The sequence below is a fragment of the Mytilus californianus genome, unplaced genomic scaffold, assembly GCF_021869535.1.
Source record: "Mytilus californianus isolate M0D057914Y unplaced genomic scaffold, xbMytCali1.0.p SCAF_3, whole genome shotgun sequence".
NCBI lineage: Eukaryota > Metazoa > Mollusca > Bivalvia > Mytilida > Mytilidae > Mytilus > Mytilus californianus.
In genome coordinates this window covers 9,473,695-9,597,395 of record NW_026262679.1, presented here as the reverse complement: position 1 = coordinate 9,597,395, position 123,701 = coordinate 9,473,695, and the positions used below count along the sequence as shown (strand labels likewise).

The 123,701-nt window shown below is 33.2% G+C and overlaps 1 protein-coding gene across 1 annotated transcript; it reads right to left on the bottom strand.

The window, feature by feature from the left end:
- Positions 1-23,303: 23,303 nt before the first annotated feature.
- Positions 23,304-86,093, bottom strand: LOC127733929 (uncharacterized). The gene is made up of 25 exons (XM_052243404.1): positions 85,935-86,093; positions 75,454-75,524; positions 73,626-73,724; positions 72,097-72,171; positions 70,482-70,589; positions 69,321-69,417; positions 68,540-68,681; positions 65,456-65,531; positions 63,573-63,752; positions 62,739-62,844; positions 60,378-60,491; positions 59,727-59,833; positions 58,675-58,799; positions 58,174-58,319; positions 57,608-57,718; positions 56,813-56,904; positions 56,159-56,288; positions 55,640-55,800; positions 55,113-55,194; positions 51,004-51,249; positions 42,051-42,242; positions 33,781-34,020; positions 31,068-31,196; positions 30,327-30,548; positions 23,304-24,062 (listed from the first exon to the last, which is right to left on the bottom strand). The coding sequence occupies exons 1-25, from the start codon at positions 86,032-86,034 to the stop codon at positions 23,818-23,820; spliced, it is 3,396 nt and encodes a 1,131-aa protein (XP_052099364.1). The 5' UTR covers positions 86,035-86,093; the 3' UTR covers positions 23,304-23,817.
- Between the last annotated feature and the right edge of the window lie 37,608 nt (positions 86,094-123,701).

Sequence of the window (123,701 nt, the reverse complement as noted above, 5' to 3'; positions counted from 1 at the left end):
CGATACAAATAAATTTGACTGATACATTTTGTCATTTCGGGGTCTTTTATAGCTTTCTATATGTTATTTTATAGGTTTTGCTCATTGTTGAAGGGCGTCTGATGAGATATAGTTGCTTACACCCACTTCCATTTGTTCTCTGGTGCGTATAGTTGTCTCATTGCCAATCATACCACATCTTTTTTTCTTCTATTTAAAGCCTAACTGCAAAGGGATCTCAGACCCGGATTAATTCCAATAACATCCTAATAGGAACCTGTTGTTCAGTGGTTGTCAGTTGTTGATGTGGTTCATAAGTGTTTCTCGTTTCTCGTTTTTTTATATAGATTAGACCGTTGGTTTTCCTGTTTGAATTATTTTACACTAGTCATTTTGGGGCCCTTTATAGCTTGCTGTTCGGTGTGAGCCAAGGCTCCGTGTTGAAGGCCGTACTTTGACTTTAATTGTTTACTATTTACACATTGTGACTTGGATGGATAGTTGTCTCATTGGCACTCATACCACATCTTCTTATTTCTATTAACAGGTAAAACGATTATTTATCAATCTTAAGAAATCAAACAATGATCTAAAAATCTAAAATATTGGGGTTTTTTTTCTTATGGAGCTGATGTAATTCTGAAATGCATTTTGGTATGTTGTAAATCAAATTTAAAGTTATAGTCGATTTGGTAGACAAGACTTTGGTAGTTATAAATGCTGCTTTAAAGTGATATTTCAATATATGATTTGAAGAATGTTTTTTTTTTCTGATATAACCACACAGACTTGTATAATGATGTATACTGAATTTCTATCCGGAAACATTAATCAACATCAGCTTCAATAAGAAACCGTCACATGCCGACATGTTTTCACAAATTAAATTGAGAGTGTCTTAAAAGATACATACGAAACAATTCATCTGGACGTTGTCACTTATCTGACTTAAATCATATTTTCAATGTTATTTCTTCATTAGAAAAGAAAACACTGATGATATTCAAATACTGTTTAATAATCATACTATCTGGTGCTGATCTGAAAAGTTAAGAAATAAACGCTGACTACTTTATTTTGTATACCTTACGTGTATGTCACTTGTTAATATTTTAAAAAGGTTGTATGGGAGTGTGCCGTTATCTTGGGTGGTAAAATAACAGAACACAAAGGTCTTTCAGTATGCAGGAATGCAAATACAAATTTCATTTGAATGAACAAATTATGTGATTTCATATTATAATTACAAATAATTTTATAAAGGTTGAATTTAAAAAAAATCAACTTATCGTATTAACTCAGAAAATGTATGATTTATAAAGGAATCTGAAATGATTTTATGTCATAGCAGGAAAAACGGAAGTTGATCCTTTTTTTCTTTTAATAGGCTAATAACATTTCATAAAAGCTATCTATCTTCTAATATTTTATTTCAAAATGTATTTCTCCTTCTATTCACATTAAACTTCAAAAAAAATTAAAAACAGAGATTATAAATAAGTACCTCTTTTCATTCCATCAGTTACAAAGACCATTATCCAAAGCCAAAAGGGATCTAAAGATATATATTTTGAGCTTAAAAAACAACACTGTTCCTACAGGAGTAAATAGATGGGAGAACACATTAGCTTTAGAAAATCAGATCTGGAAAAAGGTTTTTCAATTACCATTTGCCATTACAAAAAACACTAAGCTGCAAAGGCTTCAGTATTAAGTTAATCATAGAATTCTAGCAACAAATAAGTTTTAAACAAAATAGGGTTAGTTCAAAATCGATATTGTACTTTTGTGAGACTGAATTGGAATAAATTGAATATATACTTTTGGAATGTTATTATATACAACAATTCATTGAGCAAACTGAAATGTGGTTTCTCCGTAATGGTATTAGTATACCTTTTACACAAGATATTTTTGTTTTAAAATTTATCACATATGTACAATTGTGACCCTCAACACAATATATTTCTATGGATTAAACATTATATGTATACATATAAATACAAGATATTTTAAAGGAGAATTAAGTTTAACAGCATTGATTGAAAAATAAAGCATTATTTTTATTTGGAGAAGAAAATAGCGTTTAAAAATGAATATTTTGACAAGTTTAACCAAGCTTGGTACATTTTCCAGGAGGCTTAACCATGATGATTTGATGGATTTTACACTTTTAGACTGCATTATAAAAAATGAACAGACCAAAAACCAATTGTTTTTTTTTCCAGACAAACCCAACTTTTTCCTTGCTTTTTGTTTAATGTTCTTTATTTTTTTCTATTTTTCATATTCATCTTTTTTTTTTTTTATTGTTTGATTTTCTCTATTTTTTACATCGCGATGACCGTGAGGGCATTCCGATGTATTGCTATCGCCTAGATTTCCATTACGTAACTTTCGTTTTGGGTTTGTAACCGATCTATAAACATGATAAATACGCGGATATTAACGAGTGCAAAATAACATTCCTTATCGTTTGTTATAGATACATCTTTTCAATTAATATTGATAACAATATTTTTGTTTAGAACATAAATTAATGATATGAAAATGTTTTGGCGTTAGATATATATATATATTATATGTTATTCATATGTTCATTCATTAACTTCATTAAACTTTATTACAATGAATACTCCTCTTGCATCGCTTGATAAAAGTTAGACTGAAACATTTACACTTTAAGACTGCATTTTTAAAAAGAAGATGAAAGGTAAATAAATATTAGAAGTAAGCAACTATAATTCACCATTACAGTTCTGCAACTTGGATTTTAAATCATCTCGTTTTATGTGCTACTCTTCATTATTTCATAAATATCTTTTCTTTTATCAGACATTTTTAGGCTTTTAAAAGGTAGATGAAACGATTTTATGCAAGATAAATAACTTCAAATAAATATTAGAATTAGGCAAGTAGAATTTACCATTACAGTTCAGTAAGTTGAATTTCTAATCATCTCATTTTTTTCTACTCTCCATATTTTTACATACATTTTTTTATTTTATAGCTCAATTTACTTTTTGAAGTAATGATTTATTCATATCATGAGACAGTAAAAAACAATTTATTGCTTGTAATAGCAAAAGGATTTATGCAAAGATAGTTCGAATTGTCAGTAAAATAAATAATAATATCAAAACTAGCCGTCGTGTGAAACCAATAATGATGTATTTCCCATTTGGTAATAGTGGTAAAAATTGAAATTAAAGTTTAAAAGCGCAATATCATAAGCATTTGACTGAGACATTAACAGTTATATAGGAATCGCATTTACGTACATGAAGAGTAACTTTTTGTTCAAATTGTTTTTAATAGACAAGAAACTTAGATAAATAAAGCATCCCTTTTTCTGAAGATAGAACATTTCACTAAAACAATGTTGTTTTAGTAAGTTATCCCTATAGTTCTATAGGAGATAGATCATGGATTTTTTAACTGGATAATATCCCTAATTCTGGACTGCTGGATTTGCTAAGAACTGCTCATAGATTGAGTTTTAACCATGCAAACAATTTAAGCATAGTACTACTAAGATATTTTTGGTAACAATTATTTTACAGCAAAAAAAACGGAGTTGCAATACTATAAAAATATAACTAGATGAATAGGCCAATGGGAATGTGGAGGTAGAACAGGGTACTTCTGACAAAAACTTCGAGGGGGCAGAAATCTTGTATTATAGTTGACTAGGGAGATAGACATTGCATTTGGATATCAAAAATATAGATATCTCCATTTTTATCAAAAGTGGACATATAACACTATAAGATTCACACGACGTAGTGTATATATATAGATTTGCTAGGCGTTTACGCATAAAGGAATATTTCGCGTCGGCGGGAAAATAACAACAAAAGCTCGGATAGTGACTCAGAAAATTCAGATAACGAGAACAACTATAAATTTATTTAAATAAATTACTTTGATCCAAAAACCGAGCAAAAATGCCACCTTAGAATGATTTATTGACAATTTTAAGTCCGACATCGTTTGAATATCAGGGAGAATAAACAATATTACGACAAACTCACCCCTGAAGAACGATATACGCTGATAACTTACGATCCAACAACAATATCGTCATTAATCCTGCAGACAAAGGCAGTGCAATGGTTAACATGGATAACTCTGCCTATATTCAAGAAGCTGAACGCCAACTTGACGATGCAAGGTTCTATCGAAAACTGGGCTCTGATCCTACAACATCTCTTAGCAGAGAAATAACTGCTAGTTTCGTTAAAAATTGCTTCAACGATGACACAACTCTTGAATATTTGAAACCAGAAAATCCAAAACCGGGCCGATTTTATCTTTTACCAAAAATTCATAAGGCCAATAACTCAGGAAGACCCATCGTTTCAGCGAACGCTCATCCGACTGAAAAAATTTCGGAATTCGTTGACTTTCATCTTCGTCAACATGTTGAAGACTTACCATCTCATATCAAAGACACAACTGATTATCTTAGAAAAATGCAGTCCTTAAATCCTCTTCCTGCCGACACCACACTTGTCTATATGGATGTCACCTTTCTCTTCACGAATATTCCACATGCAGATGGCATTGATGCATGTAGAGATTTGGGATTCCCGACCAATAAAATCTCCACCTACTAAATGCCTGGTCAAATGCTCACGCTGGTACCGAAGAACAACATTTTCGCCTTTGATGGAGGTCATTATCTACAAGTAATGGAACTGCTATGGGTACAATAAATGGCTCCACCATATGCTATCAAATTTTAGGCAAATTAGAAAAACAAATTCTTGAATCTTCGATCGAAAAACCGCTTTCTTGGCTTAGATTTACAGATGATGTGGATATGAAATGGAATAAAAGTGACGAAGATTTAGATACATTCATAACTCATGCTAACAACATACATCAAAGTATCAAATTTAGTCATGAGAGATCTAAATCCAAAATAACCTTATCGACTCTTTCAGCTCCATAATAGTTGGCGTGATATCCCCAGACCTATATTCTAAGCCTACTGATACTCACCAATACCTGTTCCCCAAAACGTTGCCACCCTGCTCACTGTACTAAGAGCATCCCTTACAGTCAGGCACTCAAGAGTCAAGTGACTATGTTCCAACACAGAGACAACTAAAAAACGACTGAGTCAACTCGAAACACGCTTTCAGAGAAGGGTCTATAAACATAAGAATATTCAAACACGTTTCCAGAAAGCGGAAAATATCCCAAGGAGCAAACTGATAGAATACAAAGATAAAAAGAAAAATAAAAGGACTCCATGTGTTCTTTCTTACCACCCATCTCTAAAAAACAGCTTCGGTGTAGTTAGTAAGCATTGGAAAACAATTGAGAAGAATTCCAAACTATCAAAGATTTTCCCGAGCCCCCAATGATAGCTTTTAGGCAACCCAATAGTCTGCAAAACCTGGTGGTGCGGGATGAAGTGTCTGATCCGAAAAGTACTTCTGCAGAATTTCGTTCGTGTGATGAACATTGCTGCAAATGCTGCCTACAGATGCATCACTCATCAATTTTTCACAGTTAGGCGACCGAAAATAACTATTGAATATTTCGCATTGTGACTTGCAAACGTATGAATGTTATTTACATTCTTGAATGTTCGGATTGTGGCCTCCAATATGTTGGTGAGTCAAAGCAGCCTTTTCAAAAACGCCTCAATACCCATAGATATGATATCTCTAATAAGCCACTATTCCCATTTAGCCAGCATTTCAAACAGTCGGATCATAAACTTGATGACTTTAACCGCATGGAAATCCTAGTGATTGAACAGAACATTCACTGGAGTGATGCCAAGCAATATGTTCAGGAAAGCTTCTGGATAAAGGAACTAAATGTACTTCATCCAAACGGCATCAACAAGAAGACTACTAGTTTTATAGAGGGCTCTTCTTTTATTTTACATATATTTATACATACTACTGGATTTTGACAATGTGTGATGTATGTATATATACAGCCACGATTATAAAGTATTGAGTTTTCTACATTTGATGAGATTCTATATTTGGTATTAAATTAATAGTCCAAAATATACCTGTATTAATGAGCTATTTTACACAAACAACTAGTATTGTTAAGATTACTGACACTGACGAAGGCTATTTGATCAGCCGAAATATTTATCAACACGATTTTATTGATTGATTGTTGATTACTTAACGTCCAGTGGCAAATATTTCATGCATGTTCAGGACGAGAACAAATTAACTATGAATAAATATAATAGGCAGGTCCTGTAATTGAGGCCATTCGGAATGAAGGCCGGGAAAATTTGGACTGCCACTGTAAGATGAGAGTATTTTAGATAGGTGCAATTTTGGCTAGCAACAGGCCACCTTCGGACCCTTCAAAGACGAGTTTCAAGGGTTCTTAACGTGCAGAGAGCGTGGCATTTTTTTTACACGAGGTATCGGATTTAACGTCCCCATTCTGACCGGACGTGGCTGCGTACTTGTACATCCCGCACAGCTAAACGGACGCCCCATTTCGGCAAGGTTTACTGCCGTTTGGAAGAAGACCTGTTGCGACCATATTTCTAATCCCCAGTCACACTTCTGGGCAACACGATTTTATAACATCAACTGTTGAGCAAAAGTCTAAAGATTTGCGCAACGGTACTAATATAAGATGGTAATATACGAAGATGATGTAATTCAACACGTTTTTATAACATCATTTTCATATATTACCATCTCATATTAGTACCGTTTAGACTTTTATACATATTATACCAGTTTAAATCGCAGGGTGCTATTCATTTGGGATGTATAAATACATAGCCACGGTTAATTACTTAACCTTTGTCAAACTTTAAAAAAAAAATTAAATTATCAAACTGCGATTTATTTGGGATGTGTAAATACGCAGCCTCTGTTGTAATTACTTTACCTTCGTCAAATTTGAAATTTGAGTATTGTACCAGCTCAAATAGGTCAGTGCTATTCATTGGGAATGTATTTCTACGAAGTCTTTGTTGTAATAACTCAACTTTCGTCACCTATGAAATTTTAGAAATGTATCGGTTCATATCGCACATTACTAATTTTGTTAGAAGCATATATATGCAGTCTCTGTTGTAAATTCCTAACCTACGTCATTTTTTGACATTTTAGAATTGTACAAGCGTTGTTCGGTTTTAGTTGTATAAATTTAAAGATTGTTATAGTTAAATCAGAATAGATTGATATGATTCATTTTTCATCATAATCATATTGATGAAGGATATCTGTTATCCAAAGTATTTATGCATACTTACATTTAAGGTTTCCCTTTTTAATAGTGGTGTTGTTTTGTACACTTTTTAGGCGTTTATATATATATATATACATATATCGTCTAAATAACAGCCCAACAATGTTAGATCTGTTCCGCAAATTTTTTGTTCTTCCCTGGCCGGGATTCGAACTCATGCTACTGAGATATCGTGGCACCAAATCGCCTTGCACTATGCCCGACGCGCTAGACCACACGGCCACCTAGGCTCGACAAAAATCAAGCTTTCGGTGGCCGGGTGTTACCTTTCCTCGTCAGTTTTTATCTAGCGTCGTAACACAGAACATGATATATATAAGGCATGAAGATGGAATATTACAGATCAGCTGAATTATCTATCGTAGAGGATCTTACAAATTAATGTAGGATGCAGTCACAGAAATAATTATATTATAAATACGTCTGAACCAGTGACAACTCTACGACAGATTTTATCCATCGAATCACCAGTGATGGTGATACAAGGCTGAAAACACATTCTGTATACATAATTCGTCTAAATAACAGCCCAACAATGTTAGATCCATAAATTTGTGGAAGCAAATTTTTTGTTCTTCCCTGGCCAGGATTCGAACTCATGCTACTGAGATATCGTAGCACCAAATCGTCTTGCACTATGCCCGACGCGCTAGACCACTCGACCACCTAGGCTCGACAAAAATCAAGCTTCCGGTGGCCGGTTGTTACCTTTCCTCGTCAGTTTTTATCTAGCGTCGTAAAACAGTACATGATATATAAGGCATGAAGATGGAATATGGGACCTTTCAATTTTTAATCTGTGCCGATCACAACTTCAAAATAGACGAAAAAGGGCAAAAACCCTGCAAACGTATATAATACGTATATAACATTCCAGATTTTTGCCAATACCTTTTCTGAGGAAATTTTGCAAATTGTGTACTATATAAGGGTTTCAAACCCTTCACATCGTATGCTAACTTCTGAAAGTAAAGGCTTATTTTGTTACATGTTATGTATGGTTACCGATTTTTTGTGTTTTTCTTTTGTTTTTGCTGTTTGCATTGTTTTGGTATTTTATTTTTTTTAAGAAAAGGGGGTGCCGTGAAACAGAGATTTTTAAAGGATAAACTCCAGCCATAAAATGCCAAATATTTTAAATGTTTAGTAAATAAGTAACAACTTTTTGCCACATAAAACGTAAATATGAATAAAAGGAGATGCAAGGTATACACCAATAAAACAACAACACAAAACTGAACGGTACGAAATTCGCTGTTTTTACTTTATTGGATTCTCAGTTCAAATATACACCACTTTTCACGTGCAAGGAGTGGAGTTTTTAATTATGACGGCATTACAGTAAAGTATATAAGCAAAAACACTTTGAATTGCAAAGAGAAAGTTAAACTAGCCAATCGTCTAATGAGAAAATAAAAACTGGGAGAGGATCTGCGAAATCGATCTATACTGCAGTGAAGAATCGAATGTTAACACTGCATAAGAAGCAGTTAAAGTGATTAAACCCAGACAGAATATTACAGAACAAAGACAATTGCGTAGTGAAAACGGCTCTTTTCAGAGTCGCAAAATCAATTCAAAAAGAGTCTGACTATTGTTGATATAAAAACATATAATCACGAAAGAAGGAGATTTTTTTGGGGGGGGGGGGGGGGGTCATTTTGTTCTTCGTCTAGTTTTTGCTTATTTCTTTTCGTCTGCAGAAAATAAGTAAGACTTACGTAGAGTTGCGCTAATTTCCCCAAATTGTGTCTGGTAAATGCCTTTATTTTTCGTTTGACACACAGAAGGTATATAATTCGGACCCGGTCACAAGGAACATACAAGAAAGTAGTACATATGTTAAACAAAATAATTCCTACGCACAGCTGTAAATTTGTCCAAAAGTAAAAAGAAAATGGATAATTAATTGGTATCAAATGAAAGACTCCACGTCTTGGGATCACTGTAGAATCCTTGATGAAAGTTTCTCATGAATAATAAAATAAATATATGAAATTATGATAGGGGGCATATTTGCCCTGTTGCTCAGATCAGAAGTACCTGTTTTATACTACCCAACTTTCGGGAACCAGTGCGCTCTATTATGCCATTAAAGATATGTTGAGTTTTTCAGCACAGTCAAGTCAGGATAAGGTATAGTTTTGCTATGAAATGATTACCACTTTATTTGAAATTAAGACAAAATAGCTATAAATGCTTAACATTGCATAGTGGTTTTATTCCAGAAAACACATTTGAAGCAAGTGCGTGTCTGCGTTCCTGTAGAATTCTTTCTTTTCCCACTCACAAAAATACCAAAAAAATGCAAATGTTTAATTAGACTAGACAAATATGCAATATCTTTACGATTTGATTTCCTAACACAATGGCTCTAATACGTATGGAATATTTGCCACTGGACGTTCGGCAGAAAAAAATCAATTCAATCCACTTTTTTTTCAGCCATCAGTGCACACGAAAAGTTAAGTGCCGCATGAATGAAAGGAGATGTGAAGTATACGTCAGCGAGACAGCAACCCAACTACAGAAATAACCAAAGACATTTAGAGGGAGACGTGTAATCTTCAACAATAGACAGGTGTCCTAAGACTCCTAATAATATATCAGATTCATATTTTTTTTCCAGCCAGTAGTATACATTTTTAAATGTAAAATAGAAGGAGAATCATATATGGGTTATACGTCAATGGAACAGCAGCCCAACGACAGAAATAACAAAAAAAAACATATTGATGCAGACATATAGTCTTCGACAAATAGACAGGTTGCCACACATTGTCAATATGTCTGCTCTTATATGTCTCGATTCCACGAAAAATATAAATAAATTCAACAGAGACATTGAAAGATCTGCTATTAACACTCAATTCTATAAATATAGGGGGGAATTACCATTTCGATATGACATACGACCGTTAACGACAACGAACGTCCCCGACGTGGGACACACGCACACATTTAAGAAAATGTAACGGGGTTAATATACTAACGTTTATCTGATATCTTTACCATCCCCCTTTTATCTTACAGTATTACTAGGAGAGATATAGGACTAGTAGCATCTAAGATTTAATCCCGTCGACTCAACGTACGTACGGGTTGCACTCTGTCCCGTCGAGGGCTGAGTTCCCAACAGATCTAGACTGTAATCACTAGACTGCGGGTGGGTTATAAAAATTGCAAAGCAAACTTATATGTAAAAATTGTTTCATGAAAAAGGTATAATAATATGGAAGTATTTCAGAGGTTTTGCAAAATTTGTGTTTGTTATCAGGAAAAAGCCATAATAAAGACTTATTGTATGATTGAGTCGTTGTTTACAATTTTTTTACTTCAAAATAGACGAAAAAGGGCAAAAACCCTGCAAACGTATATAATACGTATATAACATTCCAGATTTTTGCCAATACCTTCTCTGAGGAAATTTTGCAAATTGTGTACTATATAAGGGTTTCAAACCCTTTACATCGTCAGGCGCGTAGCTACGTTTACGTCAGAACGCCCGGGCGTACACATGAATTTTTGAGAAAAAGTATTTTAATCTAAATAAATTAAAAGATCTGGCTAAAAGCACATGAGCCTTGTAGTTCATTCTCCACTGACTTGTAATTGAAGATAACAGTCGGAAGAAATTTACTTTTTAATCAAATGGTATCATATTATTTATTTGTTCGTTTTCTGTCAAAATCTGAATCTACTGTGAATTATTCTCCCTTTCCTATAGTTTAAAGCAATTCATTATCTGCTGAGATACGATATGCAGTTTTGTCGAGCCTGCGAGACATTCCGTAATCGGCGTTGGCGTCGTCAATATTTATGTTCAGCCTGTGGTTAAATTTTTTTTAAAACATCAATAAATTTGTAAAACCTTTATGAAATTTTACAGAATATAGGCAGAAACTTTTTTATAATCAAAAGAGTATCCATAGCATAATTATGAGAATTTTACAGAAAAGAACATTGTTTTTATTAGTTAACAAGTAGATACTGTTTGTTACGCATCAATTACTTTGTCAAAACTTCATCGAATTTTATGTAAAAATGTTAACACCAACTGTACGAATTTTTTTGGCACCAGATGCGCATTTCGACAATTTTATGTCTCATCAGTGATGCTCGAGGCCGAAATATTTGAAAATCCAAAACATAATAAAAACATTGGAAGAGCTGATCAAAATAAAACGTACCTAAAGCATAGCCAATTCCGGACAAAGAATCAAAGCTTTGCATGGGGGAGATATATTCTTTTATTTCTAAATGATTTCAAAACTTTTATAACAGTCAGCAAGTTTCAGTCTAAAAATTATATTTGTGACCAACATGTATTAACACAATAAACATATATACATACATATTAAACAAACACAATAAAAACAGCATCAAAATTTATAAAAACAAAAAATCTGTTAAGAGTCCCCTGCCCTCAGTTCTAATGACTTTTTCAAGAAGGATCCTAACTTATTTGTTTGTAAAGGCGTTGATGGATTTAGTAAATAATGATTTTTTTCTTCTTCATTTAAATTATTAAAGTTATTATTTTCAGTACATATGTGTTCAAAAAAGGCATTTCTTAGTGTTTTATTATAATCACAATAGAGTAAAAAATTGTTTCTCATCCTCTAGTATTTTACATTTTTGACAAAGTCGTTCCTCTCTTGGGATTTTAAAATATCTCCGCTTTTCAATTACGAGGGAAATATTTTAGTATTTTACCATTTTTAGGGGCAATTAACAGACGGTTTTGATTTAATATTTTTCACCTGCTACATTTGTAAACTTTCATAGATTGTTATGAAACTTGGACAGAAGCTTATCTTCCAAGATCAAGAAAAACATTTAAAGAAAAAGTTTGATTTCTTTTAAATCCTGTATTTGACTGATAAATGGAATCACTTTTTATATAATAACCGACAGCAGCAATCCCAGGCGAGACACAGGATTCCACGGAACCCTTTGAGTATGTTTATATCACACCTGACCATCTATGAAAATTTATTATTGCATGTACTTGTCCATTAACGAAATTTGCGCAAAACAAGACAAGAGTGCACACGCTGAAATGTCTCGCCTTCTTTACTAATCATTGATATTATGTTGATAGTCCTAAATATAAAGCTTTATTACAACTGTCACATAAACTTAACATTAACCAAGTAAACTAAACATTGACCAATGAACCATGAAAATGAGGTCAAGGTCAGATGGACCATGCTAGGCAGGCATGTACAGCTAACAATTCTTCCATACAACAAATATAGTTGACCTATTGCTTATAGTTTAAGAAAAACAGACAAAAACACGAAAACTTAACACTGATCAATGAACCTTGAAAATGAGGTCAAGGTCAAATAAAACCTGCGTGACTGACATATAGATCATAAAAAATTTCCATACACCAAATATAGTTGAACTATTGCATATAGTATTAGAAAATAAGACCAAAACTCAAAAACTTAACTTTGACCACTGAACCATAAAATGAGGTCAAGGTCAGATGACACCTACCAGCTAGACATGTACACCTTACAATCATTCCATACACCAAATATAGTAGACCTATTGCATACAGAATAAGAAAAACAGACCAAAACACAAAAACTTAACTATAACCACTGAACCATGAAAATGAGGTCATGACAAGGTCAGATGACACCTGCCAGTTGGACATGTACACCTTACAGTCCTTCCATACACCGAATATACTAGACCTATTGCTTATAGTATCTGAGATATGGACTTGACCACCAAAACTTAACCTTGTTCACTGATCCATGAAATGAGGTCGAGGTCAATTTAAAACTGTCTGACTGGCATGATGACCTTGCAACGTACGCACATACCAAATATAGTTATCCTATTACTTATAAGAGAGAATTTAACATTACAAAAAATCTTAACTTTTTTTTCAAGTAGTCACTGAACCATGAAAATGAGGTCAAGGACATTGGGCATGTGACTGAAGGAAACTTCGTAACATGAGGCATCCATATACAAAGTATGAAGCATTCAGATCTTCCACCTTCTAAAGTATAAAGCTTTTAAGAAGTTAGCTAACGCCGCCGCCGCCGGATCACTATCCCTATGTCGAGCTTTCAGCGACAAAAGTCGCAGGCTCGACAAAAACTAGATTAAGTCATAATAATAAAAAGAACGACACCATTGAAAATGTAGACTTGCTTTTTTTTATATTTCGAAAGGTTTGGATCTTAAGTCGATTGATTGTTTTACCTGACATCTCCTTTTAAACATATTCCATAGTAACAACTATTGGCCATTAGATTCCAAAATCAACCGTGACACTGAATAAATTATACATGAAAAAATTATACATGAAAAAGTCAAGAAATTAGATTTTAAAGTATGTTGCTATTGATGAATTTTAATGACAGAAATAATATCTCTCTCTCAATAAATCGTTAGCTTCCGTCGGATCCCTGCTTGGAGGTCCCTTGCCCTTTACCCGCTGGGGACCCTCAAACCCCTCGTCGAGGTTCGGGCGCGTACACTTAAAAATGGTTTAGCTACGCCACTGTTCATCTTATCTGTATTAGCGTCCTGCAATTAAGAGCACCTTCATACGGTGTATCTAAGATATTTAAAACATGGCAATAAAGAATTTTCACAGATCGCTAATTCACTTATCTGATATATGATAATAAACAATCTATAGATCCTTTTCAAACATGTATATTTATTGTAAAGCTACATTTTATGCATTGCAAGGGTTTACTGATTTGGGCAAAGTTGACAGTTGTACCCTTTGATAAACAAGTGAAAGTTAAATGGTCAAGATTTAATTATAACGACCTATGGTATCAAACATCTGTGTCTAGATATTCAACACACCAAGTAATAGTCTTTTCAACACATCCAGTAGTATTATTATTAATACACCCAGTAATAGTCTTGTCAACACACCCAGTAATAGTTCTGTCAACACACCCAGTAATAGTCCTGTCAAAACACCCAGTAATAGTCTTGTCAACACCCAGTAATAGTCCTGTCAACACACAAGTAATAGTCCTGTCAACACACCCAGTAATAGTCCTGTCAACACACCCAGTAATAGTCCTGTCAACACACCCAGTAATAGTCCTGTCAACACACCCTGTAATAATACTGTCAACACACCTAGTAATAGTCTTGTCAACACACCTAGTTATAGTCCTGTCAACACACCCTGTAATAGTCGACAACACACCCTGTAGTAATCCTGTCAACACACCCAGTAATAGTTCTGTCAACACACCCAGTAATAGTCTTGTCAACACACTTAGTAGTAATCCTGTCAACACACCCAGTAATAGTCCTGTCAACACACCCAGTAAAAGTCCTGTCAACACACCCAGTAATAGTCTTGTCAAGCCCCCCCCAGGTATAGTCCTATCAACAGACCAGTAATAGTCCTGTTAACACACCCAGTAAAAGTGTTGTCAACACAGCAAGTAATAGTCCTGTCAACACACCCAGTTATAGTCCTGTCAACATACCTAGTTATAGTCTTGTCAACACACCCAGTAATAGTCCTGTCAACACACCCTGTAATATTCCTGTCAACACACCAGTAATAGTCCTGTCAACACACCCAGTAATAGTATTGTCAACACATCAAGTAGTAATCCTGTCAACAAACCCAGTAATAGTCCTGTCAACACACATGTAATAGTCCTGTCAACACACCCAGTAATAGTCTTGCCAACACATCAAGTAGTAATCCTGTCAACACACCCAGTAATAGTCTTATAAAAAAACCCAGTAATAGTCCTGTCAACACACCAGTAATAGTCCTGCCAACACACAAAGTAATAGTCTTTTCAACACATCCAGTACTAATATTATCAATACACCCAGTAATAGTCTTGTCAACACACCCAGTAATAGTTCTGTCAACACACCCAGTAATAGTCCTGTCAAAACACCCAGTAATAGTCTTGTCAACACCCAGTAATAGTCCTGTCAACACACCAGTAATAGTCCTGTCAACACACCCAGTAATAGTGTTGTCAACAAACCCAGTAATAGTCCTGTCAACACACCCAGTTATAGTCCTGTCAACACATCCAGTAGTAATCCTGTCAACACACCCAGTAATAGTCCTGTCAACACATCCAGTAATAGTCCTGTCAACACACCCAGTAATAGCCCGTCAACACAACTTGTAATAATCCTGTCAACACAACCAGTAATAGTCTTGTCAACACACCCAGTTATAGTCCTGTCAACACACCCTGTAATAGTCGACAACACACCCTGTAGTAATCCTGTCAACACACCCAGAAACAGTTCTGTCAACACACCCAGTAATAGTCTTGTCAACACACCCAGTTATAGTCCTTTTGAAGTAAATACTATACCCTCACCTTTTTTTCATCATGCTAAATGTTGTCATTGAGCAAATTTTGCCTTCGTCGGATTTTCTCTTATGATGATACATGCACTATATCTATATTTTGGTTTTCATGATATAAGACAATTAATGCATTATACCTTAGCATGTGTTCTATTTCAAGCCATTGCTTTCATATGTTGGTCCATTGGCAGGAACAAAAAAAAACTTTCTTCTAGATACCCTTATGATTATTATTCAATTGTGTTTAAGTTAGGTTGAAATTGGTCCAGTTGAGATTTTTGCAAAGGTTTACAACAACAACTACAAGATGACCACAACTGACGCCAAATGATGGCAATAGATTGTGCTAAATTTGTGCTGATAATAAACATGTACTATGCCTTTCTGATTCGTTAATTGCGAATGTAGTCTTCAGTTCCAGAACATTAAATACAAATATGACAAATAGAAATTTACACTTTATTGTTTCACAAATTAGTGGTTTCTGAAAAGATGTGAGAAAAAATAATTGTCCATACATCTGGTATACCCATTCAAATCAAATAAAGACAGCAAATCTATTACTAACTATTCTGAACTGCATTGTATAGCACTGTTAACATGAACCTGATGAGCATCAATCTGTTTGTTCAAAAGCACAACCGCTTGTTTCATTTGTGATCACAAATGTGCAGAATGGTATTATTTTGGAATTTTCAACTTCACTTTATAACTCCTAACCATTACTTTAAATAGTAAAGCTAATATCGCCTTCATCGCTGATAATCATCATGACATGTAGAACTGAACTTTATAACTTCTCCTGGAAACAAGATTGGTCAAATATGTCTTGGACTAGGTTCCACTGCCACCGAAAATTTTCAGAATGATCTTTGCTTTTGTGCAGACATCATATACAGTGTTACCAAACAATTGGCATTTCCTAGGATATCTATTTATTTGGTGGTCATTCATTCCCAAATGTATATTTCACAATACACAAGAAACACATAACTAATCCTATCACATAGGGAACTGTGATGAAAATCCATACAATTATTCAACATGTACAATAATGTAGTTATTTCTCAGTTTTAATCACTGTAAAACCTAATTGGATTTTCATACTTTTTTTTATGGCATTCATATTCTTTCATAACGTTAGACTTTTAGGATCGGTATTTGTAATTCAAACTTGTATAACATAACTAAACCAGTACAAAATGTATTTAAAAGTTCATTAATGAAAATGCTGTTGATTAAGATGCTAAAACTGATCCTGTGCCTTGTCATTCCTTTATGTCCGGCATGTGTGTAATTTACTCACAGTGTCATTTCCCTAATTGTTTCTTTCCGTGAAGCTATATAGACAAGGGAAGAATGCCCACAGGTTCAGCTTCTGAAATGTCAATTTGAATATTTAAACAATGTCCAAAACACGGCTGATTCCAATATAAAGTCTGTGCAGTGTTCAAACTAAAAGTAAACCGATACATTAGAACAAGGCATGTTTAAGATTATTTAACTTCTATTTTAGAAGGATCTTGTCATTTAATTCTTTTTTTATAATTAAAACTATATACTATTCTACGAAACAGGAGAGGTTTGATCAAACTCGAGATCTTTTAAAATATCTTAAAAACAAAACCTTTAACACTACCGTTAAAGGTGTATTTTTAATTGTTTGTCAGACATTTAACAAGAGCAAGTTTACTGGTGTAATAAAGTTATTTCCACAGACCTTCATATAACAGTAATCCATGAGTAATATCAGTCATAGTGAACTAGACAATTAAGTACTGAATAGAAAACTGAGTAAAATCAGGACAAGTTTGAAGCTCCTATGTCATTATCATATGTTACGGTGACAAACCCTGGCAAAATTATGTTGCTGTGTTTAACCATTGTATAACCATTGTATAACCATTGTATAAGCAACAAAATAGTTTGATAAGAAATGCAAACATATTAAAACAAACAAAAAGAAAATCCTCGACTTACAACGATATGCATAGTATGACACTAAACATACGATGTCATTCATATTCACTACCTCTCTACACAGAGGATGATTTAGAGCTTGAATCATTGCAGAGACACTTATTTTGAGGACTACACATTGACATATATATGTCTGTTTATGTTTGTATCATGTGTTTGCTGTTACATAAACGTATACCGCATATCTCTTTTTATTCATCTGTCATGATAGAGAAAAACCTGAAGAGATCTAAGTATACCCTTCAGCAAAATAAAAAGTATCCAAAATACTTTCTAAGTGACTCAATACTTTACAACGGAACTCACTTAAAAAAATACGGAATAAATTGACATGATTCATTTTACATCATAATCATACTGATGAACGATATCCGAAATATTTCCTTTTTTTTTTAATGTTGGTGTTGTTTTGTACACTTTTTATGCGTTTATAACGATCCAGCGCCTTCGTAAGAAAGATCGTTGACTAATATATAGGCGTTTTATATACATATATTTTTGAATTCGTCTCAAATTTAGCCCAACAATGCTAGATCTGAAAATGTGCGTTAGCAAATTTTTTTATTTTTTTTTTGTTCTTCCATCAGCGGGATTCGAACCCTTGCGTCAGTGATATCGTGGCAACACCGCCTGCACCGTGTCCAGCGCCCTAGCCCACTCGACCACCTAGGCTACATAAAATATAGCTTTCGGTGGTCGATGTGATGCCTTTCCTTGTCGGCTTTATCTAGGGTTGTAACACAGTACATGATGTATAGTGACAAGTAGATGGTGTACCTTTCAGATCAGCTATTTTTGTCAGTCGTAAAGGATGATAATATGAATTACCATGCCGCCACATCAAATTTTAATTTTATTATACACGTTTAAACGTGACAATTTTATGACAAACTTTCTCCATATATTTACCTCATGTTTGCGGTATACCATCTTTTCCGCAAGTGTATTGTTTTCTGTTTGGTATTAAATTAATAATAAAGATCAATTTTGTTACATCTTGTGATCCGTTCATTTGGAAATCGCCAGTGGCAGTCAGCAGGGTTTAAGAACATCCGTTGTTCGACCTGTTAGTCAAATGCATTTTTTGTGTTTAATTATACTTTTTCACTTTTTTGGTCTTTTGGAAAATGTTGTGTGTGCTGTATTTAGACCTCTCTACCAATAAATTTGTTTTGCATGCACACGTATAAAAATTTCTGTTTTTATCCTCTGAGGGTCGACAACGAATTTGTTCTTCTTTGTATTGGAAATATTATCTTGTCAACTTTTTCTGGGACGAGTCGATTTCTCAACTTTGTTACGTAACTAACAGTCCTGCCGATGAAAATATTTGCTCTTACGGTACAGAGGTGGTGGAATAACGAAGACACGATTAGCTAAAAAGGTAAGCATTGGAAAGGTGCTCTTGTTCATAGTCTACCTCTGTTCGAGGGAATTTTGAATGACAAATAAACGCAAACATTCGAAACGTATTTCAATTTTGATTAATTTTGATTAATATTTAATTTCCCGGGAGGCGCTCTTAGTGAAAATATCTTTTCTTTAAGATGGCAACAACATTCTAACAGGAAACCGATTAGTCGAGTATCATTTTGGTATTCGATACTCGGTACGACCGAGCGATACTCGAATACTCGAGTACTCGTTGACATTGCTACTATATTCACAAATATAAACTCCGAAATAAAAACACAATTTAAAAGTTTAATAAAAATTGATATGCCTACACGACGTTCAATAGAAATAAACGGAAAAACACGTACTTCTAATGCTGTGACAATACTGCCTTGAATACGAAAAAAATGATAACAGAACAAAAAATTAATCCACATAATTTGATATTTTGTTAAACAATCATTGAAAAACAAATATTGCAGACAGCACCGCACAACATTTATTAGACTACAGGCTCCTGGCTTGGGACAGGTAAATTTACTTTTTGAATGGGTAAAACATTTTATGTGCGGCAAATCACTATCTACTGTTTGCATTTCCTGTAAATCATAATTAATGAAATTCATTCATGGTAATATACTGTTAGGAAATTTTGAATCAAATTACAATGGTCGCGATTTTATAGGCAGGACATGTACACTGTTTACAACTCAAGCTATTTTATATTACATATATGATAAACAATTTTATTGTGTAACACGTTATCGATAACATAGAATAAATCAGTTCGTTTCATTTAAATAGGAAAGGAAGGACAAATAACCCTACAAATTTACACTTTGAGCTTCTTGTATGCGACTTATCGCACACCAAAATGACGTCAAAGGGGTATGTAAACAAAATGCCAATGATTATGATAGGAGCCCATCGCGTAACGAAGAAACAAGGGTTGGAAATTTATCTAGGGCCGTGGATATCTCTTATAAACGATAAACTGATTCTGAAACAGGCTAATGATATATGCACGTGCATCTTTCTTACCATTTAATTTAGTGAATATAATAAAACGTTTTATAGAGGGCAGTAAAAAATAATTTAAAAAATCAAGGACCGACAAACTAAAACATTGAGTTTATGTTCATACAATTGTAGGACCTGGTTTCCATGCTAAATTGTTGAACAGCTTACATTTTTTTTTCAGTAAAAAAAGAAGATAAAGAAGCCATACAAAATCGATCATAAAGTTGTACCGTGATAAGTTCAATTCGACTTTTCTAGTTTAAGAAGAATGAAAAACATTTGGCTCCCAAAATTATTTACAAAGTTTGCCATTTTACCAGATAAACGTTCACGAATACGACATATTGTATGATGTAACAGTAGGCTAGACGAATACGACATATTGTATAATGTAACAGTAGGCTAGACGAATACGACATATTGTATAATGTAACAGTAGACTAGACGAATACGACATATTGTATAACGTAACAGTAGACTAGACGAATACGACATATTGTATAATGTAACAGTAGGCTAGACGAATACGCCATTTTGTATAATGTAACAGTAGGTTAGACGAATACGACATATTGTATAACGTAACAGTAGGCTAGACGAATACGACATATTGTTTAACGTAACAGTAGGCTAGACGAATACGACATATTGTATAACGTAACAGTAGGCTAGACGAATACGAAGTATTGTATAATGTAACAGTAGGCTAGACGAATACGACATATTGTATAATGTAACAGTAGGCTAGACGAATACGACATATTGTATAATGTAACAGTAGGCTAGACGAATACGACGTATTGTATAATGTAACAGTAGGCTAGACGAATACAGTAGGCTAGACGAATACGACATATTGTATAAAGTAACAGTAGGCTAGACGAATACGACATATTGTATAAAGTAACAGTAGGGTAGACGAATACGACATATTGTATAAAGTAACAGTAGGGTAGACGAATACGACATATTGTATAAAGTAACAGTAGGCTAGACGAATACGACGTATTGTATAATGTAACAGTAGGCTAGACGAATACGACATATTGTATAAAGTAACAGTAGGGTAGACGAATACGACATATTGTATAAAGTAACAGTAGGGTAGACGAATACGACATATTGTATAAAGTAACAGTAGGGTAGACGAATACGACATATTGTATAAAGTAACAGTAGGCTAGACGAATACGACGTATTGTATAATGTAACAGTAGGCTAGACGAATACGACGTATTGTATAATGTAACAGTAGGCTAGACGAATACGACATATTGTATAATGTAACAGTAGGCTAGGCGAATACGACATATTGTATAATGTAACAGTAGGCTAGACCTTTTTTTCTGTGCACCTTTAGGAAAATTTTAGATCAGATTTCTCAAAGCCAAATAAAAAAAAATGAACAGATTTCTTTCTGAATGATTTATTTATGTTCAACAATGGGAATGGACATGCGTGAAAGCAAAGATTTTTATCTTACTATACAAATCCTTGGTGAAAGATATAACGAAAATGAAAAAAGGGAGGATCCGTAATAACTTAAACATGTCTTCATAAAATTGAGAATGGAAACGGGGAATGTGTCAAAGAGACAGCAACCCGACCAACGAGCAGAAAACAGCCCAAGGCCACCAGTGGGTCTTCAACACAGCGAGAAACCCCGCACCATATATACCTATCGTTATTTTATTGATAGTTATCTAAAATCTATTTCCATGTTCATAAAGTGCTGTAATACCCGAAGTTAAGAATAATAATCGAAAGATCAAAATTATGAAGAATTCCACACTCTGAGTTTAATATTTGGATTGACAACTGTCCTCATCTTGTTCTAATAAGTGGACATTTCTACGTCGTTTGCACCAAAATTTAGCGTGGTCGTGACCTGTGTCGATATAGAACACTAGAGACTCCAAGCATGTGTTACTCATCTGGCATTTTTGCATAATACTGATACAATGCAATAAGAACATTTCCATAGTTTCTAGCAAAAAAGAAAGAATGGGATACATTAACTCTTAAAAAGATTCTTTTGATATTTCGGTCATGTTGACTTATTTGTGGATCGTTATTGGTTGCTTATTTTGGTTACTTAAAGTATTTATCTATCATCTATAGTTTTCGAGAGAAGAAAACACGCTAATACGGTAAAGATTTTACAGTAGTTATTCGACTATGTTGATTTATTAGTAGATCTTGTTCTGTTGATCTTTTTGCTAGTTTCTGAAAGTTTCGTTCTAACTACTTTAGTTTCCACAAAGCATGTCATTCATGGGCAATGACTTGTACAAGGAGTCAGCGGACTATTTCAGCCATGTAGACGTTTTTCAAGATCTTGCCCTTCTGATCATTTTTGGTAATTACTGCAACAGTTTTTTTTTTATCTATTTACTATAGTTTCCACAAAAAGAAATATGTAAAATCCATTCAAGGACATAAACTCCCATAAGGTATAGACTGCCGATTTCATCCATGTTGACTTATAAGTAGACAAAGTCATGCAGCTGATTTTGATTTTTTCCCCATTATCTATCCACTAAAATGTCGGAAAAAAAAACACCAACCAAACCAACTTAATATGGATAAAAATCGTCCTTCAAGGAATAAAACTCATATATTCAGTCAATTGATGAGATTGGCATTGTGACTTTGTTGTAGATCTTGTCCTGCTGATAATGTTTGCCGTTTCACTCTGTCTATGTTAGTTTCCACAAAAACCCACAACAATGGGTTAAAATCGTCATTAAAGGGATCGAACAGAAATTTCAGTCATGATGACTTGTTGAAGATCTTGTCAAAAAACGTCAAAAAAAACACAAAACGGGTAAAGACCGTCATTGAAGGAAAATAACTCGTAAAAGTCCTATAAGTAGTCTGATGACCATTATGATGATGTAAACCATTTAACTTAATTTTAAATCTTGTTCTGTTGAAAATTTTTGCCGTTTGTCTCCATGAATAACGAACCGACATGTCTATATAGACTGCCCGAGCTATCTACGGGCCTAGTTATCTTGTACTCGGGCTTGAATGGGTTTCGTTTTAAAGTTTGTAAAGAGTTGCAGTAAGGCGTGACTATTGGCAAGATATATAAATTTGGTTCCGGAATAGCCTCAAAATTTTACAGAAAATGACGTTTTTACTTTATTATTCCATGCGCAAATAGTTGATTTTGTCGTGTATAGAAAACATAAAACAGTTCTTTTCTTCCCGAAATTGCACAGATTGTTAGCTTGCATTTACTTCTTTTAGTTGATCTTACTTGACTTGAAGACTTGAAAAGCGACTGAGAATGTAAATAACTTATTATTTAAAATCAAGAATAAATATTGTTTATTAAGCAATACAGTAATATATAATACACATCAAATAGCATATTAATGTTAACATTACTAAATAAATAAATAAATTGGATTGCAGAATACTATACGCCATGTGTGCTAGAACAATAATATACAATACATATTCAGTAAAAAAAAAATTGATACAAAAGGCAGCCATTTGAAGTGATATAAACTAGATCTTGAGGTGAACTCACAAATGGTACCCACTCCGCAATACAATTAGCATATCGAAGAAAGCAAATTCAAGTTTTTCCCTCAGTTAACTTGCATATGTCGGACCAGGCTAGTTTTCCTTTATTCACATCATCAGGCAGTTTTACTTTGAAACGTGTAATATCAATGGTTCGTTAATATCTGTTAAGCCTAAAAGATACATGGACAGACATATTGGATGAATCTGTTTTTATTTAAATTGTTTTAGAGGGGAAAAGGGGCTGGGGTGGTTACAAAGGGAGATATATTTTTTGAAAATAATAACATTTAATCTCAACAATATGGAATGTCACATGATTGCCATCGAATATCAGGATCAGTGGTATAACACCATGGGCCGTTTTCATCTTGATCGGGATTTCTACAGTAATTTCCTTGATCCTCTAAATAATCATATTTGTGGCTGTGAGGTGTCTGAGCACTCCAACTCTGACATTCGGTACCCTCTTTTGTGTGATTCATAGTTCCGAAATATGAAATCCCATTGTTTGTACCTAGGCACTCTTTTGCTGGAGTAGCTGAGAAAAGATAAACATTTTATTAATCACCGTTATGCATAACCAATATAACTTGTTATGTTCATAAATATGTTATGTTTGAAAAGAATCAGTATATGAACAAACTTTAAAAACTATTTAATCCATTTGTTGTTTAAGCTTAAAAAAGGAAATATTTTACCTATTCATCCATGAAATTATTTCATTTGATTTTGTTAAATAAAAAATATATATACAGTACACAGAATAATGTCTTTCTAAAAACTTTTCTCATATGTTTGTGTGCGTACCCTGTGAAGAAAATTTCTAATATGAAAAATTAACCAAACCACACATATCAGCAAACATCTACATGTAAACATCGTCCAAAGTCCACACACTCACTTACTAAATCATCCTTTCCGTGCCTGTCAACACATAAAACCTTAACCAAGTCCATACACTTACTCACTCACTCACTCATCCTTTCCGTGTCTGTCAGCACATAAGACCTTAACCAAGTCCATACACGTCGAGACATAATGATCTTCTTTTAAAAAAAAATCTAAATTGGTTTCGTTTAATTTCAAAATTTTTGTTGTTCCAAATATTATGTGAAAAAAACAAATCATCACAGATACCAGGGGCCGGTATCATGAAGCAATCTTAGTGCTTAAGATCATCTTATGATCATCTTATCTGCTAAGAGTGTATCTTGAAGTAATCTTAGAATAATTGACAGCCCTTAAAATGCATGTCCCACTCGCAACCCCAAGTGTACTCTTTATCCTTCTCGGAACGCTCTCTTAGTTTTAATCTTATCGACTGGGGTTCTCGAACGTCGATAATCAATTTAAGATCGTCTTTGATTACTCATAGAAATTTTAAGTGTATCAGCATTCTTTTTTTTACTGAAAACTTAACAGAAAATTCTAAGAGTGGTCAGGGGCACCACTATATCTCTCTCTTAGTTGACAAAATAGCGCTTGCAATGTTCTTGCATGTGCGTTCAAGAGAACAAAACAGGATATCCAAATGGGTCTTCAGAGATCGAACAAATCCATTTGTTTTCCTAGACGACCGTCAGATTGTCCGTGATTACAGAATCGGAAAATGTCCCTAGTTACAGCATTTTGTTCTGCTGAATAGCTGTTAGCATTGTTTCCAAATCATCTTTGTTAAAGTTAAAGGCTTTTCTCATAAAAAAAATAATAATAATAATTTTATAACAAAACAATTACATCTTTGTGAGCGCTCAGTCCTCCCCTAGTTGACAGTGGAGTTACAGCACAATATGAGAACAAACTATAAAAATCAGTTGAAAAAGGCTTAGCTCATCAGATCGATACAAAGCAGAAAAACTTCAAACAAAAACACAAACCGAATGTGGCAGGGTATTTATATATCCATAACAACAAAAAAGACAAAATGTACAGATCTGAGAGTACTCGCAGTTATTGACAGCTAGTTCAAAGCCAATAACAACTGATAAAAAAAAATCATGTATCTAAGACTAAAATGTCAATCACTACACACACAACCTCGAATGGATTTAGTGTAAAGACGTCATGAACAGTCAGAGAAAAACATGACCTTGTACAATGCCAAAATATAGGTATCGACAGATTGAAGTATCGTGAACATGCATATGTGTAAAAGAATAACATTTATTATGGTTTTAATTTACTGATAACAAAATCAATATCTATACCAATACAAAAAAAAAATACCAATATTCAAAGATCTAATTACACTCAGTGTTGAATTGGTAATCTTTTAGAATAAGTTTATTTAAAGGATTGATAAGTTTACCCAGATCGTATATAAATTTCCGGGCTCAGTAAACAGCATCACCGTAAAAGTTTAGCTGTGTTATTCCGTTTGAAATAAATTTTCTACAGGTACAGCCAAACCTTTTAAAATCAAATCTTTGTATCTATAGAAGAATTTAGTAAAGGTTTTAAATAATTCGTGGTAACGAAATTCACGACTTTAATAATTTACCAGTAATACATAGATTACGTTCATTAAGGGCATACGATACAGTTATAGGGGAGGTAATGACGTTGCCAACGTAAAATGTTATTTTTTTGCGACGTCAAACTGCGACATATATGGAAAAGATGCATTTTTCGACTTATTTTTATCATTCAGACTGATATAACTTGAAAACGAGTTCATGGACCCCTCTTTCTTAAAATGACAATAGGATTGATTACGTATGAAGATTATTTGTACCAATTTTTATGAAAAAGTCACCGATGAGATTTTTTTAAAATTAGATAAGTATACAGCAAAAAATTCCGTTTTTTTCCTAAAATCCTGAAACTTTGATAAAAATTAATTATTTCCAAAGAATTGCTATAAAAATTTAGAGCATACTTATGTAAAAGAGATTTTCCAAATGTTTTTACAAAAATCCTATTGTGTTTATCTTTTGAAACAAAAAAGTTAGGTATGTCTATCCACAGGATAGAAATTGTCCAAAAAACGAAATTTTGAGTAAATGTCTAAAATTTCGACCCCATTTATCGCTTAAAGTAGCACATGAAGGTTTGTTTTTTATTACATATTTGCATTGACTAGGTGAAAAATAGCTTGTATGCAAATTTTCGTAAAAAATCACCGTGGGATCAAAACTGTTACGTATGCCCTTAAAATCCAAAACCTGACCAAAGACACGGGCATACCGAACGAGTTTGGTTATATAAACACCGCAAGACGGTGCAAAAGGAACACCGCCTTTCAAAAAAGAAAAAAATATAAATAGGGAAAGACAAATTGTCACTTGTTTTCTTCGGACCGGTTGGAGCGCCTCCCTCTGCCATTTTTGTTTTTATTCAATGTTTGAAAATATTTCGTCAATATAAAAATAAGGAGATATGGTATGATTACCAATGAGACAAATATCTACCAAAGTTCAAATGAAGAATTGTCTTAGCCGTGTGATATGACTTTTGTTATCAACTGCTTCCGGTATATATCAACTGTTTCCGGTTTATATCAACTGCTTCCGGTTATTATCGCATGCCTTTCTTTAACATAATCGCAAAGCATTTCGACGTCATTCTGCAAATTCCGGAAAATATACCTCAGTGGTAAAAAGATAAGTGAAAAAGATAGCCAAGTAGAATAACAGAAGGAATATTAGGAAACAGGAAAATATATTATTAAAAAACGCAAAACAAATAATACAATAAATGAATTCTATATAAAGTTTTAAAAAAGTTTTCATGTTTGTATGGCTTCTGCTGAAGTATATGATAAAAAGAACATAACATGTCATTTTTCATATCAGACCCCTTATCAGCCCATGGTCAAAATCATCCCTCGAGCCTGTCGGCTCTCGGGCTGATATCATGACCTAGGGCTGATAAGGGGTCTGATAGGAAAAATGCCATGTTATAATCTATATTTATAGGCAATTGTACGGCCTTTAACAATGAAAAAAAACATACCGTATTGTCGGCTATAAAAGGCCCCGAAATGAAAAATATGAACATTGAGTAAACTTATAACAATTTTTTAAAACAATTTACGAAATATGACAGACATGAACCAACGACAACCATAAGAGAAAAACACGACAACCAATGCACGCATAAGTTTGGGATAAGCAAATATAGAATGTGGCGGGGTTAAACACGTTTGAAGGCGCCAACCCTACCCTCACCCTGGACAGTGGTGTACAGTACAACAAAGAATAAACTATAAAATTCAACTATTTAATATAAGTATGTTTTTCGAGCTTTCTATTAAACGCACACATGCATTTTACCACCTATTTTGCTGCGAATTCTAATATTGATTCAAAAATCAAAGACGGTCACTTCGGAAAAGTCGATAAGAGTGCTATCTTAACTCACAGTCGAAAGTGTATACTAAGATAGGCGTAAAATTGTTAAGAGTAACCCACGAGGGGATTGGAGATACGCTCTTAGCACCATCGTAACGTTCTCGTAAAGCGTTCGTAAGTCTTCTCTTAAATGAAACTTAAGATAGGTTTTCATGATACTGGCCCCAGGCTTATATAATTATGTACGCCGGACGCACGTTTTGTCTTCTAAAGTCTCATCAGTGACATTCGAATAAAAAAAAGCTAACGGCCAAAAAAAGTTCAAAGTTAAAGAGAATTGAGGATCCAAACTTTTTCTGTCCATAGTTAGAAACATTCTTAAAAATAACACGATAATGTATTGAGCCTGTATTCGGTATTAGAAATAAAGATCTACTTCGAATAGAAAAAACCCACAAAACTTCCTCAAAGGACAATAATACTAAGATAGAACAACGAACATACAGACATATCTAGATGGGTCAGTATGCGTAATTGATTTCCCATAGGCGGTAATGGTAACATTTTCTTCTGTAGCTAAGTCCATATCGTAAACTTGGATATGTATGATGGCTCGTTTCGAAGCTGAGACATTTTCACATATGTGGTTAAATTTTCGGGGTACGAAATGCAATTCATTTTTCTGTAAATTATCACACCCCGAAAATCCTTTCGTGATGCGGCTCCTCGAGGTAAAACAATCCCCTTTTTCAGACAATAAGGGAACGACCATTGATTGATTGCACGATTCATATTTTCTTACTCAGAAAAAAAACGCATTATGGATATTATGAATAAGTCTACCTCCAAATTCAACAAATATGTTGTCAATAAGAAACTCCAGCATACTGATCATGTTTAAGGATAAAGAATATTGAGCGAAAAAAATATACAGAAATGAAAGATCACCCATCCATACCCTCTTATATACGGAAGATATGATTCCTGATTCCTATGGATATTCCAGACTCGATCGATAATCATATTGCTATAGGATCGCCTATGATGCACAATGTTGGATAAGCGCTGATAGTCAAAACTGATACATTATTACACATCCCGTTTGCCTATTTGGCATTATACATTTATCCCATTATTTCCTATGTATGGTTTTAATAACATATCAACAGTCATTAATTTACATATACGAAATGAGATATAAATGGCTTTTTCACATTCACTCGGTCGTGACCTCCAGAACTGAAGGGGCTATTTTTTAACATGAGCCTTTATAACTGTGACGAATAATGTCTAGTAATTACTGCAGAAAGGTATCAGTATACATGTGTGAAATAATGTCTAGTACTTACTGCAGAAAGGTACCAGTATAACTGTGTGGAATAATGTCTAGTACTTACTACAGAAAGGTATCGGTATATGTGTGTGGAATATTGTCTAGTACTTACTGCAGAAAGGTATCATTATACATGTGTGAAAATAATGTCTAGTACTTACTACAGAAAGGTATCATTATAAATGTGTGAAATAATGTCTAGTATACTTACTACAGAAAGGTAGTGTCTAGTACTTACTGCAGAAAGGTATCAGTATAAATATGTGGACTAATGTCTAGTACTTACTACAGAAAGGTATCAGTATAAACGTGTGAAATAATTTCTAGAACTTACTGCAGAAAGATATCAGTATACATGTGTGGAATAATGTCTAGTACTTACTACAGAAAGGTATCAGTATACATGTGTGGAATAATGTCTATTACTTACTGCAGAAAGGTATCAGTATAAACGTGTGAAATAATGTCTAGAACTTACTGCAGAAAGATATCAGTATACATGTGTGGAATAATGTCTAGTACTTACTACAGAAAGGTATCAGTATACATGTGTGAAATAATGTCTAGTACTTACTGCAGAAAGGTATCAGTATAAATGTGTGAATTAATGTCTAGTACTTACTGTAGAAAGGTATCAGTATAAATGTGTGAATTAATGTCTAGTACTTACTGCAGAAAGGTATCAGTATAAATATGTGGACTAATGTCTAGTGCTTACTACAGAAAGGTATCAGTATAAATATGTGGACTAATGTCTAGTGCTTAACACAGAAAGGTATCAGTATAAATATGTGGACTAATGTCTAGTGCATACTACAGAAAGGTATCAGTATAAATATGTGGACTAATGTCTAGTGCTTAACACAGAAAGGTATCAGTATAAATATGTGGACTAATGTCTAGTACTTACTACAGAAAGGTATCAGTATAAATATGTGGACTAATGTCTAGTGCTTACTACAGAAAGGTATCAGTATAAATATGTGGACTAATGTCTAGTACTTACTACAGAAAGGTATCAGTATAAATATGTGGACTAATGTCTAGTACTTACTACAGAAAGGTATCAGTATAAATATGTGGACTAATGTCTAGTACTTACTACAGAAAGGTTATGTCTAGTACTTACTACAGAAAGGTATCAGTATAAATGTGTGTAATAATGTCTAGTACTTACTACAGAAAGGTATATCACAGAAATCAAATACTTTATTTGGATCTGTGGTGAAACACCACGGCTCGACATCTTGATCTGGGTTTCGGCAATAATTTTCAGGCAAGTTATTAAATTGATGTGAATGTGGTTCATCTTTGGCCCATTGTTGACAAAAATACTTGTTTTTGGTAACATGAATTTTTCCGTTGTATTCATAACCAACCTTCGATCTTTTACAGTCAGCTATTTAAAAACAAATGTGTCATCTGAATTCAATATTACAATTAGATATTATTTTATCTATAAATAAAGGCGCACCATTTTTTATACAAATCGTCCTGAACGTGCATGAAATATTTGCCACTTGACGTTAATTAAACATCAATCAATCATTACATTCTAAAAGATATTCGTTTCTATTTAATTCAGATTACAAAAGTATGACTTTATCATACGATACTTTATATTAAGGAATTTGGTATATATTTTCTCATTGTGAATGCTTACACTAGGACTAAATTAAATTAAATACTGGCAGTGGGAAGCTTTATTGTAATACGGTTAACCATACGGTTCATCATACAAGAATATACAAAATCTGCAATGTGAATAAACCATTCAATAGCATCAACTCGAAAATTCAAAGGGTCAATGTGTAAATATTTTCAATTTAGTTAATCCATGATATCATCGAGTTTTAACCCATGATCAAAATATATGCACTCTTAATAAAAGATATTTCACACAATGTAAAATGCTTACCATCGGCTAATCGTGATTCACACTTTGCACCCATGTATCCAGATCGACACTGACAGTTGAACCCACCATCTTCTATGTCTGTACATGTGCCACCGTGTTCACAAGGGTTGTTGGAACACCCTAGTTCATCTGTAGTGATAGGCGAAGGGATAATAAGGCAAACAAATTTAACAGATTTAGATTAGAATTATCTTTTATGTTAAAGGCAAGCGATAAACATGCATTATTAATAATTCTAAAATATCTCTGCTGGTTTGTTTTTTTTTAAATCAAGAAAAATTTTATGAATAATTTTGTGATCATTATTATTCTCTTTTCATGAAGTTGCATCAATAAAGCTTGTATTTTTTGTCTGTTTGTTAGGGAATCGCAATAATAAATATACACATATATTAATATCAAGTTTACAGCTGTTTTAATGTTAAAAATTAATACGGTATTTTTGCCATGGATGAATTTTAGAAGTTTGGAAAATAATAAAAACATGGTACTTGTATTTCGAATCCAATATTTATTATTATTTTAATATATTTATCAATATAGGTTATAACTTTACACCCCCAGTTTTTGGTGTGGTTCGTGTTGCTTAGTCTTTAGTTTTCTATGTTGTGTCATCTGTACTATTATTTGTCTATTTGTCTTTTTATTTTTGACCATGGCGTTGTCAGTTTGTTTTCGATCTATGAGTTTGACTGTCCCTCTGGTATCTTTCGTCCCTCTTTTACTGATGTCGTGGAAGTTTTAATTCATTATATCAATCTTTCGTTTGTTTTCCTATGCATTGTTGTGATTTTGTCACGGGAAGCACATGCAGTTGTGAATGTTGAATTTTATAAAAATAATAAAATACAATTTTGGATTGCCTATCGAGCGTTATCAGCCAATCAAAAGTACGGATTTTTATGAAACATACATGTAATGTTATTATTTTTTGGTAACTTAAACTGAAGTTAACTATTTTTTGTCTTTAATTTTACTTAAAAATCTTGGAGAAAGTTATTCCGTATACATGGACATGTTGCCTCATAGGACTTTACATAAAGTTATCAAAGAAACCTCTTATTTTTAACCAAAACGGTTGTAAAAACGGTTATAATGGCACTCACGTTGGACTGGAAGTAATTGAAATTGCAACGGCAAATGTACAAATAATCTCTCGATGTTTCTTGCAAGGTGTCTTAGTTCCTTAAACTAAGTAAATGTATACCTTGATTTTATCTGCGAAAGGTTGTATTTTATGTAAAGATCGAATATGACGCCAGTTATAATGCTTAAGATGTTCTCAAGGTCAAAATGATTGACTTCAAATATCAAAGACCCGCTGCTATTGATATACTTAAAAATGTTCCCATTATTTATTCAAAACAAGATATGAAAAACAATTAAATGAAGTGAACATATTGTATGTAATCAATCAGTGTATAAAAAGTAAAATGACAAAAATACCGAACTCCAAGGAAAATTCAAAAAGGAAAGTCCCTTATCAAATGGCAAAAAAAAAAAGCTCAAACACAGCAAACGAATGGAAAACAACTGTCATATTCCTGACTTGGTACAGGCATTTCCTTATGTAGAAAATGGTGAATTAATCCTGGTTTTATAGCTAGTTAAACCTCTCACTTGAATGACAGTGGCATAAAATTTCATTAATAATGTGTGAACAAAATAATCAGAAATAATAGGTAAAAATGTCAAAAATAGGGATACAGCAGTCATTATTGTGTTATAATCTAAATCATTATACAAACAAACAAATATGTCAAGAAAGAAAAACAAAATGGCATTTAGACAAAGCACATAAGCAAAAATGAAAGACAAGAATAAAAAAAATGGCCAAAGCACAATAACACAATGGCAGGATGTATAAGTACCGAGCCACGCCAAAAGGATATTACCAAAACTGGACACTATAAAACATAATAAGGATGATAAACAACGTCAGTACCTAGAATCTATACTTCAAGAACATCATGATTTATTTGTGAAGTTGATATGGAATATTTATGAACAAGGTCTTGGTATCTTCCGATGAACTTTTTTAGAAAAAGGATGAGACGTTCTTTGACATAACTCTGGTTCATCAACTTTCTGCTCAGACACTGGTGACGTTTTATAAATTCTGAATAGCAGCTGCAAGCTCTTGTATAACGAGTGAGTTGGGAAATGTATATCCCATATGCAGGTGAGGTTGGTATATTGCTTCTAAGGTGGGAGAGGATTGATAATTTCAAAATGAAAATCGTCTCGTTTGTCATAGATTCTGGGACTGAGATAACCGCTTATTTCAAATTCGAGGTATAAGTCTAAAAATGAGGAAGCCGTGTCTGTTGTTATTTTAATTTCTAGTTCTGGAGGATATATTAATGGAATTCAATCAGAAAAATTGGATTGTAAATTGAAAAAAAACATCATCAATATATCTGAATGTGAAATTAAATGATCTAGCTTCTTTGATCTTTTGTTTTTGACAAGTGTCTGAAGAACTCCGACTCATATGAAAATAAGAAGAGGTCGACAAGGAGAGTCTCACAGTTCGTTCTCATAGGAATGGCGATAATTTGCTGAATAAGTCTACCTCCAAATTCAACAAATATGTTGTCAATAAGAAACTCCAGCATACTGATCACTTGTTCCTCTGTGTAGCATGTTTTACCTTTTTGTTCACTAGTTTTATATTGAAAAGCATTGTGGATTATTTCTTTAGACTACATACCACAGTATGAAATTTTACAGTATTCAAATTCCACATCTGGATCCGCAGTAAAACACCAAGGCCGGCTATCACCATCTGGATTGCGACAAAAGTTATCCTGGTCTACCAAAGCCCAATATTTATGTTGATGTGGTTCTTGTTTATCCCATCTTTGACATGTTTTGCCTGTTTCTGTGACAGAAGTACTTCCGAAGTAGTCTATTCCTTTTGGTGTTTGTAAACATTCTACTGGAGCTGTAGCTACAGGAATAGGAAAAAATGTATCAGTACAAATTGGGTGAAATGTATCTCAAACATCGTTCTATTAAAATTTTCAATTCCTTTTACTATTATATATTAGCAACAACATTAATTTATGGATAGATGCCCAAACCTTAAAGTTTCATTCCATTCAGAACATAAAAATCAAGATAAAAAAAAACAAAAACGGATAGAATCCATAGAAATCAAAAGAGCGAGACGGGAAGCGTCGATAGCTTCTCTTGATGTGTATTCATCACTTGCCATGTGAATTTACACTCTGTAAAAATGTCACGATAGGTGATAGGTCTTAATTAGTTACTGTAAAGATCAGACGACTTTCCTGGCATCTAACGATCTAAGACTGTTGAAACATAATTTTGTTTAAACACACACACACAAACAATGTATTGGTCGTGATGGGGACCGTAAAACCGTGTCGACTTCAATCTTTCTTTCGCATAACCATCTTTGGGATGTTCGTGTAATACGGAACACACCCCTGTTTCCATATAATGTGAACATGTATGCAAGGGAATGTCCACCAAAATTATACATTTCTTAATTTGTAAAATGCAATTTCTTAATTTGTTACATGCAATTTCTTAATTTTTAAAATGTAATTTTTTAATTTGTAACATTATTTTTTCCATCCGATACCTTGAATTTCTACATTTTTTGATTTGTGAAATGTAACTTCTTAATGTGTGAATGCAATTTCTTAATTTGTTAAAATATTTTCTTCATTTGATACATGAAATTCTACATTTCTTAATATGTGAGAATGTGTCAGTGTAATTGTTACCGCTGCCAGCCAATGAAAAGTTCAATTTCTCAAGAAAAGCTGCAACAAATCAACAAGTTACAAATCAAGGAGTTTTACAAATCAAGAATGAAATAGTTCCACAATATTCCGCACGAGGTCGCTGTGGATCGATGTCAACTCGTACCTTAGCCAACTCATACTCAACCAACATGTACTCAATATTTACCAACTCGTTCTTCTACCAACTCGTACTTTTACCAACTCGTACTTTTACCAACTCGTATTTACCAACTCGTATTCTACCTATACTTTATTATTTATCCGTATTAAAGTTTTCATGTACTTTATATAAGGGAGCTACCATTTGATTTTTATGGGGAGGGGGTTAGGATGAAAAAAGTTATTTGTCCTTCATTTTTTTAGTTGTAATCTCTGTCCTGCTTTTTTATTTTTCACTCTATTTGGTCCTGCCTTTTTTTATTAGTTTATCCTGACTTTTTTTAAAATAAACTATTATCCTGCCTTTTTTTTGCAAAGTTGCTCATCCTGCCATTTTTTTTAAAAACTCCTGTCCTGTCTTTTTCTTAAATTTCATCCTATCCCACGCCCCCGCCCCATAAAAATCAAATGGTAGCTACCTAATATACAAAATACAATAAAGTACAACTTTATTGATTAGTAATCTGATGCCATTTTGTTTTTTAAATCAGAAATATCTTAAGTTAATCATTCGTCTTTAGAAGTAAGTGATTATAGGAAATTGTTTGAACGATTATTTATTTCGTATACATGTTGAATAATTATAATCATACAATGTTCTAATCAGTGATCAATAGTCAGTGGCTATTGTATAGTGACATATGACCCCCTTTTTATATGACTTGTATATGTTGGAATCCACTTTTGAAAACAGCTGGAGTCTGCGCCTGATTAGTGGATAATAGGCTCGGACCTACAAAAATAGAATGGGGTTGTTTAAATGAAAAATAAACATAGAAGAGTTTATGAAAATACAGATTTTGGAATAAATGCTGCACCAAAATTTTACTTATTAACTTTGTAAAAACCAAGCTTGGGGGAGGGGGAATAAGGGCGAAATGTATGATCTTACATTTGTAATCATGGTTCGTATCTGTTATAGTATCTAAATAACATTAAAAAAACGATTGGACTATATTCAAATCCTGTGCTGGCTTTATTGCTTCAAAAAGAGAAGAAAGGATTCATACATAAACTAACCAGAAAAAAATTCTTGAACACATGATTAACGCTAAAATAAAAAAAAATGTTCTCCCATATTCTATGGAGCTTTTTTTTTCACTGATTTTTGCGTCGAACATGAAGATTTTCCTAGTTAGTTTATAAATGAAGGCATTTCGATCTTTTTGAAGCGATAAGGCAAGCACAGGAATTAAACATAGTTCAAAAACATAAATATAATCGTCTGGTAGGTTTAAATTATCTAAAAATACAGATATCATGTCCAAGCAAAATGTCAATGAAATCCGGAACCAGCAGTCTTTTCTTCAGCCCACAATCATTTAAGAAACAAAACTTTAAGCTATCGTTGTTCAATTCATATTCACTATTTACAGTTTCATTACTGGTCGATTTGTTTTTAGAGAGTCCTCTTGCACCAACCCCCTATCCGTGCCAGAAGTCGGTGGAGCATTTGCGTTTGGTGGACGAAGGGTCGGCCCCTGTCACTGTCATTTGCCAGCTGAAGTATCACTAGAGTAAGACATTTTTGGGATCGTGTCATGATTTGTTGACGAAGAACTGGTTCGCTCTGTTCTATATTCATCTAATACAGTGCCAGGAATATAGAGCTCATTGTCTAAGACGAATGATTAACTTTAGATATTTCTGATTTGAAAACATATTGCATTAGATTACCAAACAATAGAGTTGTTCTTTATTGTACTGTTTCTATACTATATAAAAGAAAATGAAAACTGCATATCAATGATAAAATATTGGGACCGAGTTGGTAGAAATATGAGTTGGTTGAGTACGAGTTGGCTAAGATACGAGTTCACATGGATACACAGCGACCTCGTGCGGATTATTGTGGAACTATTTCATTCTGGATTTGTAAAACTTCTAAATTTGTAACTTGTAGCTTTTCTTGAGAAACCGAACTTCTCATTGACTGACAGCGGTAACAATTACACAATATTCAAAAAGGGGGATCCTTTACGTTTGGAAAACTATCGTCCAATATCTCTTCTTAATATAGATTTTAAAATGTTATCATATGTTCTTGCTCAACGCTTAAAAAAGGTACTTCCAAAAATTATAAATGAGGATCAAACCGGTTATGTTAAAAATAGATTTATTGGGTTTAATCTGAGACAAATCCAAGATGTTATAGACTACTCAGAAAGATACAAAATTGAGGGAGCAATTGTATTTGTGGATTTTACGAAAGCATTTGATTCGTTAGAATGGGATTTTATGCTTGGAACTTTGAAACATTTTGGATTTAATGAATCATTTATTAAGTGGGTTAAAACTATGTATACAGACGTTCAAACATGTGTCATGAACAATGGGTGGGTATCAGAAAATTTCAAAAATTCACGGGGAATCCGACAAGGCTGTCCTTTACCAGCATTATTGTTTGTTTTGGCTGTTGAAATTATGGCCCTACAGTTGAGAAATAGCAACGAAGTAAAAGGAATCACTATTAAGTTAGATGGGAAAAGTCACAGCATTACGATTTCACAATTAGCAGATGACACAACATTATTTTGTAAAGATAAAAACGATGTAATATCTGCAATGAATATAATAGAAATATTTGGCTCGTTTTCAGGTTTATTGGTAAATAGAAATAAAACAGAAGGATTATGGATCGGGAAATTGAAATCATGCAAAGATAAAATTGCGGGGATTAATTGGGGAGATAAACCTATTAAAGCTTTAGGGGTGTTTTTTGGACATGATAAAGAGGAATGCAAAAAATTAAATTGGGATTGTAAAATAGAAAAAATGATAAAAATGTTCAAGACATGGGGAAAAAGGAATCTTTCAATTTTAGGGAAAATACTAATTATTAAAGCACTAATCTTGCCTTTATTTACATTCTTGGGAAGTGTTTGCTTAACTCCCGAAAATTATCTTAAAGAACTAGAAACACGAAGCTTTAAATATATTTGGGATGGGAAGCCAGACAAAGTAAAAAGAAACCTGATAATACGTCCATATGAAAAAGGGGGATTACAAATGGTCGATTTTAAAAGTTATTTTATGTCGCTAAAGGCATCATGGGTATATAGACTTGTTAATGGTAAATTTGCCAACTGGAAGCTTATACCTTTTAAATATCTAAAGGTGTCTAACAATATTTTATTTATATTTAATATGAATTTAGATGATATAAAACATTTAGAATAATTTAAATGTGTTCCAGAATTTTATAGAGAAGTAATAAAGTCCTGGATTTTGACTGGGGGTGGGCAAACAAAACAACCAGATACATATTTTGATATAAGAAAGCAGACAATATGGGGGAATAAATTTATTACATTTCATAATAAACCAATTTTCTTTGAAAACTGGATTAAGAGTGGTATGATATACTTAAATGACATTTTAGATGACACTATGTCATTATCAGAAAAATATGTTTTAAACAAATTAAAGTGTAAGGTAAACTGGATTGCAGAATTTCATATATTGAAACATGCTATTCCACAAAATTGGATTCACATAGTTAAACAAGAAAATTCTGTTCAAAGTACAGTAAATGTCAATAGAAATAAGATCACATGGAAAGATCGTTATTTTGAGACTACATGTTTTTCAAATAAAATGTTATATGATTCGCTAGTGAATAATAAAAAAAGAACCGTCAGTAGGGATAAACAGGTGGCTTAAAATTCTACCAATGCAAGAAGCTCCAAATATGAATTCACTATATAACTTTATTTTTAAATATTTAACTGAAAATAAATTAAAAATATTCAGATGGAAATTACTACAGTTTATTGTACCAACAAAAAAGCTTTTATTACAATGGAAAATAACTAATAATAATATGTGTAATTTTTGTAACATAGAAGAAGATTATGATCACTATTTTTTCAATTGTTCTTACATGTATTTGACAAGATTTTGGCAGCAAATATACGACCTCTTAAAAAAGAGTAATATAGATTTTTTAATAAAACTACAACACCTGATATTTGGATACAAAATCACAGACAACAAGTATTACTCAATAAATTTTTTAATTACAATACTTAGTTTTTCAATATATAAGTCATACTATGTATCTGAGCAGAAAACAAAAAACATAGACGTCTACGGAATTTTTGTCAATGGATACACTAAGAGAGTAGACACCAATATAAATGGACATAAGACAATAAGCCCAATGTTACTAACAATTAAAAGGAACATAATCAATGAATAATTTTTCTATTATTGTTATTATAATGTTTTGTAAACAAAATGTATGTCAATTATTCTAATCAGCTGACTATTCCCTGGGTAGTCAGTGGATCATAACAGGGTACGTCAAGAGAAGCTTGGAATCTTGATGATTTATGTAACAAGCAATATTTGATGAATAAAATAATTATGTTGTTAAGAAAAAAAAACAATTACATTGCCACATTCTCCCAAAACGTGACACAAACAAAGAAATTACGTTTCACAAATTAAGAAATGTAGAATTTCATATAACGGATGGAAAAATACATGTTACAAGTTAATAAATTGCATTTTACAAATTAAGAAATGTATAATTATGGCGGATATTCCCTTCCATAAACATGTACGTATCAGCATACCGTAAAGTAAGCTGTAGAAAGCTTCGGAGGATGAAATGTTTTAAAGGTTCAAAAGATTTAATACATGAGGCATTAAAATGTATGTCATGCATGTCCTGACCGATCCTGTTTTAACGCTGTCCCTAAATTTTATGAGAATTTCTTATTACACGTTTCACTAACACATCCATTGTTGAAATTATTATCTCATTATTATGTTATCAAATACGAAACAGAAGTGAGGCTAAAACTTGTAAGACACGTTATTGCCAATACACTCTTCTTGTATCATACAGCACTATCCGGCAAAATTGAAACCTAAATTTCAAGTTTGATCATTTTCTCCATAACTTGTGTTAATTGTCATTTTCGCAGAAACGAATAATAGTTCATTATTAATGACTGCTTCTGTTTTCTAGTATAGTACAACCCGCTTCAATAGTTTGGATTACTATGACGAATAGTATATTAAATGCATGAGTGAAATAAATGCAGTTTGGTGTCAACGTAGATGTCTCAGAAATACGTTATTGGTAATATGTCATTGATATTGAGACGCGCGAGATTTCGCTAACGTATTTAAAACAATCATTCACCTGTTCTTACTTAATTTTAATGTCTCCATGTTGAGGTTACGTTGTCAGAAAAATGTGCTTATATAAATATAAAAATTCATTTTTTTTTCTTTCAGTTTGTGTTTATCAGTTAGAGGCGACACTACATTACTGATTGCTGTTCAATCTTAAAATATCCTTTGTAGCACTCATATAAAGTTTAAAAAAACTGAGAAAATCGCAATAACTCGAAAAGAAACAACATCGATTGAGTCAACATGGTACGGATCTCCTGTCATGAATGGATACATCATCCGCATTGCGAATCCACATTCATTCGACTCATAAAGTCACAATAGGTTATATGACTCAGTCGGTAAATTAAAAGATCAGACGACTATAAACAAGTAAAATATTAGCCATGTCACAACTATTTTCTGTTACATTTTTTTGATTAATTTACCAACTCGTACCTTTACAAAGTGAAACCAGATTTTTACGTCTTTCACACATGCACAGTTACCCGTTCTGGTGGAATGCCTGTCATCTAGTACCTACCTTTCAATACCCATTTATATCCAATTCGTTACCATTTCGTACTTGTTTACGATTTACGGTCGATTTCCGTGATTTGAACATCGGTAAAGATCGAAATGTCGCATTAATTTAAAAATAAGGAAATGTGGTATGATTGCCAATTAGACAACTATCCACTAAAGTAGATATAAGCAATTATAGACAACCGTACGGCCTTCGGCAATGAGAAAAAACCATAATGTATAGTCGGCTATAAAAGGCCGCGACATGAAAAATATGAATCAATTGAGAAACTAACGGCTCAATTCATAACAAAACAATTTACATGTGGAGCAGGATCTGCTTACCCTTCCGGAGCACCTGAGATCACCCCAAGTTTTTGACGAGGGTTCCTGTCGCTCAGTCTTTAGTTTTCTATGTTGTGTTTTGTGTACTATTGTTTGTCTGTTGGTCTTTTTCTTTTTTAGCCATGGCGTTGTCAGTTTATTTTCGACTTATGAGTTTGAATGTGGCCCAGACCACAATTAATGACGAATATAGTTCCCTTTAATTAAAGTGTATTTTTTCTTTATTTTTTTTCATTCTTTTTCTCATACATTTCTTAGTTTTTGTAAGGTGGAAATGAAAGAAGAGAGCTGAAATAAATTTTTGGATGTTTTATTTTAACTGATTTTGATATGGAAAGAGTGATTAGGCCAGGTGCAAAAAGGTAATATTTACAGTTTTCGGAACATCTCTTGACTTGTCCATAGGGGTATGGATGTGTAATGGCTAAATTTGTAAGATGTAAACGTTCAATTTTTCTGAAACATGGATATATTTTTGGACTTGTACTGTACATTACACACACAAAAGATTTGACAAAAAACAGGTACTAGTAAATTTTGTTTAATGCGACAAAACGTTATAAAGAACTAATAGGGGGAATTAATTGTGGTCTGTGGCCATGTCCCTTTGTTATCATTCACCTCTCTTTTACGAAAAACAAATATGACAGAACTACAGGCTCCTGACTTGGGACAGGTACATACAGAATGCCGCAGGGTTAAACATGTTTGAAAGCGCCAACCAACCCCTAACTTGGGACAATGATGCAACGACACAACACAAGAACACTCTATACAAAACAATAAACGATTTTGTTTAGAACATAAAGGAGCATATGATTTGAAATTAAATGTGTTTTCTGATTACTAAAAATTATAACTACAAGAATACGTCCTTTGTCACAGGTTATATCCGGATTGTGTTATTTTGAATGGAATTTCCTCAAAACTAAAAGTCGTTATGGAATTTGTAAAGCCCATTAATTTTTTGCATAATATTTACAGTCGTTCATTAATTTGCAAGTTTGCTTTTATAACGACATTTTGGGGTAGGTAATGTCTTACTTACTACATTTTGGTATATCACACGAATCCCAATTTTCATTCTGATCAATAAAACACCATGGAGAATCGTAATCAAATGATCCTCTACATGCAATCAATCCATCTTTGTTAGGTTCACATGTGTGGCCACGTACAGTTGTGTCTTTAGTACCTAAGTAGTCATATCCATTCATTGATCGAATGCATTCTTCAATATCTGGAAAACAAATTTTAGTTTTAGTTCAATTCCGATGTGAATGTTTGTTTCTACACAAACCATCTTCGCTAGCCAAGGGTTACGATGTGACATCCTTTCCTTCATCCTTGGCGGATTAAGGCAGAATATCGGAACCATTAGGTAAAGAGTTCCAGTGGTTGTAACAGGCTGCATCCAATTAAAAAGCGCTTTTAAGAGGAACACGTGTAAATATAGAAAACGAAAAAAAAACAAAAACAAAAACTATTGCGACGTGTAGATTTTGACCAATAGTCTTACTCCCACACATACATAGGACAATATTCAAAGTTCTTTATCAACTTGTTGAAGTTCGTGGATATGTTCCTCAAGCAAACGATGAAATGTCAACGTATATATGCGGTTTCCACTTTATGACATTTTTATTCATTGGACACAATTGTGCTCTCAATGGGTGAGAATTATGTAGTCGGAGTTAGTTTGACTTTTATTTGGCACTAGATGGCGCAGCGCTGTATTCACAAATTTTGTCTGAATCTGAAAAGGGTAGAGGAGAAACCGGATTGTAACCATTGGCTAGCAAAGATGACGTAAAACCTTTTCTGTAGTTTAAACCTTAAAGGTCGAATTTGTATAAAAAAATATTATATGCCGGAATCTTAAATTCTCAATATAGAAAATTTCTGCGTGACTACATTCAGGACGGAAAATAAAAGTTTTAACGGGTTGCCTTCAAATGCTTAAAAAAGATTAACCCTTTCGGCGCCAAAACGACATTTTTGTCGTTTACCGCTAGCACGCCAAAACGACATTTTTGTCGCTTTTTAGCAGAACCCACAAACCATTAAAAATGTATATAAAAAACATCTTTTTACTGCCGAAACCATAATAGATTTGAAGAAAAATAACTTACTTTATTTTGTTATACAAAAATAACCCTAAAAGTCACAAATATATATTGAATTTTTCTGGTTGAAAACAATTTTTTTTTAGAGGTAACGTGCAAATTTTTACACAAGCTATAATCCAATTATAAACTTTGTATGCCTTTATTTATTAAACTAACTTAGTGAAATTAGTTCACATGGTTGACAGTAAAAAAAAAAACAATTGTTATTTTATTTTCAAATTGTAACGTTTATCCGAATGACGTCATCAAAATTGGTGCTGTGTGTGACGTTTGTGCGTATAAAAGTGGCAGGTACTTGAAATTACTGGTAACGTTTTGCAGTAAAACCATTGTATTTTAACTGATTTTCACAATGGGAAGTGTTACAGATTGCAAATCGTTCGATAATTGGTATCACAGTTTGATTTCTGTAAAATATTCAATAAAAATGTTTGTTCAAATTTAGGAGGCTAGCTCGGCAGATAAAGTCGGTCGAATTCTGGAATATCTGTTTTTGAATGCACTATTTTACCCAACATATTTCTTGAGAAACGTAACCATTAGCTGTTGGTGTAAACATATGCTGACTTCATTAGTATCAAAAATACCAAAATATTAAAGTTATTAATAATTTCGACAATGTCTTTTAAAAAATTTCTGCGAAAAGCCACATCATACCCTGAATTTCTTATTTATCATTCTAATACTTGATCATGGCATACAATTTTCATACTCCGCCTTAATTGTTCATGCGTCCCACTTTGTTGTCAATTCCAAGTTTGAAAACATGTTCTATTTTTAGTTAAGATCGTGTTTTGAATAACATATCCTTTATTTTTTTATTTACTTTTTGTCTTTTGTCATTGTGTTAGGTTTTTTTGTGCTTGGTCCAATTCTGACAAGTCAAACTTTTTTCAAATATTTTTTGCTATTTGTTCTAATGTTATACTGGTACACGACACCGACAGTTCAAGGTTAGAAGAGGGGATCAGCGCCTACAAAAATATACTGAACTTTTCCAAAGCCAGGAGGAAGCCTTTGGCCAAGTGGTTGTCGTTATAACCCTTTGTTTGTTTTTCGATCCTTCAATGCTCAAGCTTAACATGTCATGAACTTTCTCATTCTAATTGTTTCACATTGAATTACATGAAGGTCTTGCATACATAAAAGAGAGACGAAAGATACCAAAGGGATAGTCAAACTCACAGGTCGAAAACACACTGACAATGCCATGGCAAAACACGAAAACTGACCAAAAGAAAATTAACAGTACACACACACAATAGAATACTAGAGACTGAGCAACACGAACCCAACCAAAAACTGGGGGAGATCATATATACAAAACTATTGTTGAAGGCAGTACGACGACCCGTAGTTTATAGCCTTGTCCTGATGTCTTTGGTGGCTATAGGTGTCTCATTTGTAACCATACCTAATATCATCACTTTCATATCATAACGGACTTTTTCAAAATAATACTGATACCAAAAGAAAATTATGAATTGTTTACTTTCACAACCAAACAGTAGCTAAAGAAAAACAATATATAAACACTACCGGCAGTGCATGATTCTATGCAAAAGTTAAGCTTATACTAGTACTGAAAATTCAAATCCGACACACAAAATTGATATACAAACTTTTTTATACAGAAGTTATTAACAGCATCTAGATTTTTTCAGTCCATCTGATCCATTAAAACTATTAAACTATTGTCAGCATTTTGAATCTTTTTTTGTTTTTGTTTTTTGTTTTGTTAGTAGGAAAGATTAAACAAGACTCTAATCTAACTACTACGTATGACTATACTATGAAAAAGATCAAGATATAATCAATAGAGCTAAGGAAAAGAGATACAAGTATACAAAATATAATGGGGCCTTTCTTGTAATTCCGAGACCATAGTGTTTTAAGAAATGTTTCCGTTTGACTTCCAAATCTCGAGGGAGCGAACATTCTCTGTGCCATGTCCTCATCGTGATCATCTAGTCCAATAGTTTATTTTAAAAATTTATGTCAAAAGCTTTCCTTATGGTGGAACCTGAATATTGCATATAACAAAGCATTTTTTTTCAGTTTTAAGAACACACAAGAAAGGGTTGATTAATTCATGTAATTTGAAAATGTCCATTCTTGTAAAAAGAGTTTTATTTCAAATTTTTCAACTGAAAAATAAAGGGTCGTCTAAAATCGTCTATTCTTCACACAAGTGCATTCTTCTATCTAACTTTATCGTTATACAAGGTATGGGATATGAGGATTGTTTCAACCCGGCACCATTTATCTGTGTCAGTCAACGGCGGATGTTTTCACTCATGTCAGAGTTGATTTATTGTCCCAGTCGTTGTTTTCGTTAATATTTGAGTGTTTTCTTTTATTGTCCAAGAGGTTGTGTTCGTTAATATCCGACTGTTATATTGTTTTTTAGGAAATGAATGCCGATAGTAAATTTTAGTAGTCTCTGATAATTTATTCACAGACTATGTATACTTAATCCTTTTAGTGTTTGAAATATTGTATAATGTCCGACTATCTTTTAAGACTGTAAGTTGACCTCTATATATCTTTGTTAGTTGTTTGTGTCCTGGAGTTAAAGTCTCATTTACATCGAGTCCGCATCTCTGTTTAAAATTGGAGAAGGGTTTTTGAAGTAAACAGTTTGTGATTATGTTTGTGTATGTATCAAATCAAATCAAAAACTTAAAGAATCAACCACAGTCAAAAGAAAAGTACCTCGTCCGTAATTATGATTGGGGTAAACTATTGATACCAAAATACCTCTTTTATTTCGTACTTCAAACTAACCATGTACTAGTTTTAAAAAATAGATAATACATCATAAAGTAGAAAGCAATGAAAAAAAGATAGTTACAGAATTTTGGACCATATCGATTTTTACCGAAATTCCTAAATGAACTCTTGCCAAAAGAGTGTGTCTCTAAGATTAGATAGTTTCTTCTCATCATCTGCCTAAACCACACCATTAAAAAAGGGATTTATATCAGATTTTCGATGTTAATGATCGCAACAAGAAATAGACAACAATTTTATCGACAGGCCTCATTTAATGATAAAACTGATTTAAGTCGGACATGTATTTAACACAGCAAAGGATTTCTTTTAACCTGTACCTGTAATTGTGTTCATAACACTTAGATATTATCTGTAAAAATCACCTTACTCCATAAAAGGGTCAAGACAGTTTGAACCACAGATAAACATCAAATTAAGACATTAAATGTTGCATACAAAAATATAGATTTAGCGAAATTAATGGAACTTCGCATGCCTTTGACATGTAAAATATTGACTTGAATACAAAAAAAAATAGAAGATCAGTTTAGGCTATACATAAAAAGAAGCAAAATTGATGCTAAAAGTTCACTACTACTGGTTTAGTCAGACAAGTGACATTCCTCAAAATCAAAACGGCAAATAACAATGATAGGTAAGTCACACAATTGTAATGCAAAAGTAAACTTATTTCAGATTATACATTATCAGAAAAAAGATAAGTTATTGTTGTGAATATTCATGAAATATTTGCCGCTGAACGCAGTTGTCATTCGATTTATTGATCAATCAGTTAAGATTTTCATGGTTAAATCATGAATCATTAAAATGCTATATACTAGTATCCCGATTTTTGTGGTGATGTATAGTACAAAGTGTTAAGTCGGACTCTTCATCTACGGTACTTTATAAAAAAAAAAGACTCGCGCCAAATATGAAGATGAGAACACTGCTCGTCTTTTGAATCCCTCGATGATATCAAATCCTGCATGATCCTTTATATCAAAATACAGTAATTGAGCTATATTTTCTTCAATATATCTTTATTGTTTGTAATATTTATCATATTATGAAACCTTTATCTATTTCCATATTGTCGTGTTTTTTTTATAGTATTCTAGAAAAAGAAATAGAAATGTAATAAAATAACTTCGATTTCCAACCCAAAAATTAAAAAAAAATATCACTGAATATACGCAAGGTCCGCCACGTGTACTCAAATTAAAAGATTAGTCCTGAGGATGTTGGATTTCCCCGAATGTATGAGATGTCCAATTAATCGATTAACGAGGATAACGTGCATGTGCTTGTAGGTAATGTGTTGACGTTAGGTTACGTATCGTTTATAGTAACGTCATTCAAATATGTATGGCAACGTAACAATGTAAAAAAACAACGTCTCGGCGCTCAAAGGGTTTACTGGTCCACTTATGTATGTTACATAGTTCAATGCAGTGGTCATCATGTTAAAACGGTATAAAAATCAAGTGAATACGTTAATTCGTAAATTTTGCAGCCGTTTTCAATATTTTGTTAATTTGATTACAAATATTAATTTCTCTGCTTTTAAAAAACATCGAATAAATACCGGAAAAAGAAGGCATTATGGAATAATGGAAGTAACATAACCAATCTGTCAAATACTGGGAAATGCCGATGTAGAAAAATATGAAATGAAGAGAGTATTCATTTTTGTAATTAATATATTCGTATCACCAGAAACATATAATACATGTATTATATGTCTCTGGTAATACATGTATTATATGTCTCTGGTAATACATGTATTATATGTCTCTGGTAATACATGTATTGTATGTCTCTGGTAATACATGTATTGTATGTCTCTGGTAATACACGTATTATATGTCTCTGGTAATACACATATCATATGTCTCTGGTAATACACGTATTATATGTCTCTGGTAATACACGTATTGTATGTCTCTGGTAATACATGTATTATATGTCTCTGGTAATACACGTATTATATGTCTCTGGTAATACATGTATTATATGTCTCTGGTAATACATGTATTATATGTCTCTGGTAATACACGTATTGTATGTCTCTGGTAATACACGTATTGTATGTCTCTGGTAATACACGTATTATATGTCTCTGGTAATACACGTATTATATGTCTCTGGTAATACACGTATTGTATGTCTCTGGTAATACACGTATTATATGTCTCTGGTAATACATGTATTATATGTCTCTGGTAATACATGTATTATATGTCTCTGGTAATACATGTATTATATGTCTCTGGTATAACTAACATAACTAATTAAAATTAGTTTTCCATAAATAACATTATGTAAAATGAAAGAACCGATTTGGTAAGCATTTTATAATTTTCTAAGAAAATAATAATCATTTGTCACATCAACTCACTATTGTTTTTCTTCTTCAAATACTCGTGTATATTATACATAGAAACGTAAAATAATTTCATAAATAAATAAACTTCAAAATTCACGATGATTTATCTATTCTAATTATAAAAATTGAAATATACATTTACATATATGATTAAAAAGTAAAATCACAAAAATACTGAACTCCGAGGAAAATTCAATCGGAAAGTCCCTAATCACATGGCAAAATCAAATGACAAAACACATCAAACGAATGGACAACAACTGTCATATTCCTGACTTGGTACAGGCATTTTCAAATGTAGAAAATGGTGGATTGAACCTGGTTTTATAGCGCTAAACCTCTCACTTGTACGACAGTCTCATCAAATTCCGTTATATTTACAACGATGCGTGAACAAAACAAACATAATAAATAAAATAGTCAAAATATTGGTACAGCAGTCATCACTGTGTTACAATATCAAAACAAACAATCATTTACAAAAACGCACAAAAGCATCTATCAAATTAAAAACCACATTCATTGCTTCGCGTGTCTGACGTCAGAAAATGTAAACGTCACACAAGTAGAAATTTTGTCGTTCAATGTTTATTAAAAACAATTTTATAATTTCACATGGGGAATGTTGGTATACAGGGTTAAAAACTCAAAAGTTATGTTAGAATTAATATCAGAAATAGACCGAGATTTAAAATTGTCCAGAAGTTCTTTAGAATTTTTAAGAATCCACATTAATGGTTAATACCACTACGCGAGTAAAATAAATGTGTCGTTTGTCGTTCAAAGTATTTTCAAATTTATAATAGAACAATAACATAATGACATATAATAGAACAATAACATAATGACATATAATAGAACAATAACATAATGACATATAATAGAACAATAACATAATGACGGGATCTTTTAAAGTACAGAGTCACGTTATAAGAACCAAAGAAACACAAAAAGTCTCATATACAAAACACACCAGCAAAAATGAAAGATAATACAAACACATTGACGGGATGTATAAGTACCGAGCCACGTCAAATGGATATCACAGAAAACAAACCAAACAGTAAAAGTCATATTAATAATAGAACAAAAACAAATGAAGGAACAATATAACACGTTGTTAAGATGATAAACAACGTCAGTACGCAGAATCTATACTTCAAGACCATCATGTATTATTTGTGAAGTTGATACGGAATATTTATCAACAAGGTCTTGGTACCTTCCGATGAACTTTTTTAGAAAAAGTACGAGACGTTCTTTGACATACCCCTGGTTCATTAACTTTCTGCTCAGACACTAGTGACGTTTTACAAAGTCTGAGTAGGAGCTGCAAGCTCTTGAATATCGAATAAGTTGGGAAATGTATATCCCATATGCAGGTGAAGTTGGTATATTGCTACTAAGGTGGGGGAAATTTATAATTTTAAAATTAAAATCGTCTCATTTGTCATAGATTCTGGTACTGAGATGACTGTGTATGTCAAATTCGAGATATAAGTCTCAAAATGAGGCGGAGGAAGCCGTGTCTGTTGTTTCTTTAATTTCTAGTTCTGGTGGATATATTAATGGAACCCAATCAGAAAAGTTCGGATTGTTAATGGAAAGAACATCATCAATATATCTGAAAGTTAAATTGAATAATCTGGCTTCTTTGATCTTCTTGTTTTTGACAAGTGTCTGAAGGAACTCCGATTCATATGAAAATAAGAAGAGGTCGGCAAGGAGAGGCGCACAGTTCGTTCCCATGGAATGCCGACAATTTGTTGAAAAGTCTACCTCCAAATTCAACAAATATGTTGTCGATAAGAAACTCCAGCATACTGATCACTTGTTCTTCTGAGTAGCATTTTTTACCCTTTTGTTCACTATTAACAAAATATGCCTTATGATATCCCAAAGTAATAAATTTATAGCGTATGCTACCATTTTTATGATGAAAGGCATTGTGGATTATTTCTTTCAGGCAATTTTTTAATTTCACATGGGGAATGGTGGTATACAGGGTTGAAAAATCAAAAGTTTTGATAGAACTAATTTCAGAAAACGACCGAGATTTAAAATTATCTAGAATTTCTTTAGAATTTTTAAGAATCCACATATGGTTTATACCACTACGCGAGTAAACAGTTTCACAGTATTTCTGAAGACCCTCTTTCACTGCGGACAGAATTTTAGTCAATCTAATGGACAATTCTTTAGTGGAACCTACAGATGAGCCGGCAATGTACCGTTGTTTGTACGGAATTTTGTGAAGCTTCGGTATCCAATACAAACAAGGTAAGTCCTCCGATTTGGTGTTCAATGTAATGTTCATTGAAGCCATGAAGGACTTATGATTTGCTAAAATCTCATCCTTGTCAAATGATATGTCTTTGTATGTGGGATTACCTGAGTGCTCATTTATTCCTAATTCTTTTACAAGACATTCGTAGTAATACGATTTACATACAAAGACAATATTATTTGAAGCTTTGTCCGCAGGAACAACAACATACTTGTCATGAAGAGATGATAGACATTTCACGGCCTCTTTGTCTCTGAAAACGGACTTTGGTCTATCATTCACACAGTTTTTTAACTTATGAATGCGACGTTTTAACAGAGACCTGATAGTTTTGACCCATTCTGACCCATCCCGTATTAAATAAATACCACAGCATTCACCCTATATTTAAATATATGTCACAAATAAAAAAAGAACTTACGACAATGAGGTATATCGCATAACTCCCATTCCACTTGAGTATCAGTGGTATAACACCAAGGTGCATCCGAATCACGTAGGTCATTACGACAATAATTTTCGTATTCATCATACACATGATAATCATGTGACCACGGTGAGTCAGAATCCCACCTCTGACAATTTCTTCCGTTAGTTGTGACATTAACCTTGCCTCTGTAATCTGTACCCTTTGGTGATGATAAACAATCAGACCTGGGAGGAGTTGCTGAAATAGTAATTAAATACATTGTGAAATTATCAGTAAAAACATGTTCCTTAAAAATATAGGAGTTGAGGTATTTAAACATTAATTAATCAAGGGAGTTATTTCAAAGTCCTTTTTTAAGATACTTAATAATTGCAACATGCAACTCAAATAAAAAAACTTTTACTTTTTGTATATTTAATTTCAATCTATGCTTTTCTATTTGGCAAACATCTTTTTAAAACTAGTTTGGTTAAACTTTTGCCACTACGAAACTGCATTAATGATGTTTATCTCAAGTTTGGACGAAAATTTGAATCCGTTGAAACGTGGGAAGAGCGAATTTCGTTCCATTTTCTTAAAAAATACATTTTGAAGAATTCGTCCTTGAAAAACAATGTCGCTTGCCGTTTGGTGTAACTGATCCTAAAACAAATGAAAGGGTATTAAACACGTTAAGTGGAAGTAATTCCTCTTAAAGTTTTACGGATGCCACTATCCGTTGATTTGCCGTTATAAGGTATCTGTCAAAGATGACCACGAATATGTTCTACTCAAATCAATATATTAGATGAGTCGTATTCAGCACAATTTTTTCGGAACTTCGTATTTGATTTCGCCTCCTAAGTGTTTTAATTGAAGCGCCACTGATGAGGTTAATGTAAACGAACCTCGCATCTGGTGTACCCAATTGTAAGCCTGGAATCTTTGATGAGTTTTTTCTTTTGTCTTAGTCACAGTCCTGTCCTCTTTTCCTCGATTGTGACATCACCATACGAGACTTGTAATGCAATTTGTACTAATCATAATCAACACAACTGGTGCCACATATGATACAAAATCAGCTTACCCTTCCAGAGAACCTGATATCAGACCGGTTATTTGCAAGTTCTTGTTGCTAATTTTTTACTATGAATGTTTTGTAGACTGTTGATTGTCTTTTCGTCGTTTTCGTTTTTGAAACATGTGATGAAGGATCTGATTATCAGAACATATCACCTGATAAAACCATTTAGTGTTTGGTGGTTCTTTGGTGGGATTCGCGTTGCTTAATTTGTAATAGTTTTGTAAGCAGTGTTTTGTAGACTCTTGTTTATCTTTTCGTCGTTTTTTTCTTTTTTGTCATAGTATTGTCGGTTACTCTTTGACTTCTTGAACTTCAAAACCAACCCTTCATTTGATAGGTCATAAATCAACAGTCAAATAAAAACAGAGTTTAAAGTAAAACTAATACTTATATTCAAGATATATACATAAATCAAAATGAAAAAATTGATATTATTTAAAACTATTGATCCGAATAAGGCATCGGGACCAGATTTGATTAGTCACAGTATGTTGAAAATTTGCCCTAAGAAAGTGGCGGTTCCTTTACAAATAATATTAAATAAATCTATTCAACAATGCAAGTATCCTTCTAGCTGGAAGATTGCAAATGTTATTGCTATTTTTAAAAAAAGGTGATTCGTCATTACTTTCAAACTAAAGGCCAATCTCTTTAATAAGCTGTATAGGTAAAATCATGGAACGAATTGCTTTTAAACATGATTATTGATTTTGTATTTACATTGTATCATAGATCAAATTTATTCAGTGTATGTTCACTTGTGTTAATATGTCTTTTGATTGAGTTAAGCCATTTCAATTGATATTTTATAGTGTGTCTTTCTATGTTGTGATGACCCATTATGTTACACTATTGTTTCAGATAAGGGTGAAGGTTTGGTACCATTAAAACGTTTACTCTCTGCAATTGTTTTACATAAAATGAAAGCTTACGGAATACATGGTAACTTACTTAACTGGTTTGAAAGTTTTCTTTGTGATAGGAAACAAAAAGTTGTGATTAATAAATCATAATCCTCATTTTTGCAGTCTTTCAGCTGGAGTACATGAAGGCTCAGTAAAATGAAAGCTGACGGGATACATGGTAACTTACTTAACTGGTTTGAAAGTTTTCTTTGTGATAGGAAACAAAAAGTTGTGATTAATAAATCATAATCCTCATTTTTGCAGTCTTTCAGCTGGAGTACATGAAGGCTCAGTACTTGGTCCCTTATAATTTATAATATATATAAATGACATTGCAGAGAAACTCACATCTCTAACCAGACTCTATGCGAATGACACTTCGTTTAATTACTCGGGGAACGACGGAGGACATATAAAAACTGTTATTGATCGTGACCTCGAGGAGCTGAACAAATGGTCAAGAAAGTGGCTTATGTCTTAATCCAGACAAAACAGAAATAATGATTTTTTTCAAATAATGACGCACCAGATCTAAAACTCTATTTAGTATTTATAAGACCATTTTTTGAATAACAACTGAGGTTTGGAAGATTGTGGGATAGGATATGCTAATAAACTTGAAAGTCTACAGCTAGAAGCTGCTAGAATAGTTACTGGTTTGCCTATATTTACAAAAACTGAAAGTCTGTATGAGGAAGTTGCGTGGGAAACTTTAGCTGACAGGAGGAAAAGACGAAAATTACAAATGTTTTATAACATTCAATATAAACAAGCTTCGGATTATCTATGCAATCTTGTTCCATCCAGTGTACAGAGCTCAACTGTATATCCCTTGAGAAATGGCAATGATATCATTGTTCCTTTTTGTAGATTATCCCTTACTAAAGAATCGTTTATACCATTAACTATAAGACTATGGACTCATACCGATTTGTCCCTTCGAAAATCAGACTCTATCTCAAAATTTAAAATCAAACTAAAAAGGCTAAATACTATAAATAAAGATGTACCTAAGCGCTATTTATATGGATCCAGGAAACTGAATATAATTCCAACACAATTAAGATGCTACTCATCATTCTTGAATTATGACTTGTTCAGAGTCAATATAATTGCTGACCCATCTTGTCTTTGTGGATGTAGCATTGAGACTGTACACCATTTCCTTTTCAACTGATCTTTATATACAGCTCAGAGAGAAATTCTGATGAACAATCTAAGATGGCTCCCTGATGAACTTATATTGAATGTTAAGTTACTAACATCTGGTAATCCGAACTTCTCGTATGAACAAAACGTCCATATATTTAAACATGTATTCGAGTTTATTAAAAGGTCTGAGAGATTTATTTATTATGTGCGTCCAAGAGAGACGGAAGATACCAAAGGGATAATCAAATTCATAAGTCGAAGATAAACAAACAACGCCATGGCAAACAAACAGAAGACTGAGCAACACGAAACCCACCACAAAAAACTGGGGGATCTCAGATGCTCCAGAAGGGTAACAAGATACTGCTTTACATATGGCACCCGTCGTGTTGCTCATGCAAGTACAAATTCAGGGATAAACCTAATTCGTTGTTCATATTTGACGAAAAGACGACGGGATTGTCGTTATGACATTTGGAACATATCCGTCGTTACCTGTGAACCAGATACTCTTTAACGGCCAACATTCTCCAAATGTATATTGTTTTACCTTATGATAGGAAAATGAAATCCTTCAATCAAGTCTTTTTATTTAAAAAAAAACATAATTAAAATCTTTGCATCCATCAAATCGAGGTTTACCGATTAAAATGAATAATGCAGTATTTCATCTGATAATACATACGATGATCTAATTTTTATTCTGAAAAGAAACGATGATGTATGTGTTAAAACTGTACAGTAGGTCTCATTCAATCAATACACTTTAAAAATTTCATAAAGCTGGAAATAATAAAATTAAATTTGGCAATATACACAGGTCTTGATTTACGTTTTATTACTGCAATGAAACACAACTGGGTATGTTTTTCTTGATAAAAAATTACGATAAAAGAAAACAAAACTTGGTATTTTGTTATGCAAAGCCTAAAATGATACCTTTCACAGTCATCATACATATATTAATATTGTTATCTTACCGCAAGTTCCTGGTGCAAGCTTGATATCATCAATAGCAATGTCACTTTCCCAGTCACTACCACGGATTGCCTCAATCCTTAGCTAGATAGAGTAAAGTATTTTATTATTTATTATTATGTAATTATTGCTACCTTGATTACATATATGAACAACAGCTTAGTAGTGTTACCATTACAAAGCACTATAGATTAAAAAAAACCTTCCAGATAATACTTTCTCTTAAATTTGGCCGAAAAAAATCCCAACCAAAGATATAAGTATGATAGCCTTAAGTGATGTGAGTTGCGGAATAAACCATTAGAAGAAAGGCATTTCAAACATTTCTAATAATACATGTAGTTACAATTTTCTTTTTTATTCAACCTCGATTTAAAACAGGTCAATTTACAAACGTTTCTAAATGAGTCTTGAAGAAAATCATACTTTGAACAAGCTATATGATTGTCTATTATTTATAAGAAAGCACGTCATTGTATACATTTGGCGTATTTTATTTTTCGTAAGCACAAATTTGAATATATATAACCTTCAGATTATCTGTACTGGGTACATGTATTCTAGTCTTATGCCAACTGAATCCTTGGTTTCCAGTCTTCGTCCACAATACTTCCTCCGATGACTTCACAGTTAATGTCCCCATACCAGAACCAAACATGTTGAAATAAAATTCCAAGCAACGATCTTCAGCTGTGAAAAAGATATAAATATACAAACAAAAATCAAACAAAATATAAAACTAATTTTGGAACAGTAAAACAAAAGTTGATAAGTTAACTGGAATAAATTCGAACACAACATTCTGACGTTTAAAATCATTTTCAGGTTCAGGTTGTATTAAGATGTTAGAATTTCAAAACATTCATATTCAACATTCAAAATGATACGAAAAACTGTCAATTCGGAACAAAAATAAATCCCAAATAGTAGTGTAAAAAGGAGGACAAGTAAACTTATACATATAAGGTGTCATAAATTATGCCTCTGGACGTTTACTACAAACAACTATATAAAAGATTAATAAAAACCCATGTGATTTAGATCTAACCTGGAAATGTAACATCTGATTCAAATATAGCATTGTCTCCTGGCTTCCTTGGGCTTGAAGACTCGGCATACAAATACAAGTCGCCACTAATTGCCTTGTCTGGACCGGTTAGTTTGGTGACAGTTGGGCCCTGTTGACGATAAAAAAATAGAATGCTATTTCTATCTTTTTATTGATTTATGAGTTTGAAGAGTAATGCAGTTCCTTATCGTTTTTGTTCGTATTTGGTATCAACATGTTATCAGTATCAGATAAGTTGGTCGAAATTTCTCTCTGCTAATTCATTCACTACTGATTATTATCGAATAAGACGAGTGTCGCATTGTAAATAAAATATAGATCCTCTATCGGCGTACCAAATTTAACTACAGATTAAATACTCTGGTCCCAATATTCTTTTTTTTTGCCTGTTCGTTTACCTCTGCTCACCTTTTAAGTACATCTTTGATTATGCTTTGAATTTCGTGAAATTATATGTTATTTGATCCAAAGTATTAAAATATCTTCACCATATTTGCACTTGATTGAATATTTTCTACGTGTAAATGTCTTTCTAATAAACCGTGTTAAATTTTTTTGACTTAGATAACCATGGTACATGGTAATGTCCTTATTAAGAGCCGACACATGGGAAATTTTTACACACACACTTACCATCTTTTCGCTCCAGTCAAAGTCATCATCATTTACATTCTTCATAAAACATTTGTAATTTTTTTCAAATGTACATTCTAATGGTGTGGAATCTGTTATTTAAAACATAAAACATGAGAATCAGAATGTATATCAAACCTTTCAGATTTCAATTGTTTAAATACTATCACATTGTAGTTTAGTGATGCGAGTTTTTTTATAATTGTAGAACATGGTAACACTTAAAGATTTGAACACATGAACTTCAGAAAATGGCATGGTACTCGAGGTTAAAAAACAATTGGCAGGATTTTTATTTGCATTGTTTCTATTGATTTTCCGTATAAGTGTTCACTGGTCGAATATTTCTGACATTTCAATTGGACGCTTGCATGTGCCTTTTTGAATGCATACAACTATTCCCTTTCATAATTTTAAATGTTGGAAAGCTTTAGAATGTATAAATCAACATTAATTCACCAATTTTGTTTTATCCATAAACTAATAATTGAAAAACAATAAAGGAATTTACAGAATAAATTACCATAAAATATACTCATTGGTGTGAGACTTGAGAGCAGAAAAAAAGAGAAAAAAAATATACATAGAACTTAAATATTTGTCAATTCCCGCTTATGTGTTTATTTTAATTTTTTTCTTAAAATAATAATCAAAACACAGTAGATTCACAATCTTGTATTTATCTAAAACTATTATCAATTCAGTTGCGTTTAAATGATATTTAACGTGTTTGATAAATGTCAAAAAATAACTCAAGAATGCCTTATGTATATTTTGTTTATTAGAAAAACATACCATCAACGAATTCACAATGTTGACCTTCGAATCCAGGAAAACATTTACATTTGAATGAACCATCATCACAGTCCCGACACGTACCATAAATACATGGATCTGCTAAACATCCTTTAAATGAAAAAGTAGTCTTTTATATGACTAGCCCATTTATTTGTATTTTCACGAAAGTGATCACATCAAATTGTTGATTTATTAGTACAAAAAATATTGTTTACCATACGTAACACTTATTTGTCTGCTGGACCAACAATGCATTTGTCGTGTAGATAAAGTAGCCACAAGATCGGGCTTCTTGGAAAATATAAAAACCCTGTGCTCATGGTACATAGTTACATGGGTACCACATTTCATTTTGATATAACACAATCTCATGGTAAATTACCGTTATCTAAAAAAATAGCTTGATACGGGACCGACAAACAGACTAACAAATAGACTGACACACAGATCGGAATCAATAATACACCTACTATTTTAGACAGGACATTAAAATATCTGTTTTGGTGAATGAAATTCAAAACGTAGAACTGCGTCCCAAGTTTACCCCTGTTTCACATACTCACCGTCCTTTACTGTTCTTGTCCTTAAAGAAAATCCCTTTTCTGGCGAGTGTTCTTTACCAACCACACTATCAAATATTAGAAGCATCAAGTTCTTCTCTCCATAAGGTGTTGTTACCCAAGTATCACCGGTTGAATCGCCGCATTTTCTGAGGAAGAAATAATGATAACATGTGTGCGGTTAAACAGATGAAACAATCGAAGTCATCATTATCAACGTTTTCAAGTGCCTTATTCATTATTCTCACGTCATCTACAAATATTGTGGGATAATGGTACATCTGACAGCCAGAAAGGGAACAATATGCATTTCAATTCAACAATATTATTGAAAGCTAACAGTTTAATTCCAAAATAAAAAAAAAATCAAATAACATTTTTACCGTCATTTGATGGCCCTGTACCGGAATGCAAGTGAGGTGATTACAAAGTTTTGGCTGAAAAGGGGAACGAAAGACTTCCAAAACACGGTTCATTTTTTTCGGTTTTATGTGTTTAGCTTACCTGATTCCAGTTTGACCGACTAAATTATATCGCACTTCCAACCAATGGTAGCATCTTTTTAGATCATCATTATACGGCAAATGAAAGAAATCTACATCAATGCTTACACGATAATCTTCTGGAGCCTAAAACAAGTGAATAGTAAATCTTTATAATGAGTCATAAATGTAAACAAAAAAACTTCCCTCAAGCCTTTAAAAATTCGTACAAGCTTCCAGTATGTTAAAATCTAAAATAAAATGAACGGTTTCGAAATCATTATTTTAATATAATGTTGTAGCTGTGAACCGTTGCAAGGAAACAAATAAATAGACATTCTGGAAAAAATCATCAAGTAATGCTAATTGTTTCTTTAAGATCATATAAGTTATGTTCGCAGATTAAATATAAGCATCCATCCAAACGATCTTGATTTGCTTTTGTGGCCATAGTGACACTAAACAGTGCACGTGCTGATCTTTGAAAGCAAGGATGACTTTTACATCTGTAATAATTCTAGATTCAAGATTGAATATTTTATAAAGTCTAACCACTTGTATAGCATAAAACATTCGAATACATATATAAAATATAGTGTATATCAAAATTATAACTGGTTTATCTATGATCTCTCTAAATCGTCCAAAAAATGATTTCTTTTGTAATAATGTCACATGATCACATAAGTTTGACCTTCCATGAATATGATAGAATAATATAACAAGGCCATCTGGAGTGCAAATGATCAAGTAACTATTCAAAGAGAGTAGATAGCACCATGCTATTTCTGAGGTAATGCATAAGCTTAGAGAGTATTTTGGTTTTAATCTACCACAAAACCCTTCATGCAATTGGTCGCGAATACACCAACAGACATTCTTACATGTGTGTTGTTTGTTTTATTCTATATCCCTGTCACATGAGAGCTGCGACTAGCTTTTAGAAATAAAAAACAATGGAAAAAGCTGATTCAGTGATTTTATTTATTAGCATAGATTTGATTTACATAAGAATGCTAAACACAAAAAAGGAGGGGGATAGAATTAAGCAGAACAAATAAAGTATATACATACCCTTAACAGCCAAACACATTCCTTACCAACGTCATAATTATTTGGAAAATTTGGACTTGTTATAATGTAATCATTCCCTGGAGTAAGATCGATTATTCCACCACAATCTGATAAAAACAGAAAATATAAGAAGTACTTACAAAATGTAAAATGAAAAGCAAATACAGGTGTATTGATAATTAACGTACAATACATTGATCAGAATTTGATCGTAAAATTTAAAGTCATGAAATAAGAGATTTTGTCACCTATTGAGATTCATGAAAAAAAATGTAAATACGTTGTGGGAATACGTTTTACTTTATATAAAGTTACACGCGTGCAAATATACTGCAGCGATTCAAGATATCAAAATAGTGAATATGGATAAATAAATTTATCTTAGTATACATATATTGTTCTATCTGTAAAGTTTGACATTTAAAACATATGCCTTTCTCTCTTAATTTCAGAAATATATGAAATGGTGTTATCAGAGACATATATGTCTCTGGTGTTATCAAAAAATGAAAATAGTAGTTAGTAAATTTCGTGCTTCCGAAGCGCTTTTCTGGGTTTGTCTTCATCAAGGAAGCTCATAAATAAACATTTCAAAGCTGGTGATTTGTAAATGCGTTTTGAAATCCTACTAACAAAGTGTGTACACCTTACCATCACTTGTAACCTGCTCACAATATCGACCAGTCAATCCATAGGGACAGTAACATTCACATTCAGAGTAAACAAATCCACCATTGATGCATTCTGGAGGATCAACACAATCCTCTGAAATCATACACATTACAATAACATACATTTTAAATATTCAATCTTCAAAGCTCGCCTTGAAAAATGTTAACAACAGTTTTTTTGTTAGTTCGAATCAACAACTTCCTGTTCCCATTTGTATATATTCCTGCGCCTTACTTCTGAATAACCAAAGACGAATCAGCAACACAATATCACAATCGGAATAGGTTTTCTTTTATCATTGGTTGCATTGAGAGTAGCATGCCTATCTCGTGAAAAGGGTTAAAAAGATCATTTCAATCGTTCAAACAGTTATCTAAACTAGTAGTTTAACCGAAGTTATATATGCATATATGTGTAACAGATCTTTGCGAGGGTCTTAATAAAACGAAAATGCAAATAAGTGACAAATAATTCCAATATTCATTAACCTAAGTAAAAGTATTTCAATTCATAGTAATCAGCGATGGAAGACAATACTTGTATACACTTATTTTCAAAATAAGATAGATTGTTTTTTATTTAAACTTAATATTTTATTAATTATTTTATTTAAACCACTTTATTGTTTGTATTTCCCACTAAGATTTCTGCAAAAATTGAAGAGAAAATTCCGAAAAACTTATGCAAGTTGTTTCCCCTTTAACCCCACCATTGATAATATTTAGATACACCCTTTAATCGCCTCTCATCAATCTCTCAATCAATCTCAAATTCATTAAGCTTCTGCGACTCTTTTAACAAAAAATCTCACGATTAAAATTGATCGTAAGTTATACTGAAATGTGTATGACTTACGAGTATTTTTACTCTTAAGATATTTTTGTGAAAAGAGCCACAGTTCTTTTATTATTATTTTCACTCTCTCATCTCTTTTTTATCATTTTCTTTAAAATTTGCAATGTCTTTTTTTTTCATTTTGCGGTGCTTTTTGCAGCGCTTAATCTATGGCTACATAAATTGTCATATATTGATGTTGTTTTTGGTAATTTTTGACATTATTTGTCTTTGTGTTTGCAATTGGAACATATAGATTTCTGTCTCAGTTCTCAACAATTCTAATCTTTGTATTATCTGTTGATGATTTGAAACTGGATTTAAAGACGACACAGCGAACTATGAAACGTCTGTTGAATGATCCCGAATCTCGTTTGATCAATACTTGTTTCGTTATATATCTGTTTTATTAATTTCTTCAAACATGTGGGTTATATAATTGTTCATTTTTCATACTTTTATTAGATTTAAACCAGAACAATTGTATTTGATTTTTCGGTTCTACAATAATTATGTTTACTATTTACAATCGTAGTTTTATTTCTAATTTTTGAAACCTCTTCCATTGAAATGTTAATAACATTAGCAGGACCAATTTTTTTTCATCATATGTGCATTTCGACAATTAATGTCTCTTCAGTGATGCTTGAGGTATAAAATAATTGAAAGTCCAAAACTTATAGAAATGTTGAAGAGTTGATAAAATAAAAATATATAAAAAAAATAAAGCCAAACCAGGACAGTGTATCAGAGCTGTGCATGTAAATTCAGAAATTATTGCGTGTATTTTATGTATCAGATAATAGAATGCGATTTCTTATTATTGCGATACCCACCCAGTCGCAATATTCGCATTAATAAAAACCTTGCAATTATTTCTGAATTTACAAATTAATAATTGGTTATAAATTAAAGAAAATCTTGCCATGCGCCCATAACCATTTCGAGAACGATAATCGTACTCAGACTCAGAATTCAACCAATCAAAATACTGCATTTGGTGTTTCGATCACAAATATCGTATCCGAGTACTGAGTAAAGTTTTATGACCGAGAGCTCTTGTCTTTTAATATTGTTTTCACTTTCTTACTTTCTTACTGAGCGCTAAAATTGTAAGATATTATACATAGATTTTGTTATACAACAAGTTTTAAAACATGTATTTACGCGTGCTCTTGATAATAAAAATTGCTGCATACCACTATTTTCAATTCGTTAATATATTCTGAAGTTACGCCTTAAATTATCACCATAAAATTATCAAAACAAAAAGAGAAAAAAACTCCGTTTAAAAATAAACTTCCCTTTTTATTTCGGCACTCGCCTGTTCATCAACTTTTTAAAAAGTTTAGAAAAGTAACAATTTAAAAAATGACTAAACTTCCGAAAATGCACTCATGGCAAAAAGCAAGTAATAACGAAGAATAATAAATGTAATATTTACAATTTTTAGATTTTTCCTATTTTTCCTGTTCTTCTATGAATACTACAAGAAATTTTAAATACCTGCACATTTATACGTATCTGTGATATCAGCAATATCGTAGAATGATAGTTTGTCGCTACTGTGTGTCAGAAATGCAAGTTCCTCATTTAAAACAGTCAACGGATCCTAAAAAGCATTAAAATGTACTGATGAAAACAAATCTTTGTACTAAGAATAGATAAGTTCATAATGGTAAGAATGGTATAATAGAAGGCTATTTGTATCCAATTATTGATAAGTTACTTTTAATTTAATGTATAAAAATTTCATACCATCCATTTTCTGTATGGAAAAAAGATACCAAAAGGCAAGATCATAACTCATAGGTCAAAGAGAGACTGACACAATCAAGGCAGAAAACACACCAAAATAACAAAAAGTCAACAAAATATTACATAGAAACTAAACACTGAATAACACGAACACCGCAAAAAGTCTTGCTTTTAAACTTGGGTGCACTGAAATATTATTTGGAATACATTTATTTTGAATATGAATAGAATGGCTATATTGTGTCTCCAAACATAAAACAGAGATGTACAAGCTTTCTTGGTACATACTGAAAGCAAGGATCAACCGAGGATTTTTTTTTCCAGTTTTGGAGGAAGCAATTTGAAAATAAAAATCATATTTTCAGACAAAAAAATATATTATTCTCTTTATCAGCAACTTTCTCACGACGTTATGGATAAAAACGGAAATACATTGTCTACTTCACAAACTAAGCTTTATAAGGACAGTGACTGTATAGTTTAAAAATTTGATTGGTTACTACATTATTTATTAGTGATTAGGACAGTTGCAGAGTAAGACTTGTCATCAATATTATCGAACCTCGAGCTCGTGTTACTTACCCCCTCCGCATAATGCATGATGGATTCATAATCATATGGATTTGAATTTCGTGTAGGCCACTTTCCATAGTTATATTTATTTGCACCATTCTTGACTTTGACATGATAATCTCTGTCTGATCTACACTGCTCATGTTCCGCCCCCATCACATGAAACATCTCATGAAGTATGGTTGAGAACTATTCGATATAAAAAATAGACACCTTTTTTTTTAGTGTAGAACAACATAATGTTTCATTGTTTTTGTTAATTTGTTAAACATCATTCTGAGGAAATCTTTGGGCTTTCGACATGCATATGGATTCTTCATTTTGACATACTGTAGCAAGTTATAATGAAATTCTACTATTTTATGGAGCGTTTAGGGAACTGGGCCAACAAGAAAGTGTATATGTAGTGGCATTTCAATACGACTTCATTTAATTCAAGTAATTGTTAAATATTATACAATTATAGCCTTTGTATGAGGTCGATACAAGGATATATTGACCTGAAAGAAGTATATTGACTGAGGATGAAGTCCGAGGTCGATATACTTCTTTGGGTCGATATATCCTGTATTGACCTCATCAATAGGCTATAATTGTTATATTATTAATTTCCGACCATATTTGTATCAAAATCCTGATTTGATTTTTTGATTTTGTTGGAATTTTATAGATATCATATTGTCTCCTAGACAATAACAACATATAAGTTGTTATTTAATTTACTTTTTTTTTGTTTTACATCTTATGTATATGAAGATTTTTTTTCTTCAAATAATCGATCATAGATATTTTTTTATAAAACTTTAACAATATCATGAAATTCATTACATGACGTCACAAAGTATATTGATTTTTAGATATTCTAAAAATAACCGTGCAATTATTTCAGCTTTTTGCTGTGCAATATGCTTTTTGCTATCCGCCGTTTTCTCTCTACCTTCAAAAATATAATAGTTTAACATGACATGTGACTATCTCTGAACGAATCAAATTAATTAAAAAATACGAATTAATAATATTAAACAATATCTAATCGATTTAGATTTAAAAAAAAAAAGGTATTATTTAATCATGTAATAGGTTAATAGGTGAATCATTTGTTTTCACTGTTTTGTCATCATGCATTCAAGTGAGAGGTTTAGCTAGCTATAAAACCAGGTTTAATCCACCATTTTCTACACAAGGAATGGCCTGTACCAAGTCAGGAATATGACAGTTGTTTTCCATTCGTTTGATGTGTTTGAGCTTTTGATTTTGCCATTTGATAAGGGACTTTCCGTTTTGAATTTTCCTTGGAGTTCGGTATTTTAGTTATTTCACTTTTTATTAATTGGACAGTCAAACATACTGCATCAATCATCTTCAATCTGGTCAATAGTATAGTATATTGAACGTCTTAACATACTATCAGATTGTGAAATTTTTTTTTTATTTAATATTGAGAATGTTGCTACTGTAGTTGCCAAAACCCGTGACAACATTTTGTTGAGAAGAAACAGTATTTTATTTCACTAGTTTTATAAGAAACACAATGTTTTACATTTATGCAGTATAGATGGACATTGTAAATTTCAAATGTAAATGTGTAAAACATTTTATATATAAATAAGAAGATGTGGTATGAGTGCCAATGAGACAATTCTCCATCCAAGTCACAATGTGTAAAAAGTAAACAATTATAGGTCAAAGTACGGCCTTCAACACTATGTATATATTGTGTCTTAAAAGTCTTTCATAAATCTTTTCAAGATTGATGCATATATTGCAAATATTTTAACTGTTTTATGTGTTATTCTCTGAATCTTATTGTATGTGTGTATGTGGTAAGACTATAATAAAATATTGAATACTGAATCTTGAACTTCAGCAGATTCGTTCACGGCACTATTTACCTCTAAACAATCCCCAGACATACTAAGTTGCTGTTTTTCTTTTCCAGTTCTACCTAAATCGGATGCCCAGCACCATCTACGAAATAGAATTAAGTAAACAATGTATATATATATTTCTTATTGTTTTGAGATGATATTTTCATTTTCTGAAAATCTGTGGATCAAGGCTTATTAACTTTTGGTGCAGTTTGATATTCGGTTTAAATATTCTATATAATGAATTCGAATAGCGAATCCCTTTCGTTATATTGAAAGCTTTGCGATTACTTTTGTTTATATGTTCACGTTGAAGAGAATCACGGCATGTTATTATTATAGATGGGGCTCTTAATGAATAACTGTTTTTTTTAAATTTTGTATTGCATATCTGCAATGACCTAAATAAGCGACTAAATGAATACTGAAATGCTAGAAAGTTTCATCAATTAAATTAGATCAAATAAAGTTTGATCAACTTTGAAACGATAAAACAATTTTGTTCAATGAAAACAGTTGAATGTCATTCGTATCTTATTAGAAATGTTTGACTGTAAGCTGGTTCCAAACTCTGCAATGTACAGGGAAACGTGGGATCGGACAGTGTTTGATGGATATGATGAATTTGTCAGGTGTTTAATTGCGTTTGATTGAAACGAGAGAGAGGATAGCACGGGGTCAAATAAAAACCATAATTGAAGAAAAACAGACACTCCTTTTGCCGAAAAGAAAAACGATCGACTAAAAGACAAAACAAAAGTCAATAAAACACATTACATAAAACTACAGTTTTAGCAAAAATAAAGCCACCAAATCCGAGGGCAAACTCAAGTGCTCCGGTCGAGAATGTAAACCGTTCCTGTATCCATTAGACAAACTACTGGTCATGGTCAGGAAAAATTAAACAAAATCGTCGATAAGTCGATGGTGTAACAATCGAGGTAACGAAGACGGCATTATGTGACGCAGATATTCAATAAATATGATGGCGTCTCAAACCTTTTGTTTTCAGCTTTACAATTAGGAACCCTCGGTTTCAATAGCTTTTTTTTTTATAAATAGAAGTCCTGTATCAAGGAACGCAAGAGCTGAAATATCGTATCAGCTGGGAAATACATACTCAATATGCAGGCTTTGTTGCAGCTACAGAGAAATGATAAGTTCACAATGGTTATCGTACATTTGTTGTAAAGTTTGGTTTCTTAACAGACCCTCAATGTAATTCAAGATATCAAGTAAACTAAACTGTTTCAAATTATCCGTAATTTAAAGTTCAGTGTGATAGATGCGATGAACATATTTACCAAACTGTACATTATTTAGTGAAAGGACATTATCTTCATAGCAAAATGTAAAGTTTAACGACGATTGCACGAGACGACTTAGATTATAGTATTATTATGTACCCTAACATATCTTTGGATTTTTTTTTGTATTCCCATCTGACTCATGATGACAATAAAGATGTTGATAGTTTCGAAAGAATTTCCAGGAGTATTTAGAAGACTAACAATAAAATTTTGTCTGTAAGGAAACATTTCTGTATTTTAGGTGTCCAGTAGTGTGAACGAATATCCAGTCCGTCATCTTTGATTAAAATTTCAAAGAAACATAAAATATCCATGACTGTCCAGGATTTCCCTTTTTTCATAATTATAAGTGTCTCAGAAGTACACGTTCGGTTCTGCATGAAACATGTCTAATTCCACGGAGAAATAAAACCCGGCACCGATTATTAATGGTCGTTAACTATAAAAAAAAGGCGGATTATCTTAACTAACACATTTGTAATTCAATGCATGCTGTGTCAACGTACAACGCACCAAAATACCAATAAAACAAACACTGCGTGTATGGACCAATAAACAAACACCGAACTGCGTGTATGGACAAATAAACAAACACCGAACTGCGTGTATGGACCAATAAACAAACACCGAACTGCGTGTATGGACCAATAAACAAACACCGAACTGCGTGTATGGACCAATAAACAAACACCGAACTGCGTGTAGGGACCAATAAATTAACACCGAACTGCGTATATGGACCAATAAACAAACACCGAACTGTGTGTATGGACCAATAAAACAAACACCGAACTGTGTGTATGGACCAATAAACAAACACCGAACTGTGTGTATGGACCAATAAACAAACACCGAACTGCGTATATGGACCAATAAACAAACACCGAACTGTGTGTATGGACCAATAAAACAAACACCGAACTGTGTGTTTGGACCAATAAACAAACACCAAACTGTGTGTATGGACCAATAAACAAACACCGAACTACTTGTATGGACCAATAAACAAACACCGAACTGTGTGTATGGACCAATAAACAAACACCGAACTACTTGTATGGACTAATAAAACAAACACCAAACTGTGTGTTTGGACCAATAAACAAACACCGAACTGTGTGTATGGACCAATAAACAAACACCGAACTGTGTGTATGGACCAATAAAACAAATACCGATCTGTGTGTATGGACCAATAAACAAACACCGAACTGCGTGTATGGACCAATAAACAAACACCGAACTACGTATATGGACCAATAAACAAACACCAAACTGCGTATATGGACCAATAAACAAACACCGAACTGCGTATATGGACCAATAAACAAACACCAAACTGCGTATATGGAACAATTAACATACACCGAACTGTGTGTTTGGACCAATAAAACAAACACCGAACTGTGTGTATGGACCAATAAACAAACACCGAACTGTGTGTATGGACCAATAAACAAACACCGAACTGCTTGTATGGACCAATAAACAAACACCGAACTGCGTGTATGGACCAATAAACAAACACCGAACAGCGTATATGGACCAATAAACAAAAATGGAGTGCTTAATTCGTTATGCCTAACAATATAAAACTGTTTTCATTTTACCATCGGAATCATCAATTAACAAGCATAATTCCTGTCTAAATATAAGTCACTTTGCACTATATGCAAAAACTTTAGCTTCCAGATATGACTTTTTGAAGAAGGCAAGTAATAAAAAATAATATTGAACACTAAATTATATACTTTCAAGTTCTGGCAGTAAAGGGGTGTGTTAAAACGTGTAAACTTACTCATTGTCGCTCATTACAGCAACATAAGTCTTATGGCCAACAAATGCTTCAAGGGCTTGGTCATGCGGCAACCACATCACGCAGGTTAGTCTGTTGAAGATTTCTATGCCTTTATTTAAGAGTTTTTTGCCTTCAGGCATTTCTAAAAAAAATGCTATTCATGATATTGGAGACGTTATGTCATTAACACCTAAAATGCACGTTAATCATACACAAAATAATTTCAATGAGTGTTTGAAAATTTACATAATACTGAACAGTCATTAATTGTTGCTTCATATGTTAATGTTAATTTGGACAATTTAGCTAAAATGACTTAACAAATGCCAGATGAAAAGATTTGTCCGCAAATTTTCGGATGTAAACACGGTCATTTTAGCCAAAAGGTCCTTATGAACGTTGAATGTCTCGTTATTATGTTTTCATCGTTCATTTTCTTTGTTTTTGTCTGTTTGTTGATGGCATGATTATTGTCATTGTCACAGGTTTTTTTTTATGCATCACCAATAACACATATGTTAAAAGACCTTTAATTATATGTTATGCACTGTGTGCAAAACATGTTTTTACATTGTAGTCTTGGAAAACATTAATCAATTATTAGTTGTAAATGACTTTGAAATTTTTACATTCTTTAAACTGATCAAGAACAGCAAAAAAAGCTTTGGTTCTTCAACGCATACAAAAATGTACATGTTTGATGTTCATCCATCTGTGTTTCTTTTCCCTATTTGTAATACTAGTATTCTTTTTTTTAAATAGTATAATAATCAGTACAAACCAAGTGTGTCTTCTATTTTATATGGAACTATTTTCTTTGGCCACAACTGATTCAAAGTGGTTAGGCTTTTCTTTGATATACCACGTTCATCTCCTGACTGAACAATAAGGAAATAAGCAAATATAAATATTGTTATACAGTCATGTAAATGAATTATAGTATATTTGCGATTTCAACTAGCCATCGTTTGGTAATTCATTCAATAATATGTTCTATATGCATTTTATAGGTTTACAAAAAGGGATCAAGGCTGATGTCCTCCGTTCACTTTTTATAGTTTTACAAAAAGGGATCAAGGCTGATGTCCTCCGTTCACATTTTATAAGTTTACAAAAAGAGATCAAGGCTGATGTCCTCCGTTTACTTTGAGATAGATTTTCTAAAACATAAGTCGGTATCAAAGGTTAATACACTATCAGTTTACTGAAGCATTTTTCCTAGAAGGTATGTCACAACAGTGGACACTTTTTACTGGTAAATGATATACCTGTTTTCCACAATTATTGCCACTACGTCTTTGATAGAAATTGTCGTATTGCAATTGAACAGTTACCAATGTTTTCTTACAAGATTAACAATTAAACAACTGTGTGTACACTTACACACACGATATTTGGACCTTATAGTTCTAAACATGAAGATGCACCTCTATTCACTTGATGAAAGAAAAATGAAATTTACAGAGTGAAATGTTCAATATGTTTTTGTTTGATTTATGTTGCTGAGTCTTTCGTCTTTTAAAATCTGTTTAAAAAAAAACTATTGTTTCTTTTTCGTCGTTCTTCTTTTAGGTCATGGTATTGTTAGTTTTTCTTCGGCTTATTATTATTTAATGTTCCTATGGTATCTTATGCCTCATATTATGAAAGACTTGCTGAAGATGTTTTGTTTTATATAAAAGTGTTGGTCTTGTCTCGAATTCGACTGTTCACAACCCAGACGATCATTGCTGATCATATTATGCTGCGAAAAACGATAGTAATAAATACTACCACAAAATATCAGGGCAAGACACAGGAGTACAAGTAGTTACTAATATAAACACCAGAACTTACTAATTGAATAGCTATTTTTTTAATTAAAACTCATGACACAGGTTTAAAAAGATGGAACAACATTCCGAGTAACTGACCTTATTTATAATTAAGTCATTCAACATACCTCTTCTGCCTCCAATCCACGTTCCACTTTTTGCTCGTGTGTCATTCGAAGAATTTCAGCTTGTTTGGACAAAAATGCCTTGCTCTTTTCAGGATGCAGATTATTTGGCTGTAATTGTAATAAAGCTAAAGTGTCTGTCATACCGATAAATATCGCAGTCTACCGAAAACAACTTCTAAACAAAGATCTGATAAATATTTCACATGGTTTTTAAATTGTAAAGGAAAGATTGCTTATGATGTTTAAAAGAAGTTATGTGTTTTCACATACCCCCCCCCCCCCCCCCCCCCCCCCCCACCCCAAAAACAAAGGGTGAGTGAACAGTACTGGTATTTTTACGAAGGAATGCTGTAAGTTGCCTTACTCTTCATACTTGCATCTTACATGGGAAATTCTATCAGTTATGCATCATCAACGAATTTGTGAAGATATCCCCGTGATTCACTGTGAAATGTTTACATTTGGCCCTAAAAGGCTTCCGTAATTTCTCTACCAATCGTATGAGTTTTTAATCATAATAGTGATTGATTGAAAGATGCGTAACCCAAACTGGAGCATTTGTTGTATTGATCGATTGTTTATTGGACGTCCAGTGACACCCCCCTTTTTATCCTTTATTTGAAGCAGTTTTGGGGATTAGTTTCTCTATTTAGTACATGGGACCTGGTGTCTTAGAACGAACAAACATAAGAGAGAAAAATCTTTGATCAATTCATATTACACATTTTCAAGTCAGAGCGAAATGAATAGTTCTATTGAGATGTTGGTGTTTCTAGGAACATAGGAACATGCGGGGATAAAAAAAAATGCTTCCCTTTCTTAAATAGCCTGGCATGATCCTTTATCAATTCCAATAGGAACATGCAAGAATTAATCAAACATCCTTAAATTCATCTTTGTATTTTACTTTATAAATTTATTGCAATATCTATTTTTGATTTGGAAACACTTTATTCAAAATAAAGACCCACGCGCGAGATCTAGAACGAGTATGTCGTCACGTGATGCTCGGATATATACGTCTGGAGTTTTTAATTTCTGTTGAACAGATCACACATATATAATCTGAGCAGCTTAATAACTGTGTATGTATAGGTTAGGGATCGCGGACCATGAGCAACGCAAAAATGATTTGTTAAATCAAAATATTATCAAATTTATATTTTTTTTTATATCAAATTTAAAATATTTGTTATATCAAATTGATAATCTGTTATATCAAATCGATAATCTGTTATATCAAATTGATAATCTGTTATATCAAATTATTAATTTGTTATATCAAATTTGAAAAAGTAAATTAGCACGGCCTTTCTGTGTATAAATGCCAGTGAATTGATTTGCACTAAATCCAACATAGACAGCGAATGTGAGTGTTAGTTAATGTGAAATATGACCAATGACTGTTTTCTACAACAGGTTGATTTCCTATTAGATTACATTTTTCGTAGATGTCATGTGCAAGCATATTTATAATTTGATAAGAAACAATGTATATTTTCTATGTTTGCTAATAAAATGAAACCATTTTAACAACAACCAAAACAAAAGGAAAGAAAAATAAATAAAACAAATATTATTGATAACGAAATAAATATTTGTTCATAATTGTTACCTTATATTTAATGTTATGCTTTATGACTTGGAAACTGCTAAGAAGTGGCATATCCTCTGAATCTGGATCAACTGTCTATCAAGGAAGGAAACATATGCATTAAACTCTCTGAGTGGTCGAAATATTCCGACTTGTAACAGACACAAAACTCGAGTTAACATTTCACCGTAAGATATTGTTTTCAGTCCTAATTATTGTCAACAATACCGACGAAGGACCAATTTTCCTGATATAATTCACTGTATAAGGTAATTTTCAAAACATCTTGTAATCTTTACTACAATTCGAAGATTATAGTTTCTTAAAAGTTCTGAAAACATCACACGTGGCATTCTTGATATGTAATATATTTTATTAAAGCTAAGATATGAAAGATTTCTTACAAATTTTGAACATTTATGATATATGTAAAATGTACAACTGAAGAAAAGGGATTTTTTATCTTTCAAATTCAAATGAAATCTTTTTGGCTCTTAAGTTCATCAACACAAAATTTACAAAAATAAAAATTAAGATATGAAGCGGAAAAAATGAAACTAAATAAAGGCAACAGTAGTATACCGCTGTTCAATAGTCATAAATCGATTAAGCGAAAACAAATCTGGGTCACAAACCAAAACCGAGGAAACACATCAACTTTAAGAGGAAAACTAACACTTTATTAATTTGCTGCGTCTGAAGCGCTTTTCTGGATTTACCTTCATCAAAATGAAGTATGATTGCAATTGAGACAACTATCCACCAGAGACCAAATTACGTAGATGTACGCAACTATATGTCACCTTACTGTTTTCAACAATGAGCAAAACCCATACCGTTTAGTCAGTTAAAAAAGGCCCCGACACCACACAATGTAATATAATTCTAACGTGAAAACGAACGGTCTTAGTGTACACAAACAAAAAACGAAGAACGTGTATATAACAGACATGAACAAACGACAACCACTAAATGACAGGCTACTGATTTCGAACATGCACATAGGAATGTGGCGGAGTTTAACGTGTTTGCTAGCGCACGGCCCTCTCCATAAACTGGGACAGTGTTGTAACAACACAACATAATAACAAACTGTAAAAATGAATTGAAAAAGGCTTATTGTTGAAAGCCGTGCGGTGACCTATAGATGTTAACCTGTACGTCATTAGGTCTGGGGAGGAGAGTTGTCTCATTGCCAATGATACCACATCTTCGTATTTTATATAAACTCATCAGATCGACATAAAGCACACGAAACAACAAACGAAAATACTAAAGACACAAATGACCAATCTAAGAGTACTTGCAGTAACTGAAAGCTAGTTCAAAGCCCAATTACAACTAACAAATTCAATGTAAGGAAACATCACGTTTACAATACTATAATATCAATCAGTACACATCCAAAGGATTTAGTGTAAGATGTCATAATCACACTTTGTCTAAAAAAATGTTTGGACTCAATAGTATCTAATATCCAGTACGATTAACCATAATTTAAATTTGTGATTAACACGTTAATTATACTTCTATAATAAACACAACATTACCTCATTTTCTAAAATTTCTATTTGTCTCTTTCCTTCGTTTCTACCTGCAACCTTTCCTTCGTTTCTACCTGCAACATTTCCTGGTACTTCTTTTGCAACCTTTCAATGTAAATCATGCATTAGGGTTGATGCAATTTAAAATTACACAATAAAAAAAAATTCTTTTTTTTACCATATAATTCAGATAAGCGCTTCGGACACATCGCATTTATAAATTGTTATTTCTATTTTCAAAGAAGAAGTTATCGCCCTTGGCTGATATTTGTCTAGAATGATGTCATATTAGTGCACTGTCTATATCTAAAATAATTATCCAATTTTAGTGGTTTCAGCTATTTGTTTTGATTTTGATTTTTACATCGTGATGACCTTGAGGTCATCCCGATGTATTGCTATCGCCTAGATTTCCATTATGTAAATTAGTTTGGGGTTTGTAACCGATCTATAAACATGATAAATACGCGCACATAAACGAGTGCAAAATAACATTCCTTATCGTTTGATATAAATACATCTCTTCAATGAATACTGATAAAGATATTTTTGTTTACAACATAAATTAATAATATGAAAATGTTTTGTAGTTAGATATATATATATAAGTAAAAAATCATTGATAATATCAATGCAAACGTACCGAAAAATTGTGTTAAAGCATGCGGAAGAATATCTCAAAGAACGTTTTGTGAAAATACCGTCAAGGACCGGTAACTCTGTAATTGATTTTGCGGGAAAATATGAATGCCTACTCGTATCCAATCTTAGAAAAATCGAATTTTTACAGAAAAGTGTCCACCATGCACTTGCATTGCACTATTTTTAGAATAGTAGAATAGAATGATATACAAATGGATTCAAATCATATATATATGTAACTGTTATTTTAATATAATATAAACAACAACTCAGTGTATACTGATTTGTATCACTACAATATAATAGTTATTACGGTGAAGTTGAATTTCCTGTCATTTATTCAACATCCACGCACGAACTTGTCTCAGAAAAAAATATACCTCTGTACATTAACCTCAGTTTTAGGTAAAGAGATATGTTGTTTTTTTCTGAGACAAGTGCTTTTGACCATCCTAAAGAACTTGTGGTCATCCGATGTTCAGTACTTCAGTACTTTGATTAACCTTATTACCATTTCTATGCAACAATGGCTATTCTGAATGGATTAAGCTACAATACTAGTATCAAAATACCCCAATTTTTTATAAAATCATATTTGAGAAGCGCATCTTTTCAGTAAAAGCTATTCATTGTCCTATTACAACTTCTTTAAGAAAGTTACAAATTTCCTAATCAAAAGTTTATTTTAGAAAAGTTTTAACTTGCCCAATTACAAGCATTTTTAGAAAAGGTGTTAATTTTGCAATTATACACATTGCGACATGATATATTGATATTCATAAACTGTAGGTCCAGCCAAACCTTAAAACTTTTCCAGGTGCACATGTTTGTGTGTACTCAGAGTTAAGTTTTGTGGTGTAAATATGGCCACATTTGTCAATTCTTCCACATATAACGTTATGTTCTTGTCCTGTAAAACTTACCATGAAAAAGACACATGACTTTGTGTATTCGGTCAAGGTGTATTTTATTTCATTGCGAAGTGTACCAAAGACAAGAGTCAATCAGATACAAAGTAAGAAATATTGAAGATTTTGCGTCTATGTAATGAATCTGTGGGATGAACAGACGCATAAAGGAAAGGACAAAAACAAAACAAGTGTCCGCCACAAAAAAAACATGATTCAACCAGGAAAAATATAAATCGATTTAATCATAATCTTAATAAATCCTGCCAAAATATTTGTCTTACCTGTTCACTTGATTTTTTTTTCTTTACCAACGCATCAAGAAGAGACTGAATACGACTGTCAACATTTTCATCTGGAAAATATGATGAATGAAATTTCAAATCCGAGCAGGAAAACTATATCTTAAGTTGTTATAATGCAAAAAATTTTTTATCTATGACAACAAACTAGTAAAATAAATGAGTTTAACTAGAATGGTCTTTAATGCGTATGCATAGCACATACTATCCACACTTACTGACAATACTTATCTTGTTCCGATTGACTTAATAATGCATAGCACATACCATCCACACTTACTGACAATAATTATCTTGTTCCGATTGACTTAATAATGCATAGCACATACCATCCACACTTACTGACAATAATTATCTTGTTCCGATTGACTTAATAATGCATAGCACATACCATCCACACTTACTGACAATAATTTTCTTGTTCGAATTGACTTAATAATGCATAGCACATACCATCAACACTTACTGACAATAATTGTCTTGTTCCGATTGACTTAATAATGCATAGCACATACTATCCACACTTACTGACAATAATTGTCTTGTTCCGACTTAATAAAGAACAATATACTTTTAATTACTTATTTGTAAATTGTAGTTGTCTAAAGTCCAGTGTCAACTATTTCATGTATATTCACGGCGAGAATAGATGAATCCAATAGGCAGAGGAAAAACATGAAATTAAGTCTACCAATCTGGAAAGACGCAGACATTTTTCCTTTAAAATAGTTCATCTAAGACCCGGTACATCAAATCGTGGTTCTCTCTCTACACGAGGGATAAAACAGTTCCCCCTAGACCCGGTACACTCTTCACGATGGGTTGGATTAGTATAAATACACGAAGCAAAACAAATGCCTCTCTTTCGCGCAGGTTTTACTAATGGATGGGATATGACCACATCAAATATGTATAAAAATACAAGAAGGGTGTACGAAGAGATATAATACAAACCACCTACGTTAGTTTTGCATTGGGAACCACGATGCTGATGGGAGATGTTAGTTGTATTAAAGTCCACCTAAAATCGCGTAAACGGAGAAGACACAAAAAGGCCCTGTAAACTAATGTATATATATATATATGATTACATTTCGCACTTCAAATGAAAGTGCTAGTTAGAGTCACAGCCTTACCAAGAAAGATAAGATAATTTATACAAAGATGCAAAGGTGGGTAAAATATCTTGATGGTTAACACTGTTGCTCATAATAAGTTTGCCATAAACCAGGTTTAAAACGTCTATTTTAAAGTAAAATATTTTATTTTCAACTTCAAAGTGAAAATCTGATATTGCTGTGCACATTTACTAAAGGGTCCAGATTACATAGACCTAGTCAATTATGAATGGAATTTTAAAATTTAATTTTGAAAGCATAGAATTTTTGTTTTCCGTATTTGCATATTCAGGGCAAGATGATTTATATTTATTGTCTTTCCCTTCGCCTATATCATCCTGCTAAGTCGCTCCGTAATTTTCGTATTACGGCTTTGAAACATGAGCAGGCATTATCAGCGACGTCACAATGTATGAGGAGAAGATATCAGCGACGTCACAATGTAAGAGGAGACGTTATCAGCGACGTCACAATGTTCGAGGAGACGTTATCAGCGACGTCACAATGTGTGAAAAGACGATATCAAGCTTGCTTTTGTCATGCGTAACATTGTATAAGAGAGGGGAAAGATATATATAGAACGATAAACAAATTATCAGGTTTTCTACGTATAGATATCACGGCTTAGTTCCAGACATGATCAGGTATTATCAGCGATATCACGATGTCTGAGGAGAAGTTATCAGCGACTTCAGAATGTGTGAGGAGACGATATCAAGCTTGCTTTCGTCATGCGTAAAACCGTCTAAGAGAGGAGGAAAAAGACCAGTAATAGAACGATGGTTTTCTACTTAATTATAGATATCATAGAATATCAACCGTTCGAAACAATGTGAAACTTTTTTAACACAAATTAATCAATTTTATTGCACCTTAACGGTATACAATTGCAGCCCTCTGAGGAGGAGGATATCCAAATTGTCAACACTACTATGGGTTATTTTCCTGAGGGCTTTAGCCCGAGGTGAATAACCCTGATGAGGGTTGACAATTTTGGATATCTCCCGACTCATAATGCCGTAACTGTTTTATTATACCAAACAATAAAATTGAGAATGGAAATGGGGAATGTGTCAAAGAGACAACAACCCGACCAAAGAGCAGAAAACAGCCGAAGTCCACCAATGGGTCTTCAACACAGCGAGAAAATCTCGCACCCGGAGGCAGGCTTCATCTGGCCCCTAAACAAAAATGTGTACTAGTCCAGTGAAAATAGACGTCACACTAAACTCCAAAACATATAAATGACCTAAAATTAAAAAACATACAAGACTAACAAAGGCCAGAGGCTCCTGACTTGGGAAAGGCGTAAAAATGCGGCGGGGTTAAACATGTTTTGTGAGATCTCAACCCTCCCCCTATATCTCTAGCCAATGTAGAATAAACAAACACACAGCAATACGCACAGTAAAACTCAGTTTAAAAGAAGTCCGAGTCCGATGTCAGAATAGGTAACAAAAGAATCTAAGCAAAATGACAATGATACATAAATTAACAAAGGACTACTAGCAGTTACTGACATGCCAGATCCAAACCTCAATTAAACTGATTGAAAGATTATGTCTTCATCATATGAAAATCAAGCACAATCCCTCCCGTTAGGGGTTTAGTATCATACCATCATAAAATATATGAGAAGAACATAAAATATTGATATTCAATTTGCCCTGTGGAAAAAGATAAAATTAATAACGGCGGTGCGTGAATAATAGGGTTACTCACCGGAGAGTACAATTTGTCGAGGTTATTCACCGTCCCTGACGATTTGGACAAAAATATCCGAATTAACTCACACCGCGTGATTTTTTATTAGCCAAAATATTTATTCAATTATACAGTGAGGTATAATAATTCCTGTGATACTAGATGGGTGGCTAAATAATGCGCTCATTCGCCAAAAAGTTTCACATTGTGGATCATGGCTAATATTTTAATCCAATGTGAAAGTTTATCAAAGAATGTAATTATACTGAATAACAGATATTTATTTTGACGAAGTAAGCAGTACTAACGATGAAAAATACCACTGTCACAGTACGGGTTTTTCATAAATACTTTTAAAAGCAGTCGTAATAACCACAAAAACTTTATTTTCCATCCGTAAAAAAATGATTCAAATTTCTTATACGGTTGTATCTGCCCGAGTGCTCATAACTGTACTTATAGCTTTTCTATGCTAATAAAAGTAGTTTTTAATGTTGCATTGCATTTTGATAAACGACCAAAGACACCCGTCTAGTGTCACGGGAAGATTCAAATTTTATCAAACTGTTCTGTTTATTTATTCTTCAATAAGGTTCAAGTAGTAAAAGATTTAACAGGTTACATTTGTATGCAACCTAGCTTTACTGAAAGTGAAGAATTTTTAATTTCTGTGTGCAGCTTTGAAACATGTTTCAGTTTGACTTTTTGAAATCCACAAAAAGGCTTGCTTATATTTGTTATTATTCATTTAATTTTTTTATTTATCATTTAAATATCTTTTAGGGGGTGGAGTTTAGACTCATTCTCGGGAAGTTATGTCCCTCACACTCCAATATAAAATTCCTACATAATGCTGAATGTTGGAATGAACTAATTGAATTGTATGATTCACACAAAATTAGAATGTTGATGCGAGCTCTGATATATATATATATATATATATATACAAGTCTTAATTGAAAACAACGTTCAAACCTTTGATTGCGTTGGATAAAAACCGCAATTTTTATACGTGTGCATGTAAAACAAATTTCTTGGTAGAGGGGTCTAAATACAGCACAAACAACATTTTCCAAAAGACCAAAAAAATGAAAAAGTGTATTTTAACAAAACGCATTTGACTAACAGGTCTAACAACGGATGTTCTTAAACCCTGCTGACTGCCATTGGCGATTGCCAAATAAATTGATCACCAGATGTAACAAAGGATCTTAATATTAATCTAATACCAAACAGAAAACAATAAACTTGCGGAAAAGATGGTATACCAAAAACATGAGGTGCAAAAATTTGTACACCATATCCGGATTTCGACAATTAATGTCTCTTCAGTGATGTTAGGGATCGAAACGGTATTTGGAAGGCCATATAATTTACCTCAATTTAGGATAGACTCTTGAATTTTAAAGAGTCGAAATAGGATGAACGGATCATTTAAACCCGATGGAAAATATAATACAAGCTCAAACGAAAAAATATAAACAAGTCTAAATTGAAAACAACGTTCAAACCTTTGATTGCGTAGGATAAAAACCGCAATTTTTATACGTGTGCATGTAAAACAAATTTCTTGGTAGAGGGGTCTAAATACAGCACAAACAACATTTTACAAAAGACCAAACAAATGAAAAAGTAAATTTTAACAAAACGCATTTGACTAACAGGTCGAGCAACGGATTTTCTTAAACCCTGCTGACTGCCATTGGCGATTGCCAAATAAATTGATCACCAGGTGTAACAAAGGATCTTAATATTAATCTAATACCAAACAGAAAACAATAAACTTGCGGAAAAGATGGTATACCACAAACATGAGGTGCAAAAATTTGTACACCATATCCAGATTTCGACAATTAATGTCTCTTCAGTGATGTAAGGGATCGAAAAATATATATATATGCCTTCCAAATACCGTTTCGATTCCAAACATCACTGAAGAGACATTAATTGTCGAAATCCGGATATGGTGTACAAATTTTTGCACCTCATGTTTGCGGTATACCATCTTTTCCGCAAGTTTATTGTTTTCTGTTTGGTATTAAATTAATAATAAAGATCCATTTTGTTACATCTTGTGATCCGTTTATTTGGCAATCGCCAATGGCAGTCAGTAGGGTTTAAGAACATCCATTGTTCGACCTGTTAGTCAAATGTGTTTTGTTTAAAATACTTTTTCACTTTTTTGGTCTTTTGGAAAAATGTTGTTTGTGCTGAATTTAGACCCCTCTACCAAGACATTTGTTTTGCATGCACACATATAGAAATTGCGGTTTTTATCCAACGCAATCATAGGTTTGAACGTTGTTTTCAATTTAGACTTATTTATATTTTATCGTTTGGCCTTGTATTATATTTGCCTTCGGGTTTATATGATCCGTTCATCCTATAGCGACTCTTCAAAATCAAGAGTCTATCCTAAATTGAGGTAAATTATATGGCCTTCCAATTACCGTTTCGATTCCTAACATCACTGAAAAGACATTAATTGTCGAAATCCGGATATGGTGTACAAATTTTTGCACCTCATGTTTGTGGTATACCATCTTTTCCGCAAGTTTATTGTTTTCTGTTTGGTATTAAATTAATATATAAAGATCAATTTTGTTACATCTTGTGATCCGTTTATATGGCAATCGCCAATGTCAGTCAGCAGGGTTTAAGGTGGTACCTAACACTACAGGGAGATAACTCAAGTAAAAGGGAGTAAAATCAGCTAAACGTTTTAATTACGTTGTGTTGTTAAGGGAATATTAAGCTTCTCAATGATCAAAGTTAGTGTTTGTCAAACTGCTATATAACCAGTCTAATTTTTCTGATAAATTGGTTGGTTCAAATTTTTTGAAATTTTGATGTTTTTGTCAAAGGGTCAAAGTAAATACTTTGTCAAAATTTTATGAAAATTAAACGAGCCAAATTAATTTTAGTGAAGGTGTTGGGTACCACCTTAAGAACATCCTTTGTTCGACCTGTTAGTCAAATGCGTTTTTTTAAATATACTTTTTCACTTTTTTGGTCTTTTGGAAAATGTTGTTTGTGCTGTATTTAGACCCCTCTACCAAGAAATTTGTTTTGCATGCACACGTATAAAAAGGTTTTTATCCAACGCAATCATCGGTTTGAACGTTGTTTTCAATTAAGACTTATATATATGTATATATATAATTCGTCTAAACAACAGCCCAACAGTGTTAGATTTGTAAATTTGCGGAAGCAAATTTGTTGTTCTTCCCTGGCCGATATTCGAACTCATGCTACTGAGATATCGTGGCACCAAATCGCCGTGCACTATATCGGACGCGCTAGACCAATCGACCACCTAGGCTCTATAATAATAAAGCTTTCGGTGGTCGGGTGTTACCTTTCCTCGTCAGTTTTTATCTAGCGTCGTAACACAGTACATGATATATATATAATGCATGTAGATGGAACTGTTACAGATCAGCTGAATTATCTATTGTAAAGGATCCTGCAAATTAATGTAAGATGCAGTCACAGAAATAATTATATTATAAGTACGTCTGAACCAGTGACGACTCTACAACAGATTTTATCCATCGGATCACCAGCAGTGATGGTGATACAAAGCTGAAAATACACTCTGTATATATAAATCGTCTAAACAACAGCCCAACAATGTTAGATCTGTAAATTTGCGGAAGCTTCCCCGGCTATTAAGTAAGTAAGTAAGTAAGTAAGACTTAGTAATCTTTATCTAAAGTCTAGTTTTCATATATGCAATCAACATAGAACCTGAGCAAAACTCAAAGTCGCACTACCAATACGTTTAACTTTATTAGCAGGATCCGGACAATATTGGACCAAAGATCGAAACACACTCAAAAAGAGCAAAGAAAAGTATATCTAAAACAAACAGTATCTATAGAAAAGGATAAGTACACAAAGGATAAACTTGCTACCATTAAGATGGTTTCCAATATGACAAAAAAAAAAAAAAAAAAACATTTGGCAATAGAAATAATTAAACACCGAGAAATATAAAATATTAGATAGACGAATTATTAAATTGTCACTTTATATTGCCCTAGTATGTTATACATAAGTTTATTGTGAGAACTTCATTTATTTCTCATGTCCAGTCAATAACAGATGGTTGTTTAATATACAACTTTTTAATTAATGAACCACATGATGAACACATACGCATCCATCTCCTCTTTGATTGCATGAATACGGATTCAAATGAGTTGAATTATTGACTTGCAAGTCAATAATACATCAGTGGTGATTTGTTTTTTGTTGTTGCTTATTTTGACGAAATTGAACTAAAAGCTACCAGGAATAACCATTTCGTTGACTGGTCATGCACACACAAAAAAACCAACCTTCTTATACAGGTAAAACGATGATTTGCATACATTTTTAACCTATAACAAGAAATCAAACAGACCTAGAAAAATCCGATTGTACGTGCTCGCTATCTTTTTATATTTCTATTTATGTTTCTATATATCGGGTTATATGACTGTCGGCAGTCTTCATGGAAAATCTGATGACGTCTGGTCTTAAATACGCACAAAATGCTGATAAATTTTAGCCGTCCATGCATTGTTAATTTTTTTTTTTTTTTTTTTTGAACTTTGGATATTCGTTATAATATGTGATAAATAGAATATGAGAATATGGGTCAAATTTTTGAACATGAATTTGACAATGCCATGACAAAAAAAAAAAAGAAAAAGACCAAAAAGACAAACAACAGTATATACAAAACACAACATAGAAAACTAAAGTTTGAGCAACACGAATCCCACTCCAATCCTCGCATACCCTTTTTAAGCTGTGGTCACACCTTACCGGATAGCTCGAACGGACGCCGAACGGTTGAAAAAAAAGTTTTCCGTTGACAAAATTTGTATCCGTTGGGTGTCCGTTGGTATACTGATCAAATAAAACGAACGGGTAACGAATGCCTAACGGACTCTCACAGGATATGCAACGTACGAGAAACGGAAACGTACCGGACAGAACGGACGTCGAACGTACATCCAACGGACGAGTACCGCATAAAACGGACACCTAACGGAAGCGTACCGGATAAATCGGATGAAAAAGATAAGCGGAAAATTAAAAGCGATAATAATAATACATATCTTTCAGGACTAAGTAATGATCTTGCCCACCATCTCCTTTGTTTTCTCTTTCTTCTCCTTTCGACAACTAGTAGGCTTATATTTGCAACATTTAAGTTCAATCGGACCTGAATAAGAGCTGCTTGATAGTGAAGACATGCTCTTACTCCAAGATCCATCATGAGTAATAGACGTTTATGACACTCAAGAAATCTGACATATCAATAATTGTCATTTCTGAGTGACGCGAAATTTTCAATTGGCATTTATCCGTTTTATATTCGGTAGGTATCCGTTATCCTTCCGTTCATGTCCGTTTCCCATCCGTTCATCATCCGTTTTATCCGTTATACGTCCGGTAGAAGTCCGTTGGTGAATTTGTCTACCGGACCTCTAATGGATGTATAACGGACAAGTAACGGACACAAAACGGAAACGAAACGGACGAGTCCCGTACAAAACGGACGCCTACGGACGTTCAACGGACACTTCATTCGTTGGACGTCCGTTCAAAGTTTTGAACAAGCTCAAAATTTTCCACCGGACAGAACGGACGTCGACGGATAAAACGGACGCTAAACGGACATGAAACGGATATGGACGGACGTCTAACGGATAAGAACGGACGTCTAACGGACATGAACGGATTGAAAAAAAGTTATCCGTTCGGCATCCGTTCGAGCTATCCGTTAAGGTGTGACCGAGGCTTTAGCTTAGTGAGGAGTATGTTTCACATATCCACCTGATTTCGTTTTTTTTTTTTCTTTTCAAAGAAAGTAATATGTTTTAAAATGGAATAGTCGATTTGCCAATTCCGTTATTTACCCTGTAATAAGAGATCTATTTTGAACCGGTTGTTTCTATAAGAGGGGCATTCACTGACCGCTACAAAATGTATCAGAAAGATCATTTTTATCTGTGCGTAATGTGCGTAATCTTTTAAGTTTTTTTTCAAATCTTTAAATTGCATTTAACATTTTGTTAGGCTAAAATCTTTTGATATCTATTTTTATTTTTCATTAGAAATTTGTCAAAACGCCTTTAATGTCACTTTCAAAACTGACATGTACAACAGAAACAGACTACAGTTGACAAAGGGAAACAATGGTGGATATCAACTATCAGGATCACATCATATTTCACACACATCGGTCACGTGGTCAGGTCAGAAAGTTAAGGAAGTCTTGGACCAACAACATGTCACATGCATGGAATATCAAATTATGTGTAATGTCGCATTAACACAGGTTTCTAGCAGACTGAAGGGATCAAAATAGAAAACTGGTTATAAATTAACAATTGACATCTGTGTAAAAATATCATTGCATTTTCTTTTTTCGTCTGTGTGAAACCAAGGACAGTTGCTTTGAAAAAAATCATATGGTACCATCGATCAACATTCGCAGAAAAAATGACAGCATTCTTTTCAGTTTTTGATTATACAAGATAATTGAAAAATGAAATACATCTTGTGCATGCATAACACTTAATTGGAATATTATGCATTAGTTTAATATAATTCAACGGTGGACAATATATTTTGTATTTTTTTTACACGTAAACGGTAATTTATAAACATATCTGTATCTAATTTTAAGAACTAAGGTTATACCCTGTAAAATTGATTAAAACCGGTTAGGAGACATTTTCCGGGTCGAACAAATTAACACACCCCTCCCAAAAAAACAAAAACAAAAACCAAGTAAAGAATCTCTTGAAAATAAACTAATCGCGACCCAACATAAAGCAAATAATGCATTAAACAATTAAATTTCTCTTTTTGATAGGTGATTGGTCATCCCAATGATCATTACATTTTATACTAAATAGAAAAACAAACTTTTTCAAACAAAAGAAATCCTGAAAATTCCTTAACTCGAACGTTATATTTGTGACCCGGTAAATAAATGGTTGGTGACTTCTACCGTGATCGACAATTACCATTTGAAAGGTCTCAGTTCGGAATACAACGATCAATGAATAAAACAATCTTAAATTTATAAACAAGATTCCCGGGAATTCCAGTGTCAAACAGTAAGAACCAGGCCTCAAATTACCTGAATATATAACAATCTATACGTATTTTTTTTAACCAGTATTGGAATTTAAATTTTACAAAAGGTGTCGTACGTTACCTTATTAACATTCCCGCTTTGGCCGTTGATATATTCTTACAAGACACTACGATGATACTTATTATACTATCTTGGTCTCTACGATTTATTTCTAAATTGTGCAAGAAATAATGCAATTGTTTTTTTTTTCTTAACTAATTTCAGTGACATCGTGCTTAACTTAGTCTGAAAAATACATTATCGGATTCTTTAAACTTTACAAGTTCAAATCTGAACCTTGCCTTCCAGAGTCCAAATTGTACATTTTATTCAATTTGAATTAGAAACATTGTAGACTTTACTTTTTATATATATAAAAAATTAGGATAATGTAGCTTTTTTATGTTTAAAATACAAAGTTTTCCATTTAATTCATCTTGAGTAAAAAAAACAGTCTTGATTTTCTATAGCATGAAATGAACATTTGTGTAACTTACCTAAAGGATAAGCACTAGTCAAAACTGCAATACTGGAAAATAGAACTCCATAAAGTACATACATACTAAATTTCATTTTGTGTTCCGTTATGGATACCATACATATACCCGACTTTTATACCAACAAATTGCAAACATGATCAACAGAGTGAATAGGCTAGTCTGTTTACACAAAGATGAATAAGCAATAAAATTTGATTTCAATACATGTTTAAGAAAATGCAACCTTGTGCCCACGGACCTTTAACGACCTTCGGTATTTAATTGTGAAAATAAAAGAAGTGTTTATGGCAGAAAAAATATAGAGAGAAAAATTGTTATACAGCAAATTATACAATTGACTATAAAATACAAAGTAACACAGTGCATTTTACAATAATTGATAACTATGCACTTTTATGATTTTTTCCGTTTATTTGATGTAAAAGTGCGTTTGCAAAATCATCGTAAATGTACTCTTATAGAGCTGTAGGCAAATAGAGCGTATCAAAATAGGTCTAACTATATTTTAGATACGCGCCTTTTGTTTAGTTTTAAATAAATCATTTAATCAACATTAATACCACTCTTTTTGACCGAAAATGGCATGACGAAAAAGTAACGCACTATATATTTTGCCACGATATTCGAAAAATTCAAAAATTACAAAGGTTGATACATTTTCAAATGAATGTTTGCAAATTCTCTACGTCTATACTTCAGAGACATCCGAAATTCCTACGTCTATACTTCAGAGACATCCGAAATTCCTACATCTATACTTCAGAGACATCCGAAATTCCTACATCTATACTTCAGAGACATCCGAAATTCCTACATCTATACTTCAGACACATCCGAAATTCCTACATCTAAAGAAAATTGAAGATGTCACCTCATTTTCAGATTTACCATCACAAAATATTCTACAACCGTTCGTTTTAAAAGATATTCCCTTGATGTAAGCGAAATATATGTTCCAAATTACAATCATTGAAATTGTGCAATGTTTTATATCACATTGGTGTCAAAATGACATTTGATACTAGTTAATATAGAAAATAAAAGATTGAAGAAAGTGGCAATTTGGTAAATTTCATGCGTCAAATTTGAATGGCAATTCTTCGTGTGAATATTACAATGATTAACTACCATTTTTCGTTATGTTGAATGTGAAGTTTAAAGGCGCTATGTCATTAAATATTTGACTGAGGTATAGAAAGTTGTGTAGATATCGAATTTACGGATATTTTTAATAATTACATTACATGTAAATGATGTATGTTTCACGAGAATTCGTTAGTTTGATTAGCTAACAACAACAGCGCGTCATTCAAAAAATTACCTTCATATCATGTTACATTCGTGATGACACGTGCTTCCACAAAAAAGTGCACAGGTAATTAAAGAAAAACTTGATAAAACTTGTTTTTCATGGTCTTATTAGCATAAAAATGTAATTATAAGAAATGAATATTTCTTTTTGTAATTCTATTGGGGTGTAAAAGTGTTGATCGTGCACACATTTTTAGAATTAAAAATGTGCTTCGGTCAATACTTTTACACCCCAATAAAATTGCAAAAAGAAGCATTTATTTCTATAAACAATCACCTAAAATAAATAAAGCAACCCCGTTTCTGGAAATAGAACGATACAAAAAATGTGTTATTTATAAATTATTTGCCAAATGACTATGGGTTTTTGAATTCTGTTATGTAATGCTTGACTTGCTGCTGAGAATCATTCATAGATATAAATCATACAACACATTTAGGTATAGTATATTACTGAGATCATTTTGATAACATTTTTTAAGAACAAAAAATTCTAAAAGATAGTGGAGATACAGCACTTAAAAAATATTTTTCTCTAAACAACCGATGTCCAACTAGATGAATAAGATATTCTAGATCAATCGAAAGTGTGAAGATAGAACAGTAAAATTTGACAAAAACTCGTAGAATGTAGAAATCTCGTATTATAATTGTATTATAAATATATATAGCTATCTGCATTTTTATCAAAAGTGGACATAGAACACAACAAAGTGTCTAACCTCCTCCTCATTTTATGTCTTACGAAAATGTCCACGTAGCTTGATTTTGACATGTTTTGTAATTTTAAAAATAACGAGCACCAAACCTCACTTTTTTAAAGAAGTATTATTCATCTATACAATTACTGAAAATACACATTGTTGATTCAACCATGCACTCTTTATTTGCAGGGTTTTAAAAAACTGTAGTTGGTTAACATAAAATATAATTGATGCAGTTATGAACTGTAAATTATCCATTTCTAAAATGGAAAAATCAGAAAAAACTAAGGTTTTCGTACTCCAGGCAGATATTTGACATTTTTTGGGGGAAATTTTTAGTGTCCAATGCTCTACATTATTGTAATTAATTTGGTCTTCGAACTGTTTCCAGCGGCACTTATTAGTCTTATATACACGAAATGCTTAGGGAACTAAAGTATAAACCTAATATCTTTGATGAGATTTTTAAAAGAAAATCTCTAGGTTGGCATTGCAGTCGTTAATATACAAATAAGGAGATGTGGTTTGCTTGCCAATAAGACAACTTTCTACCATAGTCGAAAAGACATCGATGTTAGCAACTAAAGGTGACCGGACTGCCTTTAACCAAGGCCAAGCACATACCGTATAGTAACCTGTAGCTTTAAAATGTCCAGACATGATAAAATATGAAACAATTCAAACCAGAAAACCAAAAGCCTAAAAACCAATCAACAAAAAACAAATAGGACAGACAGCAATCAACGACAATCAAAACACTGAATTTCAAGCTACTGACTTGGAAAAGGCACACACAACTGTGACTGGATTAAACATGATTGTAAGTGTTCAACCCCTTCACCTAAACTGGGACATTGGCATAACAGCACAACATAAGCATGATAAGAACAAACTGTACAAACAAGCTGTAAATGGATTTACTCAACAGATTGTTAGACTTTTACTTTGACAGCCATTTAAATTATATATTTTAACTAAAGATAAAGGTTTGAATAGAGTATTTTGTTTGTTCCTTTTGTGTGAACGAACACGAAATCCTCAAATTTCTTCCAATGTCACGTTTATCATTTTTATCTGTTGTAGTAGCATTCGTAATATCACTGCAAAGTTAATACAAAACATTACTTTTTGTCATACCGTTACTAACATAATTACCATTTGTTATACTAGTACCGTTACTGTTATAATTGGCTATAGGCAATAACGTTTCCATGTTTCCTGAATAATGATATTAAAATATATTGGACCATAATATAAAACGACGACAAATATCCATTACACAAAATATCTATAGCTAAGTTTCTGATGTATAGATGCTTTCAGTATGAATAAGTTAGAAATTGTCGGTTTATGTACTCAATTACATCAGTATTGAAATACTGCATTTTACTGAATTTCCCTAACATTTTCACTCCCTCTTTGATCATTAAAATTGTCTTTCATAAACACACGGCTTCATCTGAAATAACGAAGGTAGAGAAAAAAAAACTAAAGAGCAATCAAAATCAATGAAAAGACACAAAAGATACCGAGTGGACAATACAAAATCATTAGTCAGAGAAAATCCAACACCAGGACAAAATACGAAAAACGACGAAAATGCGAAGATCAGCCTACAAAACATTACACAGAAAGCAATTTAGGGGTTGATATCAGGTACTTTGCAATGGAAAGCAGATCCTGTTGCACATGTGGCACCCCTCCTGTTGCTTATGCCAAGAACAAATTCTGTGATAATTCTCATTTGGTGATGTTACACTCATGGTAAAAAAGACGGAAGTTGGCTTCGACAATTATGATATGTGGTAATCTGTGACATCAACCAAATCATTTTGGAGCACTAGTCAAGAAGCGTTTTTCAAGTTGGCACATAAAATGGCCCCTTCATATGCCAACATATTTATGGGCCAACTTGAAAAACACCTCTTGGCTAGTACTCCATACCAGCCATTATCATGGTTTCGATTTATTGATGATGTTGATTTTAAATGGACAGATTCACAAGACCATCTAAATGAATTTCTAGAACACGCTATTTCTTTCCACCATTCAATTAAATTTACACACGAAACATCAAGGGAGGAAATTAACTTCCTTGATACTACGAATTACATCCAGAACGGAACCATGACAACAGATCTCCATACGAAAAAAATAGACAAACATCAATTTCTCTCTCCAAAAAGTTGCCATCCCAAACACTGCTCCCATGGGCAGGCATTGCGAATCAAGAGAATATGCTGAACTGAAAATAAGCAAAATGCTAGACTTGGACAACTACGTAAACATCGGATACAATAACAACAGTATTGATACAGCTTTCGAAAAAGCAAACAGAACTAGCCACCAAGAACTTCTGGAGTACAAGGATAAGAATAAAGGAGTTAACAGAACACCTCTTGTACTCACAAACAAATCTCATTTTAAAAATGTGTCATTCATTGTTGGAAAGCATTGGAAAATTATAGAGAATGACTCCAATTTGAAAAAAGTATTTTCCTCACCACCAGATATGGCCTTCAGAGACCTAAAAACATCCGTGACAAATTAGTGACAACTGTATTAACAAAGCAACCTACTCCACCACCTAGTTGCTAAAAAAAATGGGAGGAAGAATTTCTTATGTTGTAAAGCTGCCAATACAGCAGTTCTTTCATCAGCTCCTTTACAAAACAAAATTATACCATCTACACAAATTCCAACTGTAAAACGGAGAACTCGATTTATGTATTAACATTCAGTACGTGAGAGAAACAATGGACAAATTTAATATTCGGCTAAATAACAAATCGATCATGGTACAAAACCAACAAAAACTGTCCCCTCACAAGACATCTTCGCTCATAGAAACAACCTTTTGATAATGTTACTTTTCAAACTATAGAAGTGAACACTGAGTGGGACACCACGGCGAGAAGGAGAAGAGAAACTCATGCTATTGGGATATAGAGACAACGGTGCCACAGCATGAGTTCGATTCCCGGCGAGGGAAGAAAAAAATTTGCTTCCGCAAATTTGCAGATTTAACATTGTTGTGCTGATATTTAGAGTAATTATCAATATAATATATGTTTTCAGCCCTGTATCACCTTCACTGGTAATCCAATGGATGGATCTGTCGTAGAGTTATCACTTGTTTAGACTAGTGACAACTCTACGACAGATTTTATCCATCGGATCACCAGTGATGGTGATACAAGGCTAAAAACACATTCTGTATACATAATTCGTCTAAATAACAGCCCAACAATGTTAGATTTGTAAATTTGCGGAAGCAAATATTTTGTTTTTCCATGGCCGGGATTCAAACTCATGCTACTGAGATATCGTGGCACTAAATCGCCTTGCACTATGCCCGACGCGCTAGACCACCCGACCACCTAGGCTCGACAAAAATCAAGCTTTCGGTGGCCGGGTGTTATAAATATATATAATTCGTCTCAAATTTAGACCAACAATGTTAGATTTTCAAATTTGCGTTAGCAAATTTTTGTTCTTCCCTCAGCGGGATTCGAACCCTTGCTTCTCGAATCCCGCGGAGGGAAGAACAAAAATTTGTGTATAACTACGTGTTATCCGATAAAATGTCTGTCAGAAAGTTGTCACATGTTTAGACGTGTATATTATTAGTTACATGGTGTGTTAGTGACCTAATACGATATACATGGGGTCAGTAAATTCCATATGGAGTGAGAGCGAAGCTCGAATCTCCATATGGAATTTACTGACCCCATATATCTCGTTTTAGGTCATTAGCACACCGTGTACCGAATTTATCTTACCGACAATCTTCACATGTGGTATTTAGACTAGCGGCCTATCAAAGTGATTAAGTCTTCAATACTTAGTATTAAGAACCTGCTTCCATTTGTCTATACAAAATACAAATGCCAACAATAACAACTTGTTAGCTTTAAATTTGTTTTGTGAATTTATTTCAATAGTTCATTAGCAATGTCTTCGTCTGTTGAAACCTTTCAGATATCTTTTTTTGTTTTGAAAGGGAAGTAACTCCTTACTAACCCCATATGGTAACTAACCCCATATTTTTTTAGGACACCCTATATCAAATATATGTAGTCACCACGTGTAGTCCTTTAACTAATCATATCCCCAGAAATCTATAGGAGGTAAGATAAATAAATATATAGCTAATATCTTATCAACTTGGTAATATATGCACATTATAAAGGCGCAGCTGGATTGATTGATTGATTGGATGGTGATTAACTCCACTTTCAGCACTATTGCGCTATTTCGTGGCGGTCAGTTCTTATTGATGGAGGAAGCCGGAGTGCCCGGTGAGAACCACAGACCTTCGGTAGGTAGGGAAACTAACAACCCTAGTAAATTAAGATTGGAGTCAAACGCACCTGATTTGAACTTACAACCTCAGTGTTGATAGGTTAGTGATACAGAAGTTCGACTGCTTAGACCACTTGGCCACCGGGGCCCCTGGCCCTTCTGGAATGTAACTACATCGAACTGTTAAAGTCACAAAAGAAAAGCTAAAATCATCTCTTTTGTCATACAGTTTAGTTCCTAACCGATACTCATTGTCAACTTAAGATGTAATTCAAAATACGAGGCAGACGCAACTTTATCTATTGTATCCTTTATTTCAAGCTATGAAAAACAAATGTGACAGACATGAACCAACGACAACCACTGTACTACATGTTCCGACTTGGGACATGCACATATTGGGACAGGCCATAGCATGTCTCATATGAAATAGGAACAATTCGGCAAAAAGAGTCGCACAGCTGGTTTCCATTGGAATGTCGAATATCTTTTTTAAAAGAACACAATCCATGAACGTAATATTTGTTGTAAATATAGAAATAAAGCAAGCAGACAGTGGCATAAGTGGAATAAAAACAGTCAACGATATATTCACGGCTTTCCTCCTGTATACCGAGAAAACTGATCGTGAAAGAATAAGTAACGGTGGTCAAGCATTGCGATCAGATCGTGAAATATCTGGTTTGGGATCATGCAGGTTATCTTATCAAAAAAGACATGCTAGGTCAATAGATAGTATAATTTATTGAACTATAAGTTTGATTAAAAAACCTGTCTGTCAAAATTTTCGACATTATGAGCAGTATCTTAGAAAATCAGAGTTAAAAATTTAGTTTTTCTTTAAAAGTTAACAAAAATTATGAAGGTGAATATCAATTTATATCTAGGTATGTTATGGAATTCTAGTGTCAATTTTCGCCTCGATGATCTCGTATATTATAGTAGCGTGTTCACATAGAGTGTGGGAGATCGTGGATTCGAACCCTGGACGGGTTGAACTAAAATCTTGAAAATTCATATTGCTGCTTCTTCACTAAGCATGCGGCATTGTGGAGGAAGAATAGTATAGGCAGTAGAAACAATGAATGATACGATTAAAAGAAAGTCATGCCGTTATCGTAATAGATACGTCGAGCTAAATTATTTACGTTCGAGCTGAACGAGTGTTGTAGGATCACTACATCCGGACAAGTGATTTTGACTTGGTGTTGGACAGTGTTAGCTGTAATTTCTAGTGCTGCGTGCTTCGCGTAAATGAATTGAATATCCTTTTAGATTAGAAGCATTCTTCGAAAATACATACCGTGAGAAAAAAAAAAAACACCTTATGGTATCTCATAATCTTTAAACTGAGCGAGACCGGTAGTGTCCTCAAGATAAGCGTCTTCTGTTATGCATATGATACATCACCAGATAAGATAATCCAGACTTGTTACGATCCGGAATAGATAATAATAGATAAATTTACAGACAAAGCTAGGAAATCGACCCCACCACACTCGAGGGACGTACGTTAACATTTTCGCCAACTTGTTGGGTACTATGACGTATATCAATGCCCACACATTCAGTGTATTTCCAGGAAAAAGCCCTAGAACTCCTCTTGATTCGCTCATTTGCAAATGCATTTAACATCATAGATACAAAGATACTAATTTTTGACAACTTAAGCTAAGTTAAGTGAAAACATGTCTTAATATGCGGTAATATATATATATATAAACAAGTCTAAATTGAAAACAACGTTCAAACCTTTGATTGCGTTGGATAAAAACCGCAATTTTCATACGTGTGCATGCAAAACTAATTTCTTGGTAGAGGGGTCTAAATACAGCACAAACAACATTTTCTAAAAGACCAAATGAGTGAAAAAGTATATTTTAACAAAACGCATTTGACTAGCAGGTCGAACATCTGATGTTCTTAAACCCTGCTGACTGCCATTGGCGATTGCCAAATAAACGGATCACATGATGTAACAAAATAGATCTTATTATTAATTTATTACCAAACAGAAAACAATAAATTTGCGGAAAAGATGGCATACCACAAACATGAGGTGCAAAAATTTGTACACCATATCCGGATTTCGACAATTAATGTCTCTTCAGTGATGTTAGGAATCGAAACGGTATTTGGAAGGCCATATAATTTACCTCAATATAGGATAGACTCTTCAATTTTGAAAGAGTCAAAATAGGATGAACGGATCATATAAACCCGAAGGCAAATATAATACAAGCCCAAACGAAAAAATGTAAACAAGTCTAAATTGAAAACAACGTTCAAACCTATGATTGAGTTGGATAAAAACCGCAATTTTCATACATGTGCATGCAAAACTAATTTCTTGGTAATATATATATATATATATATATAAGTCTGAAAATTACAACCAACAGTGTTAGAATTAGACTTTTATGCTGACAAATATTTGTCCCTCAACGGGATTCGAACTCACACCTTTGATACACTACAGCACCAATCGCTTAGCCTCATGTCCAGCGCTCTAGACCACACGACCACATCCGCTATATAAAAATATAACTTCAATAGTCGTAGTGTTACCTTGTCACGTAAGGCGAATCTAGAGATAGACATAAGACATGTGTTTTAAGCGTGTGAAGATGTTATATTATTATTAAATACACAATGTATTTGTTATTTGTCAGCAATCTAACTCAACAATTTTTATATACCGTATGGGATAATGATTCAATTCATTATACAGTCACTAGAAATAAGTATATCATACAAACAAGTCTAAGCAAGTGACAACCATACAATATATATGCCCACTGGCATTTAAAATTCAAGAGTCAATCCTAATTTGAGATAAATTATATGGCCTTCCAAATACCGTTTCGATCCCTAATATCACTGAAGAGAAATCTGGATATGGTGTACAAATGTTTGCACCTCATGTTTGCGGTATACCATCTTCTCCGCAAGTTTATTGTTTTCTGTTTGGTATTAAATTAATAATTATGATCCAAGTTACATCTCGTAATCAATTTTTTTGGAAATCGTCAATGGCAGTCAGCAGGGTTTAAGAACACCAGTTGTTCGACCTGTTAGTCAATTGCGATTTGTTAAAATATACCTTTCACTTTTTTGGTCTTTAAGAAAATGTTGTTTGTGCTGTATTGAGGCCCCTCTACCAAGAAATTTGTTTTACATGCACGCGTATAAAAATTGCAGTTTTTATCCAACCGCAATCATAGGTTTGAACGTTGTTTTCAATTTAGACTTGTTTATATTTTTTCGTTTGGACTTGTATTATATTTTCGCTTTAAATTTCAAGAGTCAATCCTAAATTGAGATAAATTATATGGCCTTCCAAATACCGTTTCGATCCCTAACATCACTGAAGAGACATTAATTGTCGAAATTCGGATATGGTGTACAAATCTTTGCACCTCATGTTTGCGGTATACCATCTTCTCCGCAAGTTTATTGTTTTCTGTTTGATATTAAATTAATAATTATGATCTAAGTTACGTCTCGTGATCAATTTTTTTGGCAATCGTCAATGGCAGTCAGCAGGGTTTAAGAACATCAGTTGTTCGACCTGTTAGTCAATTGCGATTTGTTTAAATATACTTTTCACTTTTTTGGTCTTTTGGAAAATGTTGTTTGTGCTGTATTTTGACCCCTCTACCAAGAAATTTGTTTTACATGCACACGTATAAAAATTGCAGTTTTTATCCAACGCAATCATAGGTTTGAACTTTGTTTTCAAATTAGACTTGTTTATATTTTTTCGTTTGGACTAGTATTATATTTTCCTTCGGGTTTATATGATCCGTTCATCCTATTTCGACTCTTTCAAATTCAAGAGTCAATCCTAAATTGAGATAAATTATATGGCCTTCCAAATACCGTTTCGATCCCTAACATCACTGAAGAGACATTAATTGTCGATATCCGGATATGGTGTACAAATTTTTGCACCTCATGTTTGCGGTATACCATCTTCTCCGCAAGTTTATTGTTTTCTGTTTGGTATTAAATTAATAATTATGATCCAAGTTACATCTCGTGATCAATTTTTTTGGCAATCGTCAATGGCAGTCAGCAGGGTTTAAGAACATCAGTTGTTCGACCTGTTAGTCAATTGCGATTTGTTTAAATATACTTTTCACTTTTTTGGTCTTTTGGAAAATGTTGTTTGTGCTGTATTTAGACCCCTCTACCAAGAAATTTGTTTTACATGCACACGTATAAAAATTGCAGTTTTTATCCAACGCAATCATAGGTTTGAACGTTGTTTTCAATTTAGACTTGTATATATATAAATAAAAATGTTCTCTAAAGTTATGAACAGAAAGCGCTATATATTTAACATGAAACCAATTTTCAATAAGACTCTCTACAGTCAATATTAACAACATGAATAAAACATAATCAATCTACTAATACACAAATATAAACAATATATATATATATATATATATATATATATAAGTCTAGAGATTTGCACAAGATACTAATATATACCTTCTTATATTAGTATCGTTGTGCAAATCTCTAGACTTATATAATTTTTTTCCTTATCTGCACAGTATCGTCTATTCTAGACGATCCGGTACATAGTAAATTTGCTGGTTGGTCCTTTTTATAGACTTCTATATATATATATATATACACACATAAAACAAAAGTTATTTACAGTATACATTGTGGTTAAACTTATTTTTACACTGTTAAAAATATAAAGACTTGTAAGAGTATTTGAATGCATAAACAGTTTTTTTATTTTTCAATTTCACTGGATAGTGTATTCCACACTTTTAGACCACTTAAAGAAAAACTTGATTTTTATATTTCTGTATTTGATAGAGGAGCAATAAAGTTATCTGATGATGAAAGTCCAGTATTGTACGATTGTCTACTATATGTAGGCACAATAATATTAGATAAATATTTTGGTGCCAATTCATGTTTTGATTTATACATTAATAATGACTTGTGGTAAAGTATTCCCTTTATAGTAACAAGAATAATTCCAAATTCCTTAAATAGTGCAATAGATGGTTTAAAAATATCGTGTTCGTTTAAAATAGTTCTAGCTGCCCTTTTTTTGCATTTTTAGTAAACTATCAATTAAAAACTTGTTACAGTTTCCCCATACTGAACAACAGTAATCCAAATGCGGAAGAATATAAGCATATACGAATTCGTGCATTATGATTCAATTATTTCTTGATTCTTTTTAATAACGCTAATGAAGAATTAACTTTTTTGATAATATAATTAATATGATCATACCAAGACAGAGTTGCGTCAACAAAAATACCAAGGACTTTTTTCACAGTGACTTTCATTTTTATGTTGGTCATTAATGGATACATCTAATGTGTCATCAAATCAACAGAATACTTCTTTTAAAAAATAATCTTAATCTTTTTAAGGAAAAAAACCAACTTCCCGTTTATTGTACTATCTGACAAACAAAAGATTTAGTTTCAAAAATATTATGATTTATTGGAATGTGTCCAGCTGAGTGTAGTTTCAAAACGAGGCTTTTTTTTAATGATTCGTATAAGGTGGTATTATAAGTTATCTACGTTCAGATCCGTAGATTGGGTATTTTAACACCCTAAAGTACCCCAGTACATCCTGAGGCAAAACCGACGGGCGTACAGGATACTGAAGGGTGTTAAAATACCCATATCTACGGATATGGACGTGGATAACGAATGTATCCCCAGTCTTAGTCCGAATCTAGCGATTTTTGGGGAAATTCGGACACAACCTGTAATGTGAAAGCAACCAGACTCAAGCTAGCGAACAATAAGCCAGCGAACAATAAGAAGCATCAAGCTGGCGAACAATAAGCCAGCGAACAATAAGAAGCATCAAGCTAACGAACAATAAGCCAGCGAACAATAAGAAGCATCAAGCCAGCGAACAATAAGAAGCATCAAGCCAGCGAACAATAAGAAAACGCGCGAAGATGATCATACCTAAAAACCAAAGACTTACAATAACATGAAACGTCCTTTTAAATCTGATGACAATAATTTCCAGTAGGAAGACGAAATGCAATTCCATTTTTACACAGAGAAAGTTAATTAGTTATTCGTGTATTTAATACAATGTTTGTTTAAGCCGGGCATCTTATATTCCTTTTAGCTAATCCTTTGTCTTTTTAGTGTTCTCTGATAAAAGATGGGTTTGTTGTCTTTATAATAATGAAACAATTAATAACAATAGTTCATACTAAACTAGTGTAACGATACAATTAAATCTTCTGCCTTATATATGCGTTTGAAAAGAAAAGAAAAAAACCGACTGATTATGGAACGTCAAGTATTTTTTGTTAGTTTTCTGTAGAAATAAAAGCTGATACCCAATATTCGCAATTTTCTTCTTTTGTCAAAGAACTAGTACATTTTTCTTTTTATCCAAAAGTACACTGGTAATTCATTTATTATATTTCGATAGGAAGAGTGATGAGTGTAAGAGTGACACACACAAATAGAACAAAAACGAATTGACAAAAAGATTTTAGGTAATATACACGACAATTGTTTTTTAATCCAAGACGATGTGAAATCTGGACCAAACCCCCTTCCTTCTTTAATTCATAAAAAAGTCCCTACGGCAAAGCTTTTGTCAACACTAGGTACATTTGATAGGTAATTGCCTAAGCTTGCCTGGACCCAAAGACCCAGGTGGGTAAAGTTACGGATTTTTTTTAATTGAGGTCCAAAGTTGGGATATGGTGACCCAACCCCCTTCCTTCTTTAATTCATTAAAAAGTCCCTACGGCAAAGCTTTTGTCCACACAAGGTACATTTGATAGGCAATTGCCTAAGCTTGCCTGGACCCAAAGACCCAGGTGGGTAAAATTACGCAATTTTTTTAACTGGGGTCAAGTTTGGATATGGTGACCCAACCCCCTTCCTTCTTTAATTCATTAAAAAGTTGTGCACCCTACATTGATACATAATATAGTTCGCTAGCAATCAGACTCAAGCTAGCGAACAATAAGGCAGCGAACAATAAGAAAACGCGCCAATCTGATCATGCCTAAAAACCGAAGACTTGCAATAACATGAAACGTCCTTTGAAATCTGATGACAATCATTTCCAGTAGAAAGACGAAATGCAATTCATTTCCACAGACACAGTTGATTATGATTAGTTATCCGTTTATTTAATACAACTTTTTTTTTTAAGCCGGGCATCTAAAATTTCTTCAGCTAATCCTTTCTCTTTTTAGTGTTCTCTGATTAGAGATGGGTTTGTTGTCTTTATAATAATGAAACAATTAATAACAATAGTTCATACTAAACTAGTGTAACGATACAATTAAATCTTCTAGCTTATATATGCGTTTGAAAAGAAAAGAAGAAAAAAACGGACTGATTTTGGAACGTCAAGTATTTTATGTTAGATTTTCTGTTGAAATAAAAGCTGATACCCATTAATCGCAGTTTTCTTCTTTTGTCAAAGAACTAGTACATTTTTCTAATTATTCAAAAGTATGTCGTTACACTGGTAATTTATTTATTATTTTTCGATAGGAAAAGTGATTAGTGTAAGAGTTACACACAAATAGAACGAGAATCGTATTGACATAAAGATTTTGGTTAATCTAAACGACATTTTTTTTTAATCCAAGATTATCCAATAATCACAAATGATAGGCAAATCTTTTGTCCACACTAGGTACAAATGATAGGCAATTGCCTAAAGTTGCCTGGACCCAAAGACCCAGGTGGGTAAAGTTACGAAACTTTTTTAATTGAGGTCCAAAGTTGGGGTATGGTGACCCAACCCCCTCCCTTCTTTAAATCATAAAACAGTCCTTACGGCAAAGTTTTTGTCCACACTAGGTACAAATAATAGGCAATTGCCTAAGGTGGCCTGGACCCAAAGACCCTGATGGGTAAAGTTACGGAACTTTTTTAATTGAGGTCCAAAGTTGGGGTATGTTGACCCAACCCCCTCCCTTCTTTAATTCATAAAAAAGTCCCTACGGCAAAGCTTTTATCCACACTAGGTACAAATGATAGGCAATTGCCTGAGGTTGCCTGGACCCAAAGACCCAGGTGGGTAAAGTTACGCAATTTTTTTAATTGGGGTCAAGTTGGGATATGGTGACCCAACCCCCTTCCTTCTTTAATTCATTAAAAAGTTGTGCACCCTACATTGATACATAATATAGTTCGCTAGCAATCAGACTCAAGCTAGCGAACAATAAGGCAGCGAACAATAAGAAAACGCGCCAATCTGATCATGCCTAAAAACCGAAGACTTGCAATAACATGAAACGTCCTTTGAAATCTGATGACAATCATTTCCAGTAGAAAGACGAAATGCAATTCATTTCCACAGACACAGTTGATTATGATTAGTTATCCGTTTATTTAATACAACTTTTTTTTTAAGCCGGGCATCTAAAATTCCTTCAGCTAATCCTTTCTCTTTTTAGTGTTCTCTGATTAGAGATGGGTTTGTTGTCTTTATAATAATGAAACAATTAATAACAATTGTTCATACTAAACTAGTGTAACGATACAATTAAATCTTCTAGCTTATATATGCGTTTGAAAAGAAAAGAAGAAAAAAACGGACTGATTTTGGAACGTCAAGTATTTTATGTTAGATTTTCTGTTGAAATAAAAGCTGATACCATTATTCGCAGTTTTCTTCTTTTGTCAAAGAACTAGTACATTTTTCTAATTATTCAAAAGTATGTCGTTACACTGGTAATTTATTTATTATTTTTCGATAGGAAAAGTGATTAGTGTAAGAGTTACACACAAATAGAACGAGAAACGTATTGACATAAAGATTTTGGTTAATCTAAACGACATTTTTTTTTAATCCAAGATTATCCAATAATCACAAATGATAGGCAAATCTTTTGTCCACACTAGGTACAAATGATAGGCAATTGCCTAAGGTTGCCTGGACCCAAAGACCCAGGTGGGTAAAGTTACGAAACTTTTTTAATTGAGGTCCAAAGTTGGGGTATGGTGATCCAACCCCCTCCCTTCTTTAAATCATAAAACAGTCCTTACGGCAAAGTTTTTGTCCACACTAGGTACAAATAATAGGCAATTGCCTAAGGTGGCCTGGACCCAAAGACCCTGATGGGTAAAGTTACGGAACTTTTTTAATTGAGGTCCAAAGTTGGGGTATGTTGACCCAACCCCCTCCCTTCTTTAATTCATAAAAAAGTCCCTACGGCAAAGCTTTTATCCACACTAGGTACAAATGATAGGCAATTGCCTGAGGTTGCCTGGACCTAAAGACCCAGTGGGTAAAGTTACGGAACTTTTTAAATTGAGGTCCAAAGTTGGGGTTTGGTGACCCAACCCCCTTCCTTCTTTAATTCATAAAAAAGTCCCTATGGCAAAGCTTTTGTCCACACTAGGTATAAATGATAGGCAATTGCATAAGGTTGCCTGGACCCAAAGACCCAGGTGGGTTATCTCTTAAAACATGGATTATTTCATACTTGTATTAAAATGGTGGTGAGAAATTATCATCCAGTATTTATAACGTGGAATATTTCATTATTCGATTGACGGTTTTAATCTATCTTCCATGAAACATGTAAATTTAATTCTCAACGAATGTGGACTTACTTATACTTTCCACCTTCAGAATGAACATAATTAATTGGCTTACATTAATCATTAAACAAACACTCACTGATCAGTTTAAACGAATATGGTATGCAGAAATGCAGAACTCCCGAAATGTCTAAATTACAGCATTTTTAAAGAAGACTTGGTTTTGAAGATAACTTTGATATTCTTGGATATCACAACATTAGAGTTAACATTATGTAAATTTCGAACTATAAACCACCCTTAACCGATAGAAAGTGGACGTTAGTATAATTATGAGATCAGAAAGAAAATGTAATATCTGTAATATGAAAGAAATAGGCGACGAATATCATATCGAAAGGTAAAATCTCCTTCCATCATGTTATTATATAAGACCAAAACCCGCTAAATTTCATGATCTGTTTAATACAAAAAGGATTTCAACGTTATAAAAACGCCCCTTATCGTACCTTGTCCTTTATTAAAGTAAATGAAACAACAACAAGAGGTTATATATTAGTTAATTCTCAGATCCTCTCCCTGTTGTTTTTTTCATTAGACGATTGGCTAAATTGACTTTCTCTCTGCAATTCAAAGTGTGTTTGCTATATACTTTACTATAATGCCGTCATAATTAAAAACTCCACTCCTTGCACGTGAAAAGTGGTGTATATTTGAACTGAGAATCCAATAAAGTAAAAACACCGAATTTCGTACCGTTCAGTTTTGTGTTTTTGTTTTATTGGTGTATACCTTGCATCTCCTTTTATTCATATTTACGTTTTATGTGTCAAAAAGTTGTTACTTATTTACTAAACATTTAAAATATTTCGTATTTTATGGCTGGTGTTTATCCTTTAAAATATCTGTTTTGCGGCCCCCCCCTTTTCTTAACACAAAATAAGATACCAAAACAATGCAAACAGCAAAAATAAAACAAAAACACAAAAAAAAAACGTTTACCATACATAACACGTAACAAAATAAGCCTCTTCTTTAAGAAGTTAGCATACGATGTAAAGGGTTTGAAATCCCTATAGTACACAATTTGCAAGATTTCCTCAGAGAAGGGATTGGCAAAAATCTGGAATGTTATATTCGTATTATATACATTTGCAGGGTTTTTGCCATTTTTCGTCTATTTTGAAGTTGTGATCTGCACAGATTAAAAATTGAAAAGTCCCAAAAAATTGTAAAAAACGACTCAATCATATAATGAGTCTTTATCATGGCATTTTCCTGTAAACAAACACAAATTTTGCAAAACTTTGAAATACTTCCGTATTATTATACCTTTTTCATGAAACAATTTTTACATATAAGTTTGCATTGCAAAATTTATAACCTAACCGCAGTCCAGTGATTACAGTCTAGATCTGTTGGGAACTCAGCCCTCGACGGGACAGAGTGCAACCCGTTCGTACGTTTAGGCGACGGGATTAAATCTTAGATGCTACTAGTCCTATATCTCTCCTAGTATTACTGTAAGATAAAAGGGTGATGGTAAAGATATCAGATAAACGTTAATATATTAACCCCGTTACATTTTCTTTTAAAAATGTGTGCGTGTGTCCCACGTCGGGGACGTTGGTTGTCGTTAACGGTCGTATGTCATATCGAAATGGTAATTCCCCCCTATATTTATAGAATTGAATGTTAATAGCAGATCTTTCAATGTCTCTGTTCAATTGATATATATTTTTCGTGGAGCGAGACATATTGACAATGTGTGGTCACCTGTCTATTTGTCGAAGACTATATGTCTGCATCAATATGGTTTTTTTTTTTGTTATTTCTGTCGTTGGGCTGCTGTTCCATTGACGTATAACCCACATATGATTCTCCTTTTATTTTACATTTAAAAATGTATACTGCTGGCTGAAAAAAATATGAATCGGATAGCACTTATGTGACATATTGTTAGGAGTCTTAGGACACCTGTCTATTGTTGAAGATTACACGTCTCCCTCTAGATGTCTTTTGGTTATTTCTGTAGTTGGGTTGCTGTCTCACTGACGTATACTTCACATCTCCTTTTATTCATGCGGCACTAAATTTTTCGTGTGCACTGATGGCTGAAAAAAAAGTGGATTGATTTGATTTTTTTCTGCAGAACGTCCAGTGGCAAATATTCCATGCGTATTAGAGCCATTGTGTTAGGAAATCAAATCGTAAAGATATTGCATATTTGTCTAGTCTACTTAAACATTTGCATTTTTTGGTATTTTTGTGAGTGGAGAAAGAAAGAATTCTACAGAAACGCAGACACGCACTTGCTTCAACTGTGTTTTCTGGAATAAACCACTATGCAATGTTAAGCATTTATAGCTATTTTGTCTTAATTTCAAATAAAGTGGTAATCATTTCATAGCAAAACTATTACTCATCCTGACTTGACTGTGCTGGAAAACTCAACATATCTTTAATGGCATAATAGAGCGCACTGGTTCCCGAAAATTGGGTAGTATAAAACAGGTACTTCTGATCTGAGCAACAGGGCAAATATGCCCCCTATCATAATTTCATATATTTATTTTATTATTCATGAGAAACTTTCATCAAGTGTTCTACAGTGATCTCAAGACGTGGAGCCTTTCATTTGATACCAATCAATTATCCATTTTCTTTTTACTTTTGGACAAAGTTACAGTTATGCGTAGGAATTATTTTGTTTAACATATGTACTACTTTCTTGTATGTTCCTTGTGACCGGGTCCGAATTAAATATCTTCTGTGTGTCAAGCGAAAAATAAATTCATTAACACAGACACAATTTGGGGAAATTAGCGCAACTCTACGTAAGTTTTACTTATTTTCTAGAGACGAAATGAAATAAGCAAAAACTAGACGAAGAGCAAAATGACCAAAATAAAAAAAAAATCACCTTCTTTCGTGATTATATATGTTTATATCAACAATAGTCAGACTCTTTTTAATTGGTTTTGCGACTTTGAAAAGAGCCGTTTTCACTATGCAATTGTCTTTGTTCTGTAATATTCTGTCTGGGTTTAATCACTTTAATTGCTTCTTCGGCAGTGTTAACATTCGATTCTTCACTGCAGTGTAGATCGATTTCGCAGATCATCTCCCTGTTTTGTTTTTTTTTTCTTCTTTAGACGATTGGCTAAATTGACTTTCTCTCTGCAATTCAAAGTGTTTTTGCTTATATACTTTACTGTGATGCCGTCATAATTAAAAACTCCACTCCTTGCACGTGAAAAGTGGTGTATATTTGAACTGAGAATCCAATAAAGTAAAAACACCGAATTTCGTACCGTTCAGTTTTGTGTTTTTGTTTTATTGGTGTATACCTTGCATCTCCTTTTATTCATATTTACGTTTTATGTGTCAAAAAATTGTTACTTATTTACTAAACATTTAAAATATTTCGCATTTTATGGCTGGTGTTTATCCTTTTAAAAATCTCTGTTTCACGGCACCCCCCTTTTCTTAACAAAAAAAAAATACCAAACCAATGCAAACAGCAAAAATAAAACAAAAACACAAAAAAATCGTTTACCATACATAACACGTAACAAAATAAGCCTCTACTTTCAGAAGTTAGCATACGATGTAAAGGGTTTGAAACCCTTATATAGTACACAATTTGCAAAATTTCCTCAGAGAAGGTATTGGCAAAAATCTGGAGTGCTATATACGTATTATATACGTTTGCAGGATTTTTGCCCTTTTTCGTCTATTTTGAAGTTGTGATCTGCACAGATTAAAAATTGAAAAGACCCAAAAAATTGTAAACAACGACTCAATCATACAATGAGTCTTTATCATGGCATTTTCCTGTAAACAAACACAAATTTTGCAAAACTTTGAAATACTTCCGTATTATTATACCTTTTTCATGAAACAATTTTTACATATAAGTTTGCATTGCAAGAATTATAACCTAACCGCAGTCTAGTGATTACAGTCTAGATCTGTTGGGAACTCAGCCCTCGACGGGACAGAGTGCAACCCGTACGTACGTTGAGGCGACGGGATTAAATCTTAGATGATACTTGTCCTATATCATCCCTAGTATTACTGTAAGATAAAAGGGGGATGGCAAAGATATCAGATAAACGTTAGTATATTAACCCCGTTACATTTTCTTAAATGTGTGCGTGTGTCCCACGTCGGGGACGTTGTCGTTAACGGTCGTATGTCATATCGAAATGGTAATTCCCCCCTATATTTATAGAATTGAATGTTAATAGCAGATCTTTCAATGTCTCTGTTCAATTGATATATATTTTTCGTGGAGCGAGACATATTGACAATGTGTGGTCACCTGTCTATTTGTCGAAGACTATATGTCTGCATCAATATGTTTTTTTGTTGTTATTTCTGTCGTTGGGCTGCTGTTCCATTGACGTATAACCCACATATGATTCTCCTTTTATTTTACATTTAAAAATGTATACTGCTGGCTGAAAAAAATATGAATCGGATAGCACTTATGTGACATATTGTTAGGAGTCTTAGGACACCTGTCTATTGTTGAAGATTACACGTCTCCCTCTAGATGTCTTTTGGTTATTTCTGTAGTTGGGTTGCTGTCTCACTGACGTATACTTCACATCTCCTTTTATTCATGCGGCACTTAATTTTTCGTGTGCACTGATGGCTGAAAAAAAAGTGGATTGATTTGATTTTTTTCTGCCGAACGTCCAGTGGCAAATATTCCATGCGTATTAGAGCCATTGTGTTAGGAAATCAATTCGTAAAGATATTGCATATTTGTCTAGTCTACTTAAACATTTGCTTTTTTTGGTATTTTTGTGAGTGGAGAAAGAAAGAATTCTACAGAAACGCAGACACGCACTTGCTTCAACTGTGTTTTCTGGAATAAACCACTATGCAATGTTAAGCATTTATAGCTATTTTGTCTTAATTTCAAATAAAGTGGTAATCATTTCATAGCAAAACTATTACTCATCCTGACTTGACTGTGCTGGAAAACTCAACATATCTTTAATGGCATAATAGAGCGCACTGGTTCCCGAAAATTGGGTAGTATAAAACAGGTACTTCTGATCTGAGCAACAGGGCAAATATGCCCCCTATCATAATTTCATATATTTATTTTATTATTTATGAGAAACTTTCATCAAGTGTTCTACAGTGATCTCAAGACGTGGAGCCTTTCATTTGATACCAATCAATTATCCATTTTCTTTTTACTTTTGGACAAAGTTACAGTTATGCGTAGGAATTATTTTGTTTAACATATGTACTACTTTCTTGTATGTTCCTTGTGACCGGGTCCGAATTAAATATCTTCTGTGTGTCAAGCGAAAAATAAATTCATTAACACAGACACAATTTGGGGAAATTAGCGCAACTCTACGTAAGTTTTACTTATTTTCTAGAGACGAAATGAAATAAGCAAAAACTAGACGAAGAGCAAAATGACCAAAATAAAAAAAAAATCACCTTCTTTCGTGATTATATATGTTTATATCAACAATAGTCAGACTCTTTTTAATTGGTTTTGCGACTTTGAAAAGAGCCGTTTTCACTATGCAATTGTCTTTGTTCTGTAATATTCTGTCTGGGTTTAATCACTTTAATTGCTTCTTCGGCAGTGTTAACATTCGATTCTTCACTGCAGTGTAGATCGATTTCGCAGATCATCTCCCTGTTTTGTTTTTTTTTTCTTCTTTAGACGATTGGCTAAATTGACTTTCTCTCTGCAATTCAAAGTGTTTTTGCTTATATACTTTACTGTGATGCCGTCATAATTAAAAACTCCACTCCTTGCACGTGAAAAGTGGTGTATATTTGAACTGAGAATCCAATAAAGTAAAAACACCGAATTTCGTACCGTTCAGTTTTGTGTTTTTGTTTTATTGGTGTATACCTTGCATCTCCTTTTATTCATATTTACGTTTTATGTGTCAAAAAATTGTTACTTATTTACTAAACATTTAAAATATTTCGCATTTTATGGCTGGTGTTTATCCTTTTAAAAATCTCTGTTTCACGGCACCCCCCTTTTCTTAACAAAAAAAAAAATACCAAACCAATGCAAACAGCAAAAATAAAACAAAAACACAAAAAAATCGTTTACCATACATAACACGTAACAAAATAAGCCTCTACTTTCAGAAGTTAGCATACGATGTAAAGGGTTTGAAACCCTTATATAGTACACAATTTGCAAAATTTCCTCAGAGAAGGTATTGGCAAAAATCTGGAGTGCTATATACGTATTATATACGTTTGCAGGATTTTTGCCCTTTTTCGTCTATTTTGAAGTTGTGATCTGCACAGATTAAAAATTGAAAAGACCCAAAAAATTGTAAACAACGACTCAATCATACAATGAGTCTTTATCATGGCATTTTCCTGTAAACAAACACAAATTTTGCAAAACTTTGAAATACTTCCGTATTATTATACCTTTTTCATGAAACAATTTTTACATATAAGTTTGCATTGCAAGAATTATAACCTAACCGCAGTCTAGTGATTACAGTCTAGATCTGTTGGGAACTCAGCCCTCGACGGGACAGAGTGCAACCCGTACGTACGTTGAGGCGACGGGATTAAATCTTAGATGATACTTGTCCTATATCATCCCTAGTATTACTGTAAGATAAAAGGGGGATGGCAAAGATATCAGATAAACGTTAGTATATTAACCCCGTTACATTTTCTTAAATGTGTGCGTGTGTCCCACGTCGGGGACGTTGTCGTTAACGGTCGTATGTCATATCGAAATGGTAATTCCCCCCTATATTTATAGAATTGAATGTTAATAGCAGATCTTTCAATGTCTCTGTTCAATTGATATATATTTTTCGTGGAGCGAGACATATTGACAATGTGTGGTCACCTGTCTATTTGTCGAAGACTATATGTCTGCATCAATATGTTTTTTTGTTGTTATTTCTGTCGTTGGGCTGCTGTTCCATTGACGTATAACCCACATATGATTCTCCTTTTATTTTACATTTAAAAATGTATACTGCTGGCTGAAAAAAATATGAATCGGATAGCACTTATGTGACATATTGTTAGGAGTCTTAGGACACCTGTCTATTGTTGAAGATTACACGTCTCCCTCTAGATGTCTTTTGGTTATTTCTGTAGTTGGGTTGCTGTCTCACTGACGTATACTTCACATCTCCTTTTATTCATGCGGCACTTAATTTTTCGTGTGCACTGATGGCTGAAAAAAAAGTGGATTGATTTGATTTTTTTCTGCCGAACGTCCAGTGGCAAATATTCCATGCGTATTAGAGCCATTGTGTTAGGAAATCAATTCGTAAAGATATTGCATATTTGTCTAGTCTACTTAAACATTTGCTTTTTTTGGTATTTTTGTGAGTGGAGAAAGAAAGAATTCTACAGAAACGCAGACACGCACTTGCTTCAACTGTATTTTCTGGAATAAACCACTATGCAATGTTAAGCATTTATAGCTATTTTGTCTTAATTTCAAATAAAGTGGTAATCATTTCATAGCAAAACTATACCTTATCCTGACTTGACTGTGCTGGAAAACTCAACATATCTTTAATGGCATAATAGAGCGCACTGGTTCCCGAAAATTGGGTAGTATAAAACAGGTACTTCTGATCTGAGCAACAGGGCAAATATGCCCCCTATCATAATTTCATATATTTATTTTATTATTCATGAGAAACTTTCATCAAGTGTTCTACAGTGATCTCAAGACGTGGAGCCTTTCATTTGATACCAATCAATTATCCATTTTCTTTTTACTTTTGGACAAAGTTACAGTTATGCGTAGGAATTATTTTGTTTAACATATGTACTACTTTCTTGTATGTTCCTTGTGACCGGGTCCGAATTAAATATCTTCTGTGTGTCAAGCGAAAAATAAATTCATTAACACAGACACAATTTGGGGAAATTAGCGCAACTCTACGTAAGTCTTACTTATTTTCTAGAGACGAAAAGAAATAAGCAAAAACTAGACGAAGAGCAAAATGACTAAAATAAAAAAAAAATCACCTTCTTTCGTGATTATATATGTTTATATCAACAATAGTCAGACTCTTTTTAATTGGTTTTGCGACTTTGAAAAGAGCCGTTTTCACTATGCAATTGTCTTTGTTCTGTAATATTCTGTCTGGGTTTAATCACTTTAATTGCTTCTTCGGCAGTGTTAACATTCGATTCTTCACTGCAGTGTAGATCGATTTCGCAGATCCTCTCCCTGTTTTGTTTTTTTTCTTCTTTAGACGATTGGCTAAATTGACTTTCTCTCTGCAATTCAAAGTGTTTTTGCTTATATACTTTACTGTGATGCCGTCATAATTAAAAACTCCACTCCTTGCACGTGAAAAGTGGTGTATATTTGAACTGAGAATCCAATAAAGTAAAAACACCGAATTTCGTACCGTTCAGTTTTGTGTTTTTGTTTTATTGGTGTATACCTTGCACCTCCTTTTATTCATATTTACGTTTTATGTGTCAAAAAATTGTTACTTATTTACTAAACATTTAAAATATTTCGCATTTTATGGCTGGTGTTTATCCTTTTAAAAATCTCTGTTTCACGGCACCCCCCTTTTCTTAACAAAAAAAAAAATACCAAACCAATGCAAACAGCAAAAATAAAACAAAAACACAAAAAAATCGTTTACCATACATAACACGTAACAAAATAAGCCTCTACTTTCAGAAGTTAGCATACGATGTAAAGGGTTTGAAACCCTTATATAGTACACAATTTGCAAAATTTCCTCAGAGAAGGTATTGGCAAAAATCTGGAGTGCTATATACGTATTATATACGTTTGCAGGATTTTTGCCCTTTTTCGTCTATTTTGAAGTTGTGATCTGCACAGATTAAAAATTGAAAAGACCCAAAAAATTGTAAACAACGACTCAATCATACAATGAGTCTTTATCATGGCATTTTCCTGTAAACAAACACAAATTTTGCAAAACTTTGAAATACTTCCGTATTATTATACCTTTTTCATGAAACAATTTTTACATATAAGTTTGCATTGCAAGAATTATAACCTAACCGCAGTCTAGTGATTACAGTCTAGATCTGTTGGGAACTCAGCCCTCGACGGGACAGAGTGCAACCCGTACGTACGTTGAGGCGACGGGATTAAATCTTAGATGATACTTGTCCTATATCATCCCTAGTATTACTGTAAGATAAAAGGGGGATGGCAAAGATATCAGATAAACGTTAGTATATTAACCCCGTTACATTTTCTTAAATGTGTGCGTGTGTCCCACGTCGGGGACGTTGTCGTTAACGGTCGTATGTCATATCGAAATGGTAATTCCCCCCTATATTTATAGAATTGAATGTTAATAGCAGATCTTTCAATGTCTCTGTTCAATTGATATATATTTTTCGTGGAGCGAGACATATTGACAATGTGTGGTCACCTGTCTATTTGTCGAAGACTATATGTCTGCATCAATATGTTTTTTTGTTGTTATTTCTGTCGTTGGGCTGCTGTTCCATTGACGTATAACCCACATATGATTCTCCTTTTATTTTACATTATAAAATGTATACTGCTGGCTGAAAAAAATATGAATCGGATAGCACTTATGTGACATATTGTTAGGAGTCTTAGGACACCTGTCTATTGTTGAAGATTACACGTCTCCCTCTAGATGTCTTTTGGTTATTTCTGTAGTTGGGTTGCTGTCTCACTGACGTATACTTCACATCTCCTTTTATTCATGCGGCACTTAATTTTTCGTGTGCACTGATGGCTGAAAAAAAAGTGGATTGATTTGATTTTTTTCTGCCGAACGTCCAGTGGCAAATATTCCATGCGTATTAGAGCCATTGTGTTAGGAAATCAATTCGTAAAGATATTGCATATTTGTCTAGTCTACTTAAACATTTGCTTTTTTTGGTATTTTTGTGAGTGGAGAAAGAAAGAATTCTACAGAAACGCAGACACGCACTTGCTTCAACTGTATTTTCTGGAATAAACCACTATGCAATGTTAAGCATTTATAGCTATTTTGTCTTAATTTCAAATAAAGTGGTAATCATTTCATAGCAAAACTATACCTTATCCTGACTTGACTGTGCTGGAAAACTCAACATATCTTTAATGGCATAATAGAGCGCACTGGTTCCCGAAAATTGGGTAGTATAAAACAGGTACTTCTGATCTGAGCAACAGGGCAAATATGCCCCCTATCATAATTTCATATATTTATTTTATTATTCATGAGAAACTTTCATCAAGTGTTCTACAGTGATCTCAAGACGTGGAGCCTTTCATTTGATACCAATCAATTATCCATTTTCTTTTTACTTTTGGACAAAGTTACAGTTATGCGTAGGAATTATTTTGTTTAACATATGTACTACTTTCTTGTATGTTCCTTGTGACCGGGTCCGAATTAAATATCTTCTGTGTGTCAAGCGAAAAATAAATTCATTAACACAGACACAATTTGGGGAAATTAGCGCAACTCTACGTAAGTTTTACTTATTTTCTAGAGACGAAATGAAATAAGCAAAAACTAGACGAAGAGCAAAATGACCAAAATAAAAAAAAAATCACCTTCTTTCGTGATTATATATGTTTATATCAACAATAGTCAGACTCTTTTTAATTGGTTTTGCGACTTTGAAAAGAGCCGTTTTCACTATGCAATTGTCTTTGTTCTGTAATATTCTGTCTGGGTTTAATCACTTTAATTGCTTCTTCGGCAGTGTTAACATTCGATTCTTCACTGCAGTGTAGATCGATTTCGCAGATCATCTCCCTGTTTTGTTTTTTTTTTCTTCTTTAGACGATTGGCTAAATTGACTTTCTCTCTGCAATTCAAAGTGTTTTTGCTTATATACTTTACTGTGATGCCGTCATAATTAAAAACTCCACTCCTTGCACGTGAAAAGTGGTGTATATTTGAACTGAGAATCCAATAAAGTAAAAACACCGAATTTCGTACCGTTCAGTTTTGTGTTTTTGTTTTATTGGTGTATACCTTGCATCTCCTTTTATTCATATTTACGTTTTATGTGTCAAAAAATTGTTACTTATTTACTAAACATTTAAAATATTTCGCATTTTATGGCTGGTGTTTATCCTTTTAAAAATCTCTGTTTCACGGCACCCCCCTTTTCTTAACAAAAAAAAAATACCAAACCAATGCAAACAGCAAAAATAAAACAAAAACACAAAAAAATCGTTTACCATACATAACACGTAACAAAATAAGCCTCTACTTTCAGAAGTTAGCATACGATGTAAAGGGTTTGAAACCCTTATATAGTACACAATTTGCAAAATTTCCTCAGAGAAGGTATTGGCAAAAATCTGGAGTGCTATATACGTATTATATACGTTTGCAGGATTTTTGCCCTTTTTCGTCTATTTTGAAGTTGTGATCTGCACAGATTAAAAATTGAAAAGACCCAAAAAATTGTAAACAACGACTCAATCATACAATGAGTCTTTATCATGGCATTTTCCTGTAAACAAACACAAATTTTGCAAAACTTTGAAATACTTCCGTATTATTATACCTTTTTCATGAAACAATTTTTACATATAAGTTTGCATTGCAAGAATTATAACCTAACCGCAGTCTAGTGATTACAGTCTAGATCTGTTGGGAACTCAGCCCTCGACGGGACAGAGTGCAACCCGTACGTACGTTGAGGCGACGGGATTAAATCTTAGATGATACTTGTCCTATATCATCCCTAGTATTACTGTAAGATAAAAGGGGGATGGCAAAGATATCAGATAAACGTTAGTATATTAACCCCGTTACATTTTCTTAAATGTGTGCGTGTGTCCCACGTCGGGGACGTTGTCGTTAACGGTCGTATGTCATATCGAAATGGTAATTCCCCCCTATATTTATAGAATTGAATGTTAATAGCAGATCTTTCAATGTCTCTGTTCAATTGATATATATTTTTCGTGGAGCGAGACATATTGACAATGTGTGGTCACCTGTCTATTTGTCGAAGACTATATGTCTGCATCAATATGTTTTTTTGTTGTTATTTCTGTCGTTGGGCTGCTGTTCCATTGACGTATAACCCACATATGATTCTCCTTTTATTTTACATTATAAAATGTATACTGCTGGCTGAAAAAAATATGAATCGGATAGCACTTATGTGACATATTGTTAGGAGTCTTAGGACACCTGTCTATTGTTGAAGATTACACGTCTCCCTCTAGATGTCTTTTGGTTATTTCTGTAGTTGGGTTGCTGTCTCACTGACGTATACTTCACATCTCCTTTTATTCATGCGGCACTTAATTTTTCGTGTGCACTGATGGCTGAAAAAAAAGTGGATTGATTTGATTTTTTTCTGCCGAACGTCCAGTGGCAAATATTCCATGCGTATTAGAGCCATTGTGTTAGGAAATCAATTCGTAAAGATATTGCATATTTGTCTAGTCTACTTAAACATTTGCTTTTTTTGGTATTTTTGTGAGTGGAGAAAGAAAGAATTCTACAGAAACGCAGACACGCACTTGCTTCAACTGTATTTTCTGGAATAAACCACTATGCAATGTTAAGCATTTATAGCTATTTTGTCTTAATTTCAAATAAAGTGGTAATCATTTCATAGCAAAACTATACCTTATCCTGACTTGACTGTGCTGGAAAACTCAACATATCTTTAATGGCATAATAGAGCGCACTGGTTCCCGAAAATTGGGTAGTATAAAACAGGTACTTCTGATCTGAGCAACAGGGCAAATATGCCCCCTATCATAATTTCATATATTTATTTTATTATTCATGAGAAACTTTCATCAAGTGTTCTACAGTGATCTCAAGACGTGGAGCCTTTCATTTGATACCAATCAATTATCCATTTTCTTTTTACTTTTGGACAAAGTTACAGTTATGCGTAGGAATTATTTTGTTTAACATATGTACTACTTTCTTGTATGTTCCTTGTGACCGGGTCCGAATTAAATATCTTCTGTGTGTCAAGCGAAAAATAAATTCATTAACACAGACACAATTTGGGGAAATTAGCGCAACTCTACGTAAGTTTTACTTATTTTCTAGAGACGAAATGAAATAAGCAAAAACTAGACGAAGAGCAAAATGACCAAAATAAAAAAAAAATCACCTTCTTTCGTGATTATATATGTTTATATCAACAATAGTCAGACTCTTTTTAATTGGTTTTGCGACTTTGAAAAGAGCCGTTTTCACTATGCAATTGTCTTTGTTCTGTAATATTCTGTCTGGGTTTAATCACTTTAATTGCTTCTTCGGCAGTGTTAACATTCGATTCTTCACTGCAGTGTAGATCGATTTCGCAGATCATCTCCCTGTTTTGTTTTTTTTTTCTTCTTTAGACGATTGGCTAAATTGACTTTCTCTCTGCAATTCAAAGTGTTTTTGCTTATATACTTTACTGTGATGCCGTCATAATTAAAAACTCCACTCCTTGCACGTGAAAAGTGGTGTATATTTGAACTGAGAATCCAATAAAGTAAAAACACCGAATTTCGTACCGTTCAGTTTTGTGTTTTTGTTTTATTGGTGTATACCTTGCATCTCCTTTTATTCATATTTACGTTTTATGTGTCAAAAAATTGTTACTTATTTACTAAACATTTAAAATATTTCGCATTTTATGGCTGGTGTTTATCCTTTTAAAAATCTCTGTTTCACGGCACCCCCCTTTTCTTAACAAAAAAAAAATACCAAACCAATGCAAACAGCAAAAATAAAACAAAAACACAAAAAAATCGTTTACCATACATAACACGTAACAAAATAAGCCTCTACTTTCAGAAGTTAGCATACGATGTAAAGGGTTTGAAACCCTTATATAGTACACAATTTGCAAAATTTCCTCAGAGAAGGTATTGGCAAAAATCTGGAGTGCTATATACGTATTATATACGTTTGCAGGATTTTTGCCCTTTTTCGTCTATTTTGAAGTTGTGATCTGCACAGATTAAAAATTGAAAAGACCCAAAAAATTGTAAACAACGACTCAATCATACAATGAGTCTTTATCATGGCATTTTCCTGTAAACAAACACAAATTTTGCAAAACTTTGAAATACTTCCGTATTATTATACCTTTTTCATGAAACAATTTTTACATATAAGTTTGCATTGCAAGAATTATAACCTAACCGCAGTCTAGTGATTACAGTCTAGATCTGTTGGGAACTCAGCCCTCGACGGGACAGAGTGCAACCCGTACGTACGTTGAGGCGACGGGATTAAATCTTAGATGATACTTGTCCTATATCATCCCTAGTATTACTGTAAGATAAAAGGGGGATGGCAAAGATATCAGATAAACGTTAGTATATTAACCCCGTTACATTTTCTTAAATGTGTGCGTGTGTCCCACGTCGGGGACGTTGTCGTTAACGGTCGTATGTCATATCGAAATGGTAATTCCCCCCTATATTTATAGAATTGAATGTTAATAGCAGATCTTTCAATGTCTCTGTTCAATTGATATATATTTTTCGTGGAGCGAGACATATTGACAATGTGTGGTCACCTGTCTATTTGTCGAAGACTATATGTCTGCATCAATATGTTTTTTTGTTGTTATTTCTGTCGTTGGGCTGCTGTTCCATTGACGTATAACCCACATATGATTCTCCTTTTATTTTACATTTAAAAATGTATACTGCTGGCTGAAAAAAATATGAATCGGATAGCACTTATGTGACATATTGTTAGGAGTCTTAGGACACCTGTCTATTGTTGAAGATTACACGTCTCCCTCTAGATGTCTTTTGGTTATTTCTGTAGTTGGGTTGCTGTCTCACTGACGTATACTTCACATCTCCTTTTATTCATGCGGCACTTAATTTTTCGTGTGCACTGATGGCTGAAAAAAAAGTGGATTGATTTGATTTTTTTCTGCCGAACGTCCAGTGGCAAATATTCCATGCGTATTAGAGCCATTGTGTTAGGAAATCAATTCGTAAAGATATTGCATATTTGTCTAGTCTACTTAAACATTTGCTTTTTTTGGTATTTTTGTGAGTGGAGAAAGAAAGAATTCTACAGAAACGCAGACACGCACTTGCTTCAACTGTATTTTCTGGAATAAACCACTATGCAATGTTAAGCATTTATAGCTATTTTGTCTTAATTTCAAATAAAGTGGTAATCATTTCATAGCAAAACTATACCTTATCCTGACTTGACTGTGCTGGAAAACTCAACATATCTTTAATGGCATAATAGAGCGCACTGGTTCCCGAAAATTGGGTAGTATAAAACAGGTACTTCTGATCTGAGCAACAGGGCAAATATGCCCCCTATCATAATTTCATATATTTATTTTATTATTCATGAGAAACTTTCATCAAGTGTTCTACAGTGATCTCAAGACGTGGAGCCTTTCATTTGATACCAATCAATTATCCATTTTCTTTTTACTTTTGGACAAAGTTACAGTTATGCGTAGGAATTATTTTGTTTAACATATGTACTACTTTCTTGTATGTTCCTTGTGACCGGGTCCGAATTAAATATCTTCTGTGTGTCAAGCGAAAAATAAATTCATTAACACAGACACAATTTGGGGAAATTAGCGCAACTCTACGTAAGTTTTACTTATTTTCTAGAGACGAAATGAAATAAGCAAAAACTAGACGAAGAGCAAAATGACCAAAATAAAAAAAAAATCACCTTCTTTCGTGATTATATATGTTTATATCAACAATAGTCAGACTCTTTTTAATTGGTTTTGCGACTTTGAAAAGAGCCGTTTTCACTATGCAATTGTCTTTGTTCTGTAATATTCTGTCTGGGTTTAATCACTTTAATTGCTTCTTCGGCAGTGTTAACATTCGATTCTTCACTGCAGTGTAGATCGATTTCGCAGATCATCTCCCTGTTTTGTTTTTTTTTTCTTCTTTAGACGATTGGCTAAATTGACTTTCTCTCTGCAATTCAAAGTGTTTTTGCTTATATACTTTACTGTGATGCCGTCATAATTAAAAACTCCACTCCTTGCACGTGAAAAGTGGTGTATATTTGAACTGAGAATCCAATAAAGTAAAAACACCGAATTTCGTACCGTTCAGTTTTGTGTTTTTGTTTTATTGGTGTATACCTTGCATCTCCTTTTATTCATATTTACGTTTTATGTGTCAAAAAATTGTTACTTATTTACTAAACATTTAAAATATTTCGCATTTTATGGCTGGTGTTTATCCTTTTAAAAATCTCTGTTTCACGGCACCCCCCTTTTCTTAACAAAAAAAAAATACCAAACCAATGCAAACAGCAAAAATAAAACAAAAACACAAAAAAATCGTTTACCATACATAACACGTAACAAAATAAGCCTCTACTTTCAGAAGTTAGCATACGATGTAAAGGGTTTGAAACCCTTATATAGTACACAATTTGCAAAATTTCCTCAGAGAAGGTATTGGCAAAAATCTGGAGTGCTATATACGTATTATATACGTTTGCAGGATTTTTGCCCTTTTTCGTCTATTTTGAAGTTGTGATCTGCACAGATTAAAAATTGAAAAGACCCAAAAAATTGTAAACAACGACTCAATCATACAATGAGTCTTTATCATGGCATTTTCCTGTAAACAAACACAAATTTTGCAAAACTTTGAAATACTTCCGTATTATTATACCTTTTTCATGAAACAATTTTTACATATAAGTTTGCATTGCAAGAATTATAACCTAACCGCAGTCTAGTGATTACAGTCTAGATCTGTTGGGAACTCAGCCCTCGACGGGACAGAGTGCAACCCGTACGTACGTTGAGGCGACGGGATTAAATCTTAGATGATACTTGTCCTATATCATCCCTAGTATTACTGTAAGATAAAAGGGGGATGGCAAAGATATCAGATAAACGTTAGTATATTAACCCCGTTACATTTTCTTAAATGTGTGCGTGTGTCCCACGTCGGGGACGTTGTCGTTAACGGTCGTATGTCATATCGAAATGGTAATTCCCCCCTATATTTATAGAATTGAATGTTAATAGCAGATCTTTCAATGTCTCTGTTCAATTGATATATATTTTTCGTGGAGCGAGACATATTGACAATGTGTGGTCACCTGTCTATTTGTCGAAGACTATATGTCTGCATCAATATGTTTTTTTGTTGTTATTTCTGTCGTTGGGCTGCTGTTCCATTGACGTATAACCCACATATGATTCTCCTTTTATTTTACATTATAAAATGTATACTGCTGGCTGAAAAAAATATGAATCGGATAGCACTTATGTGACATATTGTTAGGAGTCTTAGGACACCTGTCTATTGTTGAAGATTACACGTCTCCCTCTAGATGTCTTTTGGTTATTTCTGTAGTTGGGTTGCTGTCTCACTGACGTATACTTCACATCTCCTTTTATTCATGCGGCACTTAATTTTTCGTGTGCACTGATGGCTGAAAAAAAAGTGGATTGATTTGATTTTTTTCTGCCGAACGTCCAGTGGCAAATATTCCATGCGTATTAGAGCCATTGTGTTAGGAAATCAATTCGTAAAGATATTGCATATTTGTCTAGTCTACTTAAACATTTGCTTTTTTTGGTATTTTTGTGAGTGGAGAAAGAAAGAATTCTACAGAAACGCAGACACGCACTTGCTTCAACTGTATTTTCTGGAATAAACCACTATGCAATGTTAAGCATTTATAGCTATTTTGTCTTAATTTCAAATAAAGTGGTAATCATTTCATAGCAAAACTATACCTTATCCTGACTTGACTGTGCTGGAAAACTCAACATATCTTTAATGGCATAATAGAGCGCACTGGTTCCCGAAAATTGGGTAGTATAAAACAGGTACTTCTGATCTGAGCAACAGGGCAAATATGCCCCCTATCATAATTTCATATATTTATTTTATTATTCATGAGAAACTTTCATCAAGTGTTCTACAGTGATCTCAAGACGTGGAGCCTTTCATTTGATACCAATCAATTATCCATTTTCTTTTTACTTTTGGACAAAGTTACAGTTATGCGTAGGAATTATTTTGTTTAACATATGTACTACTTTCTTGTATGTTCCTTGTGACCGGGTCCGAATTAAATATCTTCTGTGTGTCAAGCGAAAAATAAATTCATTAACACAGACACAATTTGGGGAAATTAGCGCAACTCTACGTAAGTTTTACTTATTTTCTAGAGACGAAATGAAATAAGCAAAAACTAGACGAAGAGCAAAATGACCAAAATAAAAAAAAAATCACCTTCTTTCGTGATTATATATGTTTATATCAACAATAGTCAGACTCTTTTTAATTGGTTTTGCGACTTTGAAAAGAGCCGTTTTCACTATGCAATTGTCTTTGTTCTGTAATATTCTGTCTGGGTTTAATCACTTTAATTGCTTCTTCGGCAGTGTTAACATTCGATTCTTCACTGCAGTGTAGATCGATTTCGCAGATCATCTCCCTGTTTTGTTTTTTTTTTCTTCTTTAGACGATTGGCTAAATTGACTTTCTCTCTGCAATTCAAAGTGTTTTTGCTTATATACTTTACTGTGATGCCGTCATAATTAAAAACTCCACTCCTTGCACGTGAAAAGTGGTGTATATTTGAACTGAGAATCCAATAAAGTAAAAACACCGAATTTCGTACCGTTCAGTTTTGTGTTTTTGTTTTATTGGTGTATACCTTGCATCTCCTTTTATTCATATTTACGTTTTATGTGTCAAAAAATTGTTACTTATTTACTAAACATTTAAAATATTTCGCATTTTATGGCTGGTGTTTATCCTTTTAAAAATCTCTGTTTCACGGCACCCCCCTTTTCTTAACAAAAAAAAAATACCAAACCAATGCAAACAGCAAAAATAAAACAAAAACACAAAAAAATCGTTTACCATACATAACACGTAACAAAATAAGCCTCTACTTTCAGAAGTTAGCATACGATGTAAAGGGTTTGAAACCCTTATATAGTACACAATTTGCAAAATTTCCTCAGAGAAGGTATTGGCAAAAATCTGGAGTGCTATATACGTATTATATACGTTTGCAGGATTTTTGCCCTTTTTCGTCTATTTTGAAGTTGTGATCTGCACAGATTAAAAATTGAAAAGACCCAAAAAATTGTAAACAACGACTCAATCATACAATGAGTCTTTATCATGGCATTTTCCTGTAAACAAACACAAATTTTGCAAAACTTTGAAATACTTCCGTATTATTATACCTTTTTCATGAAACAATTTTTACATATAAGTTTGCATTGCAAGAATTATAACCTAACCGCAGTCTAGTGATTACAGTCTAGATCTGTTGGGAACTCAGCCCTCGACGGGACAGAGTGCAACCCGTACGTACGTTGAGGCGACGGGATTAAATCTTAGATGATACTTGTCCTATATCATCCCTAGTATTACTGTAAGATAAAAGGGGGATGGCAAAGATATCAGATAAACGTTAGTATATTAACCCCGTTACATTTTCTTAAATGTGTGCGTGTGTCCCACGTCGGGGACGTTGTCGTTAACGGTCGTATGTCATATCGAAATGGTAATTCCCCCCTATATTTATAGAATTGAATGTTAATAGCAGATCTTTCAATGTCTCTGTTCAATTGATATATATTTTTCGTGGAGCGAGACATATTGACAATGTGTGGTCACCTGTCTATTTGTCGAAGACTATATGTCTGCATCAATATGTTTTTTTGTTGTTATTTCTGTCGTTGGGCTGCTGTTCCATTGACGTATAACCCACATATGATTCTCCTTTTATTTTACATTATAAAATGTATACTGCTGGCTGAAAAAAATATGAATCGGATAGCACTTATGTGACATATTGTTAGGAGTCTTAGGACACCTGTCTATTGTTGAAGATTACACGTCTCCCTCTAGATGTCTTTTGGTTATTTCTGTAGTTGGGTTGCTGTCTCACTGACGTATACTTCACATCTCCTTTTATTCATGCGGCACTTAATTTTTCGTGTGCACTGATGGCTGAAAAAAAAGTGGATTGATTTGATTTTTTTCTGCCGAACGTCCAGTGGCAAATATTCCATGCGTATTAGAGCCATTGTGTTAGGAAATCAATTCGTAAAGATATTGCATATTTGTCTAGTCTACTTAAACATTTGCTTTTTTTGGTATTTTTGTGAGTGGAGAAAGAAAGAATTCTACAGAAACGCAGACACGCACTTGCTTCAACTGTATTTTCTGGAATAAACCACTATGCAATGTTAAGCATTTATAGCTATTTTGTCTTAATTTCAAATAAAGTGGTAATCATTTCATAGCAAAACTATACCTTATCCTGACTTGACTGTGCTGGAAAACTCAACATATCTTTAATGGCATAATAGAGCGCACTGGTTCCCGAAAATTGGGTAGTATAAAACAGGTACTTCTGATCTGAGCAACAGGGCAAATATGCCCCCTATCATAATTTCATATATTTATTTTATTATTCATGAGAAACTTTCATCAAGTGTTCTACAGTGATCTCAAGACGTGGAGCCTTTCATTTGATACCAATCAATTATCCATTTTCTTTTTACTTTTGGACAAAGTTACAGTTATGCGTAGGAATTATTTTGTTTAACATATGTACTACTTTCTTGTATGTTCCTTGTGACCGGGTCCGAATTAAATATCTTCTGTGTGTCAAGCGAAAAATAAATTCATTAACACAGACACAATTTGGGGAAATTAGCGCAACTCTACGTAAGTTTTACTTATTTTCTAGAGACGAAATGAAATAAGCAAAAACTAGACGAAGAGCAAAATGACCAAAATAAAAAAAAAATCACCTTCTTTCGTGATTATATATGTTTATATCAACAATAGTCAGACTCTTTTTAATTGGTTTTGCGACTTTGAAAAGAGCCGTTTTCACTATGCAATTGTCTTTGTTCTGTAATATTCTGTCTGGGTTTAATCACTTTAATTGCTTCTTCGGCAGTGTTAACATTCGATTCTTCACTGCAGTGTAGATCGATTTCGCAGATCATCTCCCTGTTTTGTTTTTTTTTTCTTCTTTAGACGATTGGCTAAATTGACTTTCTCTCTGCAATTCAAAGTGTTTTTGCTTATATACTTTACTGTGATGCCGTCATAATTAAAAACTCCACTCCTTGCACGTGAAAAGTGGTGTATATTTGAACTGAGAATCCAATAAAGTAAAAACACCGAATTTCGTACCGTTCAGTTTTGTGTTTTTGTTTTATTGGTGTATACCTTGCATCTCCTTTTATTCATATTTACGTTTTATGTGTCAAAAAATTGTTACTTATTTACTAAACATTTAAAATATTTCGCATTTTATGGCTGGTGTTTATCCTTTTAAAAATCTCTGTTTCACGGCACCCCCCTTTTCTTAACAAAAAAAAAATACCAAACCAATGCAAACAGCAAAAATAAAACAAAAACACAAAAAAATCGTTTACCATACATAACACGTAACAAAATAAGCCTCTACTTTCAGAAGTTAGCATACGATGTAAAGGGTTTGAAACCCTTATATAGTACACAATTTGCAAAATTTCCTCAGAGAAGGTATTGGCAAAAATCTGGAGTGCTATATACGTATTATATACGTTTGCAGGATTTTTGCCCTTTTTCGTCTATTTTGAAGTTGTGATCTGCACAGATTAAAAATTGAAAAGACCCAAAAAATTGTAAACAACGACTCAATCATACAATGAGTCTTTATCATGGCATTTTCCTGTAAACAAACACAAATTTTGCAAAACTTTGAAATACTTCCGTATTATTATACCTTTTTCATGAAACAATTTTTACATATAAGTTTGCATTGCAAGAATTATAACCTAACCGCAGTCTAGTGATTACAGTCTAGATCTGTTGGGAACTCAGCCCTCGACGGGACAGAGTGCAACCCGTACGTACGTTGAGGCGACGGGATTAAATCTTAGATGATACTTGTCCTATA

Excerpts from the sequence above, each read along its gene's own strand:
- LOC127733929 (XM_052243404.1), bottom strand. The coding sequence starts at position 86,034 with ATGGTATCCATAACGGAACACAAAATGAAATTTAGTATGTATGTACTT. Across the intron at positions 69,418-70,481 it reads GTGGATTGGAGGCAGAAGAG|TCAGGAGATGAACGTGGTAT; the intron begins GTATGTTGAATG and ends CTTATTGTTCAG. Across the intron at positions 68,682-69,320 it reads TAAAATAGAAGACACACTTG|AAATGCCTGAAGGCAAAAAA; the intron begins GTTTGTACTGAT and ends CATTTTTTTTAG.